Raw genomic sequence first — 144179 nt, 5'->3', positions numbered from 1 at the left:
AAATTGAGTTTTCGAACAAAAAATATTCCAAAGGGAGAGAAGGGGTGAAGATAACCAGGTGGTGGGGAGAGCCTTGTTTAAATTATTGGTGGGGATATTTTAAATGCATCCGTGCAAAGCACACGGCTGATCTCATACAAAGAACAAATGAGGGAATGAATAAGAGAAAGTAGTTTGATACTCTCCTACAGAAAAGAGACAATCCCACAATCAAGCCGATCAAGTCGCAATATTGCGTTATTTGGTTCAATTTATCTCTAGCAATAACTTGAATGCAACCAATAGCTCTAGCTCTTGATAATTATGTTGAAGTATTGTCCCATATCGCTTGACAATGGATCTTGTATGCTTTTATATTCACACACTCTCCCTCTACTTATTAGTTTAAAATTTTTGGTTTGAACTTTCTAACAAGATATTGAAGCCGATGCTTAAGTTCCACCCCCATTAGTCCAAATTTCACGTGCCACTTGTAATCTGACTTACACGTGGTGTGTATGACTTTCTAACGTTATACAACAATCCCGGAAACCTGAATGTAGACCTAACCAATTCGGTCAACCTCAATCACTCGTGCTATGCACAAATCTTCATCCTCTACAAGTTCTATCCGATTTATGTCTCTAACGTTTTCAGCTGCGAGTCCAATTTATTACTTTCATTGAAATTAAGCTGAACCGTGTCATGAGATGAAGGCGTGGCCAAAAGTGATTATGTAGAGACGATATTACTAGGGACAAGGTGGAGTGAAGACGTGAGGTACTGACAAAGGCACACCCACATTATTGGCATTTATAGCGGTATAAAAAACATTCGGGACCAACCTTATCCTTCATAAAGCTGCCCCAATTATATTATAAGGTATGGTAAAATTAAATTACCAAATTAAAATATATGCTTTTTGCTCGGTAACCAAATTAAAGTATTTTACGTAACAGGATAGGTTATTACCAATACGAGAAAGTTGCAATTTGACTTCTAAACTTATTGTACGGATTCTAATACAGTCCTGAATCTTTTAGTTATTGTAATGTAGTTATAAACCTTTACATGAAATCTAATATAATATTTCCGATTAATTATCATCCGAAATTATTCACGTGGTGATCTAGTTGTTGTCGGCCGTACAAAGCGAGCAGTATGGCTTGCAATCGAAAAATCAGAGGGATAATAAAGTGGGTCGAAATGTTGGACGACAAACTTGATAAAAGCAAGTGGGCTTTGGCCTTGGCATGATGCGTGCGCGTTTTCTTCGAGTGTTGACCCTGAGATTGTCCGCTTGTGTGCCGACTTCACCCCACGCCCCGCCACTTCACGTGCTCGCCTTGACATTTATTATTGGAGTATTGTTCATACTTCTGTTCGACAGAAAGGCATGAGAACCTCGCTTTTAATTAAAAGATGTGACAGAGAGTTACGAAATGTTAATTATAGTGAAATCCTGTCATTGATGTAATTTTAATTTAAGAGTGAACTGAGAAAAAACTTTATATCTTAATTAAGTGACTTGTAGAATGCTCAATTTCGTTGTTTTCTTGCAAAAGTTCTCAATGAAGTGACTTGTAGGGTTTGGTTTAAGGCCGGTTCCCGAGTGGTACCAATCGGTTCAAGGCCAAGAAACCGGTCAAGGCTGGTTCTCAAATTTTCTACCCGAGAATCGAATTGGCAATTGTGTGAACGGGTTTGGAACTAGCCAGGTAAGGCCGGTATGGTTTGGTTTTCGGATTGAATCGGTCTGGTTAATCACCCCTAATAAAGCACAACCCACAAATCTGTCATGCTTCATCTAATCTTTTCATTATTGAACATGAGAATCACTATTTCAATAAAACTTCAACTGGACAGTACCATGAGTGAGACATGACAAAGCCAAACCATGCATGAGACGAAGCCATTTTTCAACGTCCACCTAAGAAAGAGAAAACCAATAATTTAATTTGACTCGCCTAATCAAAGAGGATGTTTGTCTATATGGACCAATAATTGAAACTGTCTATATCAGGATGCGATGGTGACAATTTGATCACGCAGATATAATTATATTCCTTTTCAATAAAATAAATAATTATAGACACCCAACTGTATAGCACTCACATTGTAATAATGACATCCTCCTATTTAAATAAAAATACTAATCATTGCGTCGTCCGCACCAGTTTAAGGTTGAATAATGCTTCAAAATGATGTATTGAAGTCTCCCACTTGTTTATATGTGGTATTAATATAGGTACACTTAGCTACCTAAAACCCTATCGTTTAAGCACATCTTAAATTCGAATGTAATAGACTTTAAATATTATCGATTTTACAATGTGCGCGATCTTCTATTTCATATCGTTTTTATACTTGCTAAAATTAGTGAACGTGTCTGTTGTGGCCGTGACACAGAAGTGACCCGGACGGCAACATTCTCTAACCTTAGCCAGAAAAAAAAAATATGATATATTAAGAAAAAAGAAAAGAAAAAGAGGGACGACGAAAGTTTGGATGAAAAACGAGAATTTTATATATATATATATCGAACTTTAATTTCAAAAAAATATATGATTCTACCCTAACTTTTATTCCTCTCCTTTCCCAAACATAAAATTAAGGATATTAAACAATATAGTTAACGAAAAAAATGTTGTCCAAAAAATTGCTATAAATATGCACATTAGGACGTGTCCTTCTCCTTCCTTTCTTCCATTTTTATATTCGTAATTTTGTAAATGTTTAGCTCAATTAGAGAAATCATATTGAAGTCGATGGTAATCTCGTGGTTTCGTTCAGTCAATGGTTTGACTTCGTTGTCGGACTCGTCATTGTCACTCACAGGTGTTGCTACTTCATCCTCATTATCTCGATATTGAGATAGCGAAAAGAAAATGTTGCGCAATGTTATCGAGGAATAATTCGGGTTATTTTAGGAGGAAAAAAAATGCGTCGGAGGGAGAAAATTATCAAGGAATAATTTAGAAAGACCGAGCTAAATCGAGCTTGATGTACTAATGACACTCGTCTAATTAGACTTGCTCTCCAATGGATCATCGATGGCTCGTTTCGTGGCTCAATATAGCCTCTCTTTTTTCGACCCCATGCCTCGTTACCATCCATACCTAAGTTCGTAGTATCAAGATATAACCTGTAGATCATATGGCACCAAAATAATAATGACTTTGTTCAACACAAGGACGATAGAATGTCGCAATTTATGTGCTATCTGTTTCGATTTGACCCAAATCTGCTCCTTGTGTCTCTATACCTAACTTGTCGGTCACCACGTTATTTCCAATGTTCCATATCATGGCCAAATCGATCACGCTATTGCAACTGTAGTGATGAAAGAGTCTTGTATTTTCATTATGCTAGTCGAAATCTTCCAATATCAATTTTCTAGCTATAATAATGGAAACAAACATTCTATTTTACTATTAGAGAATGTTGTCCAGGTCCTTAATTCTTTATTTATCTTTAGTTTTCTCCATGTTCCAACGTTATAATTGTATCTATTATCTTAATTCGGGGATGCAAAGATGACGACATTCTATACTTCTTTAAAGTTTGAGAGTCAACATGTGCCTCCTCCAAATTTTGGGGAGAAATGAAATATCCCTCGTATTAAATTATTTAAAAATCATGGGAAAAAAATCTTTTCAAGTGTTGTTTTTTAATGAATTTCGAATTTTTTTTAAAGTAAAACAAAATAATAATAATATAGGCCACTCCAAACACGTTTTGAGATTGAGAAAGAGTAAAAATATGTAGAATTTGAAGTAGACGTTGGGAAAAAAACTTTTTTTTTTTTGCTATTTTGTTGAATCGAACATATAGAGAAATGATTGGTATGGTGTTGGTTAAAAGACCACATCGAAAGGCCCATCAAAATGATTGATGAGCGTGCATGCATGCATGCAAAACTATTCAAGCAAATCATTGGTGGGTATTGTCACCCCGCGCTTTTTCGGGTTTTCGGGGTTTGCGCGCTAAGGAGGTATTTCTATGTAAGGGTCTCTTCAAGACCATACCTCACGTGACAGCGGGTGGTAATTTCCTATTTAGTCTAAGTTTTTTATTTTGGAGTCGCCACTAGTCATTATTGGTAGGTTGACTAGAAACCTAATCGGGGTACGGGAGAAATACCACGATTCTACGAACCAGAGATTATGAGTACGGGGACTTGGTTACGCTAAAAATCCCAAATGGGGATCCCTAACGCCCTTTCGGTACCTAAGAGCGATACGATTTCTAACGTGTCATGCAAGTTTCCGGGACTTATCCACTAATTCTATCCATTCTAATCGCGGGAAAAATCAATCAAGAATTAAATACGCAATCAATGTCAATCAAATCAATCAATCCTAAATGGTCTCTAAAAATGAAAATCAATCAAAACATTCGAACCCTAATGAAACCCTAGAAGCTTATTCATTTCATGATTTGTATTTTTTTAGGGTTTTAGGGTTTTTTAGGGGTTAGAACCCCTGAATTTGAGATTTTCTAAAAATGCCACTTGGGCACTTCCAAAAATTCAAATTTCACTTTTTAAGGTTGGCCGCAGTGTTTTTGAACCATTCTGTGAATTTTTGAAATTTTTTATTTTTTTTTTTCAGAAATTGAATTTCTGAGAATTTCATTAACCGAGAATTGATTTTTATGATTTTCTGAAATTTTTTATGAATTTTTATAATTTTTCAATTTTTTTAGATTTTTTTTCTGAATTTTTCACATCTTCTAAATTTTTTATTTGTATTTTCTGAATTTTCTGAATTTTTATAGAATTTCTAAGAATTTTTGAATTTTTATGAATTTTCTTATTTTCTTAATTTTTTTTTTGTCTTTTTTCCTGTGAATTTTTTATTTTCCTGAAATTTTTATGTTTTCCATAATTTTTTTGAATTTTTTTAATTTTTTATGAAGTTTTTTTCTTTTTTTCAATTTTTTATTTTTTTTATTTTTCCCGCCGGATTAGTGAATCGAACCGGCCCAGTTCGACCCGGTTCGGCCAAGCCGAACCGGGCCTCATCGGCGCCGGTTGCCAGTCGTCAACTTCGACGAGAAACAGCACCAAAACGGCATCGTTTCTGGCGATTTTCATTGAGGCATTACATCGAGTATCTAAAGTGCACCATTCCAAACTCACAGTTCTCAAGGCCGTAACTTCAAACCTTTTTCTGGTGACCTTCCATTGACGTTTAAGGTTGGATTTTAGGTTCCACATCAAGTTTAGATTACCATCTTTCATTATCTGCCCATTGATTTGTCGCCGAACCTTCACCGGCCGATAAAAACTGGTTAGAAAATGCCAACATGCTATTATCCTAACCTAGCATTATCAGTTGACCAAAAAAAAAACCTAGCATTATCAGAAACTCTAAATCCCTATTTCATTCGCCCTAGCCGTCTATATCGATCAAGATGACTTTCAGAACATCAAACAAGGTAAGAGCGGACTAACTTGAGTGGCCTAAAGCCACGGAGAGCACTCCGACGAAATTTTCCGAGCTCCGGCGAAGTCCAACAATGGCAGCCAACACATTTTTATGCACATTCAATCATATTTTGCAATCAAACAAAGAGAAACATGTTCAGAAACTCATTTTTGGCATCAATGCACTCAAGATCAATAAAGAAATCACAAATTTAACAATATCAAGTTCAATCTTGTTTTCTGGAGTTCTGGAAAAATATGATGAAGATCATACTTTACCTATTTCTACGGATGATCGGATGAAGTTTTTGAGACGATTGATGACCGTGGAATCGTTCCCTGACACTTGAACTTCAAGTTGACGGATTCAGTTTCACCTGGGAACCTCTGGACACACCAACCAAGCTTCACTTTCAGGCCTTCATGCACGATCAACCTTACCAAACTCAGGGAGGGAGGTCACAGCCAAACTCTAATTTGCCAGCGCTCCGCCGTGTAGGGCGGCGCCGAACACTTGGAAGGGGACCTCTACCTTCTTCTCTCTCTAGATTTTACGCTCTTTCTCTCTCTATCTCTCTTTCTCCTCTCTTCGGCAAATCGTCGAACAGCTTCCTCTCATCGTCTTCAGTTTTTTCTTGTTTTTGTTGATCAAAATTCCCGCCCAAAATCAATTGCCACCGCCTTTCAATCGGTTGTAACCGATCTCCGACGACAGTTGTAGATTCTACAGCTGTCAGTCGGGTTAAACACGTGTTTATTTCATCGGCTTGAGTCGGTGAAGTGGCGGGGTTGAACTACTTAGCCTTGGACAAGATTCCTCGTCCTAATTTTGAGATTTTTTAAAATATAAAAAAAATGAGCTAAAAATCAAGTGTCAACAAGGATGTATACAATGCATCAAAGCATTATGTCATGCAAAGAACAAATAATGGAATGAATGACTCAGAGAAATTGACCAGTCACACGGGTGATTCGGGATGGATTTAGGGCGAATTGAAACAGACTCAAATTGATCCGTTAACCCGTTTTAATTCATTTTCATACAATACAAATCCATTTTGGGTTTAACCATTTAAAACCCATTTATGATTTGTTTATTGAATATAAAAAACCCAGCACATCAAATATAAGTTAAGAAATGTGTTTATGACCCATTTTAATAGGTCTAGGGAAAAAATTTCTTTGAAATGTTAACAGATAACTCGAATGATGTTAATAACTAGCTCTTAACAACTACATAACAATCAAGAAGGCTCGAACCCAATACCTAATCAATTCACGACATTGATTTTTTCCGGTCTACCTCGATCGCTCGTGCTATGTGCATATTTTCATCCTCTACAAGTTCCTTGTTTTTTTTCCGTGTAAGTCCAATTGATCTCTCTAGCTTGTTCAGCTGTGGGTCCAATTCATCACATGCGTTGAAATCAAGCTAAACCATGTCATGAGAAAAAAGTTGTGGCAAGGCCCATAATGAAGACAGATGATAGCACTAAGGACAGGTGGAGGGAAGATGCACGGAGGAAGGCACATTCATTTTGGCATTTATGGCGGTACAAAAACATTCGGGACCAAACTTATCCTTGCATGAAGCTGCGACAATAATGTTAGGTACGTTAAAATTAATTCACCAAATTAAAAATATATTCTTTTTGCTGGGTTATAGTAGGATGGATTATTATCAATATTTTTTATTATTTCGCAAAGCTAGTACATTAGCTTAATCAGTCAATCTTAATATATGACTAGTTTACTCAAGCTAGGATGAATTTTTTTTTCTTTTGACATCAGCTAGGATGACTTCAATACATGAATAATTACCCAATCAATCACATATGTAATTCAGTTCTAAACTTTTTAATTTTACCAATATAGCCATAAACCTTTACACGAAATTCCAATCTAATCTTTCCAGCCAATTGCCATTGGAAATTGCGGACATGGCGTCTAATCATCGCCGGTTGTCCTACATGGCACGCTGACGTTGACAACTTGCAAATCTCCACATCGGCGATTTCTGACAGCAATTGGACATAAGGACTAATTTAGGATTATATTGGCCAAAATTTATAATTAAATTAGCAGCAATACAAGAGATTGAGAGCTGGTTATGTAATTTCCCCTTCAACGGGATTGCTAATTTTAATAAAAAGTATTTTCATTTTTATAATATACATAAAATTTAATCGTGAGGACCCAATGAAGACCGGAGCAACTTCAGGGGACCCACCCGATGAGCGTATGAGAAGCCAACACGTGTAATATTAGCAAATAGGCTTTGGCCTTGGCAGCGTGCGTGTTTTCTTCGAGCGTTGACCCGAGATTGTCGGCTTGTGTGTCGACTCCCCACACGCGCCGCTACTCCACGCGCGCCGATACTCGCCTTGAAAAGTCGTTGAAATTTTTCCGCCCTCTTTCTCTTGTTTTGGTCTTCCTTGCCCTTTTTCCTTCTGTTTGTGATGCCATTTTGCTTCCTAAAAATTCTGAAAGAAAGAGAGAAAATTATGAAATTTATTAATTGGTGGGTGTGTCTACTGCCTACCTTTCTCTTGGTATTGGATCAAAGTGTGGGACAGGCAATGTGTATAGGGTTTCGCTCTCGATAATATCGGTTTAGTTTCTCCATATCTTCCATGGTGATTGTTTTCTATCGGATTATTCCAAACTAGATGGAACATAGAAACAAGCATCATACTTTTCCTCAATCTTTAATTCGAGCCCCCAATCATGTCTTCAATGGGTGGATTGCAAGCATGGACACATTTTGAAAATTAATTAAATTTGTATGTGCATGACGACCATTACCCGTAGCCACCTAATCAGAGCATGGTTGGACGAAATTTTCCTCCTGTTAACATCTAAATTTTTGCGATCCATTTAGCCATTCATTGCATATAAAAATAGGGATCGACCCCGATCCTTGAATAAAAATATTATTAATTGAATATTATGAGCATTTTCATTTTAATTGGATACTAATAGGCCACATAAATTGCATTTACATTTAGAAATTATATTTAGGGAATACATGCATTATTTGGTCTATATTTAATATTTTGCAGAATTCTTGATGTATTGAACATAGTAAAGCTTTACATTTGCTTAGCGCATCGAGGTTTTCCAATCTCACTATGCAATTTATTTATCGCTTTAATTATTTAGTATTAAGTTAATTGTCTGCGCACCTGCATGACCACCCATCACATGTTAGTAGTTTAGAATTAAATTTGACAAAGACTACTTGTAAAATATTTTTGAAATAAAAAGAAAAGGTACCGAAAGGGCATTAGATTTATATAACGTAATCAAGTCCCTATTGTAATGACCTGGTCTAACGAGGGCGGGGAGTGGTCGCTGAGGCCAAAGAGCCTGGACAAAAAGCGGCTCTTGATAGGCTCCTAGGATGGCGAAGGCGATAGGAATGAACTGAATTGTGCACCGAATATGAGGAGGGCGATTCTGAAATATATATGTGAAAATTGTAATTAAACTCACGGAGACGTCTTTTGACGTAACGACAATGTTTAGCTTTGGAACTCTAAAGTTAAGCATGCTCAGGCTAGAGCACTACCGGGATGGGTGACCTCCTGGGAAGGTGCATACTTGCAAGTCAAAGGACAAAATCATGAGGTTCGGTATGGGACGGGCCAAAGCAAACAATACCTTAATAAGTTAATTCATGGATGTCACAAATATAATATCAATATAGGACCCCCCCCCCAGTAGGTGTCTAGTTTGGAGATGAACCACGTTAAAGATGGTAGGCTTGTAACGACCTGGTTCGACGAGAGCAAAGAGTAGTCACTGGGGCCAGAGGGCCCGGACAAGAAGCAGCTCCTAGTAGGCTTCTAGGATGGGAAATAGAGAAGAAATGAATCGAACTGTGCACCAGATATGGGAAAAAGGATTTTGAAAGGTGCATAAATATATGTGTGTATGTGCGCGCGTCCGCGTGTGTGTACGAAAATTGGAATTAACTCATGAAAGTGCCTTTTGACATAGCGGCAATGCTTAGCTTTGGAACTCCAAAGTTATGCACGCTTATGCTAGAGCACTACCAGGATGGGTGACCTCTTAGGAAGGTGCATGCAGGTACGCCAAAGGACAAAATCGTGAGACTTGATATGAGACGAGCTAAAGCAGACAATACCTCAGTGAGTTAATTTAGGAATATCACACCTGTATCCATGAAATTTCTAGTTTGCTGAAGTTAAATATTCTTCAACATTTTACTTGGATTTTTAATCGACTCATAATATATTAGTAACGACTCCAAAATGAATTGATGTGCATATTCAATTGATTAAATTAAAACCCCAAAATTGCGATTAATATGGGTTTGGGAGAGTCACTACCAAGTATTTACTTAGTAATTCGTTAGTTTTTTCTTGGTGGTTCACCTCGTGCATGGTCGCCACACCTCCAATCAGAGACGGGAATAGACAATCAAAAAAAAATTGTGTCTTAGTGAGTATTAGATTGAGAACTCGCCTGGTGTACATGCATGAAAAGTGTGCCTACTTCCTTTTCTTTCTTTCTTTCTTCTTTTTTTTTTTTGGAAAGTATCACGGGAATCATGTAAAGTGGTAAAAACGAATTGAACATTTCCCCTTAAGAAACGCAAAGATTAGGATTTGTTTCTTAGTTTTGGTGCAATTTGTTGGAACCAGGTCACAAGAGAGTAATTTCTCATAAATCTCTAGTTCCTTTTATGGATGACATCTTCTTGATAGAACCTTCAGACGTGTACTCAAAATCTAGTACGCGAAATCAGGCTCTTGATAAATTAAGGAAAAACAGAGAATCGAATGAATGGAGCACACACGTTTTATAGATATCAACTAAGAAAAAGGTATAAATTATCGTTAAGAATGCTCCCATAATTTTTTTTATTGTTGTAAAATGCATAAGGAAATCATTAATAATTCTCGAGTAATTGACAAGATTGACTTGAGCGACTGCGCACATACATCCACCTCTTCTGTTTACAAATCTTTTTTTCATTGTCATATGGATGAGGTGGTGTGTACTGTATATGTTAAGATCGACCATTATCCATCACGAGCTTACTCGAAGAACATTAATTTGTTTCATGTGAGTTTCTATTGGATAGTCATATATTTTGTTGATAATTGTTAATTTATTGGAAAAATAAAATAAATTATCCATGTTCTATCCCCGCAAATTGGCTGACAAAGACTTGAGAAAGGAAAAAAATATGATATTCAAATCGATATCTTTAGTATAGTTCGTTCGGTCAATTGTTGACTTCAATCTCGCACGATTCGTCACTTTCACAAGTGTTGGCTACCATAGCCCAATTAATTTGCATGAGTCGTCTATTTCAGTAATGTGCATACATTATGTGATTTTTTTATAAGTTATTTTTCGACACCGCCTGTCTTATCGTCATATGTAATTTTCAAGACATTATTTTTTTTATAAGTTGTTGTCGACATTCATTCTAATGGAAGCTGCTCAAATTATCTATTATTTTGGGTTCTGACTATAGTTACTTAATCAAGTGGTGCAATGTCTAAATCATATTTTGTCACATCTCATGCCTTTCATAGTTGGAAGGAAAAGGACCGAGAAAAGGCCAAGTTCCAAAGCAAGTAGGCTTCGTTTGTTTTCGCGAAATATGAATAAAAATAATTGCTTATATGATTTCAAATAATTAATTAATAAAAAATATTTTGATTATCGACAATAATTTATATCTAAACACTTTCGCGATTATCAAACGATAAGAGATCCATACGATCGGATTAAACAACGATATCTGTGTTCGCACGTCGAGAGATGTCATGTTAGAGCCATTGGACCACTGGAATGAAACGGTACGCTCTCGCCACCAAGAATGTCTCGGTTGTCCGGAACTCGGTCCGTACATTCTTGCAAGCATGATTTGGGCAGTCGTTACAGTGAACCACCTCACTCCCATGATCCGATGCTTTCGATCCAAACACCGATTTTCTCTCTCCTTCCAAACGTCCCTTCGGTTATAGTAGTGCAATAATGCCTTTCGAGACGGTAATTTCTTGCTTGGATCTGAGTCCGATGGATTAGGCGAATGACGATCACTTGTTTTGCGACGGTTGTGATTCATCCTATCCATGACACGCTTGTCTAGGAAAGTGTTCGTCCTTGGGGTCCAGCGAAGTCCCAGTAAGTTCCTGAATTATTACTGTATGGTTCAGTGGATCGTCATCCTAGATCCTGCATCCTATCTTTCACCCACTGCGGGACAGCTTTCCCTGTTCATTTGCTCCCAAAACCACCCTTATCATTCGATGCAGATAAGATAAGAAGCACTGTCGTCGGATGAAATGGGATTTGTCGTTTTGTGATCATTTGCTGATTCTTTTCCCTATTCTAAAGCGATTATAATATCTCACTTCTTAAGGAATATTTCCAAAACACTTATTAAAATATATTTAAAGATATCATGTTTGATTTTCACAATATTGATTTTACGTGTCATGAATATAATCAATGCATTGAGAATTACACTATTCTGTGTTTAGTTAAAGGCTTGTGCTTGCTATTTGACATACATAGATATCTCATTTGAGTGTTTGTAATGGAAAATAGGCTTTGTTAATGAATAAATTAGGCGCGCGCCATAAATTCGACTTCTCACGCCACTGAAAAAAGAAAAGAAAAAAAAAGAAAAGAGAAACAGTCCCATGGATGTTCCGGTCACTCAAAACTTGAGGCAAAACTTTCGCTGACATTCTATTTGATCCATAAAATTAGCGGTTGTACTATTAGTGGGTGATTTATCTAGACATTCCTCTTCACAAGAAAAAAATCTCCCATGTAAATAACTTTTACAAACCTAATCGTGATTTGACAATTTGTACTACCGTGTCATAATGGTAGCCTCGGCTTGCATAGAACATCATGATTGTGATAATAAAATCAAACAGTTAGTTTTACAATGAACACGTGTTGATTCGAACCAACGTACAAATTAAGTGCATCTTCTCGTACTATATCCAGTGCTTTTTTAGTGCGTTTCTCGTCTGGAATGGCTGACATATCGTGCAAACGGGTCATGTCCAAAATTATGAGCACAAGGACCTTCGAAGGGAGTCTTATATTGTCCCATTATAAGAGATAAGAACATAGAGATTTGGTGAAGGAAACCAAACGATGAAAGAGAGTTTGAATTTTGTCGGGGTCGACACCCAATTCTAGGAAAAAGGGGTGAGGCTTTGTTGACTCTCCCATGCATGCCAGCTATAAACCAAGAATTGGATGCGTTCGAAGCACCCCCGCGACGTACCACACACTCTTCACCTTTATCCCCCCCCAATTTCCTTGTGGTTGGCCGACTAATAATACTATGTGAGCTCACCTCACCTCACCATCCCTCCTCCATCAATACAACGTGAAGAAAACGCCCACATGACCAGCTTGCGTCCGAATGGAGACAGAATCCTATGGCTCTTAAAAGGAGACCGACTTTCCTACTTTGGATTTTGTGCATGGACGCTCCTTTAAACCCAAATTTAAGAAAATGCTAGGGCAAATAGCATTAAATAATTTTTGAATTTTAGCTCAACATGCAATGTTATCCTTGAACTTTTAATTGATTTAGTATGCCTCTGAATTTTAACCAAATTTACAATATCATCCCTAAACTTTTAATTTATTTAACGTGATCCTAAAATTTTTGGTACGTGTTCAAATTAGTCCATGGATTTTATGAAAATGATCAATATGCAGTTCATGAACTAAATTGAACACTTACCAAAAGTTCAAAGATCCCAAATTAAAAGCTCAAGGACGATAATGCATGTTGAGCTAAATCTTATGGATCACACTGGATAAATTAAACATTTAGAAATGATATAGCAAATTGGCCTAAAATTCTGCTTTGCACAAATTCCAAAGTAGAAAAGGTCAAAGTCTCTTTGAAGAGCCAAAGACTCTTTCCCATTCGGACGCCGCTGGCCATCAATGCGTTTCGTGGAACTTGAGGCTCTTTGCAGAGAAAACTAAAGACAGAAGATGTGAGAAGTGACGATGAGGCGAGGTGAGATGAGAGAGTCGGTGCAGAATTTAGGGTGTAAACTGTGCAAATTAATGCATGAGATCATCCAATCAAAGCCAAGGTCGGGTCTAATCTATTCTAATCTAACTCGTCCCGGTGAAAATCAAAACGCGATTCGGCGAGCTGTCCGTGCGATCTGATCCACACGATCATGGGTCAAGACTGGACTGAAGCAATGGTTTGATGCATTGTCCTCAAATGAAGACTCATCTTTTCTCCTAATCCTATCTTTGGAAGTGTATGGAATAGTGGGTGGGGGGTGAAATTGAAAGATCGAGAAAGAAATGGGTGCAGAATTGAGATGATTTTGTGCCCTCTAAATTGGAGAGAAAGGGTGAGGAATTGGAGCGAAATGACGATTCCGCTCTTGCCTTTGGCAATTGATTGTAAATTCAGAAGTTCTTGCAGGGCCTCATTTGAAAAGAGAAACATGTTGTTTCTTCCAATTCTTTCTAATGACAAGTTAAATATTTATAAATTCAATTGGGAAGTTTCCAAGACTTGAAATTTTTTAGATATTGATTAATGGTACCTGGAGACAAAAAGGGGGCCGAGGTTAGGGGGGCAAAAGTGCCAAAAAAGTCTTAAATCTTTGGCGTTTGTGCCAATTTAGTCATAAACCTTTTGTAATTGTGCCAATTTAGTCCTAAACCTTTTTTTGGTGCCAATTTAGTCCTAAACCTTGTGTATTGGTGACAATTCAGTCCTAAACCTTTTGTTTTTGTGCCAATTCAGTCATTCCGACCAATTTTGGGCCGGATTTTACTGACGTGGACATCGACCGGCCGGCGGGCGGTCACCAACGTTGACGTGCACAATTTTAATATTTTTTTTGAATTTTTATTTATTCTTTTCTTTTTTTTTCTTTTTCCCTCCCCTCCCTCCTTCCTTCAGCCGGTCGCCGGACCGGCGACTGGCCACTGGCGAGGGTAGCCTCGCACTATGCGAGGGTCGCCTTCGCCCTCGCCCTCGCCAGCGACGGCGAAGGCAAGGCCCTACCTCGCCAGATTCGGCAAGGTCGTGCCAGCTGCCGATGAGGCTCGAGCCCTCGCCGCGGCCTCCAGCGGTTGGGCGAAGCTTGACCTCGCCAGATCTGGCGAGGTCGGGCCTCGCCTTCTCCGTCGCTGGGGAGGGCAAGCCTCGCCCAGTACGAGGCGCCCTCGCCAGTGGCCGGTTGCCAGTTCGGCGAACAGCTGGAGGAAGGAGGGAGGGGAGGGAAAAAGAAAAAAAAAAGAAAAGAATAAATAAAAATTCAAAAAAATATTAAATGTATTATTAAAATTATTTACGTCAGCGCCGGTGACCAGCCACCAGCCGGTCGGCGTCCACATCAGCAAAATCCGACCCAAAATTGGGCGGAAGGACTGAATTGGCATAAAGACAAAAGGTTTAGGACTGAATTAACACAAATGCAAAAGGTTTAGGACTGAATTGACACTAAAAAAAGGTTTAGGACTAAATTGGCACAATTGCAAAGGTTTAGGACTGAACTGACACAAAAAAAAGGTTTAGGACTAAATTGGCACAAATTTTAAAGGTTTAGCACTTTTTTGCCAAAGGTTTATAAATTCAATTGGGAAGTTTCTGAGACTCGAAATTTTTTCGATATTTATTAATGGTACCTGGAGACAAAAAGGGAGTTCCTTTAGGCCGAGGCTAGGGCCATGTTGTGGGACAACATACCCGTTTTGAATTTCCAACATCGTGGAGAAAAACTAAATGCACATTCATCCTGTCCATTTGTTTCTACCGCTACTGTCTGTCGAAGTATTCACATTGCTTGTCTCTGAGCTTATATGATTTTTATATACGTAAGGTCTCTTTCAATCTATCAGTCTAAATTTTTGTATTGGACATTCTAATGATATCAACGACCGCGATGCCTACGTGTGAAAAGTTGTTTTCCATCCGCCTCAATAACGGGTCCACAATAATTCACAAATCAATAGTCCTTTTATTTTGATTTTTTTAGCATCTAAATAATCAAACATAATATCAACCAATTTATTTTTTTAATTAATTCTTTTTTTGGGGGGGCTCTCTTCAAAATTGGCGTGCATGGCGGGGGGGTCCCTCTAGAAGCCCTAAAGTCACAGGGCCGCCCGTCAAGAAAGCTACGGCGAGCCTCCCCCCTCCCTCCCCTACGGGCTACAGCTCAGACCGCCACGTCATCCCTAAGAACCCCCGTCCCCTCGCCCCCTCACAGCCTGGCAGAGACTCCCATCCACACATCGCCCACCAACCGGTTCTCTCCACGTGGCAACCCCTTTGACGTTGACCCCGGATTCTCTCTCTCTCTCTCTCTCTCTCACGGGATGATTGTATTTTTGCGCACGCTCATTATTGCCCGCACGAGTATCCTACGCCATTACGTTACATGTACCAAATACATTAAAAAAATAATAAGATATATGTACACTGAAAGTACTAAAATTTATCACGAAAATATAATTGAGTACTACAATTTTTAAAAAGTGTAATTAAGTTGTAAAACTTATCAAATTTATCTAATCAAGTCCTTTCGTTGATTGTACTTTTTTGAAAATTTTAATACTCGATTTCACTTTCGTTACAAGTTTTAGGATTTGATCGTACTTTTTTGAAACTTGTAGGACTCAATTTCACTTTCGTGACAAGTTTTAAGAATTCAAGTGCAATTATCATTTAACTTAAAGAGAAAAAAAAAGATTGACGCGAGAAATTTTCATTATAGAAAATTTTGAAAAATGAAATTAATGATCCAACGAAAGGTAATCTACATTAAAGAGACACAAAAAAGAATTCGCAAACCCAATTTCATCCTCAATTTGGCGAACCCCTCTCGCCACCCCTCGTCATGGGTAGCTGCCGCCGCGATGATCACTTAATTGCACATGACCCAAGAGATCAGTTCGCTAGCAGCGACGAGGGTGCCAAACATGTTAGGAATGCTTTTTTACCTTACTATAAATTACTTTCCCTTGATATTAAAATTATTATCGCTTTTTTTCATTTTTTTTAATAATAAATGTCGCATTATTAATCACCTCAGCTTTTTTTTGCTTAAAAAAAAATATTAATCACCTCAGCTACCACCTAGAATCTTGGATAGAAAGTACATTTGCGTCCAATTTTGTGCAAGAGTAAGAGATACTTTTTCCGGATCTTTTAAAAACGTAAGGCTAGTTCTGTCTAGGGCATAGATTTTTTCTTTTTGGGGGCTTTTGGCCTTAAAATCAGTGTGGATGGTTATCTCACGAGACATGAGATTCATAGTTTTAAGTGTATTTTATCATGTACATAATAAACTTTTTTGATTATCTCTCTCATTCCGTGTATGGTTTATTTTATCTTTCTAATGATCTAATATTTATTGAATCCGAATCAATCAAAATTAGTATGATTGCGTGAATGCGGTGAAATCCAATCACAAAAATTGCACTTGATTCATAAACTCAAGTTCAAGTAAGAATTTCTGGTTCCGACGGTACAAGGAATAATCCACGTTTAATCGTATTATGTATAATGGATCGGACCCGATATTTGATTTAATCGCATCATCGCGTACAGGCACTACCATAACCAAAATTGGCCATATCTATATGTATAGAAAATGAATTTGATTATGGACAGAAGAAAAGAAAACGAATATGATTAACAATATATAAAAACGATGGATAGAAAAAAAAAATACTTAGCTCTCTCCCACAGCTGTCTCCCTCTCCTCTCCTCTTCCCACTATAAATACCATCTCCCTTCGTATTTTTTTCGCACTCGTCTCTCTCTTCTCTCTCTCAATCTCTCTCTGTCAAAGCTTCGAAGTCACATCAATGGCTTCTCACTCTCTCGCTCTCTCCCTCTTCTTCTTCCTCTTCCTCTTCTCGAGCTCCATCTCCTCCTCCACCGCCGCCCTTGTCCAGCAACAGCCCCTCGTCCTCAAGTACCACGACGGTGCTCTCCTGAAGGGCAACGTCACCGTCGACCTCGTCTGGTACGGTCGCTTCAGCCCCACCCAGCGCTCCGTCATCGTCGACTTCATCCGCTCCCTCGGCTCCGCCCGCTCCGTTCCCCCCTCCGCCGCCTCCTGGTGGCGCACCACCGAGAAGTACAAGGGCGGCAGCTCCAACCTCGTCGTCGGGAGGCAGGCCCTCCACGAGGCGTACACCCTCGGGAAGTCCCTCAATAACCGCCACCTCCGCGCCCTCGCCGGGAAGTTCAACGCCGTCGCCGGCACCATCACCGTTGTCCTGACGGCCGCGGACGTCGCCGTGGACGGGTTCTGCATGCGTTGCGGGACTCACGGGTCGTCCCGGCCCGGGTCGGCCTTCGTCTGGGTCGGGAACTCGGAGACGCAGTGCCCGGGGCAGTGCGCGTGGCCGTTCCACCAGCCCATGTACGGCCCGCAGACGCCGCCGCTGGTGGCGCCGAGCGGCGACGTCGGGGCCGACGGCATGGTGATCAACCTGGCGACGCTCCTCGCCGGCGCCGTCACGAACCCGTTCGGGGGCGGGTACTTCCAGGGCCCGGCGAACGCGCCGCTGGAGGCCGTGTCGGCGTGCACGGGGATATACGGGTCGGGCGCGTACCCGGGGTATCCGGGCCGGCTCCTGGTGGACAAGGTGACCGGGGCGAGCTACAACGCCCACGGGCTCGGCGGCCGGAAGTTCCTGCTGCCGGCGATGTGGGACCCGGAGACGTCGGCGTGCAAGACCCTCTTGTGATCGCGCCACGTGGGACCGATCGTCGTCATCCATGCACCGCGGTCTGTAGATATTGTGGGGGGTTTGGTTCGCTGTTACTGTTGTATTAAAACTCTGTCTAGACTTGGTACACGGTTCGACCGGGTGAACCGAGTCGAACCTCAATTCGGACCGGGTTTAGGCCGGGAATTAGCGGCGGTCAGTGTCCTGTGTCGCGAGGTTCGAGGGATGTTGGGATAAGGATGAGTTTCTCTTGTTTTTTTCTATGGGGTTTCTTTTTGCTTTTTACTTTTTTTTAAATCTTTCTTTGGCACGTCTTGCTTTTAGGTAAAGAAAAAATATTATAAATATATATAAATGAAAGAAATGATGAAAATGTGTTGAAAAATAAAGTGAAGTCTTCTGCTTTTTGTGGGCCTGATGTTATGGTAATGATGCTGTGAATGCAGAGACAATATAATGCGACAGACCCCTTTTTGGGGGGTAAAGCATTGATTTTTTTTTTTCTTGGGTCGATCATTTCATTTATTTAATTGGGATTCTTCAAATTGCTTTTTTTCAAATTAAATTTAAATCCTGTGGGGTTCTTATACCCTACATTATTTAATGATTCGATTCTATTCTTTTCGAAATGATTTGTTTATCCTTGGATTTGGCAACATTCGACGTAAATTATATGTTATGAACGTCCTTTATGCAGTCAGGGGCGGACGTAAATTTAGCCAGAGTTTTTAAGATATGCAAAATTAGTGCTTGCCTAAAACGATAACTTTGCCCCCATTACATTTCCTAAAAAAATATACAACTAAGTCGATGATAATTATATTTATTTGAATTTTGTCCTCGCAAATTGATGATGCTCGATAAACAATTCTAGAATGATGGAAAAATGTTGCTGCTACAGATGAGTAAACCCTAAACAATCTTGGATTTTCTTTTACCTTTCTAAGTGCAACAATGCTTTAATAATCGCTAAAAATAATTTTCTTGACCAAAATTTGGCCCATAACTTTTGACCAAACAACATAGGTCGGCGTTAAAACATTTTTTTAAGTTTTGAATTATTTTAACATATGCTCAAAATCAAAATAGCATGTGTAGCTTGTGCTCATGTCCTTTGTTTTGCTCTTTCACTCTATGTCCTTCCACGTTTTGCACGTTTTCCTTCGGGCATATATGCTCATGTTCTCTGTTTGCTCTCACTTGCAACATACGTCCCCGGAAAATCAGCAGATTTGCAGTTGCTAGGACCTCAATTTTACAGCATTTGCATCGGGGGACGGAACTAATTTTTGAGTTTCTTTGTCGGTCCATTTCGGTTCTAATTATAACTACTACGAGGTTCCATATATGCTTCAAGAATATGCCCCAGAAGATGCAAAGGAGGACGACTCAAACCTTTTCCATCCAATGGTTTTGGTTGTATGCAATAATTGCAGCTTTGCCTTCACCTATCACAAACACCCAGAAAAAATTTCTGAAAAGAAAGCAATCTTTTTAAAAATCTTAGTGCTGGACTCCAATGTCTCCAAACCAGTTTCTGAGTCGCAGAAACAATGTCTCCATCGAATTGCTTGTACCTGAATTATTGTGATTGGCATGAGATGACCATCTGCTTCCTGCCTTTCCTGGTTCATAGATACAAGATGTTCATGGATTAGCGGTTACAAGCCTCTTATATTATCATGCTCAATTGAGTAAGGACTTTGGTGATTCCTTGCAATGTCGTGAAATCGGTTCGGTTTTTGTTCCCAACAATAGGATACGGTCGTCTACACTGTTAATTGCGAATGGGAAATGCCCGTTGTCAAGGCGTTTTCAGATACGGGTCATCCCTGTACTTCGCATACAATGGCAAATCGAGAGCTCTCTCCGCGGTTTCCCCATCCTCATGGATCTTTGCAATTAGGCTCTCGAGCGACGGGAAATTCGCCTGATGTTTCCATAGCAGATTTATGTGAGCCTTAATAGCCAAAGAGGAGCACAATCTCGTACTCGATTTGCCTGAAACAGAAGAAATGCCAGAGTAAAAGAGATGCGAGTTTAGATGATACCTCTGGTCGTATATAGCCGACGATAACAAGACGCAGTTCCTCCCCATAGAAATCCTCGTTGAACTTGTGCAACAACCAGGGCTCCTACAGAAAAGAAATCCAATAAAGCGAGTTGCGGAAGGAGAAAGTGATTGCAGATTGCACCATCTGTTGGGATCACTTACGATTGTCTTTTCGTTGTTGTCAAAGTATGGATTCGAACCGATGCTCATGACCATTTTATAGATGCCTCTGGCTGATAGTCCAGCCCAACCAAAATACACTCCGGAGGGATGTTCCGTGAGTTGATCTGAATATCCTTCTGTCGATAGATTTGCTGGATAAGAAAAATGTTTTATAAGGGGAACGGTTAGTCTAAGTACCAAACTCTTGAAGCTATAAAAAAAAATGACATAGAATTGGCAATCACAAACGTTTGAGCTGAAGTATGAGAAACTAAAAGCAGTATCAAATATGCATCTGTGGGATTCATTCGTTACTAGTATAATAGTAGTCTAAAATATCACAATAAGAACAACTTCGCATTTTCCTGTCTGGAAATTAAAAGAGGATCTAAAACACTGCTACTTAATATATTATTTGTTAAGAGAGATGGCACTTCAATGCTTACGTATCCAATATCGCGGTGAAGTGGAAACAACAACAACGAACGAAGAACAATATCATCACACCAGAAAAGGAGGGGGGGGCAGGGGGGGAGGGAGAGGTATCTGACAGTACCTGTTGGAATCCCAAGAACTTTGGAGCCACGACCAAATCCCTTGATGACAGGGCCACCGACATGCCATGGTTCTATTGGCAAAGTGCCCTCGATCCCTGCCATTAAAACCAATCTTCTGAATAAGAAGCTGACATGATAAAGCTAGCTATCATAAAGCATAAACGCGAGTGAAGGTCTAGCGTTTTACAATCTTGAAATGGAGGCAAGCCCCACTTTTCAGGTCTCAAATCAAGTAATGAGTTGATGACCTCGTCGGCTGAAGTGTAAAGGTGATTCTGTTTGGGAAGGGATGGCACAGCAACTACTTCCATTCCGGCAGCCTTGCCAGCAGTAACACCAGGTCTGACATTGAATAAACAAGTGAAAACTGGGAAAATAATGGCCCAGACATGAAAAAGAGTCCGATGCGACCGGGAGATGGTGGACTCATTCCAGGATGACGTATACAATGTACAAAGGAAGGCCCTCCACAATGCTACCTTAATCGAAGCTCTCCTTTAGACGACAAAGACAAGGAAAAACAGAATAGGAAGATGTAATCCTACCAAAACTATCCAGTATGGAAACTCATTGGTAACATACACCTAGCAAAAATATCGAGAATGCTCATGACCATTTTATACTTTTTATTAATTGAATAAATGGACCAGTCAATATGAATATATATTTTAGACAGGGAGAGAAGAAAGAAAGACCCAAAGTTTGTGCTGATAGAAACTATTTTGACAAACGATAGCAACACCAAGTAATTCGTAACCTCAATGCAATGCCAATTGTGGGAAAGATTGATCCAATTTTCTGACGAATCACACCGTAATGTGGAACTGAGAAGTGAGCATAATGACAACCTCACGACACTTATGAAGCAGAAGATTCATAATGCCAGAGCAAAGGGCAAAATTATCACTGTTGACGATATAAATCACTTACACAGAATCTTCAATAACCAGCAAGTTAGAAGGTTCGATCTTTAATCTATTAGCTGCTTCAAGAAATCTGGAATTCATAGCAAAGGCTACAGTTCAGAAGAAGATACTCCATTACTAGTAATTTGAATGATGTGAAGATGACTATACAATATTAATATATAGCTCTCACATTTCAGGAGATGGTTTTCCGTTCCTCACTTCATCGCCCCCAATGATGACAGAAAATGAGTCCTTCCAACCTATGTTTTAATGCATAGTTGGTTTAGCAGTCCCAACTGCAGGTCAAAGGACTTCAAGGATATGAAGTACCTACCTTGATGATTAGATATCTTCGTTTCAATGTTTGCTTTTGGAGAATTAGATGCCAGTGCCATTGGTACTTCATGCCGTTTCAAATGCTTTATTAACCGGTTGGCACCTGGAAGTGCCTTAATTTTGCACCATCTGCACCGAGATCAAATGACCGAGCAATTAAAAAATCTCCAACAAGTATTACAGTGCATGCAAAGCAAGCTGCTAATAACTTCTCTATTCACCAAACAACTGCCTGACATTGCAAGTGGAGTGGTTGTCAAGAAAACATAATAACCCACGCATGAATTGCTTGTCTTGATCAAATGAACTGCACATCTTTTAATAGAAGAATTTTGTCACCACACTTTATATACGAATACAAAGAATGTACCATCAGACATGACCTAATAGGGTATCATTGGTTAAAAGGAATTTAGGATCTCAGCCATACATAAAATGAATGTCTGTAATGTCTCTGTTTGATGAAATACATAATATCACAAAATGCGGGTCTTAAAAATCTCTGAATACGAAATAAGCATGCAACAAATTTAAACAAAGTTTATAGCTCAATTACTGATTACTAAACATCGGAGTGATTTCAGAGATGAGTTCTTCTGTTGCACAAGGAAGCCCATAATCTTCAACTATAACAGCCGCAGACTCAAATGGTGTCTTCCCTGCTATTTTAAGAGCTTCTCTACCATCCCACTGTTTTCCATATTTAACCAAGAATACTTTTAAAATCTCACTTACAATGCCATCTGCAATGAATGGAAAATAACAAATTTGTCAAAAGGATGGACTTCAACATAGGCAAAGACATCCTTACCAAAAAAAAAAACATAGGCAAAGACACTAGATTATTTAAGCACTCATAGACATCGGATTCTTCATTAAAATACGAATTCAACCATAGTTTTTTTAAACACTCCAAGTATGCTTTTCGTCCAGAAAGTTCTAGTGTTTGCCTACTGCATCAGATTATGAGGGGACAATATGGCCCTCTGACTAAAATTGATCCTATTCAAATTGCATCTTGACCAATACAGAAAACACATACAGATGCACAGATGACAAAAATGGCTCATTTCATGAATTGTCTTCACAACGGAAAGACAGGTGAAAGAACGACAAGACTATGGAATGGCATGTGGACACGACATACAAAAATAAAAAACCCACCTGTGTTCAAAAGAGTGCCATCCAAGTCAAGGACAACGCCCGAGACTAACTTCTTCAGAGGCTGTGCAGTAGACATTCGAGCGATCCTATACAGATTATAATTCACTTGCAACGCTCTTACTCCTGGATCATGCCTAAAAACAGAGATACATGTCTGTCAGCCCAAGAGTTAATAAACGGGAGAAATCTGCACAACACCAATCTCACACCCCATCCTCAACATCGCCCTCTTCACCAATTGGTTACTCAAGAACCGAGGAGTCCACATAAATGAGATTACAAACTCCGGTATACAAAACCAAGAGAGGAACTCGACCCCATAGAAACGAGCTAAAGTCCCGCCATTCCTTCTCCCTCACGATCGACATGGAACTGGGAGTAGCCAACTCAAAAGCAATCAAATTTCCTCGGGAGCGGGATCGACAATCAAGGGTTCGGTAGCAGTCACTCGTAGCCGCCGACGATCAATCAACTTCGACTAGATCTCCAGGCAGCGATAGATCCTAAACGCCGCAGCTCTCACAGAAGCATTTAATCTAACACGTCAGATGCGATCAAGGTGGCGAACCAGCTTTCAGCAGCCACCTCCTAAAGAGAGAGAGAGAGAGAGAGAGAGAGAGAGTACCGTCGACGGCGGAGGATGGCGGAGGGACACCGGCGAGGGGGCGGAGAAGGGAGCGGAGCGCAAACCCACGCGACCAATGGATCCTAGCTTTTGTCACGTGTGTTTGGCAGGCCTCTTATCCCACCAACGGAACATTGCTCTTTGTCCGGCCAAATTTGGTATATCGGTCTTTTTTTTTTCCTAAAATTTTTGACAGGTCAACGAAGGAAAAAAAAAAAAACCTAATTCCCTTAAAAAAAAAAAGGATAAAAGCCATTAAAAGCCCTAAATTATATTCACTATGTAGAGGTGGCCACGGGCCGGTTTTGGCCCGGAACCGGACCGGAACCGGCCCGGTCAAACCCGGGACCGGCCCGTTGACCGGGCCGCGGTTGGAACCGGAACCGGCCCGTGGCATACGGGCCCGGTTCCGTTCCGAGGAAAATTTGAACTGGCCGGAACCGGTCCGGCTCGGTTACGCGAAAAAAAATTAAAAATTAAAAAAAAAAAAAAGCTGCGCGAGCTTCAGCCTGACCATTGCGCAGCACTTCCGAGCAGCCATGGCCTCCGCGGCCGCCATGGCCGGGCCGGCGCGGAGATCGCCGGCGTCGGGCGAGGGGCCCTCGCCGGCGTCGGGCGAGGCGGCCCTCGCCGGGCCGGCCGAGGCCGGCCTTGCCGACGCCGGCGAGGCTCGGCCTCGCCGCAACGGCGAGGCTCGACCTCGCCGGCGTCCGGGCGAGGCCGGCCTCGCTGGGCCGGGCGAGGCCGGCCTCGCCCGGCACGCCGGCGAGGGCCGCCTCGCGAGGCCGGCGACCTCCGCGCCGGCCTCGGCTATGGCCGGCCGCGGAGGAAGAAAAAAAAAAGAAAAGGAAAAGGAAAAGAAAAAAAACAGAAAAAAAAAATCGGAACCGGCCCGGAACCGGAACCGGATGGTTCCGGTTCACACTTGGCCACGAATCGGAACCGCCGGTTCCGAACCATGGCCACCTCTATCACTATGACATATTTACCCCAAACTTGCACCTATATGACATACATTTACCCTAAACTCGTAGAGTGTGATACATTTACCCCAAACTTTTTTTTGTGATACGAAAAACCCCAAACTTGTATCCTTGAGACACATTTATCCCAAAAATTTGGTGTCGCAGAAAAAAGTTTGGGGTAAACAAGTCACACGAGTAGAAGTTTGGGGTTTTTGATGTCACAGAAATTTTTTTTTGGTAAATGTGCCACATCAGTACAATTTTACGGTTTTTGGTTTCACAAAAAATAGTTTAGGGTAAATATGTCACAGCGAGCAAAATTTTAAGGTTTTTTGTGGCTTTTTCCAAAAAAACTCACTTGTTTTTCCCTCATAAAAAATATTGATTTTAGCACGGATCCTTATTCTAATCTAAACTGTTTTTATCCTATAAAAAATTCACAAACTTAAAGACCAATCTCAATGCCGACCCAAACTCCTTTTTTTTAATCTGGGAATACAAAAAAAAAAAAAAAGAAACTTGACGAAATATAAGGTCGTTTGCCTAAAAGCTCTCCCAAACGCGCCCTACATACCGTCTCACCGTCTCGGTCTCTTATTCGAAGTATCACTTCAAAAAATAATACTTAAGTCATTTCCGGACAATACAAAAAAATGGTAAGTTATGTTATAACCGGATCGAACAGAATTGCATGATTTTTCTCAATAAATCCACTAGAAGTACTCGTCTCATTGTAGATTTTATGCCTAGAAACGATTACACGTCCCACTTTGATATCATGTTTTATATCATTATAGCAATAGGATGTATGCTAATCTATTTCTCTACCAAATTTGCGCAATCAAAGACTCCTCACTTTTGACCCAAAAAAAACAAAAACACTCCCTACAATTCGCAAATTGACACGTGGCTGTCCATATGGCACTAATTTCTTCAAAAAAAGAAACAAAATATAATATCCAAGTCTATGTGAATATAGCATACAGTCACGTTCACGTTTCAATACTAAAACTCAGCATCCTTTCACACACCACCTACTATGTTCTGCATCTGTAACTGCAAAAGGAGCATGGAACCATGTTGGATTCGCGACGGGATCGAGGAGAGCCTCCTTAGAGCCGGAAAGAAGACACAGGGTTCCGAGGTCCGAGCCGTCTCTTCCTTAACCGCTCAGCGATGATGAACGCGAGCTCCAGCGATTGGGAGGCATTCAGCCTCGGGTCGCAGTGGGTGTGGTAACGCGAGCTGAGGTCGTTGTAGGTTATGGTGCGGGAGCCTCCCACGCATTCCGTGACGTTCTGCCCGGTCATCTCCAGGTGAACTCCACCGGGGTAACTTCCTTCTTGATCATGCACGTCGAAAAATGCTCTTAGCTCGGCCTACAAAGATATACCATGGGCAACTTTACAGAGACCAGAAATCCGTATGACTACAAATATCACAAAGTTAATGATCTAGAACGAGGAAATTAAAAGAATTAAGTGATACCCAACAAGCGAATGAATGGCTACTCTTTGTTATCAACCTTACTTCTACATTCATTAAGCATTTCAATGCACATTTAGATTGAGTTAACTGAGGCCAATGATGGACTCCATTATCAGGCTAAAAGGAAGAAAGGATCCTCAATTCCATTAGGAGCTTATTAAGCAGCCATTAAAATGAAATTTGAAAAGAATCTTACCCTAATCGCATCGAAAGATCGAGTCTTGAGTCCACAAGGAGCTTTGATGGTGTTTCCATGCATTGGATCACTAACCCAAGTCACAATTTGACCAGCCCTGCGAACTGCTCTTATCAGATGAGGAAGCTTGACTCTCATGTTCTCTGCTCCCATTCTCACAATCACCGTTATCCTGCCGGGCTTATTCCTAGGATTCAGAATGTCTATAAGCCTAACAAGCTCATTTGGGTCCATCTTGTCGCTCACCTGCATCACAATTCAGAAATGCTTCATAACAAGCATATAATACATTTAGAACACATCAATTAGGTCATGATTTCAGACCAACTGAAATACTGACTTGCAAAACAAGAAAGATCCACAAAGACATTTCGCCCACCTTTCGGACAGAAAAGCTTGACAGAGATTTTTCTTTGCCACTTAAAAAGATTCCAAGATTAAACTTGTCTACTAAGGATAGTGTATGTGCTGATTTTAAGTTCCAACACCAACAATTCTTAGAAGTTATAATCATGAATAAATTATAGGGGCCGTTCTATTTCAAATCCGTACTATCAAGAAAAAACGCTAGAAGTAAAAGCAGAAGTAATGTTAAAAGCTTAAATCATCCCAAACACACTTTAGAGACACCTTCATACCTTTATACCAAGGGGGTTGGAGACACCTCGCAGGAACTCAACATGAGCACCATCGAGTTGACGTGTACGTTCCCCAACCCAAAGCATGTGGGCAGAGCAGTCATAGTAAAGTCCAGAAGTTGAGTCCTCTCTGGTTAGAGCTTGCTCATAGGGCAAAAGCAAGCACTCATGAGAAGTCCAGAATTCAGTTGTAGTCATTATTGGGTGATCAACTGTAAGACCAGCGGCAGCCATGAAACCCAGGGCTTCGTCCACCCTATGAGCCAGTTCACGATATCTGGCAAAATGCGAACCAACAAACTCAAATGTCAGCATTTTTACCGACCCACTAAATTCTATTGTTATGTGAATCTATTCTCAGTTCAGATTTTAACTAGGAATGTTCAAATTTTAAAAAGAGAAAAAATTTTCATGTTACTCTTTGTTTTGGCTTTGAATAGAAGCATCAAATGATACCAAAAGACTTAGGGTCCTGTAACCTTCTCACACTGCTCAAATTTAAAGGATAGAATCAAAACTTCATAGAGCCTAGAATTTATCCAGAGCCTCCATAGATTGAGGCTGAGATCACTCAACCTCTCTTCAGATCTCAGCTCTGTTATACTGCTTCTTAAAGGCATTATAAATCATATATGGATCGTTTTAATATTAAATTCCACATATCTGCAAGCACACCCACCAAAAAGATCCATGACAAAGCAAATTTCCTTGTGCATTTTCCTGCTAGTGTTGAATTAGGATGTTCGAATCTCATCTGAAGTAAAAGAATCAGTACAATTAGATTGGCACAGCTTTATTGTTAGAAAGATCTAGCTAGCAAAAGCAAATTAGCTACTGACAGTAAGTGGAAATAAAAGATGAATATGTAACAGCATTATACCACAGTAGTGAACTTAACCAAACATTAAATTTTTTCAACAGCAGCATTTTACAGGACATTAGAATATTAGGACTTCAAGAAGTAATCTAGTTTGAAAAAAAGAAGAAGAAGTAATCTAGAAAGCATCCCCCAAACTGTTGCCCTTCGTTTGACCCTAAAATATTATCAGCAGGAAAGAGGGGGAACGACTTTTAATTTAAGAAGCATAGTGATATAGCAGCAATTTGTCTACATCATGCCTAAATGAGACCATTAAAGTTCCATCTGTGGCTTGCCAAAAGTAAGCCATTCATTCTTACTTTAAAATGATAAAGCCCAATCTTTTTGGGGAACCGAACTACAGAAGGAGAATAAGAAAAGAAAGCGACTTGTTATTGGAAATTGAAGCATAAAAGCCTGCAAATGAAAATGGATCATTTGACTTGAAACTTAGGGGAGTGCAAAAGGTACCTGTCACCTTGCTCACTGTGCTCTGTAAAATCCAAATTCCAGTGTGTGACTCGTTGCATGGCCGCATATCCTCCGGTTGCAAAAGCTCTCAGAAGGTTCAAAGTAGCCACAGACTGAGTGTAGGCCCGAATCATTCTCTGGGGATCTGGGACTCTTGATACTTCATCAAATGCATCGCCATTTATATTGTCTCCTCTGTAACTGGGCAGCTTCACTCCATCTTTCTCTTCAAATGGTTCAGATCTGGGCTTTGCAAACTGTCCAGCCATTCTCCCTACCTAAAAAGTAATAACAATGATTTCTGATCCTCCGAAAAGGCAGCCATAGGAAAAGAAAATATATCCAATGGTCACCTAATGCACCATTGAAAGGGGAGGGGAAAAAGGCATATTTACAGCAAACATGGCACGCCAATCTTAGTAGATAATGATTCACTCCAATCCAGAAATGGCCTCACATCGAACGGATCAGATATTAGTTCATCAAACCATCAGTCATGAAGTGAAGAGAAAAGAATATGTGACCATAGCCTTGACCCTCAGTTGCAAAGTCAACCTCTCACTTCAAAATGCTACAATTGATCACACTAGATTTTATGTAAAGTCAATTTTTGAAGTTCTTGACGTTACAAATAATCATCCTCTGGAAACTTGATGTACTTCAACTTCCTCTCTTAAGTCACGGAACACGTAGTCAAAGAAAAATGCATGCGTGAGGTCTTAAGACCCAAAAAGGCCAAGGCAGGTGCAGAAAAAAAACAATTTGGCATAAAGCCAAGCCTCATCTATTCATTGTTCAATTTCTTTCCATAGGTAATAACAGAGCACTGTTGAATTCTGATAGCAGTACAATATGCACCGCTGTTCACCTCAACTGGAGTTGTACAATGTTTTCTTAACGAAAATAGCAAAACAATTAAATTTTTCCTAAATGTACAAAGCACAAGAAAATCAGTATGATCAACATGAGAAGATCCTCAAGCAAATTAAACGAAAAATCAGAACTTCCTGGTGTCAATGGGGTTCACCAAATGAATTATTCAACTCAAGCACAAGGCAGAGGATCTCAAATTCAGCTACACATTGGGACGCATTTGGTTTTAGTACAGGGAACCGAATGAGTTCAAAATGTCAACCAGTCTCACACAAGCAAAAGTCTCTACTAATCAAATCGCCCTGTTCGATTTACAATAAGACATTAACGAATTGAGGGGGTGAAATTGGAGTCAACAAATAACACAACGTTGAGTTCTTGCCGGGGAAACAGGATCTATCCATGCAAGCCATGTAATTAAAGGCACGGTTTTCATTGAACTCTCGAATTTCAACACAAGAAAAATCACCAACTCCTAGATGTCCAAGCACCAAACGACGCATGCAGACCAAGAGATAGAGAGAGGACCCAAGAAAAAAAAAACCAATTTTTGAACGCAATTCAACAAATAAAACACTACCACTGACGATCACGGATCCTGAACCAACCTTGATGACGGGCATTTGGCCGCCGAACGTGAGCACGATGCTCATCTGGAGGATCACCCGGAAGGTGTCGCGGATGTTGTTGGCGTTGAACTCCTTGAAGCTCTCCGCGCAGTCGCCGCCCTGGAGCAAGAAAGCGTCCCCCATGGCCGCCTGGCCGAGCCTCTCCTCCAGGCTCCGCGCCTCCCCGGCGAAGACGATGGGCGGGAACGACTCGAGGGTCCCGAGCGCGGACGCGAGCGCGTCCGGGTCCGGGTAGTCGGGGAGCTGGAGGGCGTTCTTGGCCTTCCAGCTCTCGGGGGCCCATCTCGGGCTGACCGCGGAGGCCGAGGACGAAGAAGGAAGGGGAGGCGGGTCCGTCGCGTGGACGGCCGAGATGGGTCTGGCGGCGGCGGGGAGGGGAAGGAAGGGGCGGCGGTGCCGGGAGGAGGGAGGGCGGAGGAGGGACTTGGAGGGGAGAGAGGACGGAGCTCTGACGAGAGCCATTGGAGAAGGAGAGGGTAGAGGACCAGAGGAAACGTGGGAAGTTTCGGGGGAGAAGAAGGGAATGATAGGGTCAGGGAGATATTCCACTAGTTAAACTCCTAGATATGATTCTGCATATGTACGACCAAGTGGATGGATCATTCTTTACTAACTTGTCTTATATATGATGACACAAACATAGGTTGTTTATTCACCGAATCTGTGGACTAGGTCCGGCTTTCTCACGTGAAATCATTTCCTATATGTCCTCTCCATTCGACCTCGGACCTAGCGGGACTCGAGAGGACAGGGTGAGCATCCACGACTATAATCAAGTCCAGTGAACACGAATTCGTTTGGCCCGGCGGTTCTGTCCATTATTTGTATAAAAATTTAAACACCATATGAAAAGACTCGAGTTATATGTTGCAGAAGTATCCGCGTGAAAAATCTTCGAGACTCGTTGCATTATGCACCGAGAATTTAAACTCCATACAATGACGGAAATCTATTGTAGCAAAAAAACTCGCCCCTTTTATTGGGCTTTAGCTTGTCCAATCAAGAATATATCGGGCCTATTTCCTGTCCAAGGCCCAGTTTCATACATCGGTCCAAGCCCGATCACCAGATCAGTCCTACAACATCTTATTTTTGTGGGCATTATTTGACCATGCGAGTGCAAAGGAGCAATTGGTCCAAAAGGGGGACGTGCTCGTACTCGAGGAGCAAAGCTTCTCACACCTCCTATAGTTACATAAGTACATCTCATTGTGATCGTAATAGTGCCGTAACCCTAGCACACTTTGCCGCTCTTTCTTTTCTCATCTCATACGCACGTGTCACTGACTTCCGAAGTATCGAAGGGTCCTTTTAAGGCCAAACTCGAGGATCTCTTTTCTTCGTGTGATGCGTAGGTTTGCCACTATCGGTGGAGCCCGCTGTCGCCAAAAATTAGCCCTAATAATCATGCATTAAGAGTGTCGCCATCCGTGGGAACACAAACTAAAAATTGTGTTCCGGCACTCATCTTCGATTTTAGTCCATTACCATCCAAATGTGTATGGGGAGTTTCATCAAACACCTTCTAGGCGTTCTTGGGTCCCCAATTGTTCTTCCTAGTTTCTTCTTGAAGCCCCGACTCTTGGCCAACCACCCATGCTTCATCATTGTCATCTTCTCCAACCACCTGAGCATGGGCCAGACTTGGAGTTCCGTCGATTGGACTCTTTCTTAATTGCGTTGCTAATAGCATCTGTAAACTACTTGGAATGTGACTTACTTAGATGCTTATATAATGATAACCGAGACACCCAACTTTTTGTTATTTTACAATGTTGTTGGGCACTACATGGAAAAGAATGCTTAGTGCCAACAGACCACAGCCCAATTTCTTTCCTTAATGCGTCCACCCGCTGTAAAGTAGAGAGACCTAAATTCATGGTGAATCGCACGCCCAATATGATCATTAACGAGTACGAAATTTCAAGATAAGGCTATGACCCATGTCAAGAATGATGCCTTGAAATTTGCTAGCTGGGAAGCATTCGCATCGACATTCTCCAAGTATTTCGCATGACAACATCGACTTGTCCGATGTCACCTCATTAGTTGCACCAAAATTAAGATAAGTGCAACTTGGCTATCGCTTAATTGAATCGAGGATACTCTCAATCACCTCGGTTAGTGAAATTACAATGCTTATCTTGTGATGTTCTCACTTCCTAGACAAGCTGCAGCTACTCGGACACTCACGATTTGTCATCGTCATCTTACTCGATAGAGCAAATGTCACCATAGCTTGTTTGTTCGTGTGCTATTAATATCTCTAAGGCACGTCATACATTCTCCTTGAGAGAACTTTAAAGCTAGCGAGGATGTATCATATTTATGTGCTCCACTTCTAAGACCGAACCGTTTGTTTCGGGGAAAGATTTGGGATTATACTGAAAATTTGTTATTTTTTTTAGACAAAAAAGAATGTTTGGGGTAGAATTATGATTGGACCTAAAGTTGGGGTTTTTTTAGGGAATTAAGCCTTATTAGTTTGACCATTAAAACTGCCTGAAAATATGTCATTATTCTAAATTTATATATTCTGTTCCTCTTGTTTTGGCTTTTCTTTTGGTTAACTGTTCTTTGGTTTGATTGATTGATTTTTGTTGATATTACACAACTAATAATGAATGTTTTTACCACATATGAAATATTTTACCATATATGAAAACCATTTACCCCTATGATTGATATATGTATTAAGTACGTACAAGTAGCATCTATCAAGAGTAATGCGCAATATCATCAATAGGTTACAAAATGAACGGTATGGATTGCTAGTAATATTTTTCATTGGTAAGAGATCTAACCAGAGATCTAACCTTATGGTTAGATCGCTTGATGATAGCAGCCTCTCTTAAAATATACAAAAAAATTCTGGTGAAAGAACTGGCCAATCACAAATGGACCTTGCTTTGTCTGGTTGCCATGAGAAAATTAAATTTAATACGTGTTGCTAGAATTGTTCCAAAATTTGACCCTATGAAAAGTTTCCTCAAGACACCAAAGAGGACAAATTGCTAAAATACCAAACCTCTTGTAGTTATCTTCCCATATTCCACATTTTTAGCTTGTTATCTCTAAGGTTGACACATGGCATTCAAGATAACTATAAAGGATTTCTCCTTATTCCAAAAATTGGATTTGCTACATTGTAAAAAAAAAAAAAATGTGGCCACCTATTCTCCACCTATGCTTATATAATGCACTACTTACTAAATAGATCACTCATATAAGATGATACTCTTATATGCACTAATTCCACATTAACTAGATAGAGGTTCTACTCAATCTTATTAAAAGGAGAATGTCCCTCATGATGTATTGTGAATTGACCTTTTCAACCTAACAATTTTGATCGGCAAATTTCTCACGTGAAACTAATAAACAGGTAGAATTTTCGCCAGCTTAATACGTAAAGTAGATCTGGGGCCAATATTATGAATATCTATCATATGATCCTCTTTTTTGACTTTGTAATTTTTTAAGAAATTGTGAAGAATGCAAAATAGAGTTATTCTTTACAATAAAAAAATATATATACTTATTATAGCCCCTCTACCTTACAATTATTATATATGACAAATGTAATAATTTTATGATTACACTGTCATTTTCTTAAGAAAATATAGAATGCAAAATACACTTATTCTTTACAATGAAAAATTGTGGTTACTTAACCCTAGTATTGGCATAATTGGTTGGGGCCTCGGGGGATTTCCAGCTTTGGAACTGAAGGTCGCCTGTTTGAGTCCTGCATACTGCGGGCCAGTTGTTTTGGGTTAGAGCCATCTACATGGGCCAAAACCCTAACATCAATCGCAACATGGAACTTGTAGGATATTTCATGGATTTCTAGGTAGATAAGTCTTTACGCGCATTCCCCCATATTATAAAAATATTTTTATTTTAGGAGGATGCTAACGATATACTGTAGTTTTTTTGTTTGTACTTACTCCTCATAATATATGTAGTTATTATGCCAAAGGTCGTTATCAACTTAATTACTAAGAAACCATCCCTCAGAAATTTAATCAGTCATAGCATTTTTTTCGTTAGCAATTACCCATTACCTTTCTAATAAACATTAAAAATATACGGATTTAGGGGTAATTTGACATGTTGATCTAACAATTATGGTTGGCAAGAAAATTGAACAACTACAGTTTTACCGTATGAATTGAAATTTTTTTTCACTTGAAGGGATGATTATGAGGGGCTGTTTGTTAACAAATCTGTGAAAATTTGAAAGATAATTGTCGCGACCCTTCTTTTTCCATCGTGGGAAAAAGGAACGAGTTTAGGTCGTATTACCCAAAAAGGCGGACCGATGGCCCATCGATCTAGGTGCGAACTCTCCCCAAGTTCATACCCCGCGCAACGTTGGATTTCGTTTTGAATTCTTGATAACTTAAGTACTTCTAGGAGTCGCCACTAGCCTATTGGGGTCGGCTAGAAACCAATCAAGACGCGGGAGTGTCGCCTCGATTCCTACGCAACCAGAGGTTCTAGGGCCGGGGACTTGTTTACACTAACATTTCTATTAGCGCCCTTTCAGTACCTAACTTGAGAGTGCATTATCTAAATGGTCACTCGATCTTGATCACCAATTATAATCCTATGATATCAAAGCCGCTAAGTGTCCTTGCAAATGTTTTTGTGGGATTGTTTTCTTCAATGCCTAGATTAATACTAACCTAATTTAGGAAAGAAATTAACACTCAAATTATCGAAAAGCAGAGCAGTAAGTAAACATCCAAGAAATTGAAATGACTTGAAAGTAAATGCGAAAAGAGAAAACCCGATACATGTCGGGCAAATAATATTACATGGCCTCGTTATCATGCCCCGGGACAGGACCCCCATGAGCGAAATGAGAATTTAAATATGCATGAAATTACTCTAGCTACACAAAACTATTCTAAGTAATTTTAGTCTATGCAAAATGGATTTTTTTTTGTTGTAAAAATGGTAATAAAATACCAAAATAGCATTAAATTAGGGAAATGACTTTATAAAATTAGGAAAATCTCATAAATGTCATTTTTTTTGCATAATTTGATACTATCCAACATTTTTCATTTTTTTTTGAAATTTTCCGATTTTTTTATTTTCATTTTTTCGTTTTTTATTTAAATAATAATAATTCCCTAAATTGGCCTATGCTCGGTTTACGTGAACATGAAACAACTCAGAATATGAATATTACGAGAACCGGGCTCAAATCAACCGTTTCAAGATCGAAGCTTGGTTTGGGCATTTCGTCGAGCATTTGGTGTGCATTAAACTGCCCCAAATGGCTTCCTCGAGCCATATTCGTGGCCTTCAATCTCACTCCGTGTGTAATATCAAGTGGAACCAAAGTATCAAGGTTATATTATCACATGCAAAGAACAATATTAGCTAGAAATCACAACCTAAAACGCACAAGAACCAAGTTGGAATCGGCCTCCAATTTGTGGGTTCGGGCTGCTTTTGCAAATCTGGGTTTAAACCCAGGTCAAGCAAACCTGTTGCATGCCCAGGTTTAAGCCCCGACGCTCATCACGTGCAAGATCTATGGGAAACATCACTTCATCCGAAATAATATACGTAACATCTACTTTTAAATGAAATAAACATCATGGATAATGATCAAGTGAACACGTCGAAACAACCCCTCCAAGAAGCATACACGCATGGTTCATAATGACTAGCCATGAATCAATGTGGGTTAGCTTGGCTTTTTACTCAAGTTGCAAGCGATCTCATGGTTCACACGGGGCTTCAAAGACCAAACCAAGTGGATCTCAGCATAATTTGTACACCCATATAACATTCATCAAGCTCATGAAGGTAGAAAACGCATGCAAAGAGGAGTAGCAAGTCAAACATATAGGGCTCATGAAGGGGCTCCAACACAAATTCCAGCCTCAGAAATCTTTTCTCTGGGCTGGTTTTCTCTTGATTTTTCATGACTAAAACATGTTCAAAATTGAACAAAAATACATGTAGGATACTCACCTTGCTTCCTAGTTTCTCTTTGAAGCATCCCTTGGCCGAGGGAACCAAAAACTTGTCTTCCAAGGGCGCGGGGAAATAGCCTTCTTCAAACTGGAAAATGAGATCTGCAAAGAAAGAACTGACAACGAAGGTTTTTGTTGGTCTCCAAAACCAGAATCAACGACCTCTTTTTCTGACTAACTTGACACCAACCCCAACTAGATGTATTCTAGTTTAATTTCCAAGTCACGGGTATCCTCATATATTCCTCATGTCTCTCAAAAACTCCCACTTTCCCTCACCAGTAACCGTCTGACTTCAACACTAACAAAATTTCTGGGTCTCTCTTGACCCGAGAATGGGCTGCTTTTCGAGGGGATTTTGGGTAGCTTCCCGACATCCATTTGGGACGTGCGACCTATGGTTGGAAAGCTCTTTGAATTTAGTTCCACTCTCTAGTTGAAGGTTTTGGCTAATTTTGGCTCGAAGTTCACGAAAATCTCCATTTTCTCTCCAAAAGCCAATCTGGAACTTTTTTTGGGTTGATTTTCTGTTTGAGTTGCGTCTGAGGGTGAGTTTTTGGAACGACCGTCAACTCCCCTCCTCTTGTCTCATCCCTTTCTTTTTATCCCCCAAAATAACGTGCTTCAGAGATCCTATCCACCAAATCCAACCAGATTTTTAGACCGTGATTGTCTACTTACCAAGCCTGCAAACTGAGTCTCTTCACCAACTCTCACTCCAAAATCATCATAGTTTGCAGCTGTTGAGTGAGCAGGTTTGACTGAGATTATCACGTGCCTTCAGCAGCTTATCCCTGGCAAATTTTTGTCCATTTGCACTCCTAATGATGGTCTCACACCTCGGCCAGAGTTCACGCTGATCGGCTGGCTGAGTAGGATATGGTGGGGCCACAAATTTGGCTACTCAGCAGCCTCGAATTGAGACCAAATCGTGGACCGATTTTTGGAAGCTGATTTAAGTGCTTTAATCCATTAATTTGGTCGGAATTTTTGATCAGTTTGAAATTTGAAGTTTATTAGTTTAAGATGATAATCAGAATCTGCAATTTTCCATGCCCAATTTTGCAGGAAAGTCCCTCAAAATTAGCCATTTTCTTGCCCGAGAAGGCCCGATTTGAGCCAATTTAGTCCTTTTGGCTTGATCTGATCAATTTTACCTTGCCCGTTTTCAATTTCAAGCTTGATTAGGGGTAAAAATGATGATTTAAGGGCTTGGGGGCAAATTTTGTGATTTGGTCCCCCAACTTTTGAAAATTGCATTTTGGCTCCAACTTGCTGGTTCATTTGCAATTTGATCCTCAAGTCTCGGCTAGCTACACTCGAATCCTTGGCCCTTGCTCTTCCGTTTTTTTTTTTAGTAGAATAATTCCAAAATATTTTTGTGGAAAAACAAGTTCCAATTTTTTGAAAATGATTTTTGGGCAAAAAATTTAGGTGTGAACAATAATACAAGAAAAGTCATGATTTATTTTCAAGTAATGGTCAACATTAATTAGATAAAGGGTCTAAGTTAGCCCAAGTCTAATATGTCAATAAGTAGAACATTATCGGATATTGCTTTTGAATATATAAGTCAACAACACAACCATTCTCGAACTGTGAAGAGAATTAGACGATATCATAATTACGGCATTAGGAAAAGAATATCAAACAATGTCTAATTTATGACGAGAATCGAAGTCTCAATATGTTAAAGAGGAAAACTTACCGACTAAGCAGTTGAATCGAAAGGTAGGGCTACAAAAAAGCACACAAGTGAATACTAAGATTTGGATTTGATAATACTTTTTCCTTACAAAACTCAAAGCAAAAAAGAGAATAAAGAAAAGGTAAAAGAGCATTGACACACAAAAAAGCACAATCAAGGATTTGGACTTGTTGCTTACGTAGGGAATGATTATGAGTTTTCAAGATACTTTCCTTTCTACTTTTGCCATTGAATCATTACGTAGGGAATGATTCGGCATTTTTAATATTAAATCGTTGGATTGCTAATACTATATCTCAGCCGTTGATTATCAACTTTTCCCGCAAAAATTAACTATGTTACTTTAGAAGAATGCTAACGTTTTATGGTAAATATTTATATGCAGTTTTTTGTCATAAACTAGATAGTTATTATGCAAAAGTTTTTGCATAAACGGAAGCGGTTTCTCTGAGCTATGTTAAGAACAATAGTTTTTGCTAAACGGAAGAAAGATGGACGCTCATTGTTTGATTTAACTTGTTGACAATCTTAAAATCAAATTTGTGTTGAGTAAAGAGCAATCAATATTTTACAGAACATGGATTTTATAATTAAAAATAATGTGGCCACCTAGGCTCTACCTAATCTATTATTATACGCTATTGACCAGATAGATTACCCATATAGGATAATATTCTTATATGCACTAATTCCTTCTAAACTAGATAAAGGTTCTACTTAGTCTAATTATGAGTGTCCCTCATGACTTTAATTGTTTTTAATTAGTCAAAATATTTTCAAAGAGTCATAATGCGTACACAGATTTAGGGGTAAATTGACTTTTCCACCTTCACAATTTTGATCGCCAAATTTGTCATGTAAAATTAATAAACAGATAGAATTTTAGCCAGCTCAATATATAAAGTAGATCTAAGGCCAATATTATGAATATTTGTCATATGATACTATTTCGTAACATTATAATTTTCTTAAGTAATGTGAATAATGCATAATACACTTATTCTTTATAATAAAAAAATCATACTTACTTGGCCTCCCTATTTTGCAATTGCTGGATATCAGTATTATGATAATTTTATGTTTACGTTGTCATTCTTAAGAAATGATACAATATGCAAAATACATTTATTCTTTAAAACAAAAAATTATGCATCCTTAATCCCGCAATTGGCGCAATTGGTTGGGCTGGTAGGCGATTTCTAGCTTAGGAACTGGAGGTCACCCCATTTGAATCTCATATACTCGATGCATACTACTTTAAATTAAAGTCACCTACACAGGCTAAAGACCCGAGCTTAATCGGTTAAGAAGGCTTAGGAGATATTTTTGGGCTTCTAGTTAGAGAGGTCTCCACTCCCAAGATCCTAGATTATATAAAAAGAAACTGCTTACCTTATGGGAATGCTAATGTCATCTAGTAATTTTTTAGATGCACTTGCTCCTCATGAATAGGTAGTTATGATGCAAGGTCCTTATCAAATTAATTACAAAGAGAATATTCCTCATGACTTTAATTTGTCATTTTTTTTTGTTAGAAATTAGTAGTCATAACAAATATATGGATTTAAGAGTAACTTGAAATGATAATCTTACAATTATAGTTGGCAAGAAAATTTAAAAACTCCAATTTTTCCTTATGAACTGATTTTTTTTATAACTTAAACGGATGATTATGAGAGGCTCTCCTATCAACAAATCTGTGAAAACTTGGAAGATAATATAAGAAAACTCGACACTTATTTTCAACTAATAGTCTACATTAATTAGATCTAAGGGTCTAAGTTGGCCAAAGTCTAGTATGTCAATAACACCGCCATTTTACGATTTAGAGCTATTTCAATCTGTATACCATTTCGAAAAGTAAAATTTAATTTTTTTTTCCGGTTAAATTAGCTTAATATAATATACTATATCCAAGTATTTGAATAGAATAAGTTATAATTTGAATTAACGATAGTTTCTTCGGTAAGAAGATATGTCATTAGTTTGTTCTACTTTTGTTTAGGTTTTATTAAGTGTTTTCTTTATATTTAATTTATAATTTTATGTTATGCCAAAATATAAAGTCAATAAAGATAGAAGTTTCCAATTGATTATGTCATTAGAAAAAGTACGTATATCAAACAATGTCTAATTCATGACATGAATCAAATAGGAAAATTTGCCGGCTAAGCAGTTGAATCAAAAGGTAGGGAATGATTTGATAATACTTGTTGCTTACTAAACTCAAAGCAAAAAGGAGAAAAAGAGAAAGGTAAAGAGCCCTCATGAACAAAAAAGCACAATTGACAATTTGCTTTCAATAATACTTGTTGCTTCGTAGGGAATTATTCCGAGTTTCCAAGATACTTTCCTTTCTAGTTTTGCCATTGAACCATTACGTAAGGAATGATTCGGCGTTCTAGCACTAAATCATTGGATCGCTAGTACTAAATCTCAGTCGTTGATTGTCAAAAAAAGTTGCTTCGTTTCTTTCTCCATTGATTGCTCTTTACAGCTCGCTCTCTCCATCCACAAGGAAGGTCTCTCTCTAGCCACAAAGTCTTATTCTCACACCCAAGGAGGGCATCCGATGACGTGTGAACTCGTCTCTTTGACAATCACTATATTTTTATATGCTATAGAACTTATGTATATTAAATTCGTGTCATCTTTGGATTTGTCATATAATCATGTATAAACATGTTTATTTGAGCCAAAAATTGCTGGTCCCGGTTAGCTTGGATGACAACTTTGTTGTGTAGCATTACTCTAAAGTTTGGGGTTACCCTATGCCTATAAAAAAAATATGAGCTTTTCTTAAAGATTCGATAATTCAATTACACGAATTGCAAGAGCTAGGGGACTTAGAAGTGTACTTGACTCTGGAATCAGATTTCATCTCTACATGACTTCAATCAATATAGATAAAATGTAGAAAAGGTATGGATGATTCAAGTATTTGAAACCTATAAAAAGGACACTAAATAAGGAAATCCACATACTCCAATATTAAAATAACATTGTTTTGTGAAGAAACTAATTTTCTTTCACATTCTTCTTTTATAATTCTTGTGTTATATGTACACAACTAAATTTTGAGTTTAAACTTTAAAGCCGCATTTTGTATGTCCATTTCCTAAATTCCATTTCTACACCAATATAACAAAAAAAGGACAATAAACACATGTAAAAATATGTTTACCAATGCAATTAGTGTGCTAGTATTTGAAAGATGTAAATAAGAGATGTACCATAAAACGCAGTAAATTACAAATGAAAAATTGTACATGACAATTTGAATGGTGAGAGGAGAAATGAAAATGGTGAGGGGAGAAGGGGAGCTCTTGTGGAGAATGTCGTATAGCCAATCTTTTGTAAGGGTGAGTGGAGAAGAAACATCTTCGTGGATGATGCAGGAAAGCCGATCTTTATAACACGAAGGAAGCCATACTTGCTGTTTAGAATCCTCCGTTTTCAACTATTAGAGCAAATCCTTAAAATTAGTCTGTTATGAAATTTTTTTTTATATTGCTTCATTGCATCTTCATAAAAAGAACACAACTCCTTGTTAAATAGATTGATTACTCTGTAATTTGAAAAAAATGCTGCAGGCACAGCCAATCTGTTGAAGAGACGATCCTGCCCCTTGCGTCAGGACACCAGCACCAGCAGTACTCCGAAACACAAAAAATGGGAGAGGGGGCTCCGATGGTGGGCCCCACCATCGTCAGTCTCTTGCAATTGCGAACTGTTCTATTTTTGGCTATCACTAGCCCAAGGTACTGTTGCCGAGAAATATATGAAAAACTCATACATATAGGGTCGGTGGTGGAGTGGTATAACCTAATTTGGAACAACGGCAATAGCAAACATAGTTTTATTGGCTAGCTAGTGTGCAGAAATAAACTATTGACAGCACAGATTGTTGCGCAGTAGCCGCCTTCAGTTGATACACAATGCAATTCTGTAGGACTAGTATATAAGACATAACACACTTATTCTTCCACTGTGAGTGGACAAGTAGCATATGTCGCTATAAATTTTTTGCACAACACGGAATTAGGCATTTTGTAGGAGGATGGAATGAGGAACTCCATTGGATGATTAGGGCAATAAAAGGCAAAGACTTGGCGGCCAAACCTCTTAGGGTATCCTTCCTAGCAACCATATATTGCATTTGGATGGAGCGCAATAATAGACGGTTTCAAAATAAGTCATTTGACTCCCATATTATTTTGGCTAAGATGTGTAAAAATGTTAGAGGTAGAGCGAAAAATCATACCTTCCCAAACCAATGTTGTATTGGCTACTATATGGAGGCTCTCTAAGTCCATATTTTCGAACCATTAGCTCTATTTTTTTAGCTATATTTGTAATGCTGGGGAATGCCCCTAAGCTACTGTACATCATCTGATTTATAATACTTGCATTTACACTAATAAAAAAATAAAAAAATAAATGACTTCTGACACGATAACCCATTGCTAATTGATTAGCCATTACCGTGCCAATTAAGCAAATCCTTGAACATATGACCAAAGATAATAATAACTAGGTAAAAACATGATTTTCTCAGAATTTCCACCTCAGCATATCTGTCTAGAACACACCCTCCTCAATTTTTTCATTACTTACCTAAGCATCTCGTTTTTCCTTTCTTTTCTCTTCAACCCTCTTCTCATCCAAACAAATGAAAATGTTGATCCATTCTTTTCTTTTTTGAGAAAATTGAATAAAAAAAATCTTTAACTTTTTGATCAAATTAAGTCATAAAACATTTTAAATCGTGTGTAATCAAGTTCTTATGATTACCATCCGATCGAATTTCTTGGCGTGGCATGTCAGAGTCAACATCAAGTTTTTTAGATGGTCTTTAGCATATGTGGCGCTGACATGGTGCTGATGTGGTGCCACATCATGAAAAAGTAAAAATTAAAAAAAAAAAGCAAAATAAAAGTTGGAGGGAAAAAAAGTCAAATGTTAAATTCAAAAATAGAAAAAAGTTGGAGGAAAAAGAAGCCATCCCTAAACCTTCAAACACGCTGGCCCACTGCACTCTCTTACAAACACCCCCTTGCCCGCTGCAGTCACGCGCGCGCACACACACACTCTCTAGTTGATTTTTCTTTTTCTTCTTCTTGTTTTGGGTTTTATCCAACTTCTTTTTTGATTTTATGGCATTTTTCCTTTTTTTTATTTTGATTTTTTCTCTGATGGGACATCATATTTGCACCTCATCAATGCCACGTATACTAAAAACTATTAAAAATGCTACGTTGGTAATTCGAGTTGTAATGTCATCATCAAACTCGATCGATAGCTCGCCGGAAGGATCAAATTGTACCCAATCAAATATATCTAGTAATTCATTGTACCTTTTCAAAATATTAAGGACTTTATTGTACAGCGGGCAAAATGTTTAGGATTTTTGTGCAATTTGCCCCGTTTTCCCCGATAGATATCCTAAGAAAGAGTCGAAAAAGAAAAGAAAACTGTTTTATATTATGGGATGAAAGCCCACGTGCGCACTTGCTGGGTTAGCTCATCATCTTCGCTGGAAATATTTTGTCGTGACGTTCGAAATGATTCCTCCACTCACCCTTTCATTTCCATCTCTCTCTCTCTTTAATTGAACTTTTTCCCTCTTCAATTAGCTTAGTTATAGTGCACTATATAGGATAAGTTGTACTTGGAATGAATTAACTATAGTTTCTTCATCAAGAAGATATGACTTTAGTTTGTTCTACTTTTTGTTTAGGTTTCCTTGAGCGTTTTCTTTATTTTTTAGTTTAGAGTTTTATGTTAATCTGAAGCCTAAAGTCGATAAACATAGATGCTTCCAATTGCGTGTGGCATTAGAAAAGGAACATCAAACAAATGTCTAAGCAGTTGAATCAAAAGGCAAGGGCTGCAAAAGAGCACACAATTGAATGATAAGATTTGGGGATTTGGATTTGATAATACTTGTTCCTCACGTAGGGAATGATTCCATGTTTCCAATTCACTTTCCTTTCTACTTTTGCCATTGAACTATTATGTAGGGAATGATTCGGCGTCTTATTAGATTATCAACTTTTCCAGCAAAAAGTTGACGTGTTTCTTTCTCCGTTGATTGCTCTTTACAACTCCCTCTCTCCATCCATAGGGAAGGTATCTCTTGCTTGCTGTCGCGACCGAACTCCCGAGCCCTTTTTTAAACGACATGCAAAGAGAAGGGGGGCTCGCCTGGTACGTGCTAAGTCTAGGTTCGGGACTTAACTCGGGCTCTCCCAAGCCCATACCATATCGCGACTTAGGGTTTAAGTTTTTAACATGCAAGTGGTTTATATCGAGGAGTCGCCACTAATCGATTTGGGGTGGGTCGATTAGAAACCCAAATAGGGTGATGGGAGAATCACCCTATTCCTACGAACCAGAGATTAACTGAATTCGGGGACTTGGTTACACTAGTTAGATAACTAATGCCCTTTCGGTACCATTTTACCCTGTTCATTTCTGAAAACATTTGTCAGGCAATTTTGATTGATTTTAGGACCTTTCTCCTAACATGTGAGGTGATCAAGCGAGTGCATAATCAGAAACGATTAGCAGTCAGGAACACAACCATTCATGCAGCCTAAGGTTCTAACCTTAACTAAGTCAGATGACATTCAAAACACAACAGCTCAAGCAATTGTATTAAAAACATGCATAACAATACAACGGTAATAAAAACTATCATGCAAAATACTACCGCGTAATCCTAGGTTTATCTAATTTAAACATGGTAAATTATGCATAATAATACTATAACAAATAAAACATTTAGAATATAATACAATTTTAAAAAAAAAAAATTTTTTTTTTAAAAAAATTTAATTTTTTAATTTTTAAAATTTTTTTTTTTCGAAAAAAATAAAATAAAATAATAATAATAATAATACAGAAGAAAGAACAAAAAATAATAATAATAATAATTTTTTTTCTTAAAATTTTTTTTAAAATTTTTAATTTTAAATTTTTTTAATAAAATAATATTATAATATTAACCGGGTCGGGTCGGATCCGACCCGGGTCAACGGATCCGACCCGGGCGTTGACCCGGGTCGGATCGGTCAATCCGGGTCGGTCGGAACCGACCCGGGTCAACGGATCCGACCCGGGCGTTGACCCGGGTCGGAACTGTTAATCCGGGTCGGTCGGAACCGACCCGAGTCAACGGATCCGACCCGGGCGTTGACCCGGGTCGGAACTGTTAATCCGGGTCGGTCGGAACCGACCCGAGTCAACGGATCCGACCCGGGCGTTGACCCGGGTCGGATCTGTTGATTCGGGTCGAATCCGACCCGAACAAACAGACCCGCGGGGAGGGGGGCGCCGGCGAGGCCAAAATTGGCCGTCCGCCGGCTGACCCAGGCCAGCGCCGCCCCCAAGTCGCCCGACTAGGACCGCCTGTGGCCGTGCCACTCACCCGAGCCGCCGTCGGACCACCGTTCGCCGGCCGGCGATGAAACAAAAACCGGCGTGGTTGAGACATTTCGTCGAACGCCTGGCGGGCGCGTGGAAAAACGGGGGATTCCGACCTCCTCCGGCGATCCGGTCGACTCCAGCGGCTTGGGTTCACCTCCGACGGCGACTAGGAGTCGGGACCGACGACGGTATGGGCCGGGATTCGCGCGAAACGGCCGGCGCGAGTCCCGGCCAAACCGAGCCAAAAATCAGGGGAAAACAGGGAGCTTCGCGGCCGAGGGGGGCTCACCGGTCGACGGCGCGTCTGGGCGGCTTCCGGCAGGTCTGGCGGCGTCGACGACCGCTGCTAGTTCTTCTTTAGCTCCGGCGGACTCTCGGCTCCCTCTCTCTTCTCTGTTTCACTCTCTAATCTCTCTCGGTCTCTCTCGGTTTCTCTCTCTCACTCTGTTTTTCTCTGTTCTGTTTTCTCTCAAAATGTCCGACCGGGGCTGCTTCCGGGGGTTGCCGGTCGGCTTGCTGGTGACGACGAGGCCGGCTGGGACCTGCAAGACCCTCCGAGGCTCCTCTCTCTTCTCGGTTTCTCTCTGATTCTCTCCGGCCTCTCTCCAAAAATGGCCGACCCCCGGGGACTTCTCTCTCTCTGACCTTAAGGCGGCATCGACGTGTCTCTCTGCCTCTCTGCGTCGGCGTGACCTCGGCCTGCACCGGCCTACGCCACGCCACGACTTTCGTGGCCATTTGCAGGCCGGTGCAGAGCAGAGCAAAAGGGGGGGGGGCCGGTTCAGTGAAGGTGCAGAGAGGGAGAGAGAGCCTGGGAGATGAGGAAGACGGGACTGGCCTTAATGGCCAGTCCCTATGGCGTGCCCGCCTGGGCCTCCTCTGACCGGATGACGACGATGAGGAGCGGCGCCGCCGTGCGTCACGCTTCGGTCGCGCACAGGGGAGAACAGGGGAGGAGAGAGCGACCGGCGCAGGGGGAAGGAAGGAAGGAAGAAGGCTGGGCCGGGCCAGGCCCAGCAGCGGCGTGGGGGAAAGAAGAAGGAAAGGAAAGCGGGCCGGGCCCGCGCGAAGGGAAAAAAGAAAAGAAAAAGGGCCGGGGCCCGGGGGAAAAAAGGAAAAAAGGAAAAAAGAAATGGGCCGGGTCGGCCCAGCTCCGACCCGGCCCGACTCGATTTTTTTTTTTTTTTTTTTGATGTTTTTTTTTTTTTTTAAATTTTTGTTTAAAATTTAAGAAAATATGCTCTAATAGGCCCTATTAATTCACATATGCCTAATGTCTATATGCAATGCATTTAAATAGAAATATTTTTTTGTTTTAGGAATTAAAGAAAATTAATTCCTAAATTTTGTGTAATTAATTTTGGGCAAATCAAAAATAGGTGTCAACAGCTGCCCCTCTTTGAAGGTGAGCTCGCAGAGATTGAGCTCGCAGAGGTTACGTTCAAAGATAAAATGGCACCTAAATTTGGCCCATGCATGTTCGATGAATGTTATTTTTGGCGAGACTGGAGTCCCATTTTTATGATGCGATAAGATGATGCGTGCTAAAGCAAATAAAAACATACCTGGGGCTACTTACCTTGCCGAAGGGTAAAGTAATTCCAGATAGTTGATATTGTGTGTCGAGGACCCGAACCTGTCTTCGGTCGCCTTGACGGGAAAAATGGTTTGTCTAGGACCCGAACCTTTCTTCGGTCGCCTTGACGGGGATTGTTTTTGTCTAGGACCCGAACCTTTCTTCGGTCGCCTTGACTGGGGGAAATCGTCTGTCTAGGACCCGAACCTTTCTTTGGTCGCCTTGACTGACTGGATTTTGTTTGGTGTGTCTAGGACCCGAACCTTTCTTCGGTCGCCTTGACTGACTGGATTTTGTTTGTCAAAGTACCTGGGGGTCGTCGCCCGAGGGTTTGACGGTTTTCCTGGTGGGTTCTCGCCAGCAGGTCTTGAAAAGGCTCAAACGATGAGCACCTGGGGGTCCTCGCCCGAGGATTTGATTGTTCGCCTGGTGGGTCCTCGCCAGCAGGTCTTGAAAAGGCTCAAACGATGAGCACCTGGGGGTCCTCGCCCAAGGATTTGATTGTTTGCCTGGTGGGTCCTCGCCAGCAGGTCTTGAAAAGGCTCAAACGATGAGCACCTGGGGGTCCTCACCCAAGGATTTGTTGGTTTGCCTGGTGGGTCCTCGCCAAGCAGGTCTTGAAAAGGCTCAAACGATGAGCACCTGGGGGTCCTCGCCCGAGGATTTGTTGGTTTGCCTGGTGGGTCCTCGCCAGCAGGTCTTGAAAAAGCTCAAACGATGAGCACCTGGGGGTCCTTGCCCGAGGATTTGTTGTGAACATGGGGGTCAGTCCCATGCTCAGGAGGGTGAACAACGGGGTCAATCCGACGTTCAGAGGGGGGTACCATAACAATCATAGGTACCTGGATTTTTGGAACCGGCATGGGTAAAATGTACATACCTGGGCACGTTCCTGCCTCTTAAGGGCGTGTCTCCTGTCAGACAAGTTTTTCGTGCAAAGACATACGTATTCATCGGAGAAATAGACAACTGAGGCTATTCTTGAATATCGTATGAAATATCTTGACCAGCTGGTCAAGATGCTTTTTTCTTTTTTCAAAGGAATACCCGGTTTACCTTCTGGGTAGTTTGAAAAGAAAACTGATGAAATACCTGGGAATTCTTACCCGGAGGTTTGATGTATCATCTGCTGAATACCCGACCTTTTTCAGGGCTTCTCTCTTAGAATGATAATGAGGGCTTCTCCAGTGCCCGAATTTTCGTGTTCTACCTCTGGGGATTAGAACTCTGAGCTGCAAAAGCATGCTGTGTCAATTCCACTTGGGGAGCGGAAGAAAGTTTCTGTGACATCTTTGGAGACGCTCCAAAGGTCATATGTTCTTTGAGTCTTTGAGGATATTTTACCTGTCAAAGAGAGTTAGCGCAAACATGCATGCATTCATCAAGGATAGACAAGCTATGCTATTCCAGAATGCGCATTTGAAAATTCATGCATGATGATTTCGTCATGTTTGCATCACCAAACATCCACTGAGGGTCAATCAAGACAATATTCACTCGGGAGGTGGACTTCTCAAGATGCTGAACGAGGGATTCTCAGTCAGAAAGGACTTTCCACTCGCTCTCGTTGAAAAGGGCTATTTGTCCCGTCCATTAATGCGGGACCATCGAAAACACTCAATCTGACCGTTATCACATCCGCAAGGGTTTGAGTTTTCTCGCAAGCGGTACGACGCTGCCAATCTGAGAGGTCTTCTTCAGGGTCGTAATGTAGGCTTGGTCAATGGCTTAATGAAGGTGACTGTTCAAGTCAATGCCATGAAAGAAAATATTCTGCAATCATCTTCGGGTTTACAAGTCAAGAACCCTGCAAAACGAGATAGAAATAATCTTGCTCGCACTTCCTCGAGCGTTGTTTATAAACATTTGAAATTTCACGTTAAATCAAGTGCCCTAATCAGAAGAGACTTCATGAGGGATGTAACGTGGGCTCGGTTCACAGGTTGAGAAACGAAAGGATCGTTAGGCTCAAAAATGTGTGTAAGGGTGAGAGTTGGTGATCATCTTGGCATTGTCACCTGTCTTTTCTTCACTGTCAGGATCTCTTTTGGAAAACTCCCTGGGCAATCCCTTGTTTTAGCTTCTTTGACAACTTTTTCTTGAGAAGCTTCTGCGTCCAGCATTTTCCTGGATACCATTCTATCTCTGTGACAGATCTTTGTCAAGACAGAGTTCCTAAAGTAGGAATTTGTATCGAAGAAGAACTCAAGTTTAACCCTTTGGGGTCGTCTTTTCATCGTTTTTCTTCTTCTCCTTTTTCTTTTTCTTTGTTTTTTATTCATGGGCATTGGCCTTGCTTTTACCAGGCACACTGCTTTTTCATGCCCCTAGTTTTCAGCATTTTTTTTGGCTGCTCTTTTGGTATTGTCAGGACTAGCCTAAACAAGTTTGAGCAGAACAATGTTATTAGGCTCTTGGAGTCTTCATCTTGATTCGGTACTTTAGACCCTGATGCTCAAGCTGTGGTGACTTTTGCCTTGCCCCGGTGTAGGGGATGATCACCAACTGGGTTGGTACGAAATGAAATCGCCGGCTCAATTGGGCTAGCAAGGGATATAAGTGTATGGGATAGAAGAAGAACCGCTCTTCGTCATCCTAGGGCACTTAAATTATTGTGAGAGTTCATCTGCAATAAAAACACTCAAAGATTAATGCAAATGAGAGCAAGAAAATTCCTATTCATCTTTGTCACCTTGTGAGAGCTGTTGCAGCTGATGATCATAGAAAATTTTAGATATTACAAACTCCTCATCCTTTCCTGTCTTGCTCAGTGACAACATCACTGTTATCAATAAGATGTTGGCATTTTGGACAAGCTTTAGTTTGCTGCTTCTCTCTTGACAAAGCCCTCTTAGCCTCGACTGTTCAGCCGTCGATGGTGTGCTTGTCTTGGAGGACTCTGTCGAGGACCGCCGGATCCGTAAGGACGATAAGGCCGAAACCACGGGAGTAGTGATCGAAAGGGAGGGACGCTCCTCTTGCTCCCTCTGAATTTGAATTGTCCCTGTGATGCTGATTTACCTCAAGCTGCCCCAATGTGGGGTGGTTCTTGACAGGGGTGATTTAAAAAGAACCTCCAAGTGTATGGGCTCAAATGGTCAAGCAAAGGATTAATGGTAGTGTATGGGGCAGAGAAATGAACTGCCTCTCGTCATTTTGGCTACCGTACCTTATGCGAGAAATCTCTTTACCTTGTAGAAGTGAAACCTTTTTGCTCATCTTGCAAGGGTTTGGTACTTGAGAATGTGTTTAGGCTAAGGATTGCCTCTCATCATCCTGAGACACCTCGTTCAATACATCGGAGCAGTTCGACACCATTCGTCGAATTGTCCAGATTTTCACAGGGAATTGGTGAATTAAACAGGTAAAATTACCATGCGAAATTCCTTCCAATAGACATGCAATGCACTTGGGGGAAGGTTAAACATTTGTTTGCTTTAACATGTTTCCTCCTCCTTTGTTTCTTTGTACTCGTATGAGAGAATTTTTTAGAGAAAGAGATACTTACCTATGCTGCAACAGTAGGGCAAACCTGCAAGGTAATGAGAAAGACCGTGTTAATGAACGGCTCTTTGAGGGACAGGAATTGGGAACGATACCACATTACCCTTCGTGATTCCCTTCATTTGAAATTAAATTGGCAACTCCTTGAGTTTCCTCGGATGTTGAGAATTCCCTCCTAACAAAAACAGGAGCTTATGTTAGAAATGAGAGGATTGAGGGTAAATTAAGAACGATACAGATTACCCTTCTTCCATTTTGCCTTCAAAGCTAGCGGAGTCTTTTCTCCTCTTTACTTTGTTCAGCCTTCTCTGTCTCAGTCTGCTCCTCCATATCTTGGTCATGAAGCTCAAATGAGATCCTCTATAATTAGGGGTGCTTCCGAATAGAGGGTTCTATCGTTAGCGCATGCTATGTCAATGCGGTCCCGGCATGTTGAGGAGTTTCTTGTAAATGCTTTGATTCTTGACTGCACAAGGCATGTGCAATTGCTTGCATGGGGATCTTCGCAGCAAAGCTAATCTCTGCTTTAAAGGTCTTTGACGAACATGGGCATGACTACCATCGAGACTTCTGTGGTTGTCAGGATCTGCCTTGACGCCATTTTGTCATATGCAAAGTCCTTTCCAGTTGCTTGTACAATGAGTATTCTTTACTCAATTTTGTCCTATGTAAAAGGAAGAGATATGTCATTTCTATGCTAAAGTGAATGAACTTTAGGAACGAAATACACCCTTTTTGATGAACTGGGAGATCGCATGCCCCCTAGTCTACTCTTCCAATTAAGCACTTCTTCGTCATGTTTCATTCGAGAGGTCCCGGCATTGGTGCTCTATCCGGCTCGCTAGCACGTCAGAGTTTAGCATGTTCCCCAGTTCATTATCTGCAAAAGAAAAGGGAAGGAATGTCATTTCCAAATTTTGTTAAGGAATAAGACATACCTTTTTCTTTCAAAAAGGGTAATCTTTTCTTGATCTGCCCCCGACTTTTGTACAAAATGATGTTCCGCTCATCATGGAGTCAAGGAATGCTTAGCATTCTATTTGACTTTCTGGGGCTGATATCACCCACCGGTAGTAATGAAATTTGCCCCATGTTTCATTTGAAGGTTGGATGATCTTCGCTTGGACTGCTCCTATCAGATGAGTTGGTCCGCGATCATTACCAGGGGCTGATGTGCTCTTCAGTTTGTATCATTTCCAAATGTCCCTTTCGTAATAATAAATCAAAAAGGAGTATGCTCTGAGACATGAAGTGAGCGAGTTAGAAAGACAAACAGGTCTATGAGCATGCATGCTTTTTCACCACCGTTCTTTTCGCCCTTTTGAAAAATGATAAAACGTTTGTTTTATTTTCAAAAGTTTAGAAACGAGGGAGCATGAGGAAGCCCGGGCCTCAGAACACTTTCCTTTACATGGCTGGATATCATCAACGGGCCGGTTTGGAGTACTTCCTCAGGCCCTCAAAACAAAACAATTGTAATTCTTTTGAATAATTCAGGCGAATTACATTTGTTGGAATGGAAATTGCAATACTAAAATTCCAAGCATAATTACAAATTCAGAAAACTGGGAATTCTAGAAAACAGCTGAGACTTTAGAAAGCAAGAAAAGCTCCCAAGTATGGGAGGATTCAAACTATTAAATATGCCTCTATTCTAAGGGAGGAAAATTGAGTCTACAGTTTACTCAATGACGACATCCGCGCCTCCTGCTTGATTGGGTGGTGCATTGTGGAATGAAAGCATCTTTGCATCCAATAATTTCTGGACCTTATTTTTCAGGACGACACAGTCATTGACGGAATGTCCCATTTCACCCAAATGATATTCACATGCCTCGGAGGGATCGTAGTTGGGGAAACGCTCAGGATTTTCACGCTTTGGCTCTTTAGCAAGCAACCTCTTTTCCAGGAGAATAGGCAGGATCTGAGACATAGGCAAAGGGAGTGGCGTGAACTGCTTTTTGTTATTTCCCCTTTGGGGCGGCTTGCGGCTTGAGACCGGTTGCTGTCCACTGCTTATCTGAATCATTGGGGAAGGACGAACGGTTTGGGTGTATGCAACATCCGCATCTGTCAGGGGTTCTTTCTCCTTCTTCATGTCGAGTTTCTTGCTTGTGGAAGTGGGGTCTGTAAACCACCCCTCACGCAATCCCATTTCGATTCGTTCGCCCACAGGAACAAGACGATTAAGGGATTCAGCAGTGGCACCAACCAGGCGGTGTCTGTATTCATATGGAAGAGACTTTATGAACAACTTCACTTGTTCATGATCAGTGAGTTGTGGGGTAACCTGGGCGGCCAAGTTTCTCCATCTGGTGGCATACTCTTTAAAGGACTCACTCTTCTTCTTCTCAGCGCGTTCCAGATCGTCACGAGTGAAGGTGACGTCAAGGTTGAACTGATAATGCTTGAGGAATGCATCAGCGGCATCATCCCAAGACTTAAAAGTATCCACATCCTTCGACATATACCATGTCGGGCCGGCCCCGTCAAACTCGCTTGAAAGGTCGAATCATGAGGGGTTCATTGTCAACGTCTTGGGTCATCCGCACATGATACATGTGCAAATGATGTCTGGGGCATGAGGTACCGTCATACTTCTCGAATTCCGGCATCTTGAATTTTTCCGGTACTTTGACCCGTTTGTATATAGACAGGTCAAGTGGGACAAGCATTTTGCGGGCCTTGTAGCCGTTTCAAGATCTCCTCGACCTTTGCAAGGCGTTTGTCCTGTTCTGTCATCGGTACAGCTTCAAGTTCAGGCTTCTTGACAGCAAGGGGAAGCGGATCGTCCTCCAGCAGGGGCATTTTACTGTCACTGGCAGAGGCTTTGTCTTTTCCAGTAGACGGTGGTGATAACACCACCTCAACTGCTGCAGGCGTAGGTGTGAGCTTGCCATGAATGGACTCCACCTGCTTTGTGAGATTTTGGATCGCATTGATGACCATTTTCATCTCATCTTCCATGTTGTTGAGACGGACGTTTTCTTCGGCCATTTTTTGTAGCTACCTGCGAAAACGCTAATATGAATGAGTATAATGCTCAATAAAGAATCATTCTATGACTTAGTCATATTATTATTGCGTATTTTCTTTATTTGCAAAGAAAAAAAATAAGCAAAAAGGGTTTTTATTAATATTAACATTACAGGCGGCGTCCCCGGGGTTCGAACCCCGGTCGCCTCGGACCGTTACTGCTCATCCCCGGATACCACTGGGCCGAAGGCCGCGATGGTGTCATCAAGGGGCAAAAAATTTTATTTAAAGCATAAAAAACGGCCCGAGTTATATTAACATTTGTACAACCCAAAAACATTTTTACAGGAGATAACCAAAATCCCTGAACATAAATACAGGGAAAATATAAAAGACAGAGGCTTTTAACAAAAGGGTGCCCTTCCCGGATACTCATTTTATAAACGATGGGGAAATCACGGTCTCTCGGAGGCGCTTATTTTTACGGACAAGCTCCGCAATAAGCGTATCCCTGGTATATAGACTGCAATCAACGGGTGGCCTAACAGTAACAAATCAATTGAATAAGTAGACCGTATATATAAAAAAATGAGAAGGGATAGAATATATATACCTTTCCTTGAACCATGGCAATCGCAAACATGCACATGAGGAGTGAGGTTCGATTTCTATCTAGACTGGCTCAGCAACATGAAGTTAAAAGGGTGCCTGACCGTCGCAGTCTCGCGTTGGTGTCAAGTCCTTTTAACCTCGGCCAAATCGAAAGGAATATCTTATAGTCACGCGAATAGCGGCTAAAGATACTTCTTTACGATTTTTAGAAATAAATTTCGGGGAAAAGAAAGGCAACCTCTACATCGCGGACTCGCGTTCGAGGTCGTATCTTTCTTAACACCATCCTAAGATGCCCTATCGCGGCCCAGGTCCGGCAGCGTGGTTGTGTGTGCAACGGTGTAGTGCTAAATCATTAAAGCATGCACAACAAATTATAAACAATCAATTCGAACCTGCAAGACAAATAACACCTTAATGTCAGGATCATACCTGAAGTCCTTGCTGTCAAACAAAATTTATTTTGAACAGGATAAAATTTTTGGCTTAAGTCCACTTTGAAAAAAAACAAGTCCCCAGCGGAGTCGCCAGTCTGTCGCGACCGAACTCCCGAGCCCTTTTTTAAACGACATGCAAAGAGAAGGGGGGCTCGCCTGGTACGTGCTAAGTCTAGGTTCGGGACTTAACTCGGGCTCTCCCAAGCCCATACCATATCGCGACTTAGGGTTTAAGTTTTTAACATGCAAGTGGTTTATATCGAGGAGTCGCCACTAATCGATTTGGGGTGGGTCGATTAGAAACCCAAATAGGGTGATGGGAGAATCACCCTATTCCTACGAACCAGAGATTAACTGAATTCGGGGACTTGGTTACACTAGTTAGATAACTAATGCCCTTTCGGTACCATTTTACCCTGTTCATTTCTGAAAACATTTGTCAGGCAATTTTGATTGATTTTAGGACCTTTCTCCTAACATGTGAGGTGATCAAGCGAGTGCATAATCAGAAACGATTAGCAGTCAGGAACACAACCATTCATGCAGCCTAAGGTTCTAACCTTAACTAAGTCAGATGACATTCAAAACACAACAGCTCAAGCAATTGTATTAAAAACATGCATAACAATACAACGGTAATAAAAACTATCATGCAAAATACTACCGCGTAATCCTAGGTTTATCTAATTTAAACATGGTAAATTATGCATAATAATACTATAACAAATAAAACATTTAGAATATAATACAATTTTAAAAAAAAAAAAAAAATTTTTAAAAAAATTTAATTTTTTAATTTTTAAAATTTTTTTTTTTCGAAAAAAATAAAATAAAATAATAATAATAATAATAATACAGAAGAAAGAACAAAAAATAATAATAATAATAATTTTTTTTCTTAAAATTTTTTTTAAAATTTTTAATTTTAAATTTTTTTAATAAAATAATATTATAATATTAACCGGGTCGGGTCGGATCCGACCCGGGTCAACGGATCCGACCCGGGCGTTGACCCGGGTCGGATCGGTCAATCCGGGTCGGTCGGAACCGACCCGGGTCAACGGATCCGACCCGGGCGTTGACCCGGGTCGGAACTGTTAATCCGGGTCGGTCGGGCACCCGACCCGAGTCAACGGATCCGACCCGGGCGTTGACCCGGGTCGGAACTGTTAATCCGGGTCGGTCGGAACCGACCCGAGTCAACGGATCCGACCCGGGCGTTGACCCGGGTCGGATCTGTTGATTCGGGTCGAATCCGACCCGAACAAACAGACCCGCGGGGAGGGGGGCGCCGGCGAGGCCAAAATTGGCCGTCCGCCGGCTGACCCAGGCCAGCGCCGCCCCCAAGTCGCCCGACTAGGACCGCCTGTGGGCTGTGCCACTCACCTGAGCCGCCGCCGGACCACCGTTCGCCGGCCGGCGATGAAACAAAAACCGGCGTGGTTGAGACATTTCGTCGAACGCCTGGCGGGCGCGTGGAAAAACGGGGGATTCCGACCTCCTCCGGCGATCCGGTCGACTCCAGCGGCTTGGGTTCACCTCCGACGGCGACTAGGAGTCGGGACCGACGACGGTATGGGCCGGGATTCGCGCGAAACGGCCGGCGCGAGTCCCGGCCAAACCGAGCCAAAAATCAGGGGAAAACAGGGGAGCTTCGCGGCCGAGGGGGGCTCACCGGTCGACGGCGCGTCTGGGCGGCTTCCGGCAGGTCTGGCGGCGTCGACGACCGCTGCTGGTTCTTCTTTAGCTCCGGCGGACTCTCGGCTCCCTCTCTCTTCTCTGTTTCACTCTCTAATCTCTCTCGGTCTCTCTCGGTTTCTCTCTCTCACTCTGTTTTTCTCTGTTCTGTTTTCTCTCAAAATGTCCGACCGGGGCTGCTTCCGGGGGTTGCCGGTCGGCTTGCTGGTGACGACGAGGCCGGCTGGGACCTGCAAGACCCTCCGAGGCTCCTCTCTCTTCTCGGTTTCTCTCTGATTCTCTCCGGCCTCTCTCCAAAAATGGCCGACCCCCGGGGACTTCTCTCTCTCTCTGACCTTAAGGCGGCATCGACGTGTCTCTCTGCCTCTCTGCGTCGGCGTGACCTCGGCCTGCACCGGCCTACGCCACGCCACGACTTTCGTGGCCATTTGCAGGCCGGTGCAGAGCAGAGCAAAAAGGGGGGGGGGCGGTTCAGTGAAGGTGCAGAGAGGGAGAGAGAGCCTGGGAGATGAGGAAGACGGGACTGGCCTTAATGGCCAGTCCCTGTGGCGTGCCCGCCTGGGCCTCCTCTGACCGGATGACGACGATGAGGAGCGGCGCCGCCGTGCGTCACGCCCGGTCGCGCACGGGGGAGAACAGGGGGAGGAGAGAGCGACCGGCGCGGGGGGAAGGAAGGAAGGAAGAAGGCGGGCGGGCCGGGCCCAGCGGCGTGGGGAAAGAAGAAGGAAAGGAAAGCGGGCCGGGCCCGTGCGAAGGGAAAAAAGAAAAGAAAAAGGGCCGGGGCCCGGGGGAAAAAAGGAAAAAAGGAAAAAAGAAATGGGCCGGGTCGGCCCAGCTCCGACCCGGCCCGACTCGATTTTTTTTTTTTTTGGTGTTTTTTTTTTTTTTTAAATTTTTGTTTAAAATTTAAGAAAATATGCTCTAATAGGCCCTATTAATTCACATATGCCTAATGTCTATATGCAATGCATTTAAATAGAAATATTTTTTTGTTTTAGGAATTAAAGAAAATTAATTCCTAAATTTTGTGTAATTAATTTTGGGCAAATCAAAAATAGGTGTCAACACTTGCCAAAAAGTGTTATTCCACACCTTCCGAAGCTCCCCTTCCTTCATCCTTTTTTACACTCAAATCTGTTTGCCTTCCACGTTTCTCGTTGTTCTTGCTCTGCAGCTCACTATCATCATTCTCTCTCTCTGTCACTGTCGTTTTGTTCTTTGTTTCTTGGACTTAAAATCAAAGAAAAATGTCGACCGATTCTGCCGTTTCTATTTTATGGGATGTTTTGAAGTACGTAGTTGTTCGCATCAAGCGTCAATTCGGATACGTCATGTCCTCCAAGAGTTACGTCAACGATCTTCAGGAGGAAGTCCAGAAGCTGGCTAACGAGTCTCAGAGGGTCCACATTCTTGCTGAAGTGGCTAGTAACAATCTACGGAATTTCTACGGTGGCTTCACGGAGTGGCAGACAAATGCTGAAAATGCCTTGAAGGAGGCGCGAGACCTGTTGGGCATCTTCGAACAGGCGAGCAAGACTTGCTGCTACGGGACTCTTCCCGACCCCAATTGTCGCTATCGGTTCAGCAGGCAGGCCAAGGTCAAGATCGAGGCCATTCGGCAACTCGCTCAAAAATGCAGTGAATTCAAGGAATTGAATGACATCTCCTTCAGCGATCCTGCTCCGGGGAATGTCACTGCTCCGACTCCAGCCAGGAGTGAAGGCAAAGATATTGTCCAGTCCACCACCACGACGACCTCCACTTCGTCTTCCTCAACGTCGATTACGCTTAAGGACGATGGCCTCTTTGAATCCAGAGTTTCGATCATAAGGGACATCATGGAAGCTCTTGCTGATAACAGCAATAGTGTGGTCGGGGTTCACGGGATGGGCGGGGTCGGCAAGTCCACCCTTTTGGCAGATGCCGAAAGGAGAATAAAGGAAGAAAAGTTGTTCGATTGGATCACTAAGGCGGACGTGTCAGAAAATCCAGACATCAAGAGGATTCAAGGAGAGATTGCGTACTGGTTGGGCCTTAGTGACATAAAGAAGGAAGATGATGTCAGCTTGCGAGCGAAGCTTCTGCGAGAGAGGTTGGAAGATGAGGAGAGGAAGAAAAAGAAGGTCCTCATAATATTGGACAACCTGTGGGAGCAGCTCAACTTGAAATTAGTCGGTATTCCTTGCGGAAATGACAACAAAGTCAGCGGATGCAAGTTGTTGTTGACGGCGAGAGATCAACGTGTTTTGCGAAGGGAAATGCGCTGTGACAAGGACTTCCTCCTTGGCGAGCTGAAGGAGGAAGAGGCAAAAAGATTGTTTAAGACGATGGTAGGAGGCAAAGTTCATGTTGAGTTCGAACCCTTGATGGATGAAGCACTCCGCATAAGTGCAGGTTTGCCTTTCCTAATTCTCGCAATGGCAAAACTTTTTATAGACACCAGTTTATCTGAATGTAAGGATGCTTTGAAACAAATCGAGAACAAAGAAATCAGTGAGGTGATAAATAAAACCTTGCAATTAAGTTATGATCATATAAAAAGCAAAGACGCGAAGTCATTATTACGACTCTGTGCTGTTTATGGTGTCTCTGAGCCCTCTCTTGAAAACTTGGTGAGGTACGGCGTGGGTTTAGGGTTATTTGGAGAAGATAGCAGCATGGAAGATGCTAGAAATAGGTTGAGCTCGCTAATCCATACTCTTCAAGCCTCCTCCCTTTTGTTACACAATGAAGAAGATGGTTTCAAGATACATGACTTGGTTCGTGGATTTGTTGCCTCGGTCACTTCAAGGGATGACCCTCTTCTCGTGTTGAAAGATAATAAGAAGTCGGTAGTAGAGTTGCCGAAGGACAAGCTTAAAAGTTGTACAGCAATATGCTTTCCCTATGTTGACATGAAGGAGCTTCCCGAAGAATTAGATTGTCCCGAATTGCGGATCTTCTTGTTGTTTACAAACAATGAATCCCTTAAGGTCCCAGATTCATTATTTAGCACTATGAGGAAACTTATGATTTTAAATCTTATTGGGATACGTCTCGCTCATTCGCCTTCGTCATTTCAATTATTGGAGAAGTTACACACATTGTGCCTTGATGGTTGTTCGATAGATGACGTAACTATTCTTGGTGAGCTAAAAGGGCTACGAATTCTCAGCTTTTTGAGCTCCAAAATCCAACGATTGCCAAAAGAAATTGGGCAATTGACAGAGCTGAGGTTGTTAGACTTGACCAATTGTAGACAACTTGAGATAATTGAACCGGGTGTGCTTGGAAACTTGATCAAATTGGAGGAGTTGTATATGCTGGAGAGCTTTCATCATTGGAATGTTGTTGATCAAACTCCCCCAACTAATGCTAGTCTTATTGAGCTGAATAACATGAAGAATCTCTGTACTTTGCATGTATTCATTCTTGATTCAAGTGTCCTCCCACAAGATTTAAACGTTGAGAAATTAACCAAGTACTTAATCCGAATAGGTGAACTGTGGCGTTGGTCAAGGCACAAAGGCTCAAGGACATTGGAGATCAAGTTGAATCCAATAAGCAATATTCTTCATACAGGATGCATACGAACTGCCTTAGACAAAATTGACGATCTATATTTGGACGGGTTGAATGGAATTGAGCAAAGTATTTGTGAGTTATCCCCAGAAGGTTTTCCAAAATTAAAGTATCTACATGTCCAGAATAATCCCTCCATCCATTACATCATCGGACGGCTTTCCCTTCCTGCTTTTAAGATGTTGGAGTCGTTACTTCTCGATAATTTCATCAACTTGGAGAAGATATGCCACGGCCATATCTCCTCCATGTCTTTCAGGACATTAAAAGTAGTATTAGTCAAAAGTTGTCCCAAGATGGAAGTTCTGTTCCCTCTTTCTTTACTGAGAAAGCTTCCACAGCTAGAAGAGATCCGAGTTATCGATTGCAACTTTATGCGGGAGATTGTAGAAGCTGATGATCATGGCAAAGTTGAGTTGCGTAATTTGCATAAATTGGAATTGCATAACTTGCCAAATATCAAGAACTTTGTGACCGCTAGGACGGCTCCTTTGAGTAGTACATTAGACGGCCAAGTTGGCACTCAAGTTGCATTCTTCAACGGGCAACAGGTAACTTTCTATCAAAAGAATATAGTATTTAATAATCTTTCTTTGCTGTGCTCATTAGATGTAACATAGATTATTTTGCTTATTCATTTTGTTATTTTCAATTCATTTTCTTCCTAATTACCTTACCATTCATGCCTTCTCTGTACTTAGATAAAACAATCTTCCATTTCTCTTCATTGTGTAGAAACCCAACTAATTATATGAAACCCATGTAAATTTAGTTTGCAACAGGTTCTAAGTTATTTTCAACTTACATGCGGCGAGTATATCTATATAGATATGATATGGTTTCATAAAGCAAAATTGAAAGGAATTTCAACATTAAAATAATTTTATAATTAAGTAATTTCATAATCTTGTGAAATGGATTCCATTGAATTTAGTTCTCTAACTTTGTTATTGTCTATTAAATGTATAATATAGCCGACTCCGGTATAAACCAATACGCAGAGTGAGTAAGAGGACTGGGTTTTTAAAAGAAAAGCAACTATCCTAATCTAATTGATGCACGTCTTCCATGTATCATGCAATTAAATAAGCACTTAGTCATTGCATAGGCCCAATAATTGTATTAGTACACAATTCTGTGCGTGTTCATGCATACATGCACACGGAATTGTATAATATATATAGTTGTACGCACTTTTGGCATCACAAACATAAATCTACACCTTATGTTTAATATCTCGTGGTAGGCATTACTGAGCGACTTTGAGGAAAAATGACATGAAATCCCCCATGAAGTTTATAGAGCGGTACACATTTAGTCCCAAAATTTCAACCTTTAGAGAAAACCCCTTGAGCCATCAACCCTTTGTCCATTTTTTCCATTTGCGAGTACCCTGATTTTTCAAGGGTAAAAGTGTAATTCTTCTCTAACTCTTTAGTCCCAATGATTCTTCTATATTATTGCATTTTTCCTCATTTTTGGTATTTATTTTGGAAAATCTTAATTTATTTTAACGCATTAGGAGGCCAAAGGATGATTTGACTAAAACAAATATAGAAGAATTACAAATTTACCGTTAAAGAAATCACATGGAAAGCACATGCAAAGGTAAAAAGCACGGAGGGTTCACACCAGAAGTAAAATCGAAGTTGAAGGAACACCAAAGTTTAGGAGTAGAGATGTATCACCCTCAAAGTTCAAAAGGGATTTTGTGTAATTTCCCTTTCCTTTTGGCTATTTTTTTTTGTAAGTTAATGAATGTTATATTGATGTACATTAGCATCATTGAAGAATGAGGAAAAATATAAGAGTGTGACTATTAAAGAGTGAAATCACGAAGAAAGAGAGGAGGGGACGGTCAATAAATAACGGGTGGCTTCTTGAGAGAGGAATTCTAATATTGCCGAAGAGCCAGAATTTCCAAAAGTAGCATAGAAGCTCCACGATTACTCCATGCAATACATTTAATTACAAGCGTCGATACGGTCCATATAAAAGATAGATATAGGTATGTTTGGGGGAAAAGTGTCATGACAGTCCTAACCTTTTGGTTGTGCGTCGATTGAGTCCTACATATTTTATTTTGTTGAGTCCTCAACTTTTTGAAATACATGCAAATCAAGTTCTAATGTTTATTTAGATGGCAAATTTCTTCGCCAAAAATCAAACCATTATATGTTTCGTGAAATTCAGTATAATTCTGGCATAAATCAAGGGATAATGTACATAGTTTTGGTCCTTGATTGAGTGCAGACTTGATTATCATAATTTAGTAAAAAATAACTCATAAATTTTATGTTAATGGTGAAAAATCATTATCATTTTCCTGCTTTATTTACGTAAAATTTGGATTTAATTTTATCAATTGATTCTCGTAATCAAGTTTTTCACTCATTTCTCAACAACTCGTCTGCTTTACTCCTTTATTATGGCCAAAATCATGCTTTTATTTTGGTGAAAGTTTAAAATGAAATGATTTTCAAACTACTGTTCGGAGTCCATAACTTAATCTCAACCCACAATTTGAAGCATTATGCCAAGATGCCGCTGAGACTAGAGGGTACGAAATGGCAATCCGTAACAATCATAATATTAATGCTTTTATGTAACAAAACTTTATCGCCTAGAAATCTGACTAAGAGAACTGTCTCAGGCACTATGTTATTGAAGTTGATAATCTAGATCATCACAACAACAATTTATAGCATTTAATTGAATTTGAGGGCAATAATCTATAGTTAATTAAACTACTAAACTAGTAGGTGGAAATGTAGCTAATTGCCAAACTAGCTTTGGTGATAACATTCAATAGGAGATCCTTTGGGTTCAGTCTTTACACCTAGTGTAAATCAGTCCAAAGATGACAAATCATGCCAGCGCAAAATGAGGGAAGCAATTAAAGGTGAAAAGGTTTTGTTATATCTTTTTATCAATGAAAACGATGTTACATGCCGTATCCGACGCCAGCTGTTGGATTCAAAGCAAAAAAATTAGAAACGACATTATATGGAGATCTTTTTACTCCGTTTTTTGATCTTATTCTTTTTTTTCCCCTTTTTCCCCTTTCGTGCCACTTAATAATCCCCTCTCTCCTTGGCAGTCATCTATACTTACATATTGAAAGTTCATGAATTCGTAATTTAACTGAATCACTAATTCCGTAGATATATTCATTCCTACGATACAAATGGTGATATTTCTTTCATCTAATGGAAAAACCGATGACAGGTTCACGAGAAGCTCAGAGTCAAGACAACGTCAAATCATGCTCCACTGCACTCTTCAATCGAGAGGTACGTAATTAACGTTATGACAAAATATTAATATACCGGAGACAAATCATAGCCAAAATAAAAAATAACTAAATTACTTACAAAGTGTACTATGGTTAAAATATTTTAAAAGAAAATGAGTAGCATACAAGCGTAAGAGTTGAGAGTTGCTGACATATATGAGTTGCAATTTCTTACTTATAATTTTTCTATAGTTTCCATAAAGATGGGTGAACATCTCTTGTGGTACCTGCACAGAGCATGAACCGGTAATACAATTGCAAAATAGCATCTCTAAAAGCTTTCCGATTTACACAAGAAATTTATGACTCTCAACAACATCACAACCACAACTTAGGCATTACACACATATATATTGAAAGCAATTGAAAAGACAATTGAGAGGAAAGCGGGCAGTAATGTTCAAGAGGCTGGAGATGAAGGGCCTTTGAGACGCTCATTTGACTTTGTTTGCACTTACAAGATCTCTCTATATAACATATATGTATAATATATATGTATATTATATTATAAATATTTTTTTTGCCTCTTGCTAATTAATTGTACCTCAAAGCCCCAATTCTTTCTTAATTGCACCAGCAAAAGGAGTCTGAGCCCTCTCCATCGCCAAACCGGGAAACATCTCTAGGATTCGGGCCTTCGGAAATCACCCCTTTTAGTTTTTACATCAATTGCTCGACCAATTTTATTGAACTCTTGTTAAATGAATAAAATACATATTTCAGATCTGCCACTTGAGTCCGAGTCATTTGACTTCTCGAATGGATGGTAGAAGTTAAACTTGTTCAAAATGAAACATGAAACTACTTTTCGTAAAATGGAAAAGGAAAATTGCCCAATTTGGACAAAAATCAACCACGATTACTTTATTAAGGAAAAAATTTAAAGCAAAAAATTTCTACTCCCAGTCCCGTAACCAACGCCAACCGTTGGATTTAAAGCAAAAAATTTCCACCTATTGAATTGGTTATTTATAGTAATTTGCTCAATCCCGTATCCAATTAAGGAAAGCACAAACCTATTTTGTGCCGTAGAAATTGCCGCGAGTAGAGCCTTTTGGTTGACCAATAAGATTGCCCTTTATAATTGCGTGATTATCATGCAATATGTTAGCTTCTGTCAGTACAGAGTTGTGGAAATTTAAGTTGTGAGTCCCACAAGGTAGTGCGTATGAGTACAGCCTTTTCTTCTTCCCATGCTTCGACCCTCCACGGAGAGAGCTCGCTTTCAAAGGCAACGGAGGAACTACAGTGGAAAATTTTGCGAAGAGGCTTTAGGGCTTTTTTTTGGGGGGGGGGAGGGGGAATAGGTTATGGGGATTTCAACTTTGATTTGATAGGCAAAAAACTAAAGTAACTTTTCTTTGACTAAGCATTTTCTTGCCAATTCAATTGTTCAAGTTACCGTTGCAAGGAACGATATTATACAAGTGGACTTTTTTTTTTGGGTCAAAATACAAATGGTCTTTGAACAAGTCAAAATTAGTATCAAGTGATAGCAGTTGTTGTACAGCTTATATAATTGTAACCAACTTTTCCTTGTGAAGTTGTAAATTACTCTTCGAAATTGCTCAATTTCCTCTGGTAGGTAGCAAATTAAATATACATTCCGTAATTAAAGTCTTATAGCATAGTAATTTACTTCTCTTGACTGCCATCTCGCCTTTTTGAGATAGTCAATCACAGATTGCAATAAGTAATTTCCTTTTGAAAGTACATTGCCTATGTCTTCCGTAATTCCATAATCACGGTCATTCTACAGCTTCTTATTCTCTTTCATGGTAGTAATCTTCACTTGTGAGATAGTAAATTGCTTTCTAGCAATCATCCTATAAAATGAGTAATATATCTTCAAATTAGTAACATAACTTAAGAGGGAGTAGTTTACCTTATAGGAAGTAATTTATCCTGAAAGTACTTCTTTTTGCTTTATGGGTTACTAATTTTCGTTGTCATAAGTAAATTGAATGGGTGCTAATTCATGACTGTAATTTCTCTTACTGCTAGTAAATAGCAAACTAAATTTAATCGTAATAACATCCCTTGTTATATTGTAAATGACAAGTAAAGTTCAATAGTTGTCTTTCGGGCTCGTAACATACCTTTTTGGATTGTAACTTAGCTTTCGTTTATCAAAGATTTTTGTAAATGCAAAAATTATCCAAAAGGTTGTAAATTACTTTGCTCGTAAATTTCTTTCGGCAACCATTCCTGTTATGGAACGTAAATTCCTTGTCTGTCCTTTGTAATTGTAAATGCTATCGTTGATGGGTCTGTGCGTCAGGTCTCAATTCCATCCTTGGAGTCCTTATCGCTGAGTGGACTTCCCAAACTGAAAAGTTTATGGAGTGATGAATTTCCATTGGGGCTAAGCAATCTTCGATCTCTCACGATAGGGTCATGCAAATCTCTCTCAAAGGTTATCAACTCTAAGTCGCTGGTAAAACTACACAAGTTACACACTTTAACTATATATCATTGCGATTCGGTGGAAGAAATTTTTGACCTCGATGTACCAAACGCCAGTGGAAATGTTGAGACTTTGTTTGAGCTAACCACCTTGAAATTAAATTACTTGGAGAGCTTGAGGCACATATGGAACAAGAATGCTTGTGAAATAGTACGATTCCATAATTTACAGCGGTTAGAGGTGTCCGGATGTGACAATCTTCTGTTTATGTTTTTCTCATCCATGGTTGAATCTCTTGCAAAACTGAGAGATCTAAAGGTACATAATTGCGACAAGATGGAGGCGATCATTATGGAGGAAGAAGGGTCGAGAATGGAAACATTAGAAACTTTGGCATTCCCTTTGTTAACCAATTTAGAGTTAAGCGATTTGGAAAGCTTGACGTGCTTCTCTCGCGGAAAGTGTAAGACTATTTTTTTGATTTCATCACTGAAGATCTTGTACATAGATTCATTCCTGCAATGAAAATGGTGATATTCTTTTTTTTTAATGAAAAATTGCCGACAGGTTCACGAAAAGTTCGGAGTCAAGACCACGTCAAGTCACGCTTCAATGTCCTCTTCGATCAAGAGGTACGTAATTAATATTATGTCAAGATATTTAATATAACAAGAATCTTTTGGAGTAAACTACTTGGCATGATTGTTGCGTGTCGTGGTATTTTGTAAGTTTACGTTCTGTGCATTTTAATTTGCCACGTGGCACTACAAACAACTAGCAAGATTTCAATTCACACCAATCCCGTGAGAGGAAGAGGTGGATTAATCACATCAAATTATTGAAAATTAATAAAGAAGCATATAGGCTTATACTCGCAATATTAATGATTTTGTACAATAAACCTTTATCACCTAGAGATCCGACTTAGAGAGATCCGACTTAGAGAACTGTCTTAGGCACTATGTAATTGAAAACTTCTGGAGATGAAGTTGGTGATTTAGATCATCACACCAATCATTACTGGCATTTAATTGAAATTGAGGGTGATTATTTATAGTAGACTAAACTACTAAACTAGTAGGTGGGAATGTAGTTAATTGTTTTGGATTTAAACCCAAAAATTTCCACCTATTAAATTGGTTATTGATAGTAATTTACTAACATTAGAGAGAAGTTAGTGAACTAAGGATAAACAATTGTCCAATTAAGGAAAAAGCACGGCTATTTTGTATAGCAAAATTTGTTGCGAGTAGAGCCTTTTAGTTGACTAGAAAAAAAATTGCCCTTTTATTGTGGCACGAGAAGTTGATGGTGGGGCCCAAGACTCATACAATATGTTAGTTTCCTTGTAACTAAAGGGTAGTGAAAATTTAAGTATTGGGTTCCACGAGGCAGTGTATCTGATTATCTCCACTTCAACCCCGACTTTTCTTCTTCGCATGCTTTGAGCTTCAATGGAGAGAGCTCGCTTTCAAAGACAGTGGAGGAACCAGATAGGGAGATTTTTTAAATGAGGCTTTGCGGCTATTAACTTTCTAGGGTGGGTTCTAAGTCTACATTAAAGAATCGCACTGGCCTTAATACTTTTTGTGTGTGTGTGCAGAAACTAGATCCACAAGGATCTATGGGATTACACTGAAATGTTTCTTTAAGTACAGTTAATTGGGATTAGGTGACATATGCTTACGGACTTTAAAGGAACATCGAGGTAATGACTAAAGATGGCGAAAAAGAAGTTCATGACAATCTCAAGTTGTTTATTATTTCTCAAGGAAATTTGAAATTTCTAGGACTTTCAAAATTAGGACATCTTGAAGTAACGTATTTCTTTTAAAGATAGGTTACTGTCATTGACATGGACTTAAAAGGAAAATTTCCAATTGTTGCGGTTAATTACTAAACGCAATATCTATCCCTTATGACAATTTGAGTTAACTTACTTTGTTATTGGGTAATCACTTGGTAATAGCATTCTCATGTTACAATTTACGTATCTAAATCAAAGGATATGCAATAAAGGAAAGTACTAACTATATAGAGATGCAATTGAGAATCGGAGGACTTTAGACAAATTATGGTTAGCGGTGCAACTGCTAATAACTGAGATTTAAGTTATGACCTATCGAGTAAAATAACAACAACAATTGTTGGGTACCTAGTAATTTCATCGTGGAGTTACGAAGCATGAAAGGAAGTCAATAGTATGGATTGTTTGTGGCCTACTCCTATTCCTATGCATACATTATCTGCGATGGGCTTGGATGGCTCATGTGTCGTCTTGCTTTTCAATTTTTTTGTGCCTGCTTTCTCTCCCCCTCGCTCTCTCTCACAAAAAGTTGCTCAGCATCACAAATGGGGCTGTACGGCCTGTACCCCCTACTCTCTCTCGGCACGGGGCCGGGAAAATATTGCACACAACTTGGACGCCACCTCATTTTTACACAGGCCACTTAGAGAGCAACACGTGTCACTCCCGACCCCACCTGTCAGGGATATTTTCTCCCGTTGAAGACGTCTGCTATATCTCTCTCGTCCTTCTCTCTCCTTCGCTACGCTTGTTTTTCTTCTTCTTCTTTTCTCGCGCCATCATGGCCGCGGAGCTCGAGCCCAAGGCTCGCTGCGGCAATGGCAACAGAGCTCGACCTCGAGTAACCGTGGTCGCGAGCTCGAGCTATGGCAACCATGGTCGCGAGCTCGTGCTCAAGCGACCATGGCTGCTTTAACCTCGAGCTCTAGGCACAAGCCCGAGCTCCACAGCCATAGCAGTTGCGAGACAGCAGATTAATGGTCCATGGGCTCTTTGGAAGCGGCGATCTAGCACAATAGAGAAAAAAGACAGAGAGAACGTCTGTGTGCTCGAAACTCGAGCTGTCATGGCTACTGCAAGCTCTAGGCTCGAGGTCGAGCTCCGTCGCCATGGCGGCCGCGAGCCTTGGGCTCCAGCTCTGCGGCCGGGGACGGAGAAGACGTCGGTGACGCCGATTTGGACGAGCCGTTGGGAGGCGCTCCGACGTCGTCCGATTTTGGTGTCCGTGGAGGAGATGAGAAATTGCAGAGAGGGAGTTGGAGGGAGAAAGTCAAGAGGGAGTCAGTGACAGGAGGGGAGAGAGAAAAGTGGGCCCCATGCAGACTCCTTCAACTGTGTAATTGACTTCAAAGGTGGTGTCGCTCTTTGAGTGGTTCATGTAAGAATGAGGTGGCATCCAAGTTGTGTCCAATATTTTCTCGGCCGTGGGCTGAAGGGTTGAGAACCACATCTCCTTGCCCCCGCCGTTGCCACACTCGGCCGCCACCACCATGACCGGCCACCGATCACTGCCATCAGACGTCGTCATCAGTAATGTATCTTCAAATTAGTAACATAACTTAAGAGGGAGTAGTTTAATGAAGTAGTTTACCTTATAAAAAGTATTTTATCCCGAAAGTACTTCTTTTTGCTTTACGGGTCACTAATTTTCGTTGTCATCAGTAAATTGAATGGGTGCTAATTCATGACTGTAATTTCTCTTAATGCTAGTAAATAACAAACTAAATTTAATCGTAATAACATCCCTTGGTATATTGTAAATAACAAGAAAAGTTCATTAGTTGTTTTTTGGGCTCGTAACATACCTTTTCGGATTGAAACTTAGCTTTCGTCTATCAAAGATTTTTGTGAATGCAAAAATTATCCAAAAGGTTGTTAATTACTTTGCCGGTAAATTTCCTTCGGCAACCATTTCTGTTATGGAACGTAAATTTGTTGTTGGGTCTGTGCGTCAGGTTTCAATTCCATCCTTGGAGTACTTGTCGATGAGTAAACTTTCCAATCTGAAATATTTATGGAGTGATGAATTTCCATTGGGGTTGAGCAATCTTCAATCTCTCGTGATATCTTCCTGCAAATCTCTCTCAAAGGTTATCAACTCTGAGTTGTTGGTAAAACTACACAAGTTACACACTTTGACTATAAAATATTGTGATTCGCTGGAAGAAATTTTTTACCTTGATGTACCAAACGCCAGTGGAAATGTTGGGACTTTCTCTGAGCTAACCACATTGAAATTAAGTTACTTGGTGAGCTTGAGGCACATATGGAACAAGAATCCTTGTGAAATAGTACGATTCCATAATTTACAGCAGTTAAAGGTGTCTCAATGCGACAATCTCTGGTTTATATTTTTCCCATCCATGGTTAAATCTCTTGCAAAACTGAGAGTTCTAGAGGTACGTTATTGCAACAAGATGGAGGCGATCATTATGGAGGAAGAAGGGTCGAGAATGGAAACATCAGAAACTTTGGCATTCCCTATGTTAACCCATGTTGAGTTAAGCAATTTGGAAAGCTTGACGTGCTTCTCTCGCGGAAAGTGTAAGACTAATTTTTTGATTTCATCACAAAAGATCTTGTAGATAGATTCATTCCTGCAATACAAATAGTGATATTCTTTTTGTTTAATGAAAAACCACCGACAGGTTCACGAAAAGTTCGGAGTCAAGACCACGTCAAAACACGCTTCAATGTCCTCTTCGATCAAGAGGTACGTAATTTATATTATGTCAAGATATTTAATATAACATGAATCTTTTGGAGTAAACTACTTGGCATGATTGTTACGTGTCGTGGTATTTTGTAAGCTTACGATCTGTGCATTTCAATTTGCCACGTGGCACTACAAACAACTTGCAAGATTTCCATTCACACCAATCCCATGAGAGGAAGAGTTGGATTGATCACATCAAATTGTTGAAAATTAATAAAGAAGCATATAGGCTTATACTCGCAATATTAATGATTTTGTACAATAAACCTTTATCACCTAGAGATCCAACTTAGAGAACTGTCTTAGGCACTATGTAATTGAAAACTTCTGGAGATGAAGTTGGTGATTTAGATCATCACAACAACAATTACTGGCATTTAATTGAAATTGAGGGTGATTATTTCTAGTAGACTAAACTACTAAACTATTAGGTGGGAATGTAGTTAATTGTTTTGGATTTAAAGCCAAAAATTTCCACCTATTAAATTGGTTATTGGTAGTAATTTACTAACACTAGAGAGAAGTTAGTGAACTAAGGATAAATGATTGTCCAATTAAGAAAAACGCAAGGCTATTTTGTATAGCAAAAATTGCGGTAGGTAGAGCCTTTTAGTTGACCAGACAAGATTGCCCTTTTATTGTGGCATGAGTATCGCTAAAGTTGATGGTGGGGGCCCAGACACATGCAATATGTTAGTTTCCTTGTAAGTAAAGGGTTGCGCTTGGACAAAAAAAAAAAAAAGGGTTGCGGAAATTTAAGTATTGGGTTCCACAAGGAAGTGTATTGGATTATCTCCACTTCAACCCCAACTTTTATTCTTCCCATGCTTTGAGCTTCAATGGAGACTGCTCACTTTCAAAGACAGTGGAGGAACTAGATTGGGAGAATTTTTAAAGAGGCTTTGCGGCTATTAACTTTGTAGGGTTCTAACTCTACATTAAAGAATTACTCTGGCCTTAATACTTTTATTTTTGAGTGTGTAGAAACTAGATCCGCAAGGATCTATGGGATTACACCGAAATGTGTCTTTAAGTACAGTTAATTGGGATTAGGTGACATAAGCTTACGGACTTTAAAGGAACATCGAGATAATTGACTAAAGATGGGAAAAAAAAAGTTCATGATAATCTCAAGTTGTTTATTATTTCTCAAGGAAATTCGGAATTTCTAGGACTTTCAAAATTAGGACAACTTGAAGTAATGTATTGCACTTAAAAATAGGTTACTGTCATTGATATGGACTTAAAAGGGAAATTTCTAATTGTTGCGGTTAATTACTTAACGCAATATCCATCCCTTATGACAATTTGAGTTAACTTACTTTGTTATTGGGTAATCACTTGGTAATAACATTATCATGTTACAGTTTTCATAGCTAAACCAAAGGATATGCAATAAAAGAAAGTACTAACTATATAGAGATGCAGTTGAGAACCGGAGGACTTCAGACAAATTATGGTTAGTGGTGCAGTTGCTAATAACTGAGACTGTAAGTTACGACCTATTGAGGAAAATAACAACAATTCTTGGGTCCTTAGTAATTGCACCGTGGAGTTACGAAGCATGAAAGGAAGTTAAAAGAGTATGGATTGTTTGTGGCCTACTCCTATTCCTATGCATATATTGTCTGCGATGGGCTTGGATGGCGCACACGTGTCGTCTTGCTTTTCATTTTTTTTGTGCCTGCTTTCTCTCCCCCTCTCTCTCTCTCTCATAAAAAGTTGCTCAGCATCACAAATGGGGCTGTACCCCCCGACTCTCTCTCGCCACAGGGCCGGGAAAATATTGCATACAACTTGGACGCCACCTCATTTTTACACAGACCACTTAGAGAGCAACACGTGTCACTCCCGACCCCACCTGTCAGGGATATTTTCTCCCGTTGAAGACGTCTGCTGTATCTCTCTCGTCCTTCTCTCTCCTTCGCTACGCTTGTTTTTCTTCTTCTTCTTCTTTTCTCGCGCCATCATGGCCGCGGAGCTCGAGCCCAAGGTTCGCTGCGGCAATGGCAACAGAGCTCGACCTCGAGTAACCGTGGTCGCGAGCTCGTGCTCAAGCGACCATGGCTGCTTTGACCTCGAGCTCTAGGCTCAAGCCCGAGCTCCACAGCCATAGCAGTTGCGAGACAGCAGATTAATGGTCCATGTTCGCACAATAGAGAAAGAAGACGAAGAGAATGTCTGTGTGCTCGAAACTCGAGCTACCATGGCTACCGCAAGCTCTAGGCTCGAGGTCGAGCTCCGTGGCCATGGCGGCCGCGAGCATTGGGCTCAAGCTGTGCGGCCGGGGACGGAGAAGACGTCGGTGAAGCCGATTTGGACGAGCCGTTGAGAGGCACTCCGACGACGTCCGATTTTGGAGTCCGTGGTGGAGACGAGAAATTGCAGAGAGGGAGTTGGAGAGAGAAAGTCAAGAGGGAGTCAGTGACAGGAGGGGAGAGAGAAAAGTGGGACCCACGCAGAAGCCTTCAACTGTAATTGACTTCAAAGGTGGTGTCCTTCTCTGAGCGGTTCATGTGAAAATGAGGTGGCATCCAAGTTGTGTCCAATATTTTCTCGGCTAGGGGCTGAAGGGTTGAGAGCCACGTCTACTTGCCCCTGCCGTTACCACAGTCACCTGACACCACCATGACCGGCCACCATTCACCTCCATCGACGTCGTCATCAACAGCTCATGGATTCGACCCTCGCGATCGGTCATCTCCCTTGCGGACCGAGCACAAACTCTATCTCCATCTGCTTCTCTTTGCCCGCAGCCAAATCTGCTTCTCTTTGCCTGCAGCCAACTCGGTCGCGGTCAACAAGCTCGGTGCTAGCACGAGCCATTGTTGCATCCTTTGGAGGTTGACTCGAGAGAGAGAGAGAGATTGGTAAAAAGACAATGGGCGTAAGGATGGTAGCAGATGATCTATGCCCACGGAAGCTAATATCAATGGGTGTAGAGAGAGAGAGAGATTGGTAAAAAGGAAAATTGCCCAATATGGACAAAAATCAACCGCGATTACTTCATTGAAGTTGCAATGTTGTCATAGAGAAACAACACAACCAACAGCAATCGATCGTATTCGATATGTAGAAATTGAGAAATGTCGTCCGTTTTGTTCTCAAATATTTCTTATTGCATTTTCAACCGTCCTTCATGAATAAGACGACTAGAATAAGAAAGACCAGGACTGTTAGGACCACTGCTGCCTCCATGTATTTCCTTGTATCTACTAATTTTTCTTTACATCAATTGAGTGACTCCTAACGTTGCTTACCCTTTTGAATCTAAGCGGAACAATGTATATTGTTTCACTTTTTGTTCAAGTGCTTCTAGTTCCTTTTCATAAAATTTTCCTCATTCTTACTCAATTTTGCAAATTCCTTGAAGAATTTCATCCATATTAGTAAATTAAATAACCGTCTCTAAGTGATGTAACAATTGCTATACGTAGTGTGATTTCGTTGTTTAGTGGAAATCAACAAATCTGAAGAGAGGGAAAGATTCGATTTAGATTTAGAATTTATGAGAGACTATTATGATGGTATGACAGTTATATGAGCATATCCAAATTACTATTTTGCCCATTGTCAAAGAAACATGGTTAGTTCTAATTAGACACTGGCCATGCATATAATTTGAACTTTTTGGGCCAAAATTTGAGGTTGAAAGTATTGTTGGTTTTGCTTAATTATATAGAGAGAGATAAGTAATGCTCCACTAACTAACCCAATTCTCAAGGAGAAATTCCTAAGTTGGAATAAAACTGACTCACTAATCAAATTAAGCTCTACAATGCAAAGTTATTTTCCTAAGGAAAGATTGGAGAAAGATTCCTGATCTTTTTTAGAAACGACATTAGTATGGAGACTTTTTACTCCTTTTGTATTTTATTCTTTTTATTTTCCTCTTGTGCAACTTAATTATCCCCCTCTCCCCTTGGAACTCATCTATATTTATATCTTGGAACTTTATGAATTCGAAATTTAACTAAATCACCAATTCCGTGAGTGAATTCTGCAGGTTGTGTTTCCTAGCCTGGAGACATTAAAGATCTTTGCAATGGATAACATCGAGGTGATATGGGACAATCAAGCGTATTTTCGACATTTGAAGACTCTCGTTGTGTCATTATGTCGTGAATTATCACATATTTTCACATCGACAATAGCTGAAAATTTGGTGGAACTCACCGAATTGAGAATAAGTAATTGTATAATGTTGGCAAAAGTCATTGTTGATGAGGGAGGTAAAGAGGGGCATGTAGTGGCTTTCAAACAATTGAAGTATTTGGAGCTTGACCAGTTGATAGGGTTGAGATGTTTAAGCTTAGGTGAACACACTTTGATGTTCCCTCTCTTGAAAGATGTCATTGTGAGTGGATGTCCCAACATGAAGTTTTTCTCTGAGGGACCAATAGAGACGCCAAAGTTGGACGGAGTACAAGTAACTAAACATGAAAGGAAATTTTGGAAGGAAAACCTGAACTTCACCATCCGAAATATGTTTGAAGGAATGGTATGCATCAGTTACCAAATTTTGTACAAACGAATTGTTTTGATCACCAGTAGAGTAATTGCTTTTTGCTAACTAGAATTTTTACGTTTATTGATGCATTTTCTAACAGGCTAAGTTTGCTAGAGTGAAGACAATACGGCTATCTGAGTTCCCCGAGTCGATCGGAAAATGGCATAGCGAACTTATTCCCAACAAGTCATCGTGGCAATTGGAATCACTTATGGTGGATCAATGTCCATCATTTATTAACGCAATTCCATCCAGCTTGATGCTTATTTTAAATCAAATGAGCAAATTGCATGTTCGCGATTGTGAGTTGCTAGAAGAAATATTTGATCTCGAAGGGCTGGAGGGTGTGGAAAGCACTTGGAAACTGCCTTCCTTCATGACTTTGGATTTGGTCAATCTACCAAAGTTGAGGCGACTATGGAACAAAGATCTTCAAGGATCGCTACCCTCCCATTTTCTGCGGAATCTGACCCTTTATAAATGTAGCAACTTGAGACATGCTTTCGCTCCATCGATGGCTCGGTGCCTTGCCAATCTAACGAAAATTGAAATAAAGGAGTGTGGTCAGATGGAAGGAGTGATCGCAGAGGATGAAGGGCTGAGAAACACAGTGAAGAAGATTACATTCCCGGAGCTCCGGAATATGAAATTGGAATGCTTGCCTAACTTGACTTGTTTCTTCTCGGGGAATAATCACGCACTTGATTGTCCCGAATTAAGATCTCTGACCATTGCCCACTGCCCCAAGATGAGAAGTTTGATTTCGCAATCTTCGACGGAGATTGACAACGGCACCCCTTCACTTTTCACTCCACAGGTCAGTCATTCAAGCAAATGCATTTTTGGCATTTCATTTGTAACGTATTCTCATAGAATTGGACAATGCATGTTACATGCCATGTGCGGACACAAATGCTACATTAAATGATCATAGAATCCGTCATCAATGCTTTGATCAAATTTAATCGGGACTCGTGTTTCGTACCAAAACAAAGACTAACAGAATATTCACCTCCCCATAGTAGTCCATGATCACATCCGTGGATTTTTAATGCAAAACAGTTCACACATCGATAGATTTGTACGGATTCAAAATCATCTAAGTATAAGTAAATTTCTGATAACTAATAGAATTCCCCTGCTTTGTACGGATTTATGTACATAATCTTTTGATATTTAGCATGAAGATTAAAAATTTTCTAATCCTCAAAAGTATAACTATTATTTGTACATCTCCATATCTTTTTAGAAGTGTTACTTTTGTGTCAGCTCATAAAATCATATCATACGAAGTACTTCATATTTTCTCGCTTAGATGGAAACTTGCCTCGTTCTATTGAAATGAAACCTGCAAATGCACTTCCAAATACCTCTTTTCAGGCTATGAAAGAGATTGTAGTTAAGTGTAAACTCCCACTTTTGGAGAGAGAGTGGCCTTTTTAATTGGAGTGCACTGAAATAAAATGGCGCATTTATATTTGTGATCGGCCTGAAAGTCCAAAATATTGAGGAGAAGACGTTTTCTTTGTAATCAATGTACTATTGATTATAAATTAAAACAAAAGGCCAGTTTTAAAATTCAATTATTATTTTACTGATTTCACAGATTTTAGGATAGCTTCCCGCCAGAGTAGTAGAATAAAGAATATACAGGTGCACACCATCGTCTAATCTTTTGGAGGATAAAATCAATTTTCAATTTTATTTTAATTGAATTCAGTGAACACAAGCTAACAACTTTACCAAATTTTAATTTATATCACTTCTTAAATAGGCAATTAACACGTACCAATTGATCAGGCCACTCCTTTTTGCCCTTCCTTTTGGTTTTTTTTTTGTTACGGATTCTCTACAGGTTCAATCGTTGCTTTCTTATCCAACGGAGGAAATGTTTGTGCGCTTCCTTATTGTAATGTTTTTGCCCGATTTCTTTTTATTGTTATTTGTGAGTTGAATCTTTCATCATAACGAGTATTCACACATTTATCTAATCCCTAATAATAAGAGTTATTAGTAATTTTGTACTCACTTCTAATGTCATTTATGTATCATACATGAGCTGTCATGTAATCACAGGTATCCCCCACATTCTTAGAATATTATTAAAAAGTCATCATAATAGTCAATTTAGAATACTAACAGATTTAGGGAAGTGTGAAAATAGTCATTTGATTTTTTGGTCGTGACAAGTTGTAATAGCATTAATTTCATTATCAGCTGTCATGTAAGAAGATATCCCTCACATTGTTAGAATTTTTTTGTAAAAAAGAAAAAACCATCGTAATTCTCAATTTAGAATAGTTTCTTTTCTTAATTTTTTTTAATATGTCATATCTCTAATTCTCCTCTCTATTTAACTTTTGCTATGATAGTAGCGTTTTCGCCCCCTAGTCCCTTTATCAGTAGAGCTATATGCCTATTGGCCTTTTCTTAATTGAATTGCAATTAAACTTGGCCCAACATTTTACTAAAAGGATTGAGCCAAATATAAAGATGTCAATGCTCGCTTCTCAATGGACAAGACGTGAGAGGTCAAAACACAGATGATTTTCTCCAAACAAACATAACATGGTCGGAGGGATCATTTGATTGAGGCGGATATTTTGGTGGACCATTCGGTACTTGTACGACAAACTTGTCTTTTTTCCACGATCGATGTGGTAATTCAAGTTGAGAATGTCGTAATTTCATTAATTTCAGCATAACGAAATGAAAATTTCATTTGGACTCTTAAATGAACAATTCATAATAGCTCATTCAATGGTTCCATTTTTTTTTCATACCACGAACTATTTTGTCATAACATATTTCGTTTGTTTATTAAGACTAATCGTGTTTGTCTAAAAAATTTCATGTCACGTGAAATTTAGGAAAGTGCAAAAGCATTCATTTGGTATTTGAGATCGTAATTGCATTCTTTGTGTCATAACTCAAAGAAAAATGATCTACCATCTTTTTTATGCGTGAGTATTAACAAGTGGTAAGGACCATAAGGTAATTCATTTGTCAACCGCATTTCATGGTTGGTGCAATGCCATAAAATCAGCCTTAGTCATCGGATAACTAAAATGAAAGCATCAATCAAGCCATTCTTTTTTGTGTCATTAACAAGCTCTGGAATTGCCATGATTTGTGAGAGCTAGGGAAGTTGGGAAATTCCATCTTTGAGGCCATGACTCAGGGTTATGACATTCATTGTGTGACTTTTTGTCAATATGGCAGGTACAATTTCCAAGGCTTAATGGGATCGTTCTCTCTCACATTGATAATTTGAGCAAAATATGGACCGATGATCCTCAAGAAGCTCTTGCTTTTGAAAATTTACGGAGCCTGGAGGTTAATAGATGTAAGAGCCTTGAAAATATATTTCCGCATTGGTTGGCTACAAGTCTAAACAAACTTCAAACACTTCAAGTGGAGTCTTGTGGGCTTGAGGAAATAGTCGTGAGTGGAGATGAAACTCCACACTCCACTACTGCTCAAGTTCTTTTCCTGAAACTGACATCTTTGGTGTTACATGATATGCCACGACTCAAGAGCTTTTGCACTACCTTGCCCACTTTGAACTGGTCATCCTTGCAAGAATTGCGAGTGACTCACTGTGACAAACTGAACATGTCCTTTGTGGCACCCATGAACAAGTGGCCTCAAAGAGATGATAAACGGGACCTTTCAAACCAAGAAGCACATGCTTCATTTCAAAGGGTATGATTGCAATTGTTCTTCCTCAGTTTCTACTTTGTTCCATAAGGCATTCTCTAATCTCATTCTAGTGCATGGTCATGTCATCACCTATCAGTTTGTCGACAACATAAGATAATTCTAATATCTTAAGTATACTTTTCATTTGTGGACACCTATAAGATATTCCATTACCTAAAATTGCAAAAATTATTGCAGATTGTTATTGACAAGATAAGACATTTCTAATCTGATCTACTTGAAAATAATGTATCGTGGTGCTCCTTGGGAAGTCAATAAGGACTTGACATGGGGTCCTCTCCATTGTTGACATGTCTCTCCATTGAACTTTTATTCTCTTTAATATCTTCAACAAATTATAAAAACATAAATTCAAACAATTTTCTTTAAAAAAAATTAGAACCTTAATTCACTATATTCTAATGTTTTTCTTTCATCACCCATAATATCTCACGTCAGCTGCATAGTCATGTCACATTATGATACCATATAAAATCCGAAACACCTCACCTATTAGTTTGTAGACAACATAAGATATTTCTAATATCTTAAGCACACTTTTACGTTTGGTGAGCCCCTTATGTTTTAGTAACAGTATGAGTGCATCTTGTTGCATAAAATTCCAAAGAATGATAGATATTTGTTGACGACATAAGATATTTATAATAAAAGATGAATTTGGTGAGCTAGGTGGTTTTGAATATAGATTCACTCTACCAACTTAACAATACCAACCTTAACTTGAAATTTTCTCTCCAAATTTTTTATATGGATGGTTAAGTGGAGCATTCGAGCACAGTTGTATTTTTGTAGCATGATTTTAAAAGCTTGAGACTTGTATGCAGGTCTGTTGAGATTTAATGAACCATAAGAAGATGGCCACCTTCCATGTGAATCATCTTACTTAGGTTTACCTTTTACAACACATGGTTTATTACCAAACGTTTGTTTAATTTACTTCTCTCATTGTATTGGCAATTTGACAGGACTTTCCAAACGTGAAGAGACTTTTATTAGTCGAGAAGGATATTGAGATGATACGGGATGGAAAATTACCTGATGACATCTTTGGCAAGACAGAAGCACTAACATTGGCATGCTTTCATGATGAAAATGCCGTCTTTCCTTCCAGATTCCTCCTAGAGAGATTTGAGAAGCTGCAAAGCCTTGAGGTCTTCTGCAGTTCCTTTGAAGCTATATTTCCCGATGAAGGGCTTGTTGATGAGGAAAAACATCCGGTGCTTGAAAATTTAAGAGAACTTAAGTTAAGCAAGCTACACAACCTAAAGCGTGTGTGGAGAGAAGAAGACTATTTAGTGGCGAAAATTCTTCAGAGTATCAAAACATTTGAGGTTTGGGATTGTCTCGGTTTGACGACAATATTTCCAGCCGTGACATCCTTCCAGAATTTGATGGAGTTAGTGGTGAAGAATTCCACTGGATTGGTACATCTAGTAACAGTTTCGGCGATTACAAATTTGGTGCATCTCACTGACATTACTATAATAGGGTGTGAAAGAATGAAAGAAGTAGTGATAAACGATGGAAACGGAGAAGGAAAAGTGATTTCTCTTGGGAAGCTAGAAAGTTTGACACTCCAACATCTGCCGAGCTTAGAATGCTTCTCCTCCACCACAAGTTACATCTCGGGGTTTCCATCCTTGCGGGAGATTAAAGTGGAAGACTGTCCTAAAATGAAGATGTTTTCTAAGGGTAGGCTACACACACCAAAGCTGCGTTTTGCCATACTGTTCAGATACGACTGGGATGTGCGCTCGGAGGGTAATCTCAATACAGCCATACAAAAGTTGTCAGCATAAACAAATGCACACAAACTTAGTAAGATCCAATCAATGTCATTCGCATCCGATTTTTTCTTTCGCTTGCCTCTGCTTCTCAAATTGTTCGACACTTCAAGCTCCACAAGTTCTAAAATTTTCCGTCTTTTTAACTTGTCCAGTCATCGATAAAAGGGAATGGCTGGCGCTGCAAGTGGTGCAGAGACCTGGACGTTCACTCGGGCACTATCGGAGGTTGATCATGAAGAAATTTTCTTTTTTTTTATTGAGCAATAAAAATGGGAACGAATTTCCGGCGAGGATGCTAAAATCAGTGATAGATTTGTCTCTTCAGTAAATTGGCTTCTAAAATCTCCAACTCTCTCTCTCTCTCTCTCTCTCTCTCTCTCTCTGCCCTAGCTTGACCAGCAAGCACCACGCACCCATGGAGACGGCGCAGAACGGACGAGTCAAAGAGGGGGCCGCCGCCGCCGCCGCCGCCGCTCGCGACGGCTCGATTTGCGGTTACGAGGCTCGGTGTGAGAGACACAGCGAGAGAGACGAGGCTCGGTGTCGCTGAACGAGTCAATGGTAAATGATTGGACTTGGGGTGTGTTTCTGGAGTGTTAATCGTCTTCTTCGATTGGATTTTTGACCTGAGCGATTAAGGATCCGAAGTTGATTTCGTCGAATCCGCGGGATTTCAAAATCGGTAAAAGTCCGTCGCGTTGAAGATATTCTGGCGCCGGTACTTTTCTATAAGCTTGATGATGCTAGCGTCTATTGATTTCGAATTGGTGCTGATCTGGAAAGCGAAGGCTGCTTGGAGAAGGATTGATCGCAGTAAAATGTTGGAAGAGGTTTGAGACTTTTTGAAACGAAACACGCAAATGATGCGGTCAGATTGTAGAATTCTGTTCTGCTCGGTTTTTCCGAATTGAACTTATGGAAATTCGCACGAGTTGCATCTGCTTTGCTGTGCTTAAGGGCAGCACCTTAGATGTGTATTCATGTCATTAGTCAATCTGGAAGAATGTTTGATCTCGCCTACATCTTACGGGTCTCCATATGTAGGCATACCATTTACTATTCAAGTTAAATAGGAGTTGGACTTTTGTTGGAAAGGTGGATCTTAGGGATTGTAGTGGTGTTTCCCCATTACTTTTCAAGACTGTAATGGTTGTGGTTTACGCGAATTGTATGACCATCCACTTTTTGAGCACAAAAAAATTGCAAAATGTAAGAATAAAAAGCTTAGGAGTCTTATTATAGAAAGTTGGAGCTGATCATGTAATTTCAAGTCCAAATGGTTCTAAATTGACATGGATCAACTGCCCATGAAAATATTTGTTGAGACAACTGAGTGACTCCGCAATTATCATGTCAGCGAATAGAATTACAGACCTCGGTTTTTTCTTGATGAGAGTTTCTGTTAGCTGGAGGCTGAAGGAATTCATAACTTATGTTCCACAGTTCATGGTTGCTATTTCCATGTATGCCATTTGAAAAGGGCTTTATAGATGAAAGCTTGAAAGGGTAATCATATTTCTTGCTGGTGTTCTGTAAAATTTGTTCCCTAGACTGCGTGTGCCTGAACATGTCGAAGAGGAAGTTTTGAGCGACATTTTTTTGGAGGTAGGAGTAGACAACAGTGACAATCTTAACCAATTGCGTCGACAGTAGAATATTGTCTCTCTGACATTTCTTTACGTATGTCTTCACTGAGAAATTGAATTGTACTTCAAAATTTCCAGGAGCTATGTCGAAGCCTTTCTTCTTCCTAAAATGTGAAAAATCCAAAGCATGTCATTCCATTGTGGTATAATCTAACTTTGTTTTTAAACCATTATGATATTGATTTTCAGGAAGTCAGTCATATACTTATAGGATTGTTTGTGGAAGGTCTCTAGAAGCTGTTCCTCTGGCAGATTCTACAAAAGATTTCTCATCTGAATGTAATTTTGACAAACAGGTAAACCTATGTTAGCTTTTTTTTGTGCTGCTTATTGGACGTGGAAAACTAAATGCTGCTCCTAAGAGTCCTGGTCACACTAGGCTGCACTGTTTCGTGTGCTCCATTACCATCTTGTAGGAGTTTGATAAGGACTTACTATAAATCAAATAGGTTCCTTATCTAAAAACAGTATTCCAGATAGTATGAACTTGTCTTCTTAGCACATTCCTGGTTGGAGCATACGGAGAATCTGAGTGTGTGCATTGGTGTGTGTGTGTACTTTTAGCTTGCAAAGTAAAAGAAGTTAGAAAGAAATAAGCATGTCATCTGAAAAATGAAGGTATCTTGGGCAATTGGTTTCAGATGCTTTATGTCCCTTTGGCAACCATGGAAGACAAAGTTGCTTAACTCCACCAACAGACACTCAATTTATGATTGCCTCAGTCCAAAGTCATTACAATAGCCTATGAAGCAAGTTCCTTCAGCATTCCTGGGTCTGCAAATGGGAGTTCAGGCCAAAAAATGGTTGGCAGTTTTCTGAGGAAGGTGAGAAAAGATCTTTCAATGTGTGCTCCTTGTTCTCTTTGCGAAGTGGCATAGGGAGTTTCTGTTTATAACGCAGCAGTCATTCACATTATTGATAGATAAAGAGGACCAACCAAACAAAATCATGTCACTGGGTTACATATATGGTCCTAACGGGGGAAATATATGTCTGAAAGCAAAGAATTGCAAATGTCTGGTCCGGAGGTCCTTTGGCAATATTGAGCACTTGTCACTAGGGAGGTCTTGAAGAGCATAGTCCTGGAAATGACCTCATCTGAAATCTGTATTAGCATGGACACTTGGTTCTGAGTTCTTCCATGAGATGGAAGGTGTGAGAAAATCTGATTAATATGGTCTTGTGCCGTGGTGAGATTCTGTGGACTTGGTGAAACAATGGAATAGAAAAATGTGTAAAGTTTGAGGTAGTCAAATGATTCTGGTTGATTAAAGCTAAGAAGTACTCTTACATATTCTTTGGGGAATTCGCAATAAGGTAGTTGCTAACTTTCATTGAAAACAATTACCTTGCTTCCCGCATTTCTTGGCAGGATCCTATAATTTTTATTCATTCTGACTGGTTTTGTGGAATCTTTTTTTATCAATTTATTCTGATTTTCATTTAGGCATTTCCCTTTACGGCAGACAAGTAGTTATTAAGAGAACCGCGAGTTGTCAGAGTTGGGCTTATACAGAACTCTATAGTTCTTCCCACACTGCTCCCTTTCTGGATGAGAAGAGGGCTATCCATCAGAAAGTAAAACCGATGATAGATGCTGCAGGTGCTTCAGGAGTGAACATCTTATGCTTGCGGGTTAGTCACGCCATGACGCTTGAGCTATGCATTTTGGTTTCCCCTTTTGGACTTAAAGACTGAAGTTCAGCTACTGATCTAATCTTAATCTAGGAAGCATGGATGATGCCATGTGCCTTTTGTATAGGAGAGAAGAGGTGTGTGAATTTGCAGAGCCTGTTGATGGGGAATCAACAAGTTTTCTTCAGGATCTAGCGAACAAGTAAAATATGTTCATTGTCAATCCTATCCTTGAGAGGGATACAAACCACGGGGAGACTATCTGGAATACTGCTGTTATTATAAGCAATCATGGCAATATTATAGGCAAGCAGCAAAAGGTAAGTGGAATTGTTGCGGGTCTCTGTCTTTGATGTATCCCTTTTTTTCGGTCGATATTGATGTATCCCTTTTGACTTGTCATAATGAAAAGCTTGATAATGGCATTTGGCAGAACCACATCCCCGGGGTCTGAGATTTCAATGAAAATACGTACTATATGGAAGGAAATACTGGGCATCCTGTGTTTGAGATTGCTTATGGAAAGATCGCTGTCAATAATTGTTATGGGGGGCACCATCTGTTGAATTGGTTAGCATTTGGCTTGAATGGTGCTGAGATTGTGTTCAACCCTTCTGCAACCGTCGGTGAACTTAGCGAACCCATGTGGCCAATTGAGGTATTTACAAATCCCTATGTATGCTTGATTTATCAAACTTGTGCTATGAATTTATATTGCTCAATCTTCTTTCTCGCTAGATTATTGCCCCAGTTAACTTAACTGTTCATGTAAATTCAATTTACAGGCCCGAAATGTTGCCATTGCCAACAGTTATTTTGTTGGATCAATTAATTTGGTAGGAACAGAATCATTTCCCAATCTGTTCACATCAGGTGACGGGAATCCACAGCACACAGATTTCGGGCACTTCTATAGATCCAGTCACTTATCAGCTCCAGATGCTTCGTCTATGCCATCACTATCCCGTCACAGAGATGGATGACTGGCTTCAGACATGGATCTCAACCTCTGTAGGCAGCTAAAAGACAAATGGGGGTTCAGAATGACTGCTCAACGAGCTCTATGTCGATATGCTCGCTCAGTATTTGAAGTTGGACTTTGAACCCCAGGTCATATCTGATCCCTAGCTGCATAAGAAGACCTCTTAAGTTTTTTATTCAGATTACTGTAAATTCAGGGACGACTTTAATTTTCCAACAACTCTGTCTTTTGTGTCCAGCCGAGCGTGCGTGTATTTGCTGAGAATCTGTTCGTTAGTTCCCCTTGCAGCTGAGGCCCCCTTTATTTTGTAGACAGCATTCATTTTTTGTTTCAGCCGAACCACTTGTTTCTCTAGTTGGTACCAGCCGAGATTGCTTGGTTGCATTTCCTTCTTGGCGTTGTTCTTTTTCCTCGTTCAATTAAACCTCACGTGGCAAATGTTCATGCCATTTTTGGCCAACGCGAGAGGGAGAGAGGGGAAGGGGCCAAAATTGGTTTCTGCCGTGGATCGGGCTCGGACTCTTGGGTCCAGTGAAAAACTTGGATCGGGCTCGGACTATATTCGGCACAAAGAATCGCAAGTTGGGTGGTATATTGCGTCAGTTTAAATGCAATTCATAACCTGAACTATATTTTATTCGATGCGAAAATGCTATTCCTAAATAAAAATGTCTGAATTCAGCCGAGATTTCTCCCTCAATTGGCCAAAAATCTTCCTCTCTATTTCTGTTTGACCGAGTACATATCTTCGGCCCCTCTTTCCTCTTCTCTTCTCTTCTCTTTTCTTTCCTTTCCTTTTCGTTTTTCTTCCCATGTCAGCCGGCCTCCTGTTTCTTTATTTGGCATCAGCCGAAATTGCTTGGTTGCTTATCCTTCTTAGTTTTCCGCATCAATTTTACAACAGATGCCTTGTCATTCGCTAGCTGGGAGGCTTTGAGATCGAAATTCTCCAACCAAAATCCATATAAGGGCAACTTGGCTATCACTTAATTGATACGAGGATACTCTCCATCACCGCGGCTAATGAAATTGCAATGCTTGTTTTGTGATGTTTACACATCCTAGAGAAGCTGCAATTACTCGATCGTCCACGATTTGTTATCATCGTCTTACTTAATAGAATCTTTGTTGGTTTCCCCCATCTTCATGTGTGTTTGTCCACTGCTTGTATGGTCAGATATATATAATCCTCGTACTTTCTCATTGAAAGAACTTACTATTGGATTGAATATGTTGAACATAATTACCAAATTTAGTTATCGCTGATTCTCTTTTAATTTCAATTGTCGAGGATTGAGTTGCACATTGTTTTATATTCGTTTTTGAAAGTTGTTGCCCGCACGTTTTTGAATTTTATTTGCATTCTTCTTTTGAATTTTTATTGCCGACAATTGGAATTGATGCATAACTTACCTTCACTGGTTGGGTAAATGATACAAATGCTCATGAACTTTGGCCCAATTTGTAATGTGGTCCATTAACTTTAATTTGTTCAACATGATCCTTGAACTTTCGGTACATGTTCAATTTAATCCTTAAACTATATTAAAATATTCAAAGTTATCCCTAATCTTGAATTAATGGAAGAACGACATTGAACTTTTTCATATAATTCAGGGATTAAATTGAACATGTATCAAAAGTTTATGGGTCACATGAACAAATTAAAAGTTCATGGACCGCATTGCACATTGGGCTAAACATTGGGATAAAGTTCAGGAACCAGATCGAATAAATTAAAAGTTCAATAATTATACTGTAGATTGAGCTAAAGTTCAAGAAGCATTTGTATCAGTATCCCTCACTAGTTTGACCATTAAAACAACCCTGAAATATCTTTTTACTCTAAAATATGATATTTTGTTTATTTTTTTGGCTTTTCTTGTGGTTAACCATTATTTGGTTCGGTTGATTGATTTATGTTGATATTACACTAATGAAAAGGAATATTACAAAAAATAACATGTTTTTGCTATATATGAGTGCTATACTACATATAAACTACCACGTATGGAAATCATTTACCCTATAGTAGATACATTTATTAATTACAAGTAGCATTTATTTATGTGCAATCTTATCAATAGGTTTGCTTACAATTCCTTAAGAGACCAGCAAGGACAAAACGCTAGAATGCCAAACCTCCTATAGTTATCTTCTCACATTCCACATTTTTAACTTAAGGTTACCTTTCTTTTATCTTCTTCATTTTTCCATTTTCACCTACAGTATCTCTTTGCGTAGAAAGGGCTCTGAATTTGATTATTCTTATCATTACGTTTGTTGTGTGTAAATTTTCTTTTTGAGAAAATTACTCTTTGATACAAAATTATGGCACTAACTTCACATACAAAATCAATTTAAGAATCTATAACTATATAACAAGAACAGTCTCTTCCTTAAGGGCCGCTTCTAAGATTGACGCATAGTACTCTAGCGAGAATTATATTTGCTACGATCTCCAAAAAAAAATATGGTTGCCCAGACTCTACCTAAGCTAATATTATGCACTAGGGGCTAGATAAATTATTCATAGAAGAGTGTTCTTGTGTACACTAATTCCAAGAAGTTCTTGAGTGGACCTGAGAATTTAGATCTGGGGCAAGCAAGACGCTACATTTGATGAGTATTATATAATTAATGGTTGTGGTTCATCCGAGGAGTCTGAGCAAGTCTATGCGGTTCCAAGCAGGCAAGCAGAGAGTACAGACACCCCAACAATCTTACCTGGGGATCCTAGAAAAGAAAAAAGCAACCCGAGCGCGTTTACAGAAAGCAAGGGAGGCAAAAAAGTCAAAAGATCCATCAATTAGATTGGGAGTGGGTGGATCATGAGTTGATTTAGTTCTCTGAAGCACTTTGAATCGGATTCCAAATAAAAAGAAAAAGAAAGAAGATTTCCTTGGCTCAATTGAACTCCAACACCTCATTCCATCACTAACCACTTCCAGAACTTGTTCCTATGCTCACTATTTTTCTTTTCCTTATAGTATTAGATACGACATGTCTTGACTGCTTTAGCATCCGCTTTGTAATAAGTTATCCAATTCCAGATTAGGACATTCATTTAGAATGACAATGTACCTAATTTAAAGATTCGCCCACATAAAGTCTAAGACTAAATTTTCGAAATTCCTTCGCGAGTCTAAAGCAAAAGTAAGTGACAATGGATGTAGGCATTGACTTATTTTAGTAGAAAATAAAGTATGCTTTTGTTTTGGTAAAGTATTCCCAAAGGCATAAGGCAGGTTGATCAATGTACGGCATTTGGTTCATTACCTATCCTAAGGTGGATGTCTCCGTTGCCAAAATTTGCAAAGCCTCATTGATAGTGACTCAAATGGGCATAGCTTACATAGTGAACAGTGTGAAATTATTTGATTAGCCACAATTTTTTTGATGGTTATACAATTCCGAATTAAAATTTGAGAGCAAATGTGACTTCTATCTTTAAGGTCTCAAGAGATTTTGGGGATTCTACTTACATAAATATGAAAGCGAAGTACAAGATCAAGACGATGGTTCATCTTTCAACTGAAAATCGATACTGTCCAAGCAGTAGAAATCCTATACTCAACAAGTCAGAGTACCCCGGCCAGTACGAAAAGTTAATCGGGAGATTTATGCCATCACGGAGACCTAGAGCAGAAGAAAAAAGTGCCGTAGAAACAAACGGCGAAAGCCAATGGTGACCGAACAACCTGCTCATATACATCTATTACCAAAGAATAGCCCTGCATCAAACAAGATATTATCCAGGCTAGAACCACGCATTGCAAACAAATAGAGAAGATTCTGCACCAGATAAGAAAACTCGTAATGAATTTTCTTTTCTGTGAATAGTACAAAACCCGAATTGATTCCGATGCTCCACTTCGTTGGTTGTATGGTGATCGGCTGTTGCCTCCATTGTCCATTGTTGTATCTGTCGTGGGGCCATGGGGGCTTGCCCGACCTCCTCTTCAGGACGATGATCCGCGTGATCAGTTTTAACAACACGGCCACTCCGCCCAGTGCCATAATCGAAATGATGTACACCATTTTCCACTTGTCGTCGCGTTGCAGGATAACGATGCCTATGAACACATTGAGGATGCCTATGTACGTCCATGATTTGATATCATCATCTTAATTAATAAAGCAATTGAGTCATAGAATCTTTGTTGGTTTCCCCATCTTCATGTGTGGTTGTCCACTGCTTGTATGGTCATATATATATAGCGAGGATCTATCATTTTTGTGTGTTCTATCTTTACATCCTTGATCGACACTTAATATGTTGAACATAATTACCAAATTTAGTTATATATGATTCCCTTTTAATTTTAATTGTCGAGGATTGAGTTGTACATTGTTTTATATTCGTTTTTGAAAGTTGTTGCCCAAAAGTTTTTAAATTTCATTTGCATTCTTCTTTTGAATTTTAGCTGCTGGCGATTGGAATTGAGACATAACTTACCTTCACTGGTTGGGTAAATGACACAAATGGTCATGAACTTTGGCCCAATTTGTAATGTGGTCCCCCAACTTTTAATTTATTCAATATGGTCGTTAATCTTTTGATACGAGTTCAATTTAATCCCCAGATTATATTAAAATGTTCAAAGTTATCCCCAATCTTAAATTAATGGACGGACGATATTGAACATTTTCTTATAATTCAAGAACTATATTGAACATGTATAAAAAGTTTTGGGATCACATTGAACAAATTAAAATTTCATGGATCGCATTGCACATTAGGCTAAAGTTCAGGGATCACATAAAACAAATTAAAAGTTCAATAATTACATTGCACAATGAGTTAAAGTTCAGGAACCATTTGTATTATTATTCCTCACTGGTTTGACCATTAAAACAACCCTGGAATATTTTTTTATTCTAAAATATGATATTTAATTTATTTTTTTGACTTTTCTTTTGGTTAACCGTTATTTGGTTCAGTTGATTGATTTATGCTGATATTACACTAATGAAAAGGAAATATTACTAAAAATAACATGTTTTTGCTATTCATGAGTGCTTTACTACATATAAATTACCACGTATGGAAATCATTTACCCTATAATAGATACATTTATTAATTACAAGTAGCATTTATTTATGTGCAATCTTATTGATAGGTTAAAAAATGAACGGTAAGGATTGCTTTTTATATTTTTTGAGGGTTAGATATTTAACTTTATGATTAGGTCATTGACGATTGAAACCTCTTCTGAATATATAAAAAAATTTCTTGTGTATGAACTGACCAATCACAAAGGAGTCTTGTTTTTCTAGATGCCATGAGAAAATGCAATTTTTTACGTGATACTTTGTTAGGGTTGCTCCAAACTTGTACCTATGTAATAATTCCTTAAGAGACCAAAAAGGACAAAATGCTAGAATACCAAACCTCTTATAGTTATCTTCCCACATCCCACAATTTAAATTAGGGATATGTGCACTAGAAGTCCTAAAACTTGTCACAAAAGTGCAATTAGGTCTTAAAACTTGCAAAAGGTGAAATCGAGTCCTAAAACTTATCAAATTGGTTCAATTGAGTCCTAATGTTAACACCGTCTAATTTTCTGATGGAAAATGCTAACGTGGCACTGACGTGTCTTATTTTATTACTTTTCTTGAGACACATGGCGATGGCGTGGCGTCCAACAAGCGCCACGTAAAAAAAAAACTTAAAAATATAAATTAAATTAGAAAAAAGCTATATAATTTAATTTTTTTTTAAAAAGAAGAAGACCCAACCGGTGACTGTGGCGGCGGCCAAACCCTCGCTGGTGGCCGCCGCCACAGCTGCCGGGAAGGGCTGGTGGAGGTCGCTTAGGCCTTCCCAAAGCCCAGTGACCTTCGCCGGCCCGGGGCGAGCCTCCGGCGAGGGCCTGTAGCCCCGATCTGGGGAGGGCTCGACCCTCGCCCCATATTTGAGCTAGGGTCGCCGACCCTCGCTTGGGGCCGGCAAGGGCAGGCGAGGGTTGGTGAGGCCTCGCCTAGTGTCGGCCACCCCGGGTGAGTCCTTGCTGTTCCTCGCTCAGATCTGGGGCGAGGGTCGCGTCCTCCCCCAGATCGGGGCTATAGGCCCTCGTAAGGGGCTCACCTAGGGTCGGCGAGGGTTGCCGGGCTTCGGGAAAGCCCAAGCGACCTCTGTCGGCTCTTCCCCGTGGCCGCCCTTCTCAATGGCCGTGGCGGCGGCCACCAGCGAGGGCTTGGCCACCGCCATAGCCACTGGTTAGGGTCTTCTTCTTTTTTTCTTTTTTTTTTTTTAAATTTTAATTTTAAATTTTTGTAGCTTTTTCTAATTTAATTTATATTTTTTAATTTTTTCTAACGTGCGCGCTTGATGGACATCACGTCATTGCCACGTGTCTCAAGAAAAGTAATAAAATAATACACGTTAGCGTCACGTTAGTATTTTCCGTTAGTAAATTAAACGATGTTAACTTTAGGACTTGATTGAATCAATTTGACAAGCTTTAGGACTCGATTACACCTTTTGCAAGTTTTAAAACTTAATTGCACTTTTGCGATAAGTTTTAGGACTTCTGATGCACATATCCCTTTAAATTAAGGTTATCTTTCTTTTGTCTTCTTCATTTTTCCATTTTCACCTGCAGTATCTCTTTGCGTAGAAAGGGCTCTGAAGTAGATTATTCTTATCATTAGGTTTGTTGAGTGTAAATTTTCTTTTTGAAAAAATTATGCTCTTTGATGCAAAATTATGCACTAACTTGACATACAAAGTCAATTTAAGAATCTATAACTATATAATAATAACAGTCTCTTCCTTAAGGGCCTTCTTTAAGATCGACGCATCGCACTCTAGCGAGAATTATATTTGCTACGCTCTCCAAAAAAAATGTGGTTGCCTAGACTCTACCTAAGCTAACACTATGCACAACGGACTAGATAAAATCTTCATATAAGAGTGTTCTTATGTACACTAATTTCAAGAAATTCTTGAGTGGACCTGAGAATTTAGATCTAGGGCAAGCAAGACGCTACATTTAATCAGTATTATATAATTAATGGTTGTGATTCTTCCAACGAGACCGAGCAAGTATTTATCGTTCCAAGCAGGCAAGCAAGGAGATTTTTGATTTTTGGTTTGTTTTGAAATTTTACAGGCTTGTCTTGTTAGGATGACTTTTGAGATTTTTTATGAATTATTTCATGTATCATTTTGTTAATGAATAGAAATCTCTTTTGACCAAAAAAAAAAAGAAAAGCAGGCGAGCAAGGAGGACAGACACTCCGACAATCTTGTATGGGGGATCCTGGAAAAGAAAAAAGCAACCCGAGTGCGTTTACAGAAAGCAAGAGAGGCAAAAAAGTCAAGTGATCCATCGATTGGATTGGGAGTGGGTGGATCATGAGCTGATTTTAGTGCTCTGAAGCCCTTTGAATCGGATTCCAAATAAAAAGGAAAAGAAAAAAGATTTCCTTAGCTCAATTGAACTCCAACGCCTCATTCCATCACTAACCACTTCCAGAACTTGTTCCTATGCTCACTATTTTTCTATTAGACACGACATGTCCTGACCGCTTTAGCATCCGCTTTGTAATAAGTTATCTAATTCAAGATTAGGACATTTATTTAGAATGGCCATGTACCTAATTTAAAGATTCACCCACATAAAGTCGCAGACTAATTTTTCGAAATTCCTTCGCGAGTCTAAAGCAAAAGTAAGTGACAATGGATGTAGGCATCAACTTATTTTAGTAGAAAATAAACTATGCTTTTGTTTTGGTAAAGTATTGCCAAAGGCATAAGGCAGGTTGATCAATGTATGGCATTTGGTTCATTACCTATCCTAAGGTGGATGTCTCCGTTGCCAAAATTTGCAAAGCCTCATTGATAGTGACTCAAGTGGGTGTGGCTTAGATAGTAAACAGTATGAAATTATTTGACTACCCACAAATTTATTCGATGGTTATACAATTCCCAATTAAAATTAGAGAGCAAATGTGACTTCTATCTTTAAGGTCTCAAGAGATTTTGGGGATTCTACTTACATAAATATGAAAGCGAAGTACAAGATCAAGACGATGGTTCATCTTTCAACTGAAAATCGACATTGTCCAAGCAGTAGAAATCCTACACTCAACAAGTCAGAGTACCCCGGCCAGTACGAAAAGTTAATCGGGAGATTTATGCCATCACGGAGACCTAGAGCAGAAGAAAAAAGCGCCGTAGAAACAAACGGCGAAAGCCAATGGTGACCGAACAACCTGCTCATATACATCTATTACCAAAGAATAGCCCTGCATCAAACAAGAGATTATCCAGGCTAGAACCACGCATTGCAAACAAATAGAGAAGATTCTGCACCAGATAAGAAAACTCGTAATGAATTTTCTTTTCTGTGAATAGTACAAAACCCGAATTGATTCCGATGCTCCACTTCGTTGGTTGTATGGTGATCGGCTGTTGCCTCCATTGTCCATTGTTGTATCTGTCGTGGGGCCATGGGGGCTTGCCCGACCTCCTCTTCAGGACGATGATCCGCGTGATCAGTTTTAACAACACGGCCACTCCGCCCAGTGCCATAATCGAAATGATGTACACCATTTTCCACTTGTCGTCGCGTTGCAGGATAACGATGCCTATGAACACATTGAGGATGCCTATGTACGTCCATGATTTGATATCATCATCTTAATTAATAAAGCAATTGAGTCATAGAATCTTTGTTGGTTTCCCCATCTTCATGTGTGGTTGTCCACTGCTTGTATGGTCATATATATATAGCGAGGATCTATCATTTTTGTGTGTTCTATCTTTACATCCTTGATCGACACTTAATATGTTGAACATAATTACCAAATTTAGTTATATATGATTCCCTTTTAATTTTAATTGTCGAGGATTGAGTTGTACATTGTTTTATATTCGTTTTTGAAAGTTGTTGCCCAAAAGTTTTTAAATTTCATTTGCATTCTTCTTTTGAATTTTAGCTGCTGGCGATTGGAATTGAGACATAACTTACCTTCACTGGTTGGGTAAATGACACAAATGGTCATGAACTTTGGCCCAATTTGTAACGTGGTCCCCCAACTTTTAATTTATTCAATATGGTCGTTAATCTTTTGATACGTGTTCAATTTAATCCCCAGATTATATTAAAATGTTCAAAGTTATCCCCAATCTTAAATTAATGGACGGACGATATTGAACATTTTCGTATAATTCAGGAACTATATTGAACATGTATAAAAAGTTTTGGGATCACATTGAACAAATTAAAATTTCATGGATCGCATTGCACATTAGGCTAAAGTTCAGGGATCACATAAAACAAATTAAAAGTTCAATAATTACATTGCACATTGAGTTAAAGTTCAGGAACCATTTGTATTATTATCCCTCACTAGTTTGACCATTAAAACAACCCTGGAATATTTTTTTATTCTAAAATATGATATTTAATTTATTTTTTTGACTTTTCTTTTGGTTAACCGTTATTTGGTTCGGTTGATTGATTTATGCTGATATTACACTAATGAAAAGGAAATATTACTAAAAATAACATGTTTTTGCTATTCATGATTGCTTTACTACATATAAATTACCACGTATGGAAATCATTTACCCTATAATAGATACATTTATTAATTACAAGTAGCATTTATTTATGTGCAATCTTATCGATAGGTTAAAAAATGAACGGTAAGGATTGCTTTTTATATATTTTGAGGGTAAGATATTTAACTTTATGATTAGGTCATTGACGATTGAAACCTCTCCTAAATATATAAAAAATTTTCTTGTGTATGAACTGACCAATCACAAAGGAGTCTTGTTTTTCTAGATGCCATGAGAAAATGCAATTTTTTACGTGATACTTTGTTAGGGTTGCTCCAAACTTGTACCTATGTAATAATTCCTTAAGAGACCAAAAAGGACAAAATGCTAGAATACCAAACCTCTTATAGTTATCTTCCCACATCCCACAATTTAAATTAGGGATATGTGCACTAGAAGTCCTAAAACTTGTCACAAAAGTGCAATTAGGTCTTAAAACTTGCAAAAGGTGAAATCGAGTCCTAAAACTTGTCAAATTGGTTCGATTGAGTCCTAATGTTAACACCGTCTAATTTTCTGACGGAAAATGTTGACGTGGCACTGACGTGTCTTATTTTATTACTTTTCTTGAGACACATGGCGATGGCGTGGCGTCCAACAAGCGCCACGTAAAAAAAAAACTTAAAAATATAAATTAAATTAGAAAAAAGCTATATAATTTAATTTTTTTTTAAAAAGAAGAAGACCCAACCGGTGACTGTGGCGGCGGCCAAACCCTCGCTGGTGGCCGCCGCCACAGCTGCCGGGAAGGGCTGGTGGAGGTCGCTTAGGCCTTCCCAAAGCCCAGTGACCTTTGCCGGCCCGGGGCGAGCCTTCGGCGAGGGCCTGCAACCCCGATCTGGGGAGGGCTCGACCCTCGCCCTAGATTTGAGCTAGGGTCGCCGACCCTCGCTTGGGGCCGGCAAGGGCAGGCGAGGGTTGGTGAGGCCTCGCCTAGTGTCGGCCACCCCGGGTGAGTCCTTGCTGTTCCTCGCTCAGATCTGGGGCGAGGGTCGCGTCCTCCCCCAGATCGGGGCTATAGGTCCTCGTAAGGGGCTCACCTAGGGTCGGCGAGGGTTGCCGGGCTTCGGGAAAGCCCAAGCGACCTCTGTCGGCTCTTCCCCGTGGCCGCCCTTCTCAATGGCCGTGGCGGCAGCCACCGGCGAGGGCTTGGCCACCGCCATAGCTGCTGGTTAGGGTCTTCTTCTTTTTTTCTTTTTTTTTTTTAAATTTTAATTTTAAATTTTTGTAGCTTTTTTCCAATTTAATTTATATTTTTTAATTTTTTCTAACGTGCACGCTTGATGGACATCACGTCATTGCCACGTGTCTCAAGAAAAGTAATAAAATAATACACGTTAGCGTCACGTTAGTATTTTCCGTTAGTAAATTAAACGATGTTAACTTTAGGACTTGATTGAATCAATTTGACAAGTTTTTTGACTCGATTACACCTTTTGCAAGTTTTAGAACTTAATTGCACTTTTGCGATAAGTTTTAGGACTTCTAGTACACATATCCCTTTAAATTAAGGTTATCTTTCTTTTGTCTTCTTCATTTTTCCATTTTCACCTGCAGTATCTCTTTGCGTAGAAAGGGCTCTGAAGTAGATTATTCTTATCATTAGGTTTGTTGAGTGTAAATTTTCTTTTTGAGAAAATTATGCTCTTTGATGCAAAATTATGCACTAACTTCACATACAAAATCAATTTAAGAATCTATAACTATATAATAATAACAGTCTCTTCCTTAAGGGCCTTCTCTAAGATCGACACATCGCACTCTAGCGAGAATTATATTTGCTACGCTCTCCAAAAAAAATGTGGTTGCCTAGACTCTACCTAAGCTAACGCTATGCACAACGGACTAGATAAAATCTTCATATAAGAGTGTTCTTATGTACACTAATTTCAAGAAATTCTTGAGTGGACCTGAGAATTTAGATCTAGGGCAAGCAAGACGCTACATTTAATCAGTATTATATAATTAATGATTGTGATTCATCCAACGAGACCGAGCAAGTATTTATCGTTCCAAGCAGGCAAGCAAGGAGATTTCTGATTTTTGGTTTGTTTTGAAATTTTACAGGCTTGTCTTGTTACAATGACTTTTGAGATTTTTTATGAATTATTTCATGTATCATTTTGTTAATGAATAGAAATCTCTTTTGACCAAAAAAAAAAAGAAAAGCAGGCGAGCAAGGAGGACAGACACTCCGACAATCTTGTATGGGGGATCCTGGAAAAGAAAAAAGCAACCCGAGTGCGTTTACAGAAAGCAACAGAGGCAAAAAAGTCAAGTGATCCATCGATTGGATTGGGAGTGGGTGGATCGTGAGCTGATTTTAGTGCTCTGAAGCCCTTTGAATCGGATTCCAAATAAAAAGGAAAAGAAAAAAGATTTCCTTAGCTCAATTGAACTCCAACACCTCATTCCATCACTAACCACTTCCAGAACTTGTTCCTATGCTCACTATTTTTCTTTTCCTTATAGTATTAGACAAGACATGTCTTGACCGCTTTAGCAGCCGCTTTGTGATAAGTTATCTAATTCAAGATTAGGACATTCATTTAGAATGACAATGTACCTAATTTAAAGATTCGCCCACATAAAGTCTCAATCCCTTCATCAACTCAGACTAATTTTTTGAAATTCGTTCGTGAGTCTAAAGCAAAAGTAACTGGCAATGGATGTAGGCATCAACTTTTTTTAGTAGAAAATAAAGTTTGCTGTTGTTTTGGTAAAGTATTGCCAAAGGCATGAGGCAGGTTGATCAATGTATGGCATTTGGTTCATTACCTATCCTGAGGTGGATGTCTCCGTTGCCGAAATTTACAAAGCCTCATTGATAGTGACTCAAATGGGCGTGGCTTAGATAGTGAACAGCATGAAATTATTTGACTGCCCACAAATTTTTTCGATGGTTATACAATTCCCAATTAAAATTAGAGAGCAAATGTGACTTCTATCTTTATGGTCTCAAAGAGATTTTGGGGATTCTACTTTTGTAAATATGAAAGCGACGTACAAGATTAAGACGGTAATTCATCTTTCAACTGAAAATCGACATTGTTGAAGCAGTAGAAATCCTACACTCAATGTCACGCCCCATACCAATTCAAACGGAGATGTCACGCCCCGAACCCCAACGAGCTCGCGACATCCCCTGCTCCGGTCGAAATGATGCGACGTCCCAGGAACGTCGCCGACCCAACCCAAACATCAGAGCCACATGCGGAAGCGAATAACAAAACCCCGGACAAATAATGACGACAACGGGGTAGAACAACAGAACAATCCAGCAACCACATATTCATACAACACCCAAAAATACAAACATCATATTACAGACATAAATACAGACTAACATCCTCAGTCACCGTTTAAACAAAAGTTCAGCGGTTTGGTTATCTTAACTTCACTATCGGATAACCCAAGTTATACAACCCCTAAAACACCCTAGGGAAAAACCTAAGGGTCGCCCTCCTCCAGTCTGCTTCTGAATCTCTGGAATCTCTGGAACTCACCTGCAGCTCCACTGGGCACCAACAGTAGCTCCCCGGACTTCCAAAAAGAAAAGGCGCACTTCCCGGGTTTAGGGCCGGGGGTCTGAAAGTGGCGGTTATACAACCGTGAGACGAATCTCAATAAGTGTACAACCCCAAACGTTCGGCACTCACGTACCGCCAGACGAAAACACACATAACACACAACGATCGGCCAAACTAACAATCACATGCGACCCTACCTGGAATCCATCACGCACGTTCCTGCACGTTAGACAATAACACAGCCAACACATCACAGCAAGGAATCACAGACGCGCGCGTGCCTCAATTATAAGACAGAAACTACTTGGACACGTCCCATACCGTGCCTAGCAGTTTCTACCCCATAATTAAGCATCACATCGCGCGATACAAACACACTCGCACGCTACTCACACCATGCGTCACTTTCCACAATCCTCTCGCTTGTCTTGCCAAATCCCACTCATTTTCTACCTTTCCACCACTACCGCGCTCGCGTAAAACGCATCAGGCCAACGGTCTTCTGACCTCGTCAGGCATCGTCACCCCGTCGGGCCGGGCATCGTCACCTCGTCAGGGACGGCATCGTCCCGCGTAAACGTACACGCCTCAGGACGGAATCCTACACACACTTTCCTTCTACCGCGCCCGCGTAAAACGCATCAGGCCAACGGTCTTCTGACCACGTCAGGCATCGACACCCCGTCGGGCCGGGCATCGTCACCTCGTCAGGGACGGCATCGTCCCGCGTAAACGTACACGCCTCAGGACGGATCCTTTCCAACCAATCATACATTTCCGTACCCTCGTTCCACTCAAACCACACTTACACATGGCCAGCAACACTCACGGTCATACACAACCTCACGCCTTACACACAATCCACCACGTATGGTCAAACATACACACCTCACACACATTTCACGATTACTCATTCACGTCACACGAACACGCACACATAACCACACACTCTTGGTACACAAATTCATTGCACAATCACACTCCCATACTCACACACCTCACGGCCACACACACGAGGCACACGGCCAAGCCACATTCAGTCCGAAACACACACCAAACCAGCCAACCATCACGAGCCACACAACCACATACAAAGTGCCATTCAAGGCATAATTCTACCAATCAATCGCACAATTCAGTCACAATCAATCCACAACACCTCAGCCATCATCGAGCCTCCTAAACCTCGCAAATTTCCTTGCCAACTCAGTCTCCGATTCAGCCCACAACAACCACACAATCAACCTTCAATTTAGTCCTAAAACGGCCACATGAACTACCCGAACTAAACCCTAAACATGCCCTACGATACCCGAACTCCTAAATGACATTTGGGGAAAACACTTACCCAAAAAGGCGAGACAGAACGGGGCTGGAACGGGCTGGGACGGCAGCGGCAGCCGGAGCAGCAATCGCCGCGACGTACGGACGGCGTGAACAGTACTTTCGTGCGGGACACCGTACGGACGAGGCTGGGACGGTGGCCGGCGAGGTGCCGGTGACAGCGCCACGTCCGTACGGTCCGGCGTGAACAGTGATCCGTACGGATGGTGAACAGTACACCCCCGTACGGACACGTACGGACGGTCTTCGGACGGCGACGTATGGACGTCTTTGGGCGGCCGGTGTCGACGGCAGGCAGCGATCGGAGCTCGGCGGCTCCGCAGATCTTGTTTGTAAAACGAAAAATGAGAAAAAGAGGGAAAAAGGAGAGAGGGCTATTTCTCGGACTAAAACCGGGGCGATGGTGGTGCTCTTGGGTGAAACTAGTCTTTGTGGTGCTAGCTCGCGGGGAGACTCAGTCGTGCGTTCGTTCGCGTGAACAGTCTGGAGTCGCGAAAGTGCAAGGCAAAACCGAAACGGTGAGGAAGAAGAGAAATGAGGAGAATGGGCTCGGCAGATCAGGGAAATGCGTGAGAAAGAGAGAGATTTCTGGTCAATTGGGTCAAAGATGGTCTAAGTGGAGTCCAAGTGTCATTATCTAAGCTCATTGGACACTTTTGCCCTTGATCCAATGGACAAGATTTGATCAAATCCAATAATTTAGGGGTGAAATGGTCTTTTGTCCCTAACCATGGTTGACCAGACCTGGTTTAATCCCAATTAACCTTGGTTAACCCCAAAATTTTGACCAATTTTCGGAATTAAATAAAATGGTCTTAGGGGCATTTTCGTAATTTTCCGATCCCGAACCGAAATTCCAATTTTCTCACATACGTGTTCCATATGTGCGTGGGCAACATAATATGGCGTCGGAATCGCGAAATTCATCGCGCAAGCCCTCGAAAATCCACGTCAAAGTCTCGGGAATAAAATAATATTATTTTTCCAATTTTTGTCGAAATTCCAATTTTTGGCTAAAATCACTCTGAATGTGCGTGGCCACCCCAAAATGACCTTGGCCGCGAAAAATAACCTCAAACGGCCTCTGAATCCAGTCTCGGTGCCCACATGGGCAAAACCGTAATTTTTCCGGCCCCGGACCGAAATCCATTTTTTTGCAGAAATGGGTGGCCCCAAGGTTGGCCAAGCCAAAAACGTCATCGGCCGTCCAAAATTGTCACTTTCAAAATTCTCGATTCCCGGGCCCGAATTCCAAGAAATGACTAAAATCGAACAATCGCGACTTTAGCTTATCTCTGGCTAACGGGTGGCTCATTGGGATTACGCGCTCTCGACCCGTGACTGACACTAAGTCAAATCACGTTTAAGTTTACTCTACCTGGGACGACCTCGGTTGTCATATAATTGTGAGGGTCTGTCGCTAGTTCCCTTCGGACACGATCAATCAAGTAGACCGGTCTCGGTTGGCTTAAAATATTCCCTCGTCAATCCATATGGTCGAAGATTGAACCCAGGTCGAGTTCTTTGGTCATGCGAACTCAATCCCGTAACGGCCCTACCCCTAAGGTTAGCATCCCGAGAATGCGCATTTCCGGGTGAGATCTCACTATAAGTGCATTGGTCAAAATATTCATTCCTTACATCCTGGGAAAAGGATCGAAAATTCAGACCGTTACACTCAACAAGCCAGAGTACCACAAAAAGTTAATCGGGAGATTTATGCCATCTCGGAGACCTAGAACAGAAGAAAAAAGCGCTGTCGAAACAAACAGCAAAAGCGGATGGTGACTGAACAACCTGCTCATATACATCTATTACCAAAGAATTGCCCTGCATCAAACAAGAGATTATCCAGGCTAGAACTACGCATTGCAAACAAATAGAGGAGATTCTGCACCAGGTGAGAAAGCTCGTGATGATTTTTCTTTTCTGTGAGTGTACATAACCTGCATTAACGCCGATGCTCCACTTCGTTGGTTGTATGGCGAGCGGCTGTTGCCTCCATTGTCCATTTTTGTATCTGTCGTAGGGCCTTGGGGGCTTACCCGACCTCCTCTTCAGCACGATGATCCGCCTGATCAGTTTTAACAACACGGCCACTCTGCCCAGTGCCATAATCGAAATGATATACGCCATTTGTCAATTGTCGTTGGGTTGCAGGATTTCGATGCCTATGAACACTTTGAGGATACCGAAGACAAGGATGGTCTTTTTACAGATCCGAAGCTGTGGTGGTAGATATTCCAGTAAAACTGGTAATTGTGGTCCTTCCGCGGTCTCACGAACAACGTGAAGATCCGCTAAAGACAAGGACATAATCAACATCGGACCCAATCAATACCCGCGCATCAGCACACAATTACAGACCTCAACTTTTCATATAGCTCTCACTCTCTCTCGATATCAACAAAAGTCACAAGTATCTGCATATAGAATCGTCTCATAATATGTTTGCATTTGGAATCACACAGCTTCTTCACAATTTGCAGTTCTTGAAGATTTCTATGAATGTCCCTCGTGAACTGTAATTGTTTTTAATTAGTCAAAATATTTTCAAACTCTCATAACACATAAAAGTACTTAGGGGTAAATTTACCTTTCCCACGGAACAATTTTGATCGGCAAATTTGTCATGTGAAACTAATAAACAGATAGAATTTTAGCTAGCTTAATATACAAAGTAGATCTAAAGCCAATATTATCAATATTTACCTTTTGATACTATTTTTAAACATTGTAACTTTCTTAAGAAATTGTGCAGAATTCAAAATACAACTTATTCTTTACTATAAAAACATCATACTTAGCCTCTCTATCTTGCAATTATTGAATATAACTAATATGATAACTTCGTGTTAACATTTTCATTTTTTGAAGAAATAATACAAAATGCAAAATACAATTATTCTTTACAACAAAAAATTATGCTTACTTAACCCCAGCTGATTGGGGTGTTAGGGGACTTCTAGGTCATGAACTAGAGGTTACCCGTTCTAATACCACATACTGAGTGCGAACTGACATGGGTTAGAACCACCTACATAGGCCAGATACATAAGCTTAATCATTTAATGAGACTTGCGGGATATTTAATAGCCTTCTAGGTAGACGGGTTCTCCACACCCTATCCTAGATCACAAAAAAAAAATGCTTACTCTAGGATATCTGCTTTTTTTCCTCATAAACTAGGTGGTTATGATGCAAATGTTCTTTTGAACTTAATTACAAAGAGAACATCCTGGATGACTTTAATTATTCTTAACTTCTTTTTGTTAGAAATTACTTATAACCTTTCCAAAAAGTCATAATAAAGATATGGATTTAGGAGTAATTTAACATTATAATCTAACCATTATGGTTGGCAAAACAATTAAACAATTTCAAATTTTCCTTGTGGACTGATTTTTTTTTCCCAACTCAAAGGGATGATTTGAGGGGATTTTCTGTCAACAAATCTCTGAAAATTTGAAAGATAATACATGAAATGTCAAGACTTATTTTCAAATAATGGTCAACATTAGACGATATGAGGGTTTAAGTTAGCCCAAGTCTATTATGTCAATAAGTAGAACGTTATCAAAAATTGCTATTCAATATACAAATTAATAACATGGTCATTTGAGAGCTGTGAAGAGAATCAAACGATATTGGCATTAGAAAAAGAATATCAAACAATGTCCAATTTATGACACGAATCGAAGATTTAGCATGGTAAATAGGAAAACTCATCGGCTATTTAGTTGAATCAAAAGGCAGGGCCCCGCAAAAGAACATACGAACTCCGCAAAAGAGCACACAAGTGAGGCGTTCGTTTGTTCTTTTAAGATTAAAGAAACTCAAAGCAAAACGCAGAACAAAAAAAAGGTAAAGAAGCTTACCAAACAAAAAAGCACAAAGTTGATTCGGCGTTATATAACTCCATCCATACCCATTTCCTCTTTGTTCCTCAGCCGTTGATTATCTAACTTTTCCAGCGAAAAGTTTTTTTGTATCGACGCTACCCCTCCTTCGTCTCTTTTGCACTCACATCTCTACGCCTTCCTCGTCTCTCATTCTTGCTCCGTTTCGCTCTTCCTTCTCCTCCGCACAACCATACTTCCTCCTCCTCCTCCTCCTCCTCCTCCTCTTCTTCTTCTTCTTCAGTACTTGCTGCTCTTTTTCATCACAGTCTCCCTGTCTCTCTGTTTTCTCGCTCTTTGCTTCTCAGAAAAAAAAATCAAAGAAAAATGGCGAGCGATCAAGTCGTCTCTATTGCATGGGATGTCTTGAAGGGCGTAGTTAAACCCATCGCGCGTCAATTCGCATACGTTATGTCCTCCAAGAGATACGTCCAGGATCTTCAGAAGGAAGTCGACAAGCTAGCGTTCGAAGCTGAGAGGGTCCGCCATGCCATCGTAGAGGCCCAAAACAATCTTCGCAATGTCTATGATCGGGTCCCGAAGTGGCTGGCAAGTGCTGATAAGGCCTTGATGGAGGCGCGAGACCTGTTGGGCGATTTCGAAAAGGTGAGCAAGACTTGCTGCTACGGGACTCTTCCTGATCCCAATTGTCGCTATCAGTTCAGCAGGAAGGCCAAGCACAAGATCGAGGTCATTCAGCGACTCGCTCGAGAAGGCAGTGAATTCAAGGACATTTCCTTCAACGATCCTGCACCGGGGGTTGTCGCTGATCCGACTCCAGCCAGGGGAGAAGTGAAAGATGTCTTCCAGTCGACCACTGCAATGGCCTCCGCTTCTTCCGCCTCGACGTCTATTAAACTTAGAGAGGATGACGTCTTCGAATCCAGAGCTTCGATCACACGGAACGTCATGGACGCTCTTGCCAATAACAACACTAGCGTGGTCGGGGTTTACGGGTTGGGCGGGGTTGGCAAGTCCACCCTTTTGGTAGATGCTGAAACGAGAATAAGGGAAGAGAAGTCATTCGATCTGGTCGCTAAGGCTGACGTGTCGGAAAATCCAGACGTCAAGAGGATTCAAGGAGAGATTGCGCATGCGTTAAGCTTGGACATAAAGAACGAAGAGTGCGCCAACGTGCGAGCACAGCTTCTGCGTAAGAGGTTGGAAAATGAGGAGAGGAAGAAAAAGGTCCTCATAATACTCGACAACCTGTGGAAGGGGCTGGACTTGAAATCAGTTGGCATTCCTTGTGGACATGACAATAAAGTCAAAGGATGCAAGTTGTTGTTGACATCGAGAAATCGAGATATCTTGCGAAGGGAAATGGGTTGCGACAAGGACTACCTCCTTGGTGGGCTGCAGGAGGAAGAGGCAAAAAGGTTGTTTGGGAGGATGGTGGGAGACAAAGTTCATGATGACGAGTTCAAACCGCTGGTGGATGAAGCACTCCACAAATGTGCAGGTTTGCCTTTCCTAATTGTTGCAATGGCGAAATGTTTTAAAGACGCTGATTTATCAGAATGGAAAGATGTTTTGAAACAAATCAATATGTCTAAAAATGAAGGAATCAGTGAGGTGATAAATAACATGTTGCAATTGAGTTATGATCTATTAAAAGTCGAGGAAGCAAAGTCATTGTTACGACTGTGTGTAGTTTATGGTGTCTCTGAGCCCTCTCTTGAAAACTTGCTGAGGTATGGCCTGGGTTTGGGGTTATTTCGAGAATATAGCAGCATTGAAGAAGCTAGAGATAGGTTGAGCTCACTGATTCGTACTCTTCAAGCCTCCTCTCTTTTGTTAGACAATGGAGACGCTGCTAGTTTCAAGATACATGACTTGGTTTGTGAATTTGTTACCTTGGTTGCTTCAAAAGGTCACCATCTTCTTGTGTTGAAAGATAAAGACAAGTCAGCAACACAGTTGTCCAAGGACAAGCTCAAAAGTTGTAGGGCAATATGCTTTCCCTATGTTGACACGAAGGAGCTTCCCGAAGAATTAGATTGCCCTAAATTGGAAATCTTTTTGTTGTTCAATAACAATGATTCAATTAATGTCCCAGATTCATATTTCAACTCCATGAGAAAACTCAAGGTTTTAAATCTTACTGGGATATGTCTTACCCGTTCACCTTTACTGTTTCAGTTCTTGAAGAACTTACACACTTTGTGTCTAGACGGTTGTTTGTTAGAGGACGTAGCCATTGTTGGTGAGCTAAAAGGGCTACAAATTCTCAGCCTTGTGAATTCCAAAATTCAGCAATTGCCAAAAGAAATTGGGCAACTAGCAGAGCTGAGGTTGTTAGACTTGAACCATTGTTCACAACTTCAGAAAATTGATCCAGGTGTGTTGGGAAGCTTGATCAAATTGGAGGAGTTGTATATGGAGAATAGCTTTAGTCAATGGAATGCCGTGGAGCAAACTCCACCAACTAATGCCAGTCTTATTGAGTTGAATAACATGAAGAAACTCTACACTCTGCATGTATCAATTCCTCATCCGAGTGCCATCCCAGAGGATTTAAACGTCGAGAAATTAACCAAGTATAGAATCCAAATAGGTAATGCGCAGCGCTGGTCAAGCGATTACAGTGGATCGAGGACATTGAACCTTGTGTTGAATAGCGATATTCTTCAGAAAGGATGCATCCAAACTACTTTAGACAGAACTGACGATTTGTATCTGTACGAGTCAAACCGAAATGCACAAAGTATTTGCGAGTTATCCCCAGAATGTTTTCCAAAATTAAAGCATCTACAAGTAGAAAATAGTCCCTCTGTCAATTACATCCTTCAACAACCTTCCTTTACTGCTTTTGAGACATTGGAGTCGTTACTTCTCAAAAATCTCATTAACTTGGAGAAGATATACAATAACTGTATCTCCTCCAAGTCCTTCAATGCATTACAAGTAGTACGAGTTGATAGTTGTCACAAGATGGAAGTTCTGTTTCCTCTTTCATTACTGGGAGAACTTCCACAGCTAAAAGAGATCCGAGTTTTCTCTTGCTACTTAATGCGGGGGATTATAGAAGCTGATGATTATGGCGAAGTTGAGTTGCGTAATTTGCATGTATTGGAATTGCATGATTTGCCTGATATCAAGAACTTTTTCATCGAGATGGCTCCTAAGAGTAGTACATCACACAACCAAGTTGGCACTCAAGTTGCATTCTTCAATGGGCAACAGGTAACTTTCTATCAAAAAATATAGCAATTATTAATCTTTCATTCCTTTGCTATTTAGAAGCAACGTAGATTATTATGCTTATTCATTTTGTTTTTTTTTTTCGATTTATCTTCTTCTTATTTAGCTTATCCATTCATGCCTTCTCTGCAATTAGATAAAGCAATCTTCCGTTTCTTTTTATTGTGTGGAAATCCCGGTAATTGTATGAAATCCATGTAAATTTAGTTTGTGATAGGTTTCGAGTTTTTTTTTACTTACATGCGGCTAGTATATCTGTATTGATATGGTTTCATACAGCAAAATTGAAGGATATTTTGACATTAAAATAATTCCATTGTAAAGTAATTTCATAATCTATGAAGTGGATTCCGCTGAACTTAGTTATCTAACTTGTTATTACCTACTAAACACTGACTCTGGTAAAAACCAATATGAGGAATTAGTAAGAGGACTGGATTTTTAAATAAAAGCACCTGTGCTAATTTAATTGATGCATGTCTATTATGTATCGTTTATTTAAATAAGCACTTAGTCATTGCATAGGCTCCATAATTATAAGAGTACACAAATTTAAGCATGTTCAAGCATGCATGCATACAAAATAGTACAATACACATACATATAGTTGTATGCACTTTTGGCGTCACAAACATAAATCTGCAACTTATGTTTAATATCTCGTGGTCGTAGGCATTAGTGAGTGACGTTGAGGACAAGTTATACTCTCAACATTGCAACCTTTACACAAAACTCCTCAAGCTATCAACACTTCGTCCACTTTTCTCATTTACAAGTGCCAAACATGTGATTTTTCAAGGGTAAAATAGTAATTCTCATTGCTTTTTTTTGGTCAAATCACTTTTTTGTCCCCAATTATTCTTCTCTATCATTGCATTTCTTTTTCCTCATTTGTTTTGTAATTACTTTGGAAAATTTTAATTTATTTTAAAACGCATTCGGAGGCCAATGGATAATTTGACGAAAACAAATGCAGAAGGATTTGCAATTCTATTGTTAAAAAATCACATGTAAAGCACATGCAAATGATAAAATGCACGGAGGGTTGACATCACGAATAAATCAAACTTGAAGGAACAATATAGTTTAGGGGTAAATGTGTTTACCCTCAAAGTTCATAAGGGGTTTTGTGTAGTGTCCCAAACTTTTTTATTTTTTATTTGCAAGTAAATGAATGTTATAATGATCTACATTTGCTTCAGTGAAACATAAGAAAAAAGAAAAAATAAAAGAGTGTAACAATTAAATAGTGAAATAATGAAGAAAGAGAGAGTGGACGGGCAATGAATAACGAGGGCTTGGTGAAAGGCGAGTTTTAATATTGCCGAACGGGCAAATTGGCCAAAATTAGCATGAAAGCTCTAAGATAACTCCATGGCAAGGCCTTTAATTATAATTATCAATATAGTCAATATAAGAGATAAATATAAATATGTTTGGAAAGAAAGTGTCATAGGAATCCTAACAGTTTGGTCATGAGTCGATTGAGTCCTAGATACTTTATTTTGGTGAGTCATCAATATTTTGAAATACATGAAATCAAATTCTAATGTTAATGCTGATTACAAATTTCATCGCAAAAAAATCACGCCATTCTATTTTTCATGAAATTAAGTATGATTCTGACCAAAACAAGGGATAATGTACATAGGTTTGGTACATAATTAAGTGCAAATTTGATTATCATAATTTACTGAAAAATAACTCTCAAATTTATAGTAAGCGGTGAAAAACCATTATCGTTTTCCTAATTCATTTACATAAAATATGAGTTTAATCTTAGTAATTGATTCTCATAATCAACTTTATCGCTCATTTCTAAGGACTTCATGCGCTTTATTCCTTTATTATGGTCAAAATCATGCTTTTAATTTGGTGAATGATTAAAACGAAACGATTTTCAAGCGAATGCTTGGAGTCCATAGTTTAATCTCAACCCACAATTTTGAAGCATCATGCCAAAATACAATTGAGACTCGCGCGATTAATAATGCAATCAAGAGATAGTAGACCATAACATTCATAATATGAATGATTACTGATTCTGTATAATAAACCTTTATAACCTAGAAATCTAACTTTGAGAACCGTCGTAGGCACTTTGATAATTTAGATAATCACAACAATTAATGGCATTTATTTGAAATTGAGGGAGATTAGTTAAAATAGATTAAACTACTAAACTAGTTGGTGTAAAGGTGTTAAGTTTAACTAGCCATGGTGATAATATTAGGAGATCCTTTTGGTTTAGTCTTTACAACAAGTGTCCGAAGATGACATATAATGCAAGTGCGAAATGAGAGGAGCAACTAATTATTTGTTTTATCCATGAAATAATGTTACATGCCGTTGTAGACAAAATTTATGGTCTCGTCTGTACTTTTACGGGACAGTTCCCGAATCCAACGTCAAACATTGGATTTAAAGCAAAGAATTCCACCATTTAAAATGGTTATTAACAGTAATTTACTAACATAGAGATAAGTTAGTAAACTAAGGTTATTTTTGTTTTGCGGAAATCATTTTTTGAAAAAAAAATCTCTTCATTTTTTGGCGTTTAGATCTCTTAGGAAATAACTCAACAGAAAATCTATGCTTAATTTAGGATAATGATTTCCGCTTTAAATATTGGAAATCATTTTCCAAACTATAATTAGATATTGAAGCTTGGAGTAGAAACTCTACATTTTGGCACAGGAATCCCAATTCTCGTTCTTGAGCCCTTGGCAATGGATTCGAGTCTAGAGGTCGAGCCGGGTCCACCGAGGTCCATTGAGGGTAAGCCCTGGTCCTAAGAGGCTAGGCTTGAAACCCTAGTGCCTTGACTCGGGTCCATAGAGGTTGGGCTTGAGACATCAGCACCCTGGCTCGAGTCCATGGAGGCCGGGCCTAAGACTCCAATACTTCTGTTAGGCTCCCTAATGTCCGAGCTTGTTCGAGACATTGGTGCTCGTGTATGGATCCTTAGCACCCAGGATAGGGTCCATGGATGCCAGGCTTAAGTCTACAAAGGCTAGGCATGAGACTCGATGCCTATGCCTCGGATACATCGAGGTCGAGCCTAAGTCCCCAGTGCCTGGTCCTCGGTCCATGGAGGCCAGGCCTAAGTTCACATAGATCAGATCGAGACCCAAGAGCCGTGCCTAGATTCGAGTTCATTGAGGTCGAGCCTGGGATCCTAATGCCCAAGGCTAGGTACCCGGCGCTTAGGTTTCAGACCCCAGCGCCCATGCCCAAATCCCCCATGCCTGAGCTCGGGTTCATTGAGGTCAAGGCCTAGGATTCCGGTGCCCGTGCCTGGGACCAACTCCCCGGCACTCGGGATTGGGTCACTAACTCCAAGGGTTGGGTTTATCAAGGGTGGGCTAGGGATCATGGTGCCGTGCCTGGGTCCATCAAGGCCTGGCCTAGGACCTTGGGGCTGGCGCTCCACCATGGCGCCGAAAGTCGTGTCCATTGAGGCAGAGTCCCCAGCATCCGAGTCCATTGAGGCCAAGCCTAAGTCCTCAGCGTCCACGTTCGAGTCCATCAAGGTTAGGCCCAGGACCCTAGTGCCAGTGCTCAAGTTCACGATGCCTAGGCCATGGTCTATTGAGGCCGGGCCCGAGACCCCAACGATTGGACTAAGCCCGGACTGGACCTGGGTCCCCTGTACTAGGGCATGGGCACTGGGCTTGGCCTTGATGGACCTGGGCATGGGCACCGGGTTCTCAGGCCTCGGTCTTCATGAGCTTAGCACGGGCATGGGGGGTCTAGGCATGGGACACTGGGGTCTCGAGCCCGAGTGCTGGGGACTCGGATGTGAGCATCGTATGCTAGGCCTGACCTCAATAGACCAGGTCCTAGCCTATGTAGGCTCAAGCCTAGGTGCTAGGGACTAGGGCTTGGGCACTGGGGACTTGGGTATTGGCCTCGAGGTCCCGTGCCAAGTCTTGATGGACCGGGACTCAAGTGTTGAGGACCTAGGCACGAGCATTAAGGTCCCGAGCTTAAATCTTTGGCACTCGGGCATCGAGGTCGCACGCTGGGTCTTTGTGGAATGGGGCCTAGTCTCAATGGACTTGAACCCCGGTGCCAAGGATCTGCACATGGGCACTAGGTTCTTGGGCCTAGCTTTTGTGGACTCGAGGATCAGTGCCTATAATCGTGCTCGAGATCTAGGTGGCCATGCCTAAGTCCCCAACGCTTAGGTCGGGGTCAATCGAGGCCAGACTCAGGACCCCGATGCTCGCACCCGATTCTCTAGCTGGGTAAATCATTAATATAAGGAAAATATTTTCTAATTCATTTCCTGGTGTTAGCCAAATACTGGAAAATATTATTATTTTTTTGAAAATGACCTTCTAGAAAATATTTTAAAAAAAGTCACATTTTTCATGAAATAAACAGAGCTAAGGATAAACAACTGTCCAACTAAGAAAGTGCATGCTATTTTGTACAGCAAAAATTGCTGCGAATAGAGCCTTTGACTAAACAAGGTTGCCCTTTTATAATAGTGCGATTATCATCATTGAAGTTGATGGTGGTGCCCAAGGCTCCTGTAATATGTTAGTTTTCCAAAGCTTCGCCTGTGGCTGCTACCCCATCAACAGTGTGGTGTCGACGAAGGCCGGCGGGGTCGCCGGCGCCTCAGCGAGGGCGGCGGCCAGCTCTCCTGCTTGTATTTTTTTGTTTTAAAAAACTTTTGGCTTTCTTATTTTTTAATCTAATTTAACTAAAATTTAGGTTAGAAATTGAGATTTTGATCAAAACGAAGTTGTGTTAGTTCTCTAGTTGACCTTAACACCACATAGGACACCACGTAGGAGAGAGAAAATATTTGAAAAGTCACGCCAGCATTTTCCATCTGTCAAGCTGAACAAAGTTAACAGAAGGACTTGATTGTACCCATTTCATAAGTTTTAGAACTTAATTGCACTCTTTGTAAATTTTAGGACTCTATTACACTTTTGTGATAAATTTTAGGATTTTTGATACACTGATTCCTACAAAAGAAAAAACAAATAGAAACAATGTGCCACTTATGTGATTATACGTACGAGCCGTAGGCCCAGGGAAGTGGATATTAATGATAAGAAGTGTGTAATCATAATGAACTACCAATTACTATCACATGTGAGAAAATACAACATTATTGGATAATTATCAATGACAACATTCTCATGTCGTTGGATGAAAATGAAATATCTTATTGGACATTTTTGGATAAAGATATGATATTTCATGCATAAATTGCTAGTCATTAGCAAACTGAATGAGTGCTGATTCTTGATGATTGTAATTTCCTTTATTGTTAGTAAATTGCAAACAAATATTAATCTCAATAACATCCCTTGTTATGTTGTAAATAAAAAGTAGAGCTCATTAGTTGTATTTTGAGGTCGTAAAGTACCTTTTTGAATTGTAAATTAGCTTTTGTTTATCAACAATTTTGAAGGTTGTAAATCATCTTGCTCGTAAATTTCCGTTAGTAGCCATCCATAGCATGTAAATTTCCTGCCTGTCCTTTGTAATTATAAATGGTATTATTGATGGGTCTATTCATCAGGTTTTAATCCCATCTTTGGAGTCCTTGACAATGGATGGACTTCCTAATCTGAAAAATATATGGAGCGATAAATCTCGATTGAGGTTGAGCAATCTCCGATCTCTCCGAGTGGCGCGGTGCAAATCTCTCTCGAAGGTTATCAACTCTATGTCGTTGATAAAACTACACAAGTTACACACTTTAAATGTAGCACAGTGCGATTTGGTGCAAGAAATCTTTGATGTTGTCGAACCGAGCGCTAGTGGAAATATTGAGACTCTTGAGCTAACCAACTTCTATTTACATCGATTACCGAGCTTGAGGCACATATGGAGCAAGAACCTCTGTGGAATAGTGGGATTCCATAAATTAAAGAAGTTGGAGGTGTCTGGTTGTGACAACCTTGGGTTCCTGTTGTTCCCATCAATGGTTCAATCAATCGCACAATTGAGAGAACTAAGGGTATGGAATTGCAAGAAGATGGAGGCGATCATTATGGAGGAAGAACAGTTGGGAATGGAAACATCAGAAACTCTAGCATTTCCAATGCTGACATGTTTAAGCTTTAGTCGTTTGGAAAATTTGACGTGCTTCTCTCGCAAAAAGTGTAAGATTGGTTTTTTGTTTTTATCATTGATGACTTTCTTGTAGATAGATTGATCCCTACAAAACAAATGGTGATATTTTTTTCATCAAATGAAAAATCGATGGCAGGTTCACAAGCTGCTCAGAGTCAGGAGCATGTCAAATCATACTCTACTGCCCTCTTCAATCGAGAGGTACATGTTTAATTTTAAGTCATGATATTAAATATAACAGACAATTAGGAAGTTTCAATTCACACCAATCCCAAGAAAGAAAGAGTTGGATCAGTCACATAAAATATTAAAAAATTATGAAAAAAGATATAGGCGTATAAATAATTATTATGCCCATCCAACCGAATAACTAAAATTAACAAATAGATAGTTTACTGGAGACAAAGCATAGCCAAAATAAAAAACTTACTTACAAAGCCTACCACGGTTAAAATTGATTAAGTTTCACATAATCACTACATCCTAAGATCTGAATAAGTCAAAGTAAAGTTACAATTCAAATTGTACTTTTACATTCTAATTCATGTAAAGTCGAGTCACTACAGATAAAGAAGTTTGGATACTTAATCTTCAATAAGCTTACTAGTTAACTCTCAAATTATGGGGTTAATTTCACTCTTGGTGACTGAATAGTAATGGATTTTGTAATCTGGCCATTGAACTTTAATTTTAATCACCTAATGTAATAAAAATTTCATTTCTTCATAATTTGGGCACTTGGACCAAAAATCCGAAATTTCCCGGTGAACAATAGACGTGGCAGACACGTTGCCGATTTTTTGAACATGCCATTGTTGCCACGTCCTCATTAAATCAACATTTCACTGGAAAATCTATGTAAGTATATTATCATTGGGTATTCCTTAGTAATGCCCAAAATGAGAATCACTAAGACTTCTAAATTGCGAGATCATTTTCCTATGTCATATAATAACGAATAGTTAGCAATCCTCAGCTACATTTTGATTGTGGCTCAATGTCTTTAGCACTTTTCTTTTATTGCATCAATTCAATGACTTCGAACTATATAAGTATATTCTTTAGATAAATTAGTCCTCATTCTTAGTCAATTTATTAAATTGTGCCCAGAAAACGTATGGTGTTCCTTGAAGAATTCATCCATATTGTGACTTAATAACCGTCTCTTAGTTATTTAACAATTGCTACAAATGTAAGCTGTATCATTATTCGGACTGGTAAAAAAGGCACACGTATATGTAGGTGCAAAAGAGAAAGAAAATGAATACAGTGATATAAAGTCTGGTTTGATTAGTTTACGAAATAAACTACATTGAAGAGAGAGAAAGATTTGGTTTAAATTTAGAATCTATGAATGATGTATGAGCATATCCAAATGACCATTTTGCCCATTGTTAAAGATATATGATTAGTTTTCATTAGACACTGGCCATGCATATTATTTGAACTTTTTGGGCCAAAATTTGAGGTTGAAAGTATTGTTGGGTTTGCTTTGTTTGCTTTGTTATATAGAGAGATAAACGACGCTCCACTTGCTAACCCATTTTTGACCTCAAGATTTGTACTAACCAGATAAAATTGGCTCGCTAGCTAGGAATGATTGGCTCCAACGTGGTTCGTTTCCCGATTTGGAATTGGGAATCAACCCGGCTACGAACCGTTCAAAATAATTAGTAATTGACCGTCTACTTTCTTACGTCTCCTTGGGACCCAAAGATACATTTCCATAGGCAAGTGTACAGAGAGAGAATTGACACGCACTACTAGGTCTTGATGCTCCATTTTCCTTCTATTATTAACATTATATAACTATTTGGGCTGCACTATTTTCATCCCTTATTTGATTAAATTCACCCAATTTTTACAAATTTTTTTTTTCTCTCAATCATTCAATTGCAATTTAAAGTGATGGGCCCAAATTTGCTTACTTTCCTTTTTTTAGGTTTTCTGTTTCTATGTAAGATTTAGTTACCAAAAAGACAAAATTCCCATGCATATTAAAAGGCACAATATTTTTTTGATTGTTAGATTTTACTTCTATAAAAATTAGTTTTGTTGGAAAGAGAAATTTCCAAGAAAGCTGGTTCCGTTCTACGTTGTTGATCAAATTTATGAATAAATTGTCAAGTAGAATGTAGAAGTAAATTAACATATAATTTTTTAGCACAATCATTTGTTTATAAATTTTCACTTTTGTTGTGCACGTCATCATCACATTGCATCTTATCGGTCTTCTATGGGATGATCGATGAAGCAAAAAAATTTCTTTGAAGATTTTCCAAAATAAATCACAATTAAATTCTCAAATGGGAAACTTTAAAGTTGAAATTTAATTAAATCAAAACATTGCATAATATAAGAATTTTTTTAAAATGCCAATGAAATCTCATTATTTTTATTAACAAAAATTAATATCATCTATAAAGTGTTTTTGAAAAGATATCAAGATGTCTTATCATGCATAATATTTTTAGTTTATTCCTAGATATTTCTATAACATCTTGCATGCTTTGTGTAAAAATATCTCGTCAACAGTAAGAGAAAAAGATAAATTCTTTAATATAGTTAGTAAAGAGACTCGATATATATTTTAGACTAATGAATTTAAAAATTAAAAATTCACCAAGAAAGTGAGCTTTTTGAGATAAGAGAAACAAAGAATAGATAAATTATTATAAGAGCAATGATGAAAAAGATACCTTTGAGTTTTTTACTATATCAAAGGATTTGCCTTTTTTCCTTACTATTGGCGAGATGCTTTTACACGGAGTATGTAAAATGTTATAGGAATATCTAGGAAGACACTTAATAAAATTATTTAATACCTTAAAATAAAACATGTGAAATGCTTAATTATGGTAACTTAGAAATAGAAAAAAAGAAGGAATGGGATCATCACTTTGCAATTGAATGATTGAGCCTTATTTTATCTTTTTAGTGTAAATGGGGAGATTTTTCATACAAGAGGTGGAAATAGCGCCGCCTTAACTATTTTTTTTTTTTTTAAATGAATGGGTTTTAACTTCTATTCTTTGCTGTAAGTCACTTTTGTTTGCAATAAAGGTTATAATGTCCAACCCCTAATCACGGTCGTCTTTGTGGAATCAAAAGACGTCAAGTCTCTCGGTTGGAACTTAACACTACAGATCTGGAGGACGTAGAAAAGCGATGCCGACGTCGACCAGATTGTTTTGGAGGAGGTTGACCTCCAGATCTGTCTACTCTTTGATCGCCTTCAGCTACTCCACGCTCATCTTCTCCATCTCCATAGCCACAACTCACTTTGTGGCTGTCGTTTCTCTCCCTCTCTCCTATCTGTTCCTTCTTCTCTCTCTCTAAGTCCCAAAATGAGCATTAGATTTATAGCCGTTTCCATCAATTTGGTTTTGTCCGGTTCTATACAAAGAACCAAAAACCGGACTGGTTATTGCTAGTTCCAAATTTTTTGGAACCGGGACCGGTGTTCACCCCTATCAAATTTGGAACCGAGATTGGTGCTCATCCCTATGACTAATCAAATTAAGCTCTTCAATGCAAGCCCAAGAATCGATGCTCACCCCAATCACTAATCAAATTAAGCTCTTCAATGCAAGTTATTGTTTGAAGGAAAGACTGGAGAAAGATTTCTTATCTTTTTTTTTTTTTTTTGGTAAGGTCAGATTCCTTATCTTTCTTTATAAGTAAGAGTTTTAGAAAATTAGAAGCAACATTAGTATGGAGATTTTTTACTCCTTTTGATTTTATTCTTTTTTTTTCCTTTTGTGCAACTTAATAATTTATTCTATAGCACCTTACCAAAAAAATAATTTATTCTATAGCAAAGGATTGCACGACTCTCTTCTGTCGTTGTGCAGGGCCGCACTTGCGCCACGGTTTACTTACCACTGATAAAAATTAGCGTGCTTTATGATTTTACAACTTATTTATCTTGAGCGACTATATGCAAGAATGAATGGTCTCATGCTACAATTAGTATCATCATCCTTAGTGATTTTTTAGAGCATAAAATGGACTTTCTATTTAACCTTTGAAGTGTGATTTTATCTGATGGGGAATGCCTCAAATCTTCGATAATCCAGACAAGTGAACTGAAAGGTCATTTGACTCATTTGAAATGTTTACATGATTCTTTTACTATAAAATAATTTAGTAAGTTTGCGAGCATCAGCCAAACCAACACGCCCTTTTTACTTGCTTGAAGACGCTGAGGTTATTATGGTGCCATCTTCTTTCTTTTTTTATTATTACCTTCCACGCTTAACGGAAACAAACAGTCACAACTAGAGTGAGTGACAGGCACTTTTCTATAATTTACATCTTGGAAGTTCATGAATCATAATTTAACAGATCACCAATTCCGTGAGCAAATACTGCAGGTTGCGTTTCCTAGCATGGAGACATTAGACATCACTGGCATGGATAATATCGAGATGATATGGGACAATCAAGATGCCGCAGATTCTTTCCACAAACTAAAATCGCTATGGGTGTACGAATGCAATAAGCTAAAGTGTGTATGGGATAAGGAACTCTACCGTCGTGTTAAATTCAAGTGTCTACGTTCTGTTAACATTTCCAAATGCAAGAGCCTCGCCTCTCTTTGTCCAGCCTCAGTAGCCAGAGATCTAATACAACTTGAGGAGTTGGAGATCAGTGAATGTGGCATTGTGGAGCTCATCGAGAACGAAGGACTAGTTCCTAGGTTTGAGTTCCCAAAGTTAACATCCCTCGAGCTTAAGCATCTACCAGAGTTGAAGTGCATCTACACCGGAACACATCCTCCACATTGGCCGGCATTGAAGACTTTGGAAGTGCATGGCTGTAACAAAGTTGAGATACTTGCTTCGCAACCTAAGAATGAGATGACGCTCCAGCCTCTCTTCTTGATAGAAAAGGTATGACCCATGATTATTTTTTTTTGCTTCGATGGTGAATATTTGAAGTAATGATTAAGCTCACAACCAAGCATCTCACACAAGTATCTCTGCATACAAAGATGTAAACTGTACGACTGTCCTTGAATCTATAGGAATATTACAACATTGAAACCTCATATGTTCTTCAAGTATTGATTAAACATTTTTGTCAATGTCTGATGTATCAAATGCATACCTTTTGATCCCCCCTTAAAAAAAGTTTTAGGCTAATTCCGATGGTTTAGCTCTGTCATAAGTACCACACAGATTGAAAACACGTGGCATGTGGGTTGATCTTACTATGTCACAAGTGTGTTATCTAATTTGAACCCTATAAAGATGACTGATGTTATGCTCGAATCGGAAAGATGGGATGTCTTCGTGGACATTTATCTCTGCAATTTGCGCACTTGTGATTACAATTGATGGAGAAGTTACCACCGATGAAAATTAATCTTACCATGGCACCAGTGTGTTTTCTTCGTCATTGTGGAGGGCTCCGCTCGCACAATGGTTTAGTTACCACCGATGACAATTAGCATGCACCACGATTGTACAACTTATTTAACTTGAGCAACCATATGAAAAAATGAACGGAATCATGCTATAATTAATACCATCATATCTAGTTCTTTGTTTATTATTTAGGGTATAAAATGGACTTTTTTTAACCTTTGAGGTGTGATTATATCTAATAGTGAATGGCTCAAATCTTCGATAATCTAGACAAGTGAACTGAAAGGTCAATTGATTCATAAAATGTTCACATAATTCTTTTAATGTGAAATGGTTTTTTTTAAGCTTTTGAACATCAGAACCAACACGCCCTTTTGACTTGCTTGAAGACGCAGAACTTATTATGGTGCCATCTTCTTTCTATATTTATTACCTTCCTCATCTAATGGAACCAAACAGTCACAACTAGAGTAAGCGGCACTTCTACATTTACATCTGGGAAGTTCACGATTTTGTAATTTAGCTAAATCACCAATTCCGTGGGCAAAAATTGCAGGTTGTGTTTCCTAACTTGGAGACATTGCATATCACTAGCATGGATAACATGGAGATGATATGGGGCAGTCAAGTTGCTGCGGATTCTTTCCACAATTTAAAATCGCTTTGTGTGCATAAATGCAATAAGCTAAAGTTTGTATTGGATAAGGAACTCCACCGTCAAGTTAAATTCCAGCGTCTAGGTTCTGTTAGCGTTTCCAGATGCAAGAACCTCACCTCTCTGTTTCCAGCCTCAGTAGCCAAAGATCTAATGCAACTTGAGGAGTTGGAGATCAATGAATGTGGCATTGTGGAGCTCATCAAGAACGAAGGACTAGTTCCCAGGTTTGTGTTCCCAAAGTTAACCTCCCTCAAGCTTAAGCATCTACCAGAGTTGAAGTGCATCTACACCGGAACACATCCTCTACATTGGCCGGCATTGAAGACCTTGGAGGTGGATGGATGTAACAAAGTTGAGATATTTGCTTCACAACCTGAGAATGGGATGCCACTTCAGCCTCTCTTCTTAATAGAAAAGGTACGACCTATGATTACTTGTTTTGCTTTGATGGTGAATATTTGAACTGATGATTAAGTTCACAGCCTAGCATCTCACACAAGTAGCTCTGCATACAAAGATGTAAACTGTACGATTCTCCTTGAATCAATAGGAATATTACAACATTGAAACATCAATGTCTTGATGGATGAAATGTATACCCGTTGATCCCCCTTAGAAAAGGTTTTAGGCTAATTCTGATGGTGTAGCTCTCTCTTAAGTACAACAAAGATTGAAAACACGTGGCATGTGTGTGATCTTACCACGGCGCCAGTATGTTATTTAATTTGAACCCTCTAAAGATTACTGATATTATGCTAAACATAGAAAGATGAGACATTTTGATTGATATTAATCTCTGAACTTTGTGCAATTTGTGATTATAATTGATGGAGAAGTTATTTTCATCAGGGATATATCTATCGAAACGTGAATGTAAGGAGTTGCTTAAGTTCAAATATGGATACAAGTCAAATATAAAAGATCAGTAATAATGTTTATTTGTTGAGGGCACGTTTCCTTCTGTTGAATCCCATGAGATGCAAAATCATAAAATGCAGTTATTGTGTGTGATATGCAGCTATTGTACCACAATACAAAAGTAGTCTTCTAACTAACCCGACTTTAAATTCTGATTTGACTACTTTCTCAGGGCGCATTCTCAAAATTACAAGAGTTAAAATTGGATTTATCCGGACAGATAGAGATATATCACGGGCATTTTCATGATGAAGAATTCTTCTGCATGCTTAGAGTTCTTGAGCTTCGTCATATGTCGAAGAAATCAGCAATATCCACATGCCGTTTTGTTCAGAGTTTAACCAACTTGGAAAAGCTAGTTGTACGTGAATCTTATCTGGAAGAGCTGAGCACCAATCTGGAAGCCATAGAAGACCCAAGTCATGAGCTAAAAGTAATATTACCCTGTTCAAGATATATTCAACATCTAAATACTCTAGATGTGTCACATTGTGATGTGTTGTCAAATATGTTCACACCGATAGTAGCCAGAAATTTGGTGGAACTCACAAAATTGAGGATAAGTAATTGTAAAATGTTGAGAGAGGTCATTAATGACGAGGGTGATAAGGAGGGACATGTAGTGGCTTTCAATCAATTGAAGTATGTGGAGCTTGATGGGTTGACAGGGTTGAGATGTTTCAGCTCGGGTGGATACACTTTGATGTTCCCTCTCTTGGAAGATGTTATTGTGACTCGATGTCTCAACATGAAGTTCTTCTCCGAGGGACGAATAGAGGCGCCAAAGTTGGAAAGAGTACATGTATCAAAAGGAGAGTACTTTTGGAAGGGAAACCTCAACATCACCATCCAAAATATATTTGAAGAAATGGTATGCATCAGTCACCAAATTCTGTGCAATTGGATGGTTTTGATCACCAACAAAGTAATTGTTTTTTGCTAATTAGAATTTTTATGTTTAATGACACATTTTTTTACAGGCTACGGTTTCCGAAGTAGAGTTTATACGGCTTTCTGAGTTCCCGGAGCCAATTGAAAAATGGCACAGCAAACTTATTCCCATCAAGTCAACTTGGGAATTAGACACACTGATGGTGGATAAATGTCCATCATTTATAAATGCTATTCCGTCTAGATTGATGCTTGTTTTAGATAATATGGAAGCACTGCAAGTGTGTGATTGCGAGTCGCTAAAAGAAATATTCGATCTTGAATGCCTGGAGTCTGTGGAAATCACTCGGGTGCTGCCTAGGTTAATTCTTTTGAACTTGGTCAATCTACCAAAGTTGAGGCGACTATGGAACAAAGATCTTCAAGTAACTCTGCGCTTCAATTCTTTAGTTGCTCTGACTTTTTATAATTGCAGCAACTTAAGACATGCTTTCGCTCCAATGATGGCTCGGTGTCTTGCCAATCTTAGACGAATGGAAATAAAAGAGTGTGGTCAGATGGAAGGAGTGATCGCAGAGGAAGAGGGGCAGGGAAGCTCAATGGAGAATATTATATTCCCGGATCTGGAATACTTGGAGTTGGAATGCTTGCCCAATTTGATATGTTTCCTGTCGGGGAATAATCATACGCTTGAATGTCCCGAATTAGTAGGGCTGACCATTGCCCATTGCCCCAAGATGAGAAGTTTGACTTGGCAATCTGTAATGGAGATTGACCATGGCAGCCCTTCACTTTTCACTCCCCAGGTCAGTCTTTTATTTTTATTTTTTTAAGATTAATCATCTTGTACATCTCCATATCATTTTAGAAGTGTTATTTTTGTGTCAGCTCATAAAATCATCTCATGCGCGTTACTTAATAACCACATCAAAATATTTACTCTTTAAAATTTGAACCGTAAAGTAGTGAACATAGAATAGCGTCTAAAAATGGCAAAACGATTTCCGTACAGCCACTTCATATTTTCTTGCTTAGAAGGAAACTTACCTCATTCTATTGAACATGGACGATCTTCCTAGTAAATCAAAAGCAACACCTCCAAAGACTGCAAAGGAGGGGAAAAGAAAAGAAAATAATCAGAATGAAGTACCTCCAGTTCCAAAGACTTCAAAATTGGTGCGGATGCATAAACATGAGAAAGTTTTCAAAGTCTTCAAGAAATTGTTTTCTCGAAGAAGGTAAACTGACAACAACTTCCATGTTCAAACAACTGCAATTTCAAAATTCACCAATTTTTTTTTTTTAATTCATTCGACTTTATTTTGGAGAGGTTGCCGTCAAAGTAGAATTATAAGGAAAATATAGGTACATATCATCGTCTAATTTTCTGAAAAACAAAAATCATATTTCAAATTTATTTTGATTGAATTCAGTGAACACATACGAACGGATCAGGTTAGTCTTTTTTCTTTCCTTTTCTTTTGGCTTTTTTTTTGTTACAAATTTTATACAGGTTTTTATTATTGCTTTCTTTTCTAATGAAGGAATTGCTTGTGCCATTTCTTATTCTAAAGCTTTTCCCCAATTCTTTTTTTATTTTTTTGGTTATTTGTGAATAGAACATTTCATCATAACGAGTATCCACACATTTAATCACTTTTTAATCATAAAAGTTATCACTAGTTATGCATTTATTTGTCATATATGATTTGCCATGTAACAATAGGTATCCATACATTAACAGAATAATCAAAAGCTCATCATAACCCTCAATTTAGAACATTAATAAATTTAGGGAAGTGCGGAAATAGTCATTCTATTTTTTGGTTGTGACGAGTCGAAATTATGTTAATTTGATTGTAATCGAATAAAAAATATCAATACTCAGCTTCTTAATGGACAAGTCGTAAGAGGTCATAACATGGTTGATTTTCTCCGAACAAACATCATGTGGTCATAGGGATCATTTGATTGAGGCGGATACCTTGGTAGCCCATTCGACACTTGCATGACAAACTTGTCTTTTTCCATGGTCTGTGGACTTAGAGAATTGTGGGATAATGCATTTGGTAATTGAGGTGGAAACATGTCCTAATTTCAGTAATTTCATCATAAACGAAAGGAGAATTCCGTATAAAATCTTTAATGAACAATTCATAACAACTCATGCCATGGTTTCATTTTTTTCTAGTTCCACAGTCTATATTGTCATAACATATTTCATTTGTACCTGAGGACCAATCCCGTTTGTCTAGGGATCCTTGCTTGCGGGAGAAATTTGCCTTAAAATTTAATGTCGCGAAATTTAAGAAATTACAAAAGTATTCATTTGGTATTTGAGGTCGTAATTGCGTTCTTTGTGTTATAACTCAAAGAGAAATGTTCTACTATCTTTTCTGTGCACGAGTATTGACAAGAACACAAAACCATAAGCTAATTCATTTTGTCGCACCGTATTTCATGCTTGTTGCAATGCAAAACACTTGGCCTTAGCTATCGGTCAACTGAAATAAAAGTATCAATCAAGTCTCCCCTGTTTGTGTTACTAACAAGCTCTCGAATCGTCATGTTTTGTGAGAGCTAGGGAAGTTTGCAAATTCCATTTTTGTGGTCATAATTCAATGTAATCACATTCATTGTATTGTATTAATCAATATGGCAGGTACAATTTTCTCGGCTTGAGTCGATGGTTCTTTCCCACATGGACAATTTAAGCAAAATATGGACCGATGGTCCTCAAGAAACTCTCACTTTTGACCATTTACGGGAAGTGGAGGCTCTAAATTGTAAGAGCCTTGGAAATCTGTTTTCCAATTGGGTGGTTAAAAGTCTAAGCCAACTCAAGAAACTTCGAGTAGAATCTTGTGGGCTTGAGGAAATAATCACAAGTGGATATGACACTCCACACTCTACTATTGCTCAATTCCTTTTCCCGAATCTAACATCTCTGGTGTTACATGATATGCCGCAACTCAAGAGCTTTTGCCCTAACTTGCCCACTTTGAACTGGCCATCCTTGAAGGAATTGCGAGTGACTCACTGTGACAAACTGAACATGTTGTCCTTTGAGACATCCATGAACAAGTGGACTCAAAGAGACGATCAATGGGACCTTTTAGACCAAGATGCACATTCTTCATTTGAGAGGGTATGATTACAATTGCTCTTCGTTAGTTTCTATGTTTTTCTTTAATGCACTCACTAATCTCATGTCCACAGCATAGTCATGTCCTATCATCATACTATACAAAATATGATATCCCTTGACCATCAGTTTGTCGACAACATAAGATATTTCTAATATCTAAAGTATACTTTTCGTTTGGGGACACATATTGCATTACCTAGAATCACAGATACAATTACAAATTGTTGTTGACAATATAAGATATTCCTAATATAATTTGATTAAATATAATGTATGGCAGTGCTCCTTGGCAAAGTTAATGATGACTTGACATGTGGTCCTCTCCATTATTGACTCATCTCACTATTGAACTTTTCTTCTCTTTTTCATTTCTACAAACTCTAAAAGAATAAATTCAAACAATTCTATTTTTTTTTTTCGAAAAAAATAACATAAGAACCTTATTTCACTATATTCTACTTTGTTCTTAATTTGCCCACAATATTTCATGTCCACTGCATAGTCATGACACATTATGATACTATAGAAAGCTTGAAATCCCTTACCTATTGATTTGTAGACAACATAAGATATTTTCTAATATCTAAGCACATTTTTTAGTTTGTGGACACCCTGTATGTTTTAGTAACACTATGAATGCATCCCATTGCATAAAATTACAAAGAACAGCAAATTAATGTCGACAACATAGATATTTCTAATAAAAGATGAATTTGGTGAGCTGGGTGGTTCTTGAATTTAGATTCACTCCACCAACTTAACCGTATCAAGTTGTACTTAAAAAAAAATTATTCAAGTTTTCGATATGGATGGCTATAGTGGAGCATTCTGTTACAGTTGTATTTTATAGGATGACTTCAAAAGCTTGACACGTGTATGTAGGGCTCTTGAAATTTAATGAACTATAAGAAGATGGTCACCTTCCTTGCGGTATGTTTACCTTTTACAGCACATGATTTATTACCGAACCTCTAAAAAAATTATTTCTCTCGTGACAGGACTTTCCCAACTTAGAGAGACTTTTATTAGTCGATAAAGATATTCGGATGATACAGGATGAAGAAATTCCTAATGACACCTTTGGCAAGCCAAAAGCACTAACATTAGCATGTTTTCATGATGAAAGGGCCATCTTTCCTCTCAGATTCCTCCTAGAGAGATTTCAAAATCTACAAAGCCTTGAAGTCTTCTGTAGTTCCTTTGAAGATATATTCCCCGATGAAGGGCTTGTTGACAAGGGAAACCATCTGGTGCTCGGAAATTTAAGAGAACTTAAGTTGAGCAAGCTATGCAACCTAAAGCGTGTGTGGCGAAAAGACTATTTAGCGGAGAAAATTCTTCAAAGTATTGAAATTTTTGAGGTTTGGGGTTGTCCCGGTTTGACAGAAATATTTCCATTCGGGACATCCTTCCAAAATTTGACGGAATTAGTGGTGAAGAATTCCTCAGGATTGGTACATCTAGTAACAGTTTCAGCGATTACAAATTTGGTGCATCTCACTAACATGACTGTAATAGGATGTGAAAGAATGAAAGAAGTAGTGACAAATGATGGAAAGGGAGAAGGAAAAGTGATTTCTTTTGGGAAGTTAGAAAGATTGAGACTCCAAAATCTGTCAAGTCTCGTATGCTTCTCCTCCACCACAAGTTGCGGCTTCAGGTTTCCATCCTTGTTTGATATTGTAGTGGAAGAGTGCCCGAAAATGAGGATCTTTTCTAAGGGTGAGCTATACACACCAAGCCTAGAGTACGTGACACTGTTCAGATATATCTTGGACAATGACTGGGAGGGTGATCTCAATATAGCCATACAAAAGTTGACAGCATAAACAAATGCACATAAAATTAGTAAGATCCAATTATTATCATTCTCATCATTTTTATTTTCGTTTGCCTCTGCTTCTCCAATTATCCGACACCTTAAGCACCCTAAGTTCTAAATTTCTCATCTTGTTACTTGTCTAGCCACTGAGAAAGGGAATGGCAGCTGCTGCAAGTGGTACAGAGATTTGGAAGTGACGGAGGCACAGTTAAAGGTTGAGATCAATAAAATTTCTATTGACGTAGTGATTCTATTTCCAATTTCCCTGTTTCTCACTCATTTTGCTGGTAAGCATGTTCTTTTTTCGGGGATCATAAAATATAGTATTTGAAACAGAGGAGTGTGTTTGGGCCTGTGTATTAAATCTCAGCACAAATTATTCCATAGTCCCATTGGTGGACCGGTCCTTTTTTAAGCAGTAACTTTTCTAAATTCTTTCTTAATTTACCTAAAATTATTGTAAGGTCGGTCGCACCTGTAATTAGTGATTTAACTTTATAAGTAGTGATTTACTTGTAGTTGTCCTAACTCGTTTGCACTTATGATTTGTAATTTACCTTTATGGAGGGTAATTTAACTAGAATTCATAACATGACAATGCTAATACTTAATAATTAACAAATAGTGTAGAACTATACTTAAAAATCTTCGTAAGCGATGGCACAAATGCTTATTGAGTGTCCCAAATGACCATTCTTCCCTGTAAATGGGGAAAAGAAAAGCAAATGCCAGCCACGTATGAGCAGATCCCTACACTCTGGCCTTTTCGAGAAATTTCAGTACTCCTTCGTTTCTTCTTCAGTCATGCTGTTACATCTGATCAGCATCGTCAACCCCATCGATCTGGCCTCCATAAACGAAAGTTTATCCAAAAGGAAAGGATTCCCACCGTTCCCTGAAGATCATGGCTTCCAGTCGTCGTCGTGGGTGGAGAGGAGACGAAAGTGTGATGCCGGAGATTGCACCGCCAAGCCTGGACAGTCCTCACTTCTTCAATATCATACTCTGTCCCAGACTTGAATCCGGCAAACTCGTAGGTTCACGCTTCTTCACACATCAGTTCTCTGGTCTGCCAGATTTTCTTCCCATTTTCGTGTCTTATTGCCTGGAAATTAGTAGAAGTCGGAAGCTGGTTTCGTAAACCTTCCTCAATCGCCGTCTTCTTCAGCTGCTCTCTCTCTCTCGCCAGATATCCCCCCTGTTTCTTTGTTTTTTACTTTGCTGACGCGATGCTTCATAGGCCGCCACATCACCCTTTATCATATTATCCAGGCCACATCAGCAATTTAACATCGTTGTGTGCGAGAAATTTTTTTTTTACACCCAGAGCTGGTCACTTCACTGAATTTCAGTCTTCCTGCCCCCAAAAGATTACAAGGCCTCAAACGACAAAGATGGAGTGAAATCGCATACCCTAAATGAATGCAGCACTTAGTTGTTGTGCACGGCACGCTCTACAAAAGAAAGTTCGGGAAAATTCTTGCGAAGTTTGAGGCACTTTTACAATCCGTGAGATCACAAGTTATTTGCAACGAGCCCTCAGTAGCATACATTGATCCGAAGGTGTCTAGTTGCTCTGATTCGACGGGGGTTGATAACCAATCTCTTTATTCGATTGTTGTTAGCTTTACAGTTGGTTATTCATGTTCACATGTCCTAATCGTGTTTTCTAATCGTGTCGAGTCGTATCATTAAAAAGCATCATATTTTTATAATTTAGCTATAGAATAAATGCATATTTAATATGTGTCAATTCGTGTTACTTTCGGGTTTGCCATATAATCATGTATAAGCTTGTTAATTTGTTTTAGAAATTGCTGGTCCTAGTTAGCTTGCATGACAACTAGGGGTATGCAAAAGAATTGGGACTCGCCCGGATTGCCCGGGTCCGCCCGGAACCGGATCGGAACCAGTGGTTCCCAAAGGAACCGATCTGGTTCCCGGCTCCAATATTTTGGAACTGGTCGGTACTGGTCTGGTTCCCGATTCCCGATTCCCGGTGTGGAACCGCCTACCCAGACTGGAACGTTAATATAATAATAATATATATTAATTTTTAATTAAAAAATCTAACCAAAAAATAAAAAAAGAAAAAGAAAATAGAGAGTTGTTGGGGAGAAAAATAGCAGAAGTGCCAAAACTTGTGTATGTCGCTCACTTTAATGCCAAAAGTTTTTTTTGGATCACTTCAATGCCAAAATTTTTGAAAAATGCTCATTTCAGTGCCAACTCCGATCAGTTTGGCCGGAAATCCAACGTGGCCTTTTTTATTAGTTTCTTCTGCCGACGTGGCTCGCCGGAGAGTCCAGTCAGCATCGTATCCCTAAAATGATGCTGTTTAATACTCTTTCTCCCAAATAAGAACCATACATCCCCAAATTGAAAGAGAATCCCCCAATTTGCAACCCTAACCGGCCATCTTCTCTCCAATTGAAACCCTATTTTGATTCGGCCCCAAAGTTACGAGCTCAATCTTGCAAATGGAGAGTAGCAGCTTTGGCAGTGACTCAAATTCATTTCAATGAAGCGAACAAGAGGCCGAATGTTACTGTTTTTGCTGGTTACCGAGTCCAATAAGAACATCTTGGACTCGGTTGAATCCTAGAAGAAGATTTAACGGTTGCGCCAAATATAGAGAAGGCTCGAAGTGTAAATATTTCAAATGGGTTGATGTAAAATTCTCCGGTCGAGCGACAAAGGTGATCTTGGAGCTACTTAAAGGACGCCATCAACCTCCACCTACATTAATGGATGAATTGGAGGATGTGGACTCAATGCAAGCTGAAATGAAGGCTTTAGTATCTCTGGCCAATCATTTGAAGAAGGAAGTTTTAAGGATGAAAATTGAAAGGAAGTTTTATCAAGCATTGATTGTGTTGTTATTCTGTTGTGTATCCTATTTTATGGTCAAATGTAAAGCGAGTGATGAGAAGAAGTTTCTCAGTCTACCATAATTGAAGATAAGTGGAATATGTACTTGTATTGGGTAATTTGTAAGTATAGTTGTATTAGCCTATTTTGTATGGAATAAAAGTTTGCTGCAATCTATGGTGGAAATGGAAGGTTGAAATTTATTGGTTGTGAGCATTTACAAGTTCTCTTGCCTAGTTGTGTATTTTCAATTTTTATTTGCTTAGTTTTGCTTGAAATGTTTGGATTGCTGCAATGGTTTGCTGGTATTGGTGGTAATTGTTTGCTGCAGTGTTTGCTGGTAATGGGATGCTGGTTTGCTGCAATTGTTGCTGCAAATGCATGTCAAATGAAGGAGTGATACCAAGTTCAGAAGTCCTTATTTCAGTGTCATACATTGTAAATAGCGATCATTTGAGTGCCAAGTTTTTCTAAAACTTATCATTTAAGTGCCAATCGTGGTCAAAACTGATCACTTAAGTGCTAGTTATTGTTAAAAAGTGATTACTTAAGTGCTAGTTGTTGATATATTTGTTTCACTGATACTGCACCAGCAACAAGCAAATTGCTGGTGTGCTTGCTTGCACCAACTATGTGTGGGTACAGAGTGCATCTTGTGCTTGCACCAATACATAGCTGGTGTAAGCATAAGATGCCTATGAGCTACACCAACACATAGCTGGTGGACTAGCGCACCAGTAGCTTGCACCTCGTACCAGCATATATAACTACTGGTGCAAGCTGTGCACCAGCCACCAAGTACCCTTATCGCCAAGCCTTGCATTAGCCAAGCACCAGCAACACCTCTACCAAGCGCTGCACCAGCACAACCACCAGTACCAGCACCAAATCCTGCATCAGCCAAGCACCCTAAACACCTTCACCAAGCACTATATCAGCCAAGCAATAGCACCACCAGTGTGCCACCACCATCACCAGTGCACCACCAGCACCACCAGTGCACCACCAGCACCACCAGTGCACCACCATAACCACAGCACCACCACCACCTATACCAGTCAAGCCACACTACCACCATTACAGCACCACTTAGACCAGCCAAGCAACACCACCACCACTGCATCACCACAACTACAACACCACCACCACCTATACCAGCTAAGCAATACCACCACCACTGCACCACCACAACCACTGCACCACCACCACCTAAATTTGCCAAAACAACACCACCACCTAAATTTGCCAAAACAACACCACCACCACCAATGTACTAGCACCAGCACAACACCAGCACTACTGCACCACCACTATCACTGCACCACTACCACCACCATTGCACCACTACCACCACCGCATCGTTACCACCACCACTGCACCACCATCACCAATGCATCACCACCATTACTACTACACCAGCCAAGTACAACTAAAACATCCAGCACAACTGGCACACCAGCAGCACAACTAGCACAATCAATAACAAAATATGGAAATTTCAAAAGCATAGACAAAATAAATATCGGTCCATTGACATTAAACTTAGGTTTTACATTTAGTCAATATGAATAATCAACTAAAACATCCACATCCAGGCAATGGCTTCCCACCAAACAAAAATATTAAACTGAGTCAATGCCGTACAATGTCAATTCCACGAGTCAATATGCATAACCTCCCAACAAAAATAAAAACTACCACATTTAGCACTCTCCCATCAGTCAATATGAACAACCCCCAGTTCCTTTTTCCTTTAAATAGACGTTTGATTTGATTCATGATCCTTGTACTCTTTCAAACTAGATGTGTAGATTCTTCAACTAGCCTTGCTGTCCCATGTACCTTCTTAGCAGCTGCTATTTTCTTTGTAGGTCGTGTCATTTGATGAGAGCTTTGAGTAGGGTCATTGTTGGTGCCAAAATCACTTGGTTGAGATGCAATTGGTGTTGGGTTCCTTGTTGGTGGCTATTTTGGAATTGTACATGATGTCTTCTTTTTTGGAGCAATGGTCTTTGACGCCATTCCCATTGTCTTTCTTCCTGCCACTTGGGTTCCTCTTTTGGGTGCAACCATTAACTCTTGAGTTGGGCCATCTTGAGAGATAAGCACTTCCGAACTTCTCCCAAGCTACAACAACATAATCATATTGTCAATAAAAAGAAATACCATAAATAAATTAAATGCAAGAGTCATACAAAACTTACATTTAAAATAGTCATTCCAGTACGCTCGTTTGTAAAAAGGCCATAACCATGTTGTCTTAGCCTTTTCTCGAGAGCCCCTCTTGTTCGCAGTGGTGCCTCACTTTCAGCAACTTTTGCAGTTGGTCTTCTTCTCACCTGATAAAGACAAATCAAAGTTAAATTTTAGCCCAAAAAATAACACAAACACCAATTGTATAGCTTATGGGATATTTTCTCCTCGTCTGGTCCAGTCAACTTAGTGGTTGACCCTTAGGCTGGCCCTTCAGTTGGCCCTTGTGTTGACCTCTTAGTTTGCTCTTGAGCTGGCCCTTGAGCTAAACCTACAGTTGGCCCTGCATTAGCCCCTTGAGCTGGTCCTCCAGCTAGGACTGCATCAGTCCCTCTAGCAGGCCCTTCAATTAGCCCTTGAGCTGGCCCTGTATCAGCCCCTATATATGGCTGTTGTTGTTGTTGTTGTTGATGTTGTTTCTTCAATGCACAACCCTTTTTATTGTGCCCTTCCTTTTGGCAATAGGAGCACATCATCTTTACACCAGTCTTGCTCATCCTCTGAGTTGAAATCTCTCCCTCCTGCATTCTTCGTCTCTGTTTTGGCATTTCAATTTTCTTCTTTAGTGGCAAAGGTTTAGGGGCTTCATGGTTTATTGGCTCCCAGAATTTGTTACTTTTGATAGGCTACATCATGAATTGGTACAAAGCAAGATATGTGATTTTCTTGTACCAATCATCTAAGTAATCCTCTGGATTTTGTTGCTTCAACTGGATGGCACAAATGGCATGTGCACAAGGAATTCTAGTTAGTTGCCAAGCTCGACATGAACACTTTTGCCTCTCTAGATGGACGACATACTTATCAGCATTGTTCATGATCTCATATCCATCATCTCCATTCCAAATTGGATGACAGAACCTACTAGCAGCTGTGTTCTCATCCAATCTCTTTGCAATCTTGGGACCACATTGTCCAGTCCACCTTGTAGCCTCATCTCTTTGTCTATAGAGTCGAGTCATGACCATAACTCGTATGTCTTCAAGCGTGCTAATGATGGGTTTGCACCTAACCTCTAGTACTCTGCCATCGAAAGCTTCGCTGAGGTTGTTGTCAATGATATCGCACTTGAATTCTTCGCTGAAGAAGGCTCTACACCAATGCTTAGGTTCCGTTTCGAACAATGCTTCAAAACCTTCATTTGACAACTGAAACAACTCCTGCTTGGCTATTCTAAAATCAGCCATGGTTGTGCTCTTTGCTATATGCTAAAATTGCTTCTGCAGCTTATCCCCTTTATAATTCTTTGCCCAGTTTGCATATATGTGCTTTGCATACATTCTATGTTCAGCATATGGCATCAACTTAGCTAATATAGGAACAAGTCCTTACAATAATTCAAACCAAAAAATACTTGTAAGAAAAAATATTCGATTAATATTAAAAAGCCAATAGTTTTAAATGGCATTACCTTTTGTTGGTCGCTCATGAATGCCCAACCTTCCCCATTGGTTATCTCAAGGTCAGCCATTATATTTTTAAGAAACCAGGACCAAGTGTCCTTGGTCTCTACTTTGATAATAGCCCAAGCTATTGAAAACATTTGGTTATTGACATCTCTCCCAACAACAACCAACAACTCTCCCTTGCATAAACCCTTAAAAAAACATCCATCTATTCCTACAATTTTTCTACAACCAACCAAAAATCCTCGTTTGCATGCATCAAAGCAAATAAAAAACCTATCGAACTTAGTCTCACAGTCAGGCAATGGCCGCTCAATAACCTTTACATATACTCTACTAGATGGGTTTTGAAGCATAGATTCGCAAGCATAATTCTAAACCTGGCCATATTCTTCCTTGTACCGACCCATCAGTGTACTCATCACCTTCTGCTTGCTATTTTGCATTAATTCCTCGATACATTAACCCCTATCTGCTCTTTCACCAACTGCTTTATATGAGGACTTTTAATCTCAGGCATCCCCTTGATAGTATTAAAGAAGTGCTTCGATAACCATACACTTGTTACCCTTTTATTGTCAAATATAATAGAACAAGTATATTCCTCCTACAATGACCTAATCTAGAATGACCCACTTTTCCTATTCAGTACACCATAGATCTTCCATGAACAATTTGGTTGCAAACATTTAGCACTCACAAATTCTTTCGTATTTCTAATAAATTCGACACTCCTTTGTTCAGCAATGGAGTTCTTGACAATAGCTTCTTTAAACAGTTTCGCATTGTCAAATTTCATTCCTACAGACAAAATAGAACATGCAGCAGTCGGATCATAAGAAGGATACTTACTTTTCTTTCTACGGACAGGTAATTCATCATCTTCAAGCTCGTTCTCGGAGCTAGCACTCTTATATTCACGGCCACTCTGTTCATATTCAGTCTGATTACTATTAGCTGGAGCTTCTTCGTTCCTATTCATTAGTTGTGGTTCATGCGATTTTCTCAATAATGCAAATTTATTTCTCAGAAAGTCTGTGACATTATGAAATCTGACCCACTTGGGATTTATGAAATGAATGATTTCATGGACGTGCTTATAGTTAGATCTCGCCCGAAACTGATAACTCCTGGGATACTAACCGATAGGGAAAGGCTAATTAGGGATTTAAATTCGCGCAACCAAAGAAACTCAATCGTGAACCGACCTTCAATCATGAAATTTGTCGAGGTGACATTTTGAGCCAATGTAGGCCCATCCAAGGATAGTTAGGGATCAATTTGCCGCTGTCATATGTGTGAATCACGGGTGATTCCGCTTGACCACGAAATGAATTAATGAATGACCCCAAACTTATATCAAACGATCGTGCCCTGTCGGAACTAGCGATCGATCCTCGCGATTAAGTGACAACTGAGGTTGTCACGACCTAAGTGAACTTGAATGTGGCTTGATTTAGTATTGGCCACGGGTCAAATGTGCGAATTTCCTCAAAAGCCACATGTTAGTTCGAAATATGCTCAAGTTACGTTAATTAAATTTAGTCATTAATTAACGATCAAGATTGGGCCTCGGAAATTATGAATGTCACGATAGGATAGTTGGACGACATTGTTATTGGCTTAGTCAGCCTCAGATCTGTCCGGATTCTTCATAAAATTCAAATTTTGGCGAGAAATGGAAAATGATCGTTTTACCCATGGGATTTTGTTAAGGCCAAGCATAGTGGGAGAAGGGCGTTTTGGTCATTTCACCCTCACTTTAGAAATGACAATTTTTGGATAATTTTGCCCTTGGACTTTTTGTGAAATTCCCATTTTACTTTTGAATATTTTTGGAAAAGATTCGATCTTGGCCGTTGATCTCAAGATAAGAACGAATCTCGACCATCGATTGGAAAGTAGAGAGAGGGGCAAGATGGTCATTTTGCCAAAAGGGGGACAATTATTGGTATTTAGGCCTTTTTTCTCTCTCTCTCTCTCTCCTCTCATTCTCTCTCCCCTCTCTCTCTCGGCACACTCTCTCTCTTCTTCCCCCCATCGGCCGACCGCCCACTCTCCCCCTTGCCGTGCGGCCGTCGTTCGGCCACCATCCGCCTCGTTGCCACCCGTCCGATCACCGAGCCGCACCCCCACCCTCACGCCACCGTCTCTCTCTCTCTCTCTCTCTCTCTCCCTTGTGTGACAGCGGCCAATCGGCCAAAGCCGCCACTGCTGTTGCCGTCTCACCGGACCGCCGTGTGGCCGTCGGACTGCCGCCCCTCCTTTTCTGCCTGAGCTAGCCTAGGACTTTGTATAAGTGGCATTCTAAACCCTACTTAGGATATCGGGTACCGACGGATGTAACTAGGGGTTGAATCGAGTTCATTAGGGACTGATTTGGGTGTTTTAGTGGCTGTTTAGGGGTTAAATTAGTAGAATGATTTGGGGATGATCGTGGCTGGTTTGTGAATGAAATTTGTGATGATTTTGGGGTTGATTAGTTGCTGAATTGATTGCTGGAATTATGGCTCGCAATGATGAGCATATGGTCCGATTTAGGGGCTAAACGTATTAGATTGATACGTGGTGTCGTGGCTTGTTGTGGTGCTCGTTATGGCTTGAACTAGACTTGGAAATATTGAATTTATGTACATGATTGTGGCTGTGATTGCAGGTCCATTGGCGGCCTTGTATGATCGTTAGTTTGTGAAATAATTGATTGAAAGGTGGACTGTTGTATGCGCGCATGGGTTGAATTAAATTGACTGTCAATTGGCCATGATTGGGTTTTAATTGAGCATGTGAAATGCGTGAGGTTCGATGCGTGCATGAGCCGAATTTGATCGGCTGGTAATTTGGCTTGTTGGGGTGTAAATCGAGTGAGTGAATGAATGAGAAATCATGTGAAATGTCATGTGTGAGGTCACGAAAATCCCTGAGGCGGTACCATAACGTGGGGAATTGTGCGATCCTGAGGCGGTACTTTTACGCGGGACGATACCCGGTATTATCGGAAGACTGCCAACCTGAGACGTGTACTTCAACGTGGGTTATGCCGTAGGTGGTAGATGTTGAGCTTGAGGCGATACCATTACGTGGGCAAGATACATAGCCTGAGGCGGTACCATTACGTGAGCTAAGAAGTGTTGTGAATGTGAGATAGTCGTAGTAGACCTGAGGTGGTACTATTACGTGGGTTACTGGCGAGTCGAGTGAAAAATAGTGAGATTGTCGCAATGAACCTGAGGCGGTACTATTACGCGGGTCACCGACGAGTCGAGTGAAAAATAGTGAGATGATCGCAGTGAATCTGAGGCGGTACTATTACGCGGGTTACTGGCAAGTGGAATGAAAATAGTGTGATGGGGCATAAACGAGTATGTGAAATGTGGGAATGAAATGCCGAGTGTGGAAATGATACATGTTCGACTTTATCTGTGGGCATGAGAATTAATTTGAAATGTGCATGTGGTTGGAATTTGTGTTATTGTGGCTAACGTGCAGGTTGCACCTATTAAAAGCCTAGGTAACTGCAATTGTGTGCCTGTGATGTGCTTATTGAGTGTTATGGTGTTTGAACTTGTTTGGAGGTAAGTGTTTGCCTAGGTAGGGCTTAGTGTATGACTTGCTGAGATGTGTCTCATGGTTGTTTGAACCAAACAATTTCAGAACCCCGGCCTGAGCCATGAATCCCCCGCCACCGCCGCCGCCCCAGCGTTTTGGAATACCGATGCACACCGACCATAACGTTGTAGAGTATTCAATAGATGATAATCTGACCTGGATTAAGCATACTATGGTAGTCTGGGTAGACATAGGTCAATCCCTTTGGCAGGCCCACACCTATACCGCCTGGATGTTTAGGGACGGGATGGATGACTTTTGTGACATCCCGAAAATTTGTCCATTTGGAATTTATAAATTATTGAGTTTTATAAATGTACTCGCAGTTAGTTTTCGCTCGGAACTGATCATTCCTAGGATACTAACCATTGGGGAAAGGCTAAATTAGGGAACTAAATTCGTACGACTAATAGAAAATTCGATCGTGAATTTAATTTCGACCATGAAATCGCCGAGGTGATATTTTGAGCCACTATTAGCCGATCCGAGGATAGTTAGGGGTCAGTTCATCACTATCATAGTAGTGGATCGTAGGTGATTCCGCCGGACCGCGAAACGAATTGACGAACGATCCTGAACCTATACCGAACGATCGTACCCCACAGATCTAGCGATGGATCATCGCGATTTTAATGACAATCGAAATTTTCACGAATCGAACGGACTTGCACGTGACTCGATATATTATTAGTCACGAGTCGAATATTGGAATTTCCCAAACAAGCCGCCCGTTAGTTCGAGAAATGCTCGAGTTGCGATTAATAGAATTTAATTATTTAATTTAGCCAAATCGGACATCGGAAAATTTGGAAGTCACAACGGGACGTTAGGACGACGATGCGGTTGTAACGTGCAATTTTTGATGTGCTCGAATCCTTCGAAAAAATTCATTTTCGATGAGAAACGGAGAAACTGACCGTTTTACCCCTAAGAATTAACAAAGGGCATGCTTTATGGAAGAAGGGCATTTTGGTTATTTTGCCCTAACTTTTTGATTGGACAATTTTGCCCTTGAACTTTTTGAGAAATTACAAGTATACCCTTGGATATTTTTGGTAAGATTTGATCTGGGCCGTCGATTTCAAGATTAGATCGAATTTGGACCGTCGGATCAAAAAGATTAGACAAGGGCGTTTTGGTCATTTGCCGTTTTGGTCAAATTGGTCCAAGCCTTATCGTCTCTCTCTCCTCTCTCCCCTCTCATTCGGCTTCTCCCCCACCGTGAGCAGCCCCCCTCTTCCGATCTCTCTCTCTCCTTCACGCCGGCTGCCGTCCCATCGCCGGACCGCCGATTACCGCCCGCCGTGTGCCGTTGTTGCCCAAGCCAATCGCCGCCCGCCGGGAGCCGTACGCCGTTGCCGCCGTTCCCGATTGAGCGCCGCCGCTTTCCGTTCTAGTCGCGATAGTCTAGAACTCGGGTAAGTCACGCTCTAAACCCAACTTAGGATTTCAGGTATCGACGGGTGATTTTTAGGTGAAATCGGGTATAAGTTAGGTGCGAAATTGCTTGAATTAGGAGTGGAAATTTTGTGGCCGGCCTTAGAATTTAATTCAGGCAATTTTTATTGGAAATTGGAGGATAACAGTGGACTGTGGACCACTGTTCATGGGCTGTGATGGGCCGATCGGGATGCAAGTTGGATTTTTAGAACCAAGAATTTATGGTGAAAAAGTCCCGTGAAGGACCGGAAACGATTTGGCGTCGTTTGGTCGGAGAAAAATAGCGATTTCTGTGTTTTATGTGCGTTTGAATTATAAGTGAGTTTGGGTGGTGAAATTGAGTGTGCAATGGTGCAATTGGCTGATTGAATTATGTTAATTATGTGCACGTTTGGGCCAGATTATTTTAATTATTAAAATTGGCCGTGTTGACTGCTGAGTGAGCATGGTTTGTGTATAATTGTTGCGTGGGCGGGTCACGTGTGATTGACCAGTTAAGTGGCAAGTGATTATTGCACGTGTGAAAGAACGAGAAATAGTGCGTGGTATGATATGTGAGATCGTGGAAATTGTGCCGTTTTGAGGTGTGTACGTTTACACGGGACAATGCCCAGTATTACCGGAAGACTGCCAGCCTGAGGCGTGTACTTCAACGCGGGTTGCGTAGTAGGTGGTTAATGTTGAGCTTGAGACGTGTACGTGTACGCGGGCAAGAAACATGGTCTGAGGCGTGTACGGTAACGCGGGCCCTGGAGTTTTGTGATGAGATAGTCGCAGTGGACCTGAGGCGTGTACTGTAACGCGGGTCACTGGCGAGTGGAATGGAAAGGAATGTAATGAGGCAAACGAAAATGCGTGAAGTGTGATTTGAACATGCATGTGATTGCTTATAATATGAGTATGACTAACGTGTAGGGCGCAAGCTAGATAGGCCCAGGTAAAGTAAATTGATGTGCCTGCTATGGGATTATGTGGCGTAGGTGTGTGATTGTGTTTTGTGAAATTGTCTAGAGGTACGTGATAGCCTAGGTGGGGTTTAGGGGTGAACTTGCTTAGAAGTGTTCTCACGGTTGTTTCAACCAAACATATCAGAACCCCGATCGGATCCATGAATCCTCCACCGCAGCCACCAGAGCGTTTTAGGGTACCCGTGCACATTGAGTTGGACGTTACAAAGTTTCCGATGGGTGATAACTTTACCTGGATTAAGCACACTTCCACAGTATTTGTAGATGTAGGTTTACCTCTTTTTGAGGAGCATAAATACACTGCCTGGTTCTTTCGGGATGAAGCCGGGGACGAGTTCGGGCCCATTAGGGGTTTTGATGTCCCGTTTGACTTAGTTGGAGACTGGGATCCGTCTGCCATACCCCCGATAGATGGAGAACTGACTAGTGCGGAGACCAGTTTAGCTTAGTCTGGATTGCATCCAGCAGCTGCCGCTCAGGCATCTTCGGGGGCTGAGCACGAACCCGAGCCCGAAGCATCGCAAGCTGAAGATGATCCAATGGACATAGATTTAGAACCGATTCCCGAGGAAGAACCAGAGGAAATGGAACCTGAGGTGGAACCTGAAGTGGAGCCCGAGGTAGAACCCGAGGGCGAAACCGACGAGTCTGAACAGCCTGGGGAGGAGCCGAATTATATACTCCCGTATGAGCAGTATATGGATCCTAACTATGTGCCGGAATTTAATCTCTTTGAAGGACTAGTTGGGGAGGATCATAATGAAGTTCCAGCCGAGTCGGGTGACATTAACCACCCGATCGAGATCGAGGCGAAGTCAGAGTCTTCGGAGGAGCAGACTAATCAGGAGAGTGTAGATTTGGATGACGCGGAGTCAGACTCAGAATGGACGCCGAGTAAGGGGCGTAGGGGCTAATAGAGGGGTTCATAATAGGTTTTTTAGAGTACCATTTTTGGCGGAAAGATATCCAGGTCCTCGGTCCTTTTTGTTATCGACAGATGTAGTTCGGTATGCACCTGTATATTTAGTGACTTGTAGTTTTTGGGGTACTTGCATATGTTGTGGTTTTGTAACTGTAAATATTATGGTCTAAGTGTGGCAATGGGAAATGAAAATGTACATTCTCCCTATTCTCCCTAGTTTTATTTGTCAGGGATTAATTGTTAGTATCCGCTGTGGTTATAAATCTCTGATGGCGATTTGAGGTCGGCGACATTCCTGGGACGTCGCATAAATCGACCAGTTAAGGGTAAGTCTTATGCTCGTTGGGGTTTGGGATGTGACATCCCCGTTTGAATTGGTACCAGAGCAAGGTCTGCTCGATCTAAAACTGGTCGAAGTTGGAGTGAAGAGGAGCAGAGATTTTTGGGGTAGAAATTAGGGAGACTATAGTGAGCTATAGAGCGATATGAGCTATACGTGCCTCCAGATTGCTTGTTGTGACTGATTGAGTGGATTGTTTGCTGTGATAGTTGTTTGTTTGCTATGTGAATTATTGTGTTAATTCACTGCCTAAAACTAGACTGATCTAGTTGGCTTAGATTACTAATTCCTGAGTGGAATTATAGCAGGTAGGAGAGTGGTAGAGTTGCGACAATGAACAATGAAGGAAGAGGCGTAGGAAGAGTCCCAAGAAGGGACGCAGGAAGAGGAACGAGAGGTCGAGGTCGTGCTCGAGTTAGGGCTATCGAGGACCTCGGACTGGGTGCTAGAGCAGTAGAGAATCTTGGAGTAGATGTTGAAGCTGCAGTGGACCCTAGAGTGGAAATTAGACCTGCTGAGGATCCTTGAATGGTAGTCGTTATGAGGACGTTGGAACGGATCGGAAATCTGTTAGAACAGCAGACTCAGAAAAGAGCTGCTCCGATTGCCCAAGCTGCCGAGGTCGCTGAGGCCGCCGCTGCTGTCAATAATAATGAGAACCAAAGGCATGGGCAAGTGATTGTAAATAGACCAATGCATCAGTTGGTAAAGCAGTTTATAAAGCCGAAACCGCCTAAGTTTTCTGAAAAAAGGTGATCCTGAGGCTCCACCTCGATGGGTAGAGGAGCTCGAAAAGGCTTTTCAGGTGTTAGAGTGCAATGATAATGAGAGAGTAACTCTGGCAGTATATCAGTTGCAGGATAATGCAACGATTGGTGGAAAGCCACCAAAGACAGGATTTTTCCGGAAGGTACAGCTCGGACTTGGGCTATTTTTACTGAAAAGTTTTATGAAAAGTATTTCTTGGCAAGTGCTAGGGAGAAAAAGCTAGCAGAGTTTATGAGACTCCGTCAGGGTCAGATGACGGTGGATCAGTATGAGGCGGAATTTGTGAGATTGTCTAAGTTTGCACCGAGAATGGTTGAGCATCCCAAGGATAAGGCGCGAAGATTTCGGGACGGATTGAGGACTGATATCCGTAGCCAGTTGTTACTGGTAAATCTGGGGACTTACGAGGAAATGTTTGATAGGGCCCAGATTCTAGAGCGAGACTAGGTGGATAGGGCCGCCGCTTCCGGATCGAGGTTTAACCCAGGTAGGGATAATCGCAATCCTGGGAAGAGGCCGATGATAGATAATAGACACTTTACTCCTTCTGTTAAGAGAGATATTGGGATGCCGGCCCGGAGTCAGAATGGACCGTGTAGGATTTGTGGAGGTCGACACGGGAATGGATCTTGCCCAACCCGGGGCGGAACGTGTTTTGGATGTAGAGGTTTTGGTCACCACATAAGGAATTGCCCCAATCCCAGGCAAAATATGCCGCTTGCGTTGCCGCCACCTCGGAACGGGAATTAAACTGGAGTGGCCCAGACAGTAAATCAGAATAGGCCACCGGCAGAAGGACGAGTGTATGCCATTGCCAGATGAGAGGCTGAGAACGTACCAGGGGTTGTCACAGGTACGATTTCTCTGTGCAACCATGCTGCGTATGCTTTATTTGACCCTGGGGTGTCGCATTCTTTTATATTGAAACAGTTTGTTGAGTTGCTTGGAATAAAACCGCAATTGCTTGATGTTGTGCTATGCGTGACGACTCCCTTGAATGAAAAGATGTTGGTCTCAATGGGATGTCCGGATTGTACGATTGTAATTGGGGATAGGGAAGAAAAGATTGATTTAGCGGTTCTAGATATGTATGATTTCGATGTAATTGTGGGTATGGATTGGCTGTCTAAGCATAGGGCTGTAATGGATTGCAATAGCAGGGTGATCCAATTTAATCCAGTTGAACATCCGAAATTTAAATTTGTGGGAAGTCGAGGAGGACCCTCAATTCCATGGATTTCGTCATTGAAAATGATGAAATTGTTGAGTGAAGGTTGTCACGGATTCCTAGCTGCAGTAGTTGATTCAACGGCTGATGAGCCGAGGCTTGAGGACATAGCCGTGGTGTGCGAGTATCCCGATGTGTTTCCTCAGGAATTGCCGGGACTACCACCAGCTAGGGAGGTAGAATTTGTGATCGAGTTGGCACTGGGAACTGAGCCAATCTCGAAAGCACCTTATAGAATGTCGTTGTCAGAATTAAAAGAATTAAAGGTGCAAATGCAGGAATTGTTAGACAAGGGATTTATTCGTCCCAGTGCGTACCGGTGTTATTTGTTAGAAAGAAAGACGGATCATTGAGATTGTGTATAGATTACAGGCAGCTGAATCAGGTGACGATAAAAAATAAATATCCCTTGCCGAGAATTGATGATTTGTTTGATCAGTTACAAGGGGCTTCGGTGTTCTCTAAAATTGATTTGAGAACGGGGTATCATCAGTTGAGGATTAGAAAGGAGGATATACCGAAGACGGCATTTAGGATGAGATATGGACATTACGAATTTACAGTAATGCCGTTCGGATTAACGAACGCCCCTGCTGCCTTTATGGATTTGATGAACCGGGTGTTTAAGGAATATTTAGATCAGTTCATGATTGTTTTTATTGATAACATATTGGTGTATTTAAAAAGTCTCGAGGAACATGAATTCCATTTGAGAAAGGTCTTACAGACGTTAAGGGAGAACGCACTGTACGCTAAGTTTAGCAAGTGCGAGTTTTGGCTCAATCGAGTAGCGTTTTTGGGACATGTGATTTCCGGAGAAGGAATCTCTATGGATCCATCGAAAATTGAAGCTGTGATGAAGTGGCCTAGACCAACGACAGTAACTGAAGTCCGGAGTTTTCTGGGTTTAGCTAGATACTACCGTCGTTTTGTGGAAGGATTTTTAGCAATAGCAAAGCCGTTGACACATTTGCTGAAAAAGGAAATGAGATTTGAATGGACAGATAAATGTGAGAGAAGTTTTCAGGAGTTGAAACATAGATTGACAACGGCACCGGTGTTGACGATTCCATTAGGACCTGGAGGGTATGAGATTTATAGTGATGCATCGTTGAAAGGATTGGGATGTGTACTCATGCAACATGGACAGGTAGTGGCTTATGCGTCGAGGCAGTTAAGACCGCATGAGTTGAACTATCCAACGTATGACTTGGAATTAGCCGCTATTATGTTCGCCCTGAAGATATGGCGACATTATTTATGCGGAGAGAAATTTCAGGTTTATACTGACCATCAAAGCCTCAAATACTTGTTTTCTCAGAAGGAGTTAAACACGAGACAACGACGGTGGATGGAATTGTTAAAAGACTATAACTGCGAAATTCTATATCACCCCGGAAAGGCAAATCAGGTAGCAGATGCGTTGAGTCGGAAGTCAAGCATTGCGCATTTGATGGTCAAGGAGTGGACCTTATTGGAGGAAGTGCGAGACTCGGAGTTTAAGTTTGAAGCAAGTCGAGTCTCAAGTTTTCTAGCCACACTCAGAATTGAACCGGAGATTCAGGAAAAGGTTAAGGCCTTACAGCCTACGGACTCAGAGATGCAGAAGATTATGGAGATGGATGCTACTAAGAGAAAACCAGATTTTCAGGTATCCGAAGACGGAATATTGAAATTCCGTGGACGTTTGTGTGTGCCTGATGATGTGAAGCTTAAGGAAGAAATCTTGTCAGAAGCGCATCGTAGTAGTTACAGTATCCACCCAGGTAGTATTAAAATGTATCGGAATTTGAGATAGTACTATTGGTGGAACGGTATGAAGGCAGATATTGCTAAGCATGTGGTTAAGTGCCTGACGTGTCAACAAGTGAAGGCACAACATTGTAAGCCCAGGGGATTGTTGCGACCGTTGGAAATCCCTGAGTGGAAATGGGAACATATAACTATGGACTTTGTGATGGGGTTGCCAAGAAGTCAAAGAGGCCATGATGCTATTTGGGTGATTGTCGACAGGTTGACCAAGTCGGCACAATTTTTGGCTGTGCGGAAGGATTTAGCATTAGATTGGTATGCAGAGTTATATGTGTAGCAGATAATTCGATTACATGGGGTACCGATAACGATTACGTCAGATCGTGATCCCAGGTTTACCGTCAATTTTTGAAAAAGTCTACAGACAGCATTGGGATCGAAGCTGCAGTTCAGTACAGCTTATCATCCATAAACGGATAATCAGTCTGAGAGGAAGATTCAGACTCTAGAGGATATGCTCAGGGCATGTGTGCTGGAGTTCCAGGGTAAGTGGGAAGAACAACTGCCCTTAGTACAGTTTGCATATAATAATAGTTTCCAGCAGAACATCGGAATGGCACCTTTTGAGGCACTATATGGTAGGGCTTGTAGAACGCCCGTGTGCTGGGATGAAGTGGGAGAAAGGACTATAACCGGACCAGAACTAGTTGAGCAATCGATTGAGGCGATTAAGATTATACGTGAAAGGCTGAGGACAGCGCAGAGCTGTCAAAAGAGTTACGCGGACAGAAGGCGAAGACCTTTGGAGTTTCAAGTCGGGGATCATGTTTTTCTTAAGGTATCGCCCATGAGGGGATTATCCGGGTTTGGTAAAGAGGGAAAGTTGAGTCCGAGGTACGTGGGACCATTTGAGGTATTGGAAAGGATTGGGGAATTAGCGTATCGTCTTGCACTTCCGCCGAATCTGTCGCAAGTGCATAATGTGTTCCACGTATCGATGCTGAGAAAATATGAACCAGACCCGATGCATGTATTAAATTACGAGGAGATCAAAATAGATGACAAGGTGTCTTATGTCGAGAGACCGATAAAAATTGAAGATCGCAAGGAACGAGTTTTGAGGAGCAAGACAATCCCGATGGTCAAAGTTATTTGGGAGCACCACGGGACTCAAGGCGCAACTTGGGAAAGTGAAGAGATGATGCAACGTCAGTACCCCAGTTGTTTGAATAAGCAGTAGAAGTTGTAAATTTTGGATAGTGGGGAGATTCGTAAATTTCGAGGACGAAATTTTTGTAAGGGGGGAAGAATTGTGACATCCCGAAAATTTGTCCATTTGGGATTTATAAATTATTGAGTTTTATAAATGTACTTGCAGTTAGTTCTCGCCCGGAACTCATCATTCTTGGGATACTAACCATTGGGGAAATGCTAAATTAGGGAACTAAATTCGTACGACTAATAGAAAATTCGATCGTGAATTTAATTTCGACCATGAAATCGCCGAGGTGATATTTTGAGCCACTGTTGGCCGATTCGAGGATAGTTAGGGGTCAGTTCATCACTGTCATAGTAGTGGATTGTGGGTGATTCCGCCGGACTGCGAAACGAATTGACGAACGATCCTGAACCTATATCGAACGATCGTACCCCACGGATCTAGCGATGGATCCTCGCGATTTTAATGACAACCGAAATTTTCACGAACCGAATGGACTTGCATGTGACTCGATGTATTTCCAGTCACGAGTCGAATATGCGAATTTCCCAAACAAGCCGCCCGTTAGTTCGAGAAACGCTCGAGTTGCGTTTAATACAATTTAATTATTTAATTTAGCCAAATCGGACACCGGAAAATTTGGAAGTCACAATGGGACGTTAGGACGACGTTGCAGTTGTAACGTGCAATTTTTGATGTGCTCGAATCCTTCGGAAAAATTCATTTTCGATGAGAAACGGAGAAACTGACCGTTTTACCCCTAAGAATTAACAAAGGGCATGTTTTATGGAAGAAGGGCATTTTGGTCATTTTGCCCTAACTTTTTGATTGGACAATTTTGCCCTT

At 40.3% G+C, this 144179-nt stretch overlaps 6 protein-coding genes and 1 pseudogene across 7 annotated transcripts in view; 5 read left to right on the top strand and 2 right to left on the bottom strand.

Annotated features, from left to right (window-relative positions):
* Positions 1-17217: 17217 nt before the first annotated feature.
* Positions 17218-18543, top strand: LOC115691920 (protein EXORDIUM-like 2). Its single transcript, XM_030618669.2, has one exon. The coding sequence runs from the start codon at positions 17282-17284 to the stop codon at positions 18170-18172; it is 891 nt and encodes a 296-aa protein (XP_030474529.1). The 5' UTR covers positions 17218-17281; the 3' UTR covers positions 18173-18543.
* A 1265-nt stretch (positions 18544-19808) lies between these two features.
* On the bottom strand, positions 19809-24113 carry LOC115691918 (bifunctional riboflavin kinase/FMN phosphatase). Of its 2 annotated transcripts, none has more exons than XM_030618668.2 (11): positions 23960-24113; positions 23335-23468; positions 22727-22913; positions 22169-22299; positions 22025-22094; positions 21857-21922; positions 21114-21268; positions 20926-21021; positions 20370-20521; positions 20206-20289; positions 19809-20084 (listed from the first exon to the last, which is right to left on the bottom strand). In XM_030618668.2, the coding sequence occupies exons 2-11, from the start codon at positions 23408-23410 to the stop codon at positions 19959-19961; spliced, it is 1143 nt and encodes a 380-aa protein (XP_030474528.1). In that variant the 5' UTR covers positions 23411-23468; positions 23960-24113; the 3' UTR covers positions 19809-19958. The 2 variants fall into 2 exon arrangements, with proteins under 2 accessions (XP_030474528.1, XP_056159357.1); XM_056303382.1 differs by lacking the exon at positions 23960-24113 and adding an exon at positions 23651-23908.
* Positions 24114-25823: 1710 nt separating this feature from the next.
* LOC115691917 (phospho-2-dehydro-3-deoxyheptonate aldolase 2, chloroplastic-like) lies at positions 25824-30655 on the bottom strand. Its single transcript, XM_030618667.2, has 5 exons — positions 30058-30655; positions 28577-28854; positions 27247-27523; positions 26609-26854; positions 25824-26303 (listed from the first exon to the last, which is right to left on the bottom strand). The coding sequence occupies exons 1-5, from the start codon at positions 30538-30540 to the stop codon at positions 26037-26039; spliced, it is 1551 nt and encodes a 516-aa protein (XP_030474527.1). The 5' UTR covers positions 30541-30655; the 3' UTR covers positions 25824-26036.
* Positions 30656-57235: 26580 nt separating this feature from the next.
* Positions 57236-80073, top strand: LOC115691921 (uncharacterized). Its single transcript, XM_056303304.1, has 9 exons — positions 57236-60131; positions 65157-65745; positions 65850-65914; positions 69045-69633; positions 69738-69802; positions 73812-74306; positions 74416-75132; positions 77538-78020; positions 79004-80073. The coding sequence occupies exons 1-9, from the start codon at positions 57267-57269 to the stop codon at positions 79835-79837; spliced, it is 6702 nt and encodes a 2233-aa protein (XP_056159279.1). The 5' UTR covers positions 57236-57266; the 3' UTR covers positions 79838-80073.
* Positions 79994-84442, top strand: LOC115691922 (beta-ureidopropionase-like; annotated as a pseudogene).
* Positions 84443-102412: 17970 nt separating this feature from the next.
* LOC115691916 (uncharacterized) lies at positions 102413-124961 on the top strand. Its single transcript, XM_056303446.1, has 10 exons — positions 102413-105628; positions 111195-111780; positions 111888-111952; positions 116128-116646; positions 117680-118198; positions 118872-119570; positions 119680-120396; positions 122253-122738; positions 123737-124586; positions 124704-124961. The coding sequence occupies exons 1-9, from the start codon at positions 102770-102772 to the stop codon at positions 124565-124567; spliced, it is 7281 nt and encodes a 2426-aa protein (XP_056159421.1). The 5' UTR covers positions 102413-102769; the 3' UTR covers positions 124568-124586; positions 124704-124961.
* A 17001-nt stretch (positions 124962-141962) lies between these two features.
* The window catches only part of LOC115691931 (uncharacterized), a 5443-nt gene continuing 3226 nt past the window's right edge, over positions 141963-144179 (top strand). The window contains exon 1 of the mRNA XM_030618678.1: positions 141963-142013. Within this exon, the coding sequence (XP_030474538.1) occupies positions 141963-142013 (51 nt within the window). The remainder of the gene's footprint in view (positions 142014-144179) is intronic.

The sequence above is a fragment of the Syzygium oleosum genome, unplaced genomic scaffold (assembly GCF_021117445.2).
Source record: "Syzygium oleosum isolate NSW1041296 unplaced genomic scaffold, Sole_v2.1 Sole_v2.27, whole genome shotgun sequence".
In the NCBI taxonomy this organism is placed as follows: Eukaryota; Viridiplantae; Streptophyta; class Magnoliopsida; order Myrtales; family Myrtaceae; genus Syzygium; species Syzygium oleosum.
This window is presented reverse-complemented; position numbering and strand designations above follow the sequence as displayed.

Bases quoted from the DNA above. Each gene is read 5' to 3' on its own strand.
- LOC115691918 (XM_056303382.1), bottom strand. The intron at 22,300-22,726 runs GTAATTGAGCTA...ATCTCGGTGCAG, and splicing joins ACTCCGATGTTTAGTAATCA to ATGGTGCAAAATTAAGGCAC. The intron at 20,522-20,925 runs GTACTGTCAGAT...TTTCTTATCCAG, and splicing joins AGTTCTTGGGATTCCAACAG to CAAATCTATCGACAGAAGGA.
- LOC115691916 (XM_056303446.1), top strand. From the start codon at position 102,770: ATGGCGAGCGATCAAGTCGTCTCTATTGCATGGGATGTCTTGAAGGGC. The intron at 119,571-119,679 runs GTATGCATCAGT...ATTTTTTTACAG, and splicing joins AAAATATATTTGAAGAAATG to GCTACGGTTTCCGAAGTAGA. The intron at 120,397-122,252 runs GTCAGTCTTTTA...TCAATATGGCAG, and splicing joins CTTCACTTTTCACTCCCCAG to GTACAATTTTCTCGGCTTGA.
- LOC115691917 (XM_030618667.2), bottom strand. From the start codon at position 30,540: ATGGCTCTCGTCAGAGCTCCGTCCTCTCTCCCCTCCAAGTCCCTCCTC. The intron at 27,524-28,576 runs GTACCTTTTGCA...GCATTTTGCCAG, and splicing joins CACAGTGAGCAAGGTGACAG to ATATCGTGAACTGGCTCATA. The intron at 26,855-27,246 runs GTATGAAGGTGT...ATTGTGATGCAG, and splicing joins CCAACCCCCTTGGTATAAAG to GTGAGCGACAAGATGGACCC.
- LOC115691920 (XM_030618669.2), top strand. From the start codon at position 17,282: ATGGCTTCTCACTCTCTCGCTCTCTCCCTCTTCTTCTTCCTCTTCCTC.
- LOC115691921 (XM_056303304.1), top strand. From the start codon at position 57,267: ATGTCGACCGATTCTGCCGTTTCTATTTTATGGGATGTTTTGAAGTAC. The intron at 69,803-73,811 runs GTACGTAATTTA...TGAATTCTGCAG, and splicing joins ATGTCCTCTTCGATCAAGAG to GTTGTGTTTCCTAGCCTGGA. The intron at 75,133-77,537 runs GTCAGTCATTCA...TCAATATGGCAG, and splicing joins CTTCACTTTTCACTCCACAG to GTACAATTTCCAAGGCTTAA.